Source organism: Peromyscus californicus, unplaced genomic scaffold (genome assembly GCF_007827085.1).
Source record: "Peromyscus californicus insignis strain IS unplaced genomic scaffold, ASM782708v3 Scaffold_6__1_contigs__length_162567912, whole genome shotgun sequence".
In the NCBI taxonomy this organism is placed as follows: Eukaryota; Metazoa; Chordata; class Mammalia; order Rodentia; family Cricetidae; genus Peromyscus; species Peromyscus californicus.
In genome coordinates this window covers 136433972-136577375 of record NW_026294584.1, presented here as the reverse complement: position 1 = coordinate 136577375, position 143404 = coordinate 136433972, and the positions used below count along the sequence as shown (strand labels likewise).

General features: G+C 48.9%; 1 protein-coding gene across 5 annotated transcripts; it reads left to right on the top strand.

Moving 5' to 3' along the window:
- Nucleotides 1-42619: 42619 nt before the first annotated feature.
- Nucleotides 42620-139335, top strand: Iqsec3 (IQ motif and Sec7 domain ArfGEF 3). 5 transcript variants are annotated; one of them, XM_052721007.1, is made up of 14 exons: nucleotides 42620-43266; nucleotides 72101-72184; nucleotides 87072-87342; nucleotides 101001-102106; nucleotides 104211-104372; nucleotides 120537-120659; nucleotides 120997-121163; nucleotides 124223-124362; nucleotides 125433-125558; nucleotides 127842-127941; nucleotides 128064-128225; nucleotides 130453-130545; nucleotides 132259-132308; nucleotides 135795-139335. In XM_052721007.1, exons 1-14 carry the CDS (start codon nucleotides 42731-42733, stop codon nucleotides 136254-136256), a joined length of 3582 nt encoding a protein of 1193 aa, XP_052576967.1. In that variant the 5' UTR covers nucleotides 42620-42730; the 3' UTR covers nucleotides 136257-139335. The 5 variants fall into 5 exon arrangements, with proteins under 5 accessions (XP_052576967.1, XP_052576968.1, XP_052576969.1 ...); XM_052721008.1 differs by having other exon boundaries at nucleotides 135812-136030; XM_052721009.1 differs by lacking the exon at nucleotides 135795-139335 and adding an exon at nucleotides 132396-132484.
- The last annotated feature ends 4069 nt before the right edge of the window (nucleotides 139336-143404 follow it).

The window sequence follows — 143404 nt, the reverse complement described above, 5'->3', positions numbered from 1 at the left end:
GTCCAGATGGAGACAGTGATCTCATTTCCTCCCCTGTTGGGGGGGGGGGGGCTTCCAAGAAGAGATAGACTTTCACATGGTGAAGGAAGGGATGCATGGAGAAGGATGGGGGCTCTGATGTACAACCACAGATGACATGGGCAATGACTTAAACCCCAAGAGGGACCTGAGTCCATCTGTCACGTACATAGCATGGAGTTTGAGTTTGAGGGAAAGTCCTCCTGTGAGAGGTGTGGTGTGGGTATCCAGACAGGAGACCAAGCCTTGGCTCATGTGACTTCCCACCAAAGACATGACCTGTTCCTGGACAGAACTGAGGCCTCTGCAAGGGAACAGCAATCACCATACATAATCATGTTAAGTCATCTTGGGATGAGAATGCATCTGTGCCCAAGGACCGTGCTGGGGAAGTGTTGGTTACCCGGGAAGCGGCAGCTTTGTAGCTCCACTGTGGTCTCATCTTGCCAACTCGAGGACCATTGTACCAAAGGCTGGTTCACCACACTGTGGCACCAGTGGCAGGGGGCGGTGACCTCTAAGAGGTGAAACCCAGGCGGAAGAAGTTAGGTCACTGGGAAGTGACTTTTAAGAGGGTAGCGGGATCCCAGCCCCTTCCACTCTCTCTCTCTTTGCTTCCTGGCCACAGTGCGGTGAACAAGTTTCTACCACCAATCAGCTCCCACTATGGTGTGCTGTGCCCAAACCAGTGTGGCCGCGTGACCACGAGCCGAAGCATCTGAAACGGAGCCAAGAAGACCTCTTCTGTTTTCCTTTAGGTCGACCGCCTCAGGTACTTTGTCACAGCAAGAGAAAGTAACTCAAGTCAGAAACCGCTAATGGCGTCAGCAGCCCTGCTCACCTCCACTGCCTTCCCCTGCACCAGCCACCCTGCCCTTCTCACCTCAGGGTTTCTATTCACGCCCTTCTACCTTTCTGGAATATTCTTTCTTACTTCTAGATTTTACCATGAAAGATTTCTGTACGCATCTCTTCACTGATCCTCCGAGATCAAGCCAATGCCCCTATGACAAGGGTCATTGCAAGCCATCTGGCCTTCAGAGATGGTAATACCATGGAGTCTGGAACCATAGTCATGGGCTGGCATCTTGGCTTTGTCCCCTGGCTAAGTCTCTTGGTCTTTTCCTGCCTCAGTTTCCTCATCTACAAAGGATAAATAGCAGCACCTTCTCATGACGTGTTGTGTGTGGAGTCATCTAATGACAAGCCAGTCTAACGCCCACTGCCACATCACTGTGGACTTGAGATGCTGCATCAGTAAGCCTGCTGCATGGCCCATTGTATAAGAAAGTTGGAGAGCTGGAGTGTGACGGACCAGCTACCTACCCCATGCAAAGCCCTGGTCTCAATCTCTAGCACCACAAATAACAAAGATAGGTAAATAAATGAGTCGTGTACAGTTGTGCACAGCACAGAACACTGGATCACAGGAGCAGTCGTACTGGTTTCTGCATTTACTCTACTCTGCTTGCTGCTGTTATTCTAGAGCACACGCCTCCACAGGTCTCCTGGGCAGTGTGCTGGGTCAGCAGTGCAGGCCCACTCATCTCAGGTTCACAGTGTGCGTTGATGACATCAAGAGGCCACACGCAGTAAGTCACCACACCGTGCGGATGTCCACAGTGTACTTTGATGACCACACAACAAAATCATGTGAAGACACATTTTCCAGAACCTAACCTGGTGTTGAGCAAGGCATGACGGTGGGAGATGGGCCTGTCTCTCCTGCCAGAATAGACTCTCTAGGTGGCTGTGGATGCTGGTCTGTGGCTGTAACTAGAGCTAAGCCCTGGGCCTTACGTACCCACCCACACCAGTGTGCTGAGGCAGCACTGGCCAAGGGAGTCAGTGAAGGAAAAGACTGCATCCAGGGAGAGGAGTGCAGAGCCACCACTGAGGCCCGTGGGACCTGCAGGAAGCCTGGGAGCCTAGAGAACAGTGAGTGGTGGGCTCTCACACGCATGGGAAAATGTGTGAACTGACTGTTGCCTGGAACCCCTCTCAGGAAATAAGCTGGGTCCCCTAGGGCAAACATCATTCCAGGGGCAGCTCCTGCAGGGTACATCTGTGGCAGTAAAAGAAGCCTGCCAAGTCAGGGTCGGCCCTCTGCCGGAGTAGCTGGTGGCTGTTTCCACCTGCTAGGATGTCTCTGGAGAGCTGAAGGTTCTGTAGGATGTCCCCAACTGCTAGATGGGTGTCTGTCACCACAGGTCCATGGATCTGATTGGATGAGATCACTGTGGAGGTCTAGGAGGGCTGGGTCCTCACAGGAACTGGGGTGCCAGTGAGTGGAAACCCGAGCCTCAGGACAGTGACATGGGGCTGCTGAGGAGAGGGACCTGGTGTCTGCACAGTTGCAGCCTGTGTATGGGAGTGGAGGTGGAGGGGCACCTGGAAGCAGGCTAGAGGCTCATGGAAGATGCCGCTCTGCTGAGGCTGCTGAGTGGGTAGTGAGAAGGCACTGGCCAGCATAAGGGGAGAGTTCAGAAGGTGGGTCATATCCTAAGCTCCCTGTACACATTAGCTCAGTTCAACCTCCCATGCTTGGATAAACACAGAAGAGGTTGGAAGCAGAGGGATCGATGGGAGGAGGGAATCACCAGTGTAGACTACCAAGTCCAGGAAAAACGGAGGCCACAAACACCACCCGAGGACTAAGAACTGGCCTGAGACAGGCAAGGCAATGGCCACTGCCCCTAAGAAAAGGGGTGTCCACGCTGTGTTCTACCAGGTCAGTGTGAAGGGGCCAGAAGGAAGGAAGCATATATGGGGGTGGAGGATAGGAAGGAAAAACATGCCTCCGAATTGCAAGGCGCGGGCAGAGTCTATTTATATTGGCTTTAATTAACTCCGCTCCCTGGTGCCACTAAAGCAGCAATCACACCGCAGACGGCACTGATTTGATTGGCAAGAGATGCGCCAGGCTGAATATTAAGACACCGGGCCCCTATAAATAGGTCTAATCACAGCCCCTCGCTGGAAGACGGTGAGGAAGACATTAATCAGACCTGGCACCCACCCCAGACTTGCTCTTAGGTGCTGCATCAGGCCCCTTGGTTGCAAAGGAAGTGTGAGTGGGGTTGGGCGAAGTGTGGCAGGAAGGGCTAGGAGGCTTCGCTTGGGCGTCAAGCGCTGTGCGACCTTGATTCATTGTTTGCCTTCTCTCAGCCTCCCATTCTCGTCACCTCCCATTCTGCAAAATGGGACCTGGCGTTGCTCCCTGAGAAGCTGTTCGCCCCAGTAATACAAATGGATGCGTTATACAGAGCATCTCACTGCAACACCTTTACCAAGTGGGAGCTTGTTCTTGGCTCCTACCATAGCTTTCCCAGGCTCTTCCTTCTGTGCCTCTGGCTTCTTCCTACGCTCTTTAGGCCAGCATTATCCCAATCGGAGTCGATGGGTCCGGCCTTCAACTCTGTCTCAAGGGTGAGTTCTTCCCTCAAACTCCCATTTCCAGAAACTTCTTGGCTTCCCAGTGCTGTGGGCAGCCATCCCTTCCCTCTTTTCAGATCATCAAGGTGGAGCCATCCCTAACCACCCAAGAAACCTAACTCCCTGAGACCACAGGCTCCATCAAGAACGGTCCTTGCTGTCCAGCATGATGCTGAGTCTTCTACAAATCTGTGGGGCTGGCTCGGTTTGTGTTTCATTTCTCGAAGCTGTAGGGTCTGGAAGGGAAAATGGAGGGGATTTTCTGTGCATGGCATGTCTTGGGATGAACTCATTGGCCACCTCCATCTGGATGTATGGTCACCCAGGCTTACACACCAATGGGGAGTGTAGACACCGCCCCCAGACCAGGATGCAGCAAGGTCATTGCAGAACTAATAAAGATACAGCTGGCTAGTGGTTTACTGTTCTGTCTGTGAACATCTACTGATCAGCATGATCTCCACAGGCTGAAAAAGTCGGGATACTGGGCAGGCAGAGCACCTCGAAAACTATCAACTCCCTGTAGCATGAATCTTAGAGGTCTTATTAATAAAATCAAACCTGAGGCCAGTTATTGGTGTGAATGCTGGAAGATCAGAGAACCAGAACAAGCCACAGCTTCCTCACCTCGCCAATTCCTCAGCTGATCCTGTTTCCTCAGACTGGAAGCCTCTGAGTCCTCATCCGAATGGATCTCAGCTGAACTGCTGCTAGAAACCTAAAGGCTTAACCAGCCAAATGCTTCTAGTTCCTGGTCTTCACGTCTTATATACCTTTCTGCTATCTGCCATCACTCCCTGGAATTAAAGGCTCACTTCTTGGGATTAAAGGCATGTGTCACCATGCCTAGCTGTTTCCAATGTGGCCTTGAACTCACAGAGATCCAGAGGGATTTCTGCCTCTGGAATGCTAGGATTAAAGGCGTGTGTTACCACTGCCTATCCTCTATGTTTAATATTGTGGCTGTCCTGTTCTCTGACCCCAGATAAGTTTATTAGAGTGCACAATATTTCAGGGAACACAATACCACAATTCCCCCTTGATAAGTAATCTAATCCAGCTGTGAATGCAGTTCCAAGGAGGGAGAAAAGCCTCATGTTACAATCAGTGCCTCTCCCCAAGGCCCCAAGAGAGCACAGAGAGCATTCTGGGTAGAAGGAACGGAAGTACTCCCGCCTGAATGGTAAGGGTGAGTGATCTTCCACAGTTTTCACATAAGCATCCTTGGAAAAGTCACTGGTGAAACACAGTGATTAGCAAGACAAGGACTTTGCACTCTAGCTGCAAGGGAAGCCCCTCACAAGGTCTGTGGTGCCCAGGACAGTGGCCAGAGCTGTAGGCTCCTGGGAGCATAGGAAGTGTGGATGGTCGGAACTGAGCATGTCTTGGTTTCTTTTCCCCACTACTATGATAAAATATGCTAATGATAGGAACATATGGGAGAAAGGACTTATTTTAGCTCACAGTTCAAAATACAGTCCATGGCCAAGGCAGCAGGAGCTTGAAGCAGTGGGTCACATTGTGCCCACAAACAGGAAACAGGGAGCAGTAAATGCAAAAGCTTATCTCACTCTCTCATTTCATACAGTCTAGGGTCCCCACCCAGAGAATGGTGTCATCAACAGTTAAGATGGGATTTCCCACATCAGTTAATTCAATCGAAATAATCCCTCTCCGACATGACCAGAGGCCTGTCTCCCAGATGATGACAGCTTTTACCTGGCTGACAAGGAACAGAACCATCACCAAAATCTCTAAGTATAAAATGCACACCCAAACCCAAAGCCCTCATTGGAAAGGAGTGTGTCAATTATCTCCTGAAATTCCTACTGATGACGTGTTGAAATAACATCCCAGATAGATTGGTTAAGCAAAGAATATTGCCGATTTCACCTGTGTCTTTTCACTTTCAAAATCACTTATATGGATGATGTAACCCACCTTCCTTCTTTCCCCTCAACATTCCTACGATTCTAAAAGAATGCATCTCTGTCTTTGCAGACAAGAGACATCCTAGATTGGGTTCTGGCCTAAGGATCGAAACAGATCATGACATTTTCATCTTTTTGTCTGTTTCTTACTTTGTTTTGAGATAGGGCCTCACTTCAAAGACCAGTTTTCATGGCCTTTATCGAATGGTAGAGATGCCACAGCTGGAAATCATGTGCTCAGCAGCCCATGCTAACCTCCCAGAACTGTATGCACACCAGTGTGGGCTGCCCTAAATCCCATGATTCGAATTAGATGCCAGGAAACTGCACATAAGGAAACTCCCCAAACTGTAAAGTAATTCTCCCAAGAGGGATCCCCCACCCCCACACCCACACCCACACTGACATTGCCCTGTGCAACAGGGCTACCATCCTAGCTACTGCTCAGCTGACTGCCCTGTTGTAGCATGCTCAACAAGCAATTCCAATTTTTCTTTAAAACATAATTTCACTCATTGACTGTCAATTCCTGTTATCAGGTACCTAGTCCACTACATAAACCAACTATGTGTGTGTGTGTGTATGTGTGTGTGTGGAGAAAAAAGAAATCTACTCTAAGCATCTTTTTGAGGTAAGCATTTTTGTTTTGGTTTGGTTTGGTTTTTTTGAGACAGGGTTTCTCTGTGTAGTTTTGCGCCTTTCCTGGAACTCACTCTGTAGCCCAGGCTGGCCTCGAACTCACAGAGATCCTCCTGCCTCTGCCTCCCCAGTGCTGGGATTAAAGGCTTGCGCACCACCGCCCGGCCAGAGGTAAGAATTTTCTAGTTACTTTCAATGGTTTGTCTCCACAGCAAACTCTGGAGTGACATACGTATTACTACTTATCTTCACCAGGAGAAACACAAGCAGGGGTGGGTCAGTGAGGGAAATTTTGTTACTTGTTGAAAAGAAACAACAAACAACAAACGCAATGAAAACTCAAAGTTAAACATGCATGAAGAGCCCCTTCGGTGGAGCTGGGAGCTGGAAGAAACCTGACTCCTCCGTTCTGGGCCAGCTGCAGTTCACTGTGGGCCTTTGATATTTCCTGCTTACTCATTTTCGCTTTTTCATGCATTTCATAAACAAAGGTCCTTGAGTCATGCTGTGTCTCACACGCTCATGAGAGCCCTTTCCTTTCACAGCCCCCAGCCCTGTTGTACTTAGAGCAGGCTTCCCTCTCCTGAAGACCACTTTCCTCTCCAGCAGTGAACTTGACCAGGAAGGGGCGGGCAAGATGCCTTAGTGGGTGAAGGTGCTTCCCGCCCTGTGGTGCAAACTTCACAATCTGAGTTCCATCTCTGGGACCTACAAGGTAGAAGCGAGAATCAAGTCCCCAAAAGTGGTCTTCTGGCCTCCATATATGTGCCATATAGTATGCACATGCATACACACACACACACACACACACACACACACACACACACACACACACTAAATAAAGTAAGTAAAATATAAAAGGAAATTTAAAAACTCATGTGGCATCATTTGTTGAATTGGATGCTTCATTAGTGAGAAATACATGATCATTTCATGTCAGCCCTCATCTATCTAATTTACCTGTCTACTTCATACCTCTATGATTAACATGTGCTCCCAATCACCTCTACTCCCTCCTCACAAATCACATTCTAGCCGTCTGTGTTGGAAGGCACAGGACGAGCAGCGAGCGTGCGCTAAGAGAACGGCAGCAAGGGGACACAACCTGGCCCCAGTGCTACAGGCGTTACCTTAGTGCCGAAGGCCTGGCTTCAGCAACCGAGGGAAGAGAGGCTCTGCTTCCTGTCTCACTGTGCCAAAAACCAAGATGAGGAATGGTGAAAAGCAGAGAAAGGAGATTCATGTAACATGGCCACACTGGGGGAACAGAACAAAGGGGCCCAGTAACTTTCACAGCCACTGCATTTCACATCCAATGCATCCAGCGTTGAGATGAGGTTTAAACAGAGGACAAGAGATATGCACAACTAAACAGTCCTATCCTGGTGTGGCCCCACCCATCACAGACCCATCTGCGTTTCAGCTCCAGTCCTGAAAGGTCATATGATAATCAGTTTCTATTAATTACTCGAGGTACAGCCTCAACCTCATGGAAACTTATCTTCTTCTGGGGTATGGGTCTATCCATTGAGGCTTTGCTCTTCCTGGAGTTCAAAGTGACAGAGGTTAAGAACAATAACTTACCTCGGTGCGTTCAGCCAAAATGCAGACACAAAGTAAAGGCAGAGATGTCAGGCTTTCATCATTACAGTTGCCCTGTGTGCCCAACCGAGGAGTCGATGCTTTTTAACAAAAGCAACTTCTAAGTCTCTGTCAGTCCTCTTCCTCTGTGTAAACATCCTCAACCCAGAGGGAAGTAGGGTGTTGACCAGTCTGGCTTTGAAAGTCCCCTGGCCTAGTGATAAACTAATGCAAGAGAAGATGACAGGCTGTATTGGCTAAAATGTCTCAGTGTAAAACAAAGGCAGATGTTTAAGTATATAGCACCACTATGAAGCAGGTTTTATATAAAAAGGAAAATCAAAAGACATCTGGTAAATAAACTCTATAGAGGGTATCATCCCTGATAAATAGCTCTGTGTATGCACACTAGTAGCTATCTCAGACATACTTTCAAGCAGCCATATATAAGGTTATCAATTTACTGATAACCTCTTGGCTTTAGTTACTTGTGGAAGGGCTGACACAAGGGACTCCATTTTTGTTGTTGCCAATGAGAAAATGTCTCGTTAAGAAGCCCAGGCATATAATAGAGAAAAACTAGTTTGAAAACAGAGTACATGTTAGAGTCATGTTTTATGATCGGCTTGTGCATTCTCTAGAGAAAGATCATAAGAGAATAATGAAAGATTTTGAAAAGCCATGGTTAAAATTTTGCAGAAAGCTTCGCAACAGACGAAACTGTAGTTACCTTTTCTCGCTGATGGCCACAGTGCAGTTAGGAACACATAAACACAAGTGGAGGAGAGGCCAGAAACCCCAGTGATTTCAGTGTGGAGAATGCCAGTTTGATAAGGTGTTACACAACACTTAATATTGTCAACTTGACAGGATCTAGAATTATGCAACAGACAAATCTGTGAGGATGTTTCCAGATAGGGTTAACTGAAGTGGGGAGATCTACCCTATCTGTAGGTGGTGGTCCCAGACTGAATGAAGAAGAGAGAGCAAGTTGATCCAACTGAGTGCCAGCATACATCTCTCTCTGCTTCCTGACTGTTTACACATGTGACCTCTGCCTCAGGCTCCTGATGCCATGACCCCCCAAGCTGTGAGCCAAAACAAACCCTTCCTTAAAGGGGTTTTGTTGGGTTAAACACAGCAAGAAAAAAAATAATTAATGAAAGTATCTCCTTAACTTTTCTGTTTTTGAAGGTTTATATAGGTGAGGAACAGGAATATTTTCAATATACAAATGAACCCACAACATTAGCAACACAACTATGTAGAAGTCACCCACTCACACACACACACACAAGGTCTCACCCTAAACAAAAGTTTAAATGAACCTTGATTTTGTCAAAATGATAGAATGAACATGAAACAAAACATTAAATTATTGTTTAATGTAGACAGAAGTTTTCCTGTGTCCTGCAGCCATTCAGTCCCAAATAAACACACAGAGGCTTATATTAATTACAAGTTGTTTGGTCTAAGGCCCAGGCTTATTACTAACTAGCTCACTCATCTTAAATTAACTCATTTATATTAATCTATGTATCACCACGTGTCTCGTGGATTTACCTGAGTTCTAGTACATCTTGCTTCTCAGGCAGAGGCTCGCAGCATCTCCTCAGCCCCCACCTTTCCTCCTGTATCTCTCTTGGATTTCCTGCCTGGCTGTCTCCTGTCTGGCTATAGGTCAAAGCAGCTTCTTTATTAACCAATGGTAGCAACATACATTCACAGCATAAAGAAAGACCATCCCACAGCAGTCTTCTAAAATTAGACTTTTCATAAACCATACTGGGCCAAAATTGTCAGTAAATCTAATTGCTTTGAATATAAAAGCATTTAAGGAACACTTTTTGAGCATTTTGGTTATGGTCAACTAAATCATACCCCAAAAAAAGCTTTTTTGTAAGGTCTATTTTCATGAACCTCAGTTTCTAGAATTAACATTGGAAAGCATGATTTCTAACTATTCCACCTGGAAGTTAAAAATGAACATTTATATTTTAGTTAGGCTTGGCTTAGAAATGTCCTTGCATAGCCAGTTTTTCAAAGCACAGCAAAAAAAAATGCAGACAGGAAACAAACCCTGGCCCAAGTCCAAAAAGATCACAATATAATTAGGCATGTCAAAAATAATAATTTTAGCATAGATGGGTCTTTAAAAGTGTGAAAAATTTGAAGTAGCTACAGGTACATCTGTTATTAACTTTTAGGAATCCTGAGGGCAGACTGAGTTTTAGGTTCTGTGTTCATCTTGTTGACCGAAGCAAGAGTGAATGAATGTTGGGGAATGAGTTCTGAGTCAATAATGTGTGCTGCTTAATGGGATTCCTTCCCAGAGTGTCACCAGGAAGTCAGTGCATCCTCTTACTTGTGTTGGGAAGTCCCACCATCAAGGGATGTGGGGAGTTCATATTGAGGGATGAGCAACCCTGATGTGTACCTCCTGGGTGATATTGGAGTTCCTTCCACCCCAGGAGTGAGGTATGCTCTTCTCACATGCTCCCATACGGCACTGCTCCTTCTGTTAATGCCTTCGTTACCAACAGTCAAACAGAGAGGACCATGGGAGCATTTTCTCTTCACTTCAGAATCCAGGAGGAGAGGCTTCATGTAGATAGCTTTTAAATCATGTCTTTCTAGTGAGAGTATTGATGCAGTCATAAGATTTTTTTCAATCTCCACCAAACCAGTCATAAATGCAGACATAATGACACATAAAAACAATTAAACAAATTCAGAGTGCATCTTAGATAAATCATCATACCTTTATATATACTAGTCAGCTGGAGTTCTCCCTCACAGGCACTGAGATATGCAGAGTTAATCTTTTTTCATGATTATGTCAATGGAATCTCACTCCGGACTCTTTCAGTTCCCTGGTTCTTGCGACCCCATCAAAAGAATTCAGACGTGGCACACACAGTGCAGTGTCAAAGACAGGCCAATGTAATTTATAATCTGTCCTTTCCCTGCTAGTTACCACACAAAATTGCAGAATTCAACTTATAGTTTATTACAGAGTAGAGCAGAGCATTCTCAAGAGGTAAGAGCGGACAGTGGACAAAGAGATGAATGACACTTTGGGTCAGTTTTATACAGTTTCTAAAGCCTCTAGAAAGATAGCCTCTCCTGGGGCAGTTTCCTACCGGGTTCCATGGGATTGACTTTTATGGGAAGGGACAATGTAAGGCCCTTAGTCTTTCCCACAAAGCCTCTGGTATAGTGATCCTAGAAAGTTTAAATAGCCGTGACAGTTGGTTTTCATTATAAATTCAATTGTCAATTAAGAATTGTCCAGATAAAGTTGCCCTGTCTTGATTACCTGATGTGGGAAGACTCACTGAAAAAATGGGTGGCATCATTCCCTGGGGCTTGGTCCTAGACTATTTAAAAAGAAGGAAGTGAGCTGAATATTAAGCATCCATGCATTCAGTCTCTCTCTGGTCTTTACTGTGGATGTAACCGGTTGCCTCAAGTTCCTGCCTTGACTTCTCCACAATGATGGGCTGTAACTTGAAATTGTGTGCCAAAATAAACCTTTTTTCCCCCAAGTTGCTTTTGCCAGGGTGTTTTATAACAGCAAAAGGAAATGAAACTAGTCCAAAAGTTATCTATTAATGACCTTCTAGGTAGTTTGGAATGCCATTCTCTACCTAGGACCAGGGACAGGAATTAGATTCCATTCTTCTGAATAATGATTCAAGTCCTGTCATTTCAGTTTGTACCAACTGTTAATTATAAAAGAAGGATCCATCCTCAATGACCTTCAAGCCTGCTGCTTAGCTTCTAAGAGTTACACAAATCGTTCCTTTGTGTGCCTTATATACTTTCCCCTAGTCACCCACACAAAATTGCAGAAGTCAAGTGTTTCCTGTTCAACTGGCAATTTCCCAAATAATTCAATAGAACATCAAATCTGGCCTAAAGACTAAGGCCTCTCACACCAAAGGCATTTGCCCAAATGATTCAACAGAACCCTAGTAGCTCAGAGGAGCTCCCAAAGGCAAGGACTGCAGCTTTCCCCAGGATTTAGAAATTCAACTTAACTCAAAGAGAACACAAGCAGCTCAAAGGATCCCATCCCCAGTCGATGACAAAGAGAAGGAAAGGCAAGACTTGGGGTCCACTGATCAGTGACCGGGGAAAACTTACCAAGTTCCAACATCAAGAACTGAAAAGTCCAAAAATTTACTTCTCTGCTTTATCCAATGCTGGTTGAAAATAGCCAATACTGTTCAAAGTGGAAAGATAAGAAAACATCCCCGGAATAAAAATGACTCCAGCAGTGCGTAAAACTGTCCGGTCTTTCCTCTCCACCTAAAGTTGACTTGTTACAAGTCGTTGACACTGAAGGATGCTTTTTCTTCTGGCTGCATTGAACAAAGGTGTTCCTGGAGATTTTTGGCATCAATCCCTGGGTTCCATCATTTGACTCCCCATTCCAGTAAGCCAGCTAAAGAGATGAGTAATGATGAAAAGCCAAAAAACTAGGCAGAGTGTCCATACTGGGACAAGAACTAAATGAAGGGGTCCAGTGACCCCAATTTCATTTCTCTATTATTGATACAAGATTTAGGTTTAGGGGCAGGAGAGATAGCTCAGTGGTACCCCTCTTGTGGATGATCTGAGTTCAATTTCCAGCACTCACTGGGATGGCTCACAACTGCATGTAACTCCAGCTGCAGGGAATCCAATGCCTTCTTCTGGCCCCCACAGATACCTGTACTCATATGCACATACCCACACAAAGATATATACACAAAAATACACATATACACAAAATAAAATAAGCCTTAACAGAGAGGGGTTTAGGTTTAAATAAAGGGCAAGATATGTGTATAATTAAGCAGTCCTGACCAAAGTGTAGCCATGCCTACCAGGACCTGCTGGCTCCAGTCCTGCACACTCATCCACCCTACAAGGTGCTCTGCTAAATTGTTGATCTGTTAATTACTGGGGCAGCCTCACCTTCATGGATAATTGTCCTTACCTGGGTCAGAGGTGGTTTGTCCTGTAAGGTTTTGCTCTTTTTCAAATTCAACAGAACTCAAGAGGAAAGGTTAAGGACTCATCTACACCTTCATCCAAACTACAGACACAAAATGGAGGCACATATGTTAGGCATTCATCCTGCTTTGATTATCTTGTGGGTCCAAGAGAGGAGTCAGTGAGTTTGGGTTTTGTGTTTTGTTTTTAGGTCCTTAAGAATTTTGTACAGTGAGTTCTGAACATGTTCACCCTCTCTCCCCTAACTCTTCCCAGAATCAACTCCCAAACTTCTTCCCTTCACACCCAGTTTAGGGTCTTTTTTCCCTCCATCAAGGCCAATGTGTGCTGCCCAGATATTCTGTGACGTGTGGCCTTCCATTGGAGTGTGGTTTTTAATGAAAGCAGCTTCTCATGTGCCTTTTTACAGAGATTGGAAACAGAACCCACAAAGAGAAGAGCCTGTGGGGAGTCTGCAGAAGCCTGCCTAGAAGCAGCATCTACCTCTCTAATCCCTTTTCATTGGCTATGGCTTGTTTAATGGCTACTTCCCATACCAAAGGATCCTGGGAATTGTAGTCTGGCTATGGACCTAAAACAGAGCTAGCCATGAGAAAATGTGCGAGTGTGTGTGGAGTGGAAAGAGACAAAAAACTGTTTGATGATAACCAAAGGAAGCGAGGGATGGGGAGGAAATGGCAGATGTTGTGGGAACCAGACCACAGTACTAGATAGCTGCCTGGGAGATCTTACTCTGCCAGGCTATATATGCACTAGGTAATTTACATATAGTATAACTGCAATGAAATTAGGGTGTCTGCACTGTGGGAGAAAGGTGGGACGTTTGTGTTCACCTATTTTACTAATAACCTCATTTCCTAACAGGCTTGATGTGACAGTGTCTCAGGGCTCCAAAAGAATGGACCCCGGGGATAAGCGGGCCCCAGAGAGTCTTTGCAGAGAGACCAGGATGTCACCTGGCAGCACAGCAGGAGGAGCAGTCTTGTAAGAAGAAGGGTCACCCGGCTCTTCTCTGCTCACAATGGCTCTGGCTCACAGCCGCACTGCACCCATTTCCCAGCTTTTTGCTTCCTCTCTTGTATAAAGCTGTAACATTCCTGCAGCAGCAAAGGCAGAGACAGAGTTTTCCTTCCCTGGGTTCTGGTCCAGTCGGTAAATAAAGCTCTCTCTTCACCAGTTGTTGTCTCACGGTTTGCCTTTGATACAGCAGCAGGCTACAGGCCTCCCAACCTCTGGAGTCTGGAGCATGCAGCGCCTCTTGTATGTAAACTATGTGTCCCTTGCTTCCAAGAATTTGGTAAGGAAAACACTAGCTTCATTCCCTTTTCAGATGGAGAAAAATGGGGCTTTGAGAGGTTTAAACACCAGCCCAAGGCCAGCATCTATTGGTTCATTTATTTATTTATTTATTTATTTATTTATTTATTTATTTATTTATTTATTTATTTATTCATTCATTTATTCATTCATTCATTCATTCATTCATTCTCTTCTTTTTTCTTTTTCTTTCTTTCTGTCTTCCTTCCTTCCTTTTTTTCTCCCTCACCTCCCCACCTCCTCCCCCTCCCCCCACCTCCAGTCAAGGTCTCACTATTCAGCCCTGGCTAGGCTGGAACTCACTATATAGACCAGCTTGTCTCAAACTAAGAGAGAATCTGCTGGCATCTGCTTCCTGGGCTCTAGGCTCCTGGGCTCAAAGGCATACACTAGCAGGCCCAGTCTGTTGTGGGATGTTCTCTCTGCTGTGAAGGTATTGCTATGATTGATCGATAAATAAAACACTGTTTGGCCAGTAGCCAGGAAGGAAGTATAGGCGGGACTAGCAGAGAGGAGAATTGGGGTAACAGGAAGGCAGAGAGGAGGAGATGCTGCCAGCCGCCACAATGATGAGCAGGATGTAAAGTACCAGTAAGCCACGAGCCACATGGCAAAGTATAGATTAATAGAAATGGGTTAATTTAAGATAGAAGAACTAGATAACAAGAAGCCTACCACGGCCATACAGTTTGTAAGCAATATAAGTCTCTGTGTGTTTGGTTGGTCTGTTGCCAGACTGGCGGGTGAGAGAGATTTGTCCTGACCATGGGCCAGGCAGGACTGGAGAAAACTTCAGCTACACCTGTCCTTTATTCTTCTATTTTAAAATAGAAACTATGTTGCCCAGGCTGGCTTTACAATCCTCTGGTTCATACATTCTCCTTCTGCCTCAGCCCTACCTCTTCATAAACACTCTTGTCAACGGCACTAAGCCAGTTCATAAAGCAAGAAGCCATTCCTCAGACCTGTTCAGACTTGCCTATGACTACTGGCATGTGGCAGGGAGGGAGGCGGGAATAAAAAGGACTTCACAAAGCCATAATGCAACCTTCTGAGGCGGCATCTTTCTTTCCCATGTGTCTCCTCTTATATGGGTGTCAGGGATCTTTGATAAACCTCTCTGAGCCCAGAATGACCCGGATGAGGACCTCAGGACCTCAGGGTTCTCCTACCAGCTCCATTCCGACCTTCTGTACATGAGCTGTGGAGTTAAGCAGGGGCCATGAGCTAAGCTGACTTCTCCAATAGGCACAGTGCCCGAGGCCTGCAGCAAGATTTTAATTAAAATCAGAAGAAAAAAAAAAGCTTTGGATGAAGAAAGATGGCTCAATATATAATGTTATTTACACATAAAATATAATTTTAATGGAGTAAGTCATTAATGGCCATTCTATGAAGTCGGAATGATGTTGGTGAATCAGAGTTAGTTAGGGAGACAAAAAAGGAATAGGTATGTATGTGTTTGTGCATGCACGCATGTATACTCATGTTCAGGCAGAGACTGGGGATCTAAGACTTTGCTCTTAGCTCTCTGGCTCTTAGACTAAAAGGTCAGACCTAGAGTGGCTAGTTGACCGCACCTATCTTGCTATTCCCCATGAACCTGGGAATCCAGAACCTGCTCCCAGGAGCCTAGCACCACGCCTAGATTTGCTTTACAGATGCTGTGCCCCTCCTTGCTAGTTGTGCCCAGAGTCCTGAAATCCTACATATGTGGGAGCTGGGCACAGGGTAGCAGGACTAATCCCTGAAACAGCTCAGGGAGGATCAGCCGAGCATCACGGAGCACAGCGGCAGTGGCAGGGGCAGCGTTAGTGTGGCTGAGCTCCTTCCCAATGAGAAAGATCTGGGTGGCTGCCCTGAGTGGGCAGGGGGACCCCTGATGCCCAGCAAGGGCTGCCTGGCAGCCAATGGTAAGGAGGCCCTAAGGGGTGGGGCTAAATGTCAGAGGTGGGATTATGTAAATCAAGCCAATTCTAGTCAGAGATCTGAAGCTTGAAAGAAAAATACCAACCTGAAGGAAGGAATTTAAATTATGAAAATTCTGAAGTGTGAAATGGGAATTGATGCCTTACGGCTCTTATTTAACAACCAGATTGTTCCAACAGAGTGAACCACGCGTGTAAAGTGGGCCCCCCACAGGCACTCACACTATCTAACTCATTTATCAGAGGCTTCATTGTACTTCTCAGTGCTTAACATAGTCCCCACCTTGTATGTTGAAGGGACCTTGAAAAGATCTCTATGCTCAGGACTAATGGAAATTGTAATCTGAGGTTTTGGAGTGTCACTAGATAAGAGAGAGACTGTCTCTTGATTCTGAAAGTTGGGGTTTCTTGAGCATGAATAGTCAATAAGAAATGTCCTTTCTTTGTGTGCATGTGTTTATGCACAGAGATGGCAGTCCAGGTGGAAGATGGTCTAGACAGAGGATCACAAAGCCAGAGGTGGGTGGCAGAGCTGGGACCAACAAATGGGAGGCCTATTCTACATGGCCACATGTCACAGTTGGGTGTTGAGCACTTACAACATTGGCCCTTGTAACTAAGTACCTGAACTGTCCTGTTAATCTTAACTAATTCTAAAATAAAAATTAAAACTGATACTCTACTGAGTTATTGGGAAACTTTAAGTGTATATGAGACAATTTAGATTTGTTAGTCTACATTTTCAATGTAAATCATTTGTAACGCAAATACAGACCATGTATTTCCAATAAAAACTTAACATATAAATTGAAATGTGCTATAAGTATAAAATAGACCAAAACTTCCTAGGATTTAATATAAAAATATTTTTCAAGTACATCATTAATGTTTTCATATGATCACCTGTTTGAATGATGATGTTTGCTCTATACTGGATAAAATTATTAAACTTAAAAATTGTAATGTAACTCCTAGAAATTTTAATTACACCTGTTGCTTATATCCTCTTTATATTGGGCACCACTTCTCTAGCCATAGAGAGGGACACAAATCTAGCCAGAAACGGAAGAGAAGACTTGGGAAGGCGGAGGAAGGATCTCTAGGTAGCTTGGAAGGGTGATGGGACAGGGACAAAGTTAACACTGGTATGTGGAGCAAGTCACGACCTGTTAACTTATATGGATGCCCTGAGACCTGTTTGCATAAAACTAACTGCCACCATGGGGGTGTTTTTCCTCAGATTCCCAGTACTAACATCCTGTTCTACTCACAGGGTTCAATAACCATTTTGTCCAAGAGTATTAGTTACTTTCTTGTAACTGTCACAAAATACCTGACATAAGCAACTTCAGAGGAGTTCCTTTGGGTTTATAGCTCAGGGGATAGAGTCCGTCATGGCAAGGTGGGCATGGTGGCAGGAGTGTGATGCAGCTGCTCACACAGCACCTACAGTCAGGAAGCAAAAAGAAATGAATGCTGGGAGAGAGGTTATTTTCTCCTTTCTCCCGTTTTATTTAGCCATTTTATTAAGAGGTTATTCACTCCAGCACATGGGATGGTACCATACACATTCAGGGTGAATCTCCCCTCACAGACATACCCAGAGGTGTGTCTCCTTTATAAATAAAGTATGAATCCATAGAAAGACAAACATGGTATGTACTCACTCATAAGTGGATACTAGATGTAAAGCAAAGGATAACCAGACTGCAACCCATAGCTCCAGGGACGCTTGCTAGTAAGGAGGACCCTAGGAAAGACACAGGGATCACCCAGCGATGGAGAAATAGATGAGATCTACATGAGCAAACTAGGGGTGGAGGGGTAATGGAGGGCAAGAGTCGGGGGAAAGAGAGTTTAGGGGAGGGAGGTCCCAGCTGGATCAGGAACAGAGTGGAAGAGCAAGGAAAGAGATACCATGTTAAATGAAGACACCACGGGAACAGAGAGAAGCAGAGTGCTAGGGAGGTCCCCAAGAATCCACAATAATGACTCCACCATAGACTACTGGCAATGGTCCAGAGGGTGCCTGAGCTGACCTACTCTGGTGATCAGATGGCTGAATACTCTAACTGTCATGATAGAGCCCTCATCCAGTGACTGATGGAAGCAGATGCAGAAAGCCATGGCTGGGTCCCAGGTGGAGCTCCAGGAGTCCAATCAACAAGACAGAGGAGGGATTGTATGAGCAAGAGATATTGAGACCATGATTGGAAAAAGCACAGGGACAAATAGCCAAACTAGTGGAAACACATGAACTGTGGACCAATAGCTGAGGAGCCCCCATGGTACTGACTAGGCCCTCTGGATAAGTGAGACAGTTGTTTAGCTTGAACTGTTTGGGGGGGCCCCCAGGCAGTGGGACTGGGACCTGTCCCTAGTGCAGGAGCCAGTTCTTTGGAACCTAGGGCCTATGCTGAGACACTTTGCTCAGCCTTGGCGCAGGGAGGAGGGGCTTCGACCTGCCTCAGCTGAATGTGCCAGGCTCTGCTGACTCCCCATGGGAGACCTTGCCTTGAAGGAGGTGGGAATGGGGGTTGAGTTGAGGGGGGTTGGGGGTGGGAGAAGGGAGGACAGGGGAATCTGTGACAGATATGTAGGATGAATGAAAAATTTCTTAATTAAAATAAATTAATTAATTAATGAATTTAAATAAATAAAGTATGAGTCCAGTCAAGTTGATCATCAAAATAGCCATCTCAGCTTAGAAGCCTATCCTTGTCCAAGTAGGAGCTAGCTCTGAAGCATTGGTATCATCAATATGTTCACAAGGTTAGGCCACCATCACCATTAGGTGAATCCAAAACCTGCTTTGGTTTTTGAGACCGTCTCTTGCTATATAGCCAAGGGTAGCCTGGAACTCAGGCTGGCCTCAAAAAGAACACCCCTGAGACTCTGGAAGGCTGGAATCACAGATAGTGCCACCACACCCAGTTCCCAAGCCTTGCCGTCACAGATCCTTTCTGTCTACCAGCTCCTGGCAACTACAGATCGACTTTATTTTCTATGGACATGTTTATTAAAGCTGTAACAAGGACCTGGTTAAGCCACGATCCGTTTCCTGACCTGTACAGAAACTGTGAGAAGATAAATATCTGTGACTTTTAGCCTCTGTTTTTGTGGCAAAATCAATGCAAAGCAACAGACACAGAATCTAGATTTAGTCTTTCTGTCCTGACAATATGGCACTAGCCCTGGAGCTGTGCAGAGGGCAAGGGCTGGAAGATTTTTGTTTTATGTACTTATAGGCTTTTGGAGACAAGGTCTTTGCTATAGAGTTTAGTCAGCCTTGAACTCATGATAAACCTACCTCAGACTCCCAGTGGCCATGAGGTGAAGCAACTTTCTTCACCATGTGAAGGTGTATTAGTTACATCCCTCATTGCTGTGACTGAGTATCTAGCAAGAAACAATTTAAGAGGAGATTGGTTTATATTAGCTCATACTCCCACGCCAGGTGAGGTCTAGCTCTGTGTTAATGTAGGGAAGCTGACAGCCGGCCACATCATCACAGACGGTGGGAAGTAGAAAGAGAGTCCTATCCAGAACCAGAACCAGGGCCAGCTGTAACCGATAAGCCTGCACCCAGTGATCCACTTCAGTTAGCCAGGCCTCACTTCTTAAAGGTTCCGTAATCTCCCATCACAGTGCCACAAACAGGGACCAAGTATTTAAACACAAATGCCTGTGAGGGACACTTCATAGTAAAAATCATTACAATGGCCTGCAGGTGTGTGCAACGTGCAAGGCTGTAGGAAGGAGGGTAGCCGAAAAAGCCTAGCTCATTGGGCCAACCTGAACTTGCCAGCCTTGAGGGATTGGCAATTTTAATGGAAGCTGGAAGAGGAGGGAGTCTTATGAGGTAGAAGCAGAGAGCTTAGAAAAAGTGTCCCCAGCAATAGTGAGAAGTGGGTGCTTTAAGCAACAAATCAGCTATAAAGCTGAGGAGACGGTAAGTAAAGTGTCGAAGGTGCCACCCAATTTTTGGGTTTGTTAATTATAATGTGAGAGGAGAGAGGTAAATTGAGGGGGAAACTGATTTTTAAGATTTTTAAAAGGAGAAATCAGGGCATAATGATTTTGAAAACCCTCTGGCTTCCCACATGACAAAAGGTGCTCAAATTAGGAAACGGTTTCTGAGCACGTGACACAGAGAGAAGCCCTGCTCTCGGCAGCAGCAGAATCTCTTGCTAAACCACACAAGGATCAAAGGACCAGAGTAATATTGAGCCACACAAAGGTCTGCTTCAAGAGATTAAGATTGTGGCGTGTCCTCACTGTGCATGAAAGGGTGTCCAATTTCAGACAAGCCCTCTCTTACCACTGAACTCCCTCCCAGTCTGGGAGCTAGAAAAGGAGACCTCTAGCTTTCCTCTGCAGCTAGGCTTTCTGTTAAGGTTGGTTGTCAACTTGATGAGATCTAGAATCACCAGGAATATGGACCTCTAGGCATGCCTGTGGAGGATTATCTTGAACAGATCCATTGAAATGGGAAGATTTTTCTACTGGGGGTGGCACCATTCCCTGAGCCAGGACCTGGAGGAGAACCCTGGACCTGGAGTAGAACCCTGGAGAAAGTGAGCTGAGCAAGGCATTCACTGTTCTCTGTTTCTTGACTGTTGGTACAATGTGGCCAGCTGCCTCACATTCCTGCTGCTGAAATATGGGCCCAAATAAACCCTGTCTCGAGTAAGTTGCTTGAGTCAAGGTGTTTTATCAGAGCAACACAAAATTAACTAAGTCAGTCCTCTAGAAAGGGACGAGGGGAGATTCCTTCAATCCAGCCCCTGCATGCCACCACCAGCTACCCTATCCCTGGCCCACCCTTCTTCACAGAAGGGGAGTTAACATTTCTGGGTAACCAAAGAGTGTAAGTGAGCTCCCATCCTCCTGGTGCCAGAGGCCCCTGGGTGATACACAGAAGGAAGGTGGGAAATGCTTGCCTTCTGAGGAGCAGGGTTTGGGAGGTGCTAGGGAAAGCGAAAAACCACAGCCAGCCCAACCAGCTTTTCTCTGGCTAGCCTCGGTGTGTACCTCCTTCTGTCTGTTGACCGTTCTTCAGCCTGGTTTCCTCCTCTGCTCTCTGCCCCTCTTCCCTGGTTCCTGTCTTCCACCTCCAACTCCACTCCCCCCCCCCAACCGCCCTGTATCTTATCTCTCTAGATTCCTCAGCCCCTTTGATGTGAGTCTCTGCCTGGATTTCTGTGTTTTCTACTTCCTTTCTTTCTCTCAGCTCCTCTTCCTATCTTTCTCAGCCTCTACTCTAACTCCAGGTTCTCTCAAGGCAGCCCACCTCCCTACCATATTCCAGAGCCCACTGGGGCCTGAGAGGACCTTCCATCAACTCAGAATATCTGGGTGATTGGAGTGTTTCAAGTCTCTGTGGCTAGGCCAGTATCTGGGAAGCCTGCATCAGGACCCATACTTCACAGCCAAGGGTGCATTCAGAGGTCAGGTCTCCAACATGGGAAAACCAATTGACTTTCTCTGTTCCCGTAGTCTACTTGTAAATTAGCTGTGTGGCCTTGGGCAAGCTGCCTAAACTTCTCAGAGCTTCACTTGCCTTATCTGCAAAATTGGAAAAATAATAGTCACCTACCTCATGGGACTATTTAAAGATTCAGCTGAAATGAAGAAGCGCTTCCTCAGGGATTCCAATGTGCCAGGCATTGAGCTGCATGCAGAGAAAAACAAAGATGAATTAGATCTGCTCCCAACACCCAAGACAGCTGGGAGAAAGTGACATTTGAGTTAACCTTTATTCAAGCAGAATGAAATATGCTAAGAGTGGTGTATGCAAATGCACTGTGGGAACAGAAGAATTGGTGATGAGCGCTGATTGGGGAGAAGCTTGAAGGTTTCAAACTGGTGTTTGTCAAATAGATTTGCAGTGGGAAAAGAATGTACTAGAAAGACAAGAGCTGAGAAAGGGGCCCATGTGGCGGTAGTAAGGCATTTGTAGAGATACTCTGGGCAGTCAGGATGGAGGATGTGGGGTGATGGTGTACCCCCCAGAAGCAAGAAAGGTGCCTGGTGCCTGTCATAGCAATATTCTATGGGTTTCCAGTCCTTTCCGTAATCCACAGCAGGAAATGCCTGCTACATTCCTGCAGGCAGTGCATATATGGAAACCTGAGGCCCAAACTGTGGAAGTGTAAGGAGGCCATGCCCCCTCATCATGGGGACTTCACAGGGGAAGGGGCACACTCTGCTCTTCCTTGGTCTCCTCTTCTATTTCAGAATTTTAACTGCTTCCTTCCACAGTTTTCATGATCCACTACTGTCAAATATTTCAAAGAACTAACCAGGGAATAGGAAATATTGACAGGCTCCTAAGGAGATAGTTATCATGGCTTCCTGGTCTTGGAAGCCCCTCTGGGGACAATGTAGCCTAAAACCTGACTGGAAGACAGAGGCAGCTGGTATGAGGCTGAGGAACCAGCCCCATGTTGCAGGCTATTTGTTTACACCGTGTGAAGATGTGTAGTTGTGGTTGGTTTAATAAAAGCTAGATGGACAATAGCTAGGCAGCAGAGAATAGGTGGCACTTCAGGGGAGAGAGAGGAACTCTGGGAAGAAGAGAGGTGGATAAATGCCAGTGAGACCCTAAAGAAGTCAGACACAGTACAAAGGAGAGGTAATCGAACCCTGTGGCAGAACACAGATTAGAACTCGATGGAAAAAGCCTACGCTAAGGCCAAGCTTTCATGATTAATAATCAGTCTCCATGTCATTTTTTGTGAGCTGGTGACCCAAAGAAAAGACTGCATTTGGCATCTAACATGCAGTGAGTACACAGAGCCCACTGCCCTTGACATATAGAGGTGTGGATCTTTTAAGAAGCCCTGCTATGTAGCAGAACACTTTCAGGAGACTAGATAGAAATGCCTGCTGTAATGCAGACATAGCAGCTTCCCATAGCTGGGATGGTTAGGCAGACCCGAAGGCAGCAGATGGCCCAGCAGTTAAGGCTTGACTCACAAGATCAGAGAATTCTGCAGGTACTTAATAAAGCCAGGTCCAAACAGAAAAGAAAACCCTAAACAGATATAGTATGCTTAAAAATGTGCTTAAGTGGGTATAGATAGTCAAGTAAACAAAGAAACAAATAAATAAGTAAGTAAGTAAATAAATAAATAAATAAATAAATAAAATAGTTTAAAAATAATAAAATCTTTAAAGAAATAGTAAAGCAATATAAAAAAATAAGGCATAAAAGGATGAAAAATACACAGGGCACCTGGATCCTGTATGTTGCTTTGTTGACTCTGAATTTTTTTAATGCTGATGAGTGAAGGGCAAACACTGCTCAGAGACATTGGATTGTAGAAAAAAACTGCTAAATTAAACAATCCTATATATTTTAAGGATGTCTTAACTTCAGAGTGGAAGTCAGAAAATGTGTTGCATTGGGGGAGAGGTTATACCTTTGTTTCCACAGGAAACAAAAAGCTATGGATTCTTTCAAAATTAAAAAGACCAGATTTAATCAGAGAAGACCTCCTGAAAATCTTAGCTATAGGCATGAAAAAGAAAAAGCTACAAGACAGCTGACATACATGCTGGTCCCTCTACTATGGGAACAGTTCTGAGACTGGATGAGACATAATAAATCTTGTTAGCTACAGAGTCCTCATGACTTACTATTACATGCCATCCTTTCATATGGCATGGATGGAGATTTATATTATAGATTGGTAATGCAGTTCAAACAGACTTATGAAGCTGACAGATGTCTTTCACCTGCTCAAACACAGAACAGAGAATCATTTTTAGCTGATTTGTGCACACTGCACATTCCATACTTATATTAATACAGATATGTATGTTACCTTTAAAAGTGTGTATGTTTTCAGAAAAAAGGACTAGACACCATGAAGACAAGTAGCCCAAGTGATCCAGCCTCTCAGAATGCCTCTGTTACAGTTTCCTCAAAAGTCTACATCCAGAAAAACTTGAAAGCTGCTAGTTGAGAAGGTCCAGCCTCACAGACTAGTCCAGGTAAGATTTCAGATAAGCCTTGCAATTTTCCATCACACCAAGAATGGACAACAGCTAGCTGTAGATGTAAAGGTCTTACTAAATAAGAAACACAGAGTCAAATACAGAGTTAAAAGCCCAAGAGGTCAGAGCAGTAGCTGAGAGCTGAGACTTGAAACCACCTTCTTACCCTTCGCTGCCGCTGCCGTCCTTCCCCTCAGAAAGGGAGCTACTTCCTCTGTCTTGTCTTTCTGTTCTGCCTTCTCATTGATTGTAAACCCAACCACATGACCTCCTCATTACTGCCTGTCTTAGAAGACCTCCGGGTCTTCTATGGTTGGTATTGAGATTAAAGGCGTGTGTCTCCATGCTGGTGGTATCCTTGAACACACAAAGATCTGCCTGTCATGTGATCGAGATTAAGGGCATGTGCTACCACTGGCAGACTTCTGCTATGGCTTGCTATTAGCTCTGATCCCCAGGCAACTTTATTTATTAACATACAAATAAAATCACATTTCAGCACAAATAAAATATCACCATATCTAGCTCTCCCTGGACTTGATCATTATCTCAATTTCTCAGGATTCCCTAAAAATGTCATCACCCTCAGACAACAGGAAGTAATTTTAAGAACATGACACCCACATTCTCAAGTAGTGAGATGGATGACTTCTGGTTTCACAAAAGAAGGTGACTGCCAAACTTTGCCAAGACAAGGAAGGACAGTAGTTCAAAATTCCTGCTTCACAAAAATATTCTGTCAGATAGTCTAGGCCTGTAGGCCAAAGATGATGTCCCAACATTGCAGAGGAACCTTGTGCATATCTGTCCAGGCAGCCAGATGCCTCTATCATTTCTATAGTTTTGTAAATTGCTTACTCTGCACTTCCTGTTTACTCAGGTAATAGTATATCCTTCTTAGGTCTTTGATGGGATTGAAGACTAGATAGTTACAGTTACAATTTTCCTTGTTATGAAATTCAAAAAAGAAACTCATAAAAGAGGTGTAAATCATATAAGCTTGAGAGACATAAAAGCTTAAGTTGTTTATCTAAGAAAATGCTTTAAGGTCTTAAACATTTTTAGGATGGTAATGCAAGTTATAGAAAAGTTTGGGTTATAAAACCTTAAATTCATTGTAGGAGGCCATCTGGGAGACAGGCTCCCACATTTTACCCCAGGGTATTCTTGAGGAGTGAGGGATAAGAGATTTAGATAGAAGGATAGAGGGGAGAGAAACAGATAGAAACACCGGATAGCCTTGGGAAGCCTGGCTACTTGTCCACCAGCCCCTTCTGTTTCTTCTAAAAGGCTATTTATAGGAATGCCAAGGGGTGGCACAAAAGACCTCCCCCTAGCTCAGCCAAGTGTAGACCCTTCCAATCACCTAGAAACCATGCACATGGTCAAGCAATCCTCTAATGCAGCTCTGCTAGGTAAAGCAAGCTCAGATCTCACTAAGAAACCTTTGTGAGCCTCCACAATTCATCAAGATAGAATAGATAATAGAATAATTTCTTCAAATTTGCCAAATACTAATGGACTGGACATTGTAAATGCAATTCTAACATGATAATTGTTCTTACTGTATATAGTTTTACTGTGGTAGAGTTAAAACCTTTCCTTTTTATTTAGACAAAAGGGGGAACATGTTACGGGATATTTGTTTACACCATGTGAGGATGTGTCATTGTGATTGGTTTAATAAAAAGCTGAATGGAGCTGGGCGGTGGTGGTGCACACCTATAATCCCAGCATTCAGGAGGTAGAGCCAGGTGGATCTCTGTGAGTTTGAGGCCAGCCTGGTCTACAGAGCTAGATCCAGGAAAGATGCAAAGCTACACAGAGAAACACTGTCTCAAAAAACCAAAAAAAAAAAAGAAAAGAAAAAAGCTGAATGGACAAGTTAGGCAGGAAAGAATAGGCAGGACTTCTGGAGAGAGAGAGGAACTCTGGGAAGAAGAGCCCCAGTCAGAACATCCCAGACTTAGAGCATGAGAACTGGAGGCTGAGGGTAGAGAATGCCCTGAGACCAAAGGAATAGCAGACCAGGGCAGGTGTACACCCCAAGACAGGAGTAAGTTCATGTGTTGGGCTGGACCTAAATGGACTGTGGCCTTCGAGAAGTTACCCAGCCTTTCTCAAAACTATTAACATTTACAACATCAGTTAAGAAACAGGCCCACTGCCAACCACTAGCAAACCACACTCAGATGAGGGTGGTAATATTATTTGTCCTGTGAGGTTTGGATATGTGCCAGGGACACCCAGAGGGCAAAATGACAGTTACAGGCAGGGTTTCTATAGTCATGATGCCAAGCTGGTACTCTACAATCTGATGTTTTTAACCCACAAAAGCACCAGTAGCATCTTGTTATACATACCAGTAGTTTGCTTCTTTTAATTGGAGAATGGTATTTTGCCACATGAACATACCAGAATTAGTTATTCTATCCATAATTGAGGCAAGTCCCAGTTGTTTCCATCTGGAAGTTATGATAAGGATATTTGCAGTGAATATTATATCACAGGTCTTTTGTGGGATGGCTGCTTCTGTTTTTCTTGGGCAAGTGTCTAAGAGTATATTGCTAGGCTGTGCGGCAAGGATGTTTAATTTCTGCAAAACCTGTCTGCCTGTTTTCCAAAATGGTTGTACAACCTTACTTGTTCACCAGGAGCCTGTGAGAGCTCTGGGAGTCCTGCATGCTAACCAACATTTAGTGTCAATCCTTTCAAATGTTATCCATTCTAGTGTGAAATGGAATCTCATTGTGGTTTTAATTTGCATTCCTCTACTGGCAAATGAAGTTGAGCACTTACATACTTATTGGCCATTTGGATAATCTATTCTGTGAAGAGCCCATTTAATCCATTTGCATGACTATAGTTTTTATTAACAACTTTATTTCCTCTATCCAATCCTTGCTGCTAGGTTCCGGACAAACACACCAATGACATTCTTACTACCTCTACTTAGATGTCTCAAAGGGACCACAACTGAAGAAGAAGGTAAACTAATAATCTTCCCTTAATCCCTGCACTATTATGGGAACTTAGTTCCCATCACTGACACACTAAAAGAGATGACCCCTTTCTCCCTACAGAGGCACAGACCAGATACGCAAGAGTCCTTTATGATCCTTCCCCAGTCTCCCTGCTCTATCCAATCCACTTCTCTTCCTCTTTAATCCCATGCAACTCCCTATTCCTGCCATCACCAAAACTACCACCATGCTTTAGATTGCCAGAGTGCCTCCATTTTGACTGTTTTGTTCCCCTCGGTCTGTTGTACATGAAACAGAGTCAGAGCCCCTTAAAGCACAGGCTTGATCACATTACTCTTCTGTTTAAGATCCCAGTGGCTTCCATTAATTTTTAGGATAAGGTTTAATTCCTAATATGGCTTATAGACTGCATCCTGCCCCAGCATAGTGACTTCTTTTTAGCTGCAATTCCAGGCTTTCTCTCACCCCAGTGTTTTTGGACATGCTGTGCCCTCTGCTTGGAACATCCTTTACCTCCTCTTTACCTCACCATCCCCACCTTATTCTTCCCATCTCAGTCCTCCCTGGTCCTGAGAGGAGATTAGGGTTTCCCATGAAGTGCCTCAGAAAGCCCTGTACTATTTCTTGTATAATTCTTGTCATATTATATACACTGGGAGTACTCAATTATATTTCTGTCACTACACCAAGCTCCAGGAGGAAATGGGACTGTTTTGTTTACCACATGACCCGAATACCTAACACCATAGATAGATATCTAGCCTGTGGGGCATGGTGAAGATGGAATTCGCTCCTTGTCTGAAGACTGAGGGGAAAGGGACATCAATGGGTCTAAAATACTCAGGCTTTTCTTCTGCTGCTTCTCTCTCTCCCTCCCTCCCTCCCTCCCTCTCTCTATCTCTCTCTCTCTCTCTCTCTCTCTCTCTCTCTCTCTCTCTCTCTCTCTCTCTCTCTCCTTGTGATAGTATTTTTATTTTCCTGGTCATGTTTATGATATGTATGACAAGTTGTTAATAGAAACAGAACCCTTTGACTCATGTGGAACCACCTCAAACACAGAATTTACATTCCATAGCTAGTACATGTGTACACATCTTTTCTTCCAGAACAGTGGAGACACTGCCCAAAGCTAACCCAGCTGTTTTTATTTCATTCCTGGTTGCCCGCGCATTCCACCCACACTTCCACCTCTGGGTTACCAGGGAGGAAGGAAGGCAAAACAGGGAAGGAACCGAAAGCCTTCTCTCCTTGCTTCACCTTTGGTCTCGCCATTTCAGCAAAGACACACCTGGAGACATTGCAGGTTCATTTCCAGACCACCGCAACAGAGCAAGTACAACAATTCAGCATGCTACAGGAAAGCTCTGCTTTCCCCCAGGGTGTGAAAGCTTTGTTTGCACTCTCCCATAGTCTAAGTGTGGGATTGTGCTATAGTTTGGATCTAAATTCTCTCCCAAGTGTCCATGTGTTGAAGCCTTGATCTCCAGCTTGTGGTGCTATTGGGAGTTAGATCTTAACCACTGAGCCATCTCTCCTGCCCCCAATCTCAGACGTTTGGCCATAGCAACAGAAAATTAACACAACTAGAATTATATTTTAGAATGTATGTATTGTAATTTTAAAATGTTACTAAAATGCTAATGATTACCTGAACTACTGGGAAAATAGTGTCCATACAGTTAATAAAGCTGTAGTTTTCAATTTGTAAAATACACTCTTAGCGAAGCACAGGAAACCAGGGTGTAGCTGGGTGTGGTGGCACACCCCCGTAGTCACAGTGAGTCGGAGGCAAAAGCAGGATTGAGTTCAAAGCCAGCCTGCACTGTGTTGCAAGTTGCAGGCCAGCCTGAGCTACATAATGAGGTAGAGGCTAACTGACATTTACATGGCAAGAGACGTTCCTGTGAAAATGGTTAGTTAATGAAGGGAAGAAAGGTCAATAATTCTGGAAAGAAGCATTTCCTCCTGTCACATATCAGGAGAAATAGTTGGTTAATACAGGAAGTGTTTCAAGCAATTATAAAAAAACCACATTTCTTCAAAGTCCACTGTCTTCTTTTTAAATGCAAATTAAGTTTGACTTGGGTGGAACATGTGACCTCAGCCATGGGCCTAGTGATCTTACTTTGCACTTGAAATGAATCTTCCCAAGCTCCTTCCTTTGTAAGCGCCCCCAAATTCTGTCCTCAGGGTGCATTGAAAAGGCTGGGTATGAGTGGTAAGGAATGGTGGCCACTCACATTGTCTGTATCTCCTCTGTCCAAGTACACACTCCATTACCCCACTATAATTCACTTACGAAATACAAATGTACAGACACTATTATTAATCATTTCAAGGTGGTGACAGCAGAGTGTGCACCAAAGGCAGGGAACGTCTGAGTGTATGACTCCATGGAACCACACAAACTGCCCTGTGACGGTGGCTGTGACATACAGTAGACCCTGTAAGTGTGTGACAGATGAATGAAGGTTGTCGTGCCGTGTGAGAGAAACGGTCCGTTTAGAGGTTTGTTTTTGGCTTTGTTTTGTTCATTTGTTTTTGAGATATGGTCTCGCTATGTAGCCCAGGCTGGCCTCAAACTCTTTATTCTCGAGTGCTGAGGTCACACAGGTATGCCACCACACTTCAATAAACTCACTTCGTTTTTATCCAAACTAAAGGTCTCCTCCTCTGTCCCACTGGAGATCCTGCATATACTTTACAAGGGTACCCTTGCCTGGATTATCTATCCTGGAGTGAGACACTCCCTTAAATATTTCAGAGCAGGAGTGAGAGAGAGAGTGAGGGGGTGGAGAAGCTGATGAGTCAGTCTGTCATCACACTGTGCACTTCATGTAATCCTTGTAGCCTGAACTTTTAAAAATATTTTATCAAGTTTTTGAGAACTTCATGGTGTTTTGATCATACTCATCCCTACTCCTCCCCCCAACTCCTCCCAGATCTACCCATCACCTCCTCACCACCTCCCAATGTTGTATTCTCTTTTTAAAAAGGTAATTCCCTGAGTTCAATTTGTGCTAGCCATATACTGCTGCCGTCATCCCTGGGATATGGCAGATCTACCAGGGGGCGACACCCTTGAAATGAAAAACAGACTCTCCATTCCCCAGAGGCCATCAACTGTCCACAGCTCCTCAGAGGAGGAGGATGTGAGCTCCTGCTCCCTCCGGTTAGAACGTTGACTAGCTCTATGTGGTACAGGTCTTACGCAGGCAACACAGCGGCTACGAGTTCACGAGTACAGCAGTCCCGCCATGTCCAGATCACATGGTTTCACCCAGATCCTCCCCGACCTCTGGCTTTTACAATAATGCACCCTCCTTCTGTGATAATCCTGAGCCCTGGTGGGAGATATGATATGAATGGCCCATTTGTTGCTGAACATTCCACTGATACTTACTCTTTGCACTTTGACAAATTATGGGTTTCTTCATTAATCACCATCTATGAATGAAGAGACTTACCTGATAAGGTCTGACAGATACACTAATCTATGGGTATAGACACAAAATTTTAGAGGGAAGTTTGATACTATATCTATTTAGCAGAATAATAATTGTAGGTTCACTCCTGGAGCCTGTGAGTCCCCTGTCATGGGTTCATGGCCAGATTTATAGTTCCAGGTATATGTTTTCCCTTGTTAAGCAGGCCTTAATTTCAATCAGAAAGTAGTTGGTTATCCCATAATACTTGTGCCACTATGGTACTCATAGGCATATCTTGTCAATATTGTAGTTAACAGGGTAAGACTACTGATGACTTTTCCTTCCAGCAGCCTACATAGCATCTCTGTAACTATGAAAGGCATCCAGCATGAAGGAAACATCCTGGTCAATACTAACTTGATTTTTCCATATCCTATGACCAAAGTGTGTCTTCAGCAGTAGGGTCTTACCAGCAATTTCTGGAGGGCAAAGAGAACAATGACAATAATTTGTATTGTTTTGGGTGTATTCTGGTTAGTTTTTGGTCAGCTTTATACAAAGTTGGGGTTATCTGGGAATAGGGAACCTCAATTGAAAAAAAATGCCTCCATCATATTGCCTGTAGGCATTTTTGTGTGACATTTTCTTGAATAGTGATTGATGTGGGAGGACCCAGCTCACTGCGGGATCCCACTCCTGGGCAAGCAGTCCTGAACTGTATTTTTAAAAAATCAGGCTGAATGAGCCATGAGGAGCAAGCCAGTAAGCAAGATTCTTCCATGGCTTCTGCTTCAGTTCCTGCCTTGAATTCCTGCTCTGACTTTCCTTTATGAAGGACTGTAAGCTGTGAATGAAACAAATTCTTTTCTTCCCTGGTTGCTTTTGGTCAAGATTTTCTTTCTTTATCACAACACAAAAACCACAGAGAGTCTCTGGAACACACCTGATGGACAACTTGAGGGGAAAGATCCCACACCTGGCATTGGGCTTTTTATTTGGCAATCTGGGAAGAGCATTATCCCTGTGTATGGTAACTTAAATTACAATTAAACTCTTTTATATACATAGAGAGATAGATAGATAGATAGATAGATAGATGATAAATGGATAGATAGATAGATTAGATAGATGATAAATGGATAGATGGATGGATGGATGGATGGATAGATAGATAGCTTATAAAATAATAGGTTTCCATATAGCTTTCTCAAACATCTTTAGTGTTACTTATCCCACCTCCTCCTCTCCTCTGCCCTACTCTCCCATCCCTTTCCCCACTTACACCTCCCTTCCCATCATTCCCATGTTCCCTTTCATATCATGACCTAAGTGTGAATCAAGCATCTCCGCTCACTGTTTTGGTCCTCTTTCACCCTTCTCCTGAAGAGAACTGGTACCTTACCTCATCAGCACGCGACCTTTGGGGTCCATCCTGGTGGAGATGGAGTACAGCAGTTCAGCCTAGGTTGGTTCTACAGGCTACTGGGAATGCTCCAATTCCTTGTTCCTGGCCTTGATGCCCAGCCCTCAGCTCAGCAGGTACAGAAAGACTTCTGTGAGTAACAAAGGCCATGAGAAGGCCTCTCTTCTCAAGGTAGACTTTACAACACCATGCCCATCTGTGGCTTTAGTCAGGTAATGTCCTGTCTCTGGGCCTCGTGTTCTGCTTTGTGAAGTGAAAAAGTGAACCAGGTAAGTGTCCTAAAATAAGGTTCCACAAAACCGCCAGAATCTCAGGAACTGAACTAGTTGGGGCAGGGGAGAATCTCTCTAACTTTGGTCACCAGTGCACTCACTGCTATAGGGGTAACCTTTACCTTTTGTGTGTGTCAGCTCAACCAGCAGTCACAATGTTCTTACAGGGTGGCCTTCAACTGCCTGTTTTCAGATGAGGAAACAGGTTAAGTGACCTATTCTGGGTCATACACCTAGTAAATAGCATAGGAAAGATGTGAACCCTTGTCGTCTATACATGTACTTAGTTATACTACTCTCATTTTATTTACCTACCTGTGTACTTATCTATCCATCCTCCCAACTGAGTTCCATTTAAGTTCATCCGGCAATGACTAAATGTAAAAGAAAGTTGACAACCACTAGCTTTTACTATTAAAAGTGGAGAAGTCCCTGGAGTGGGGTGCTGGGGCTGATTCCCACTTCCTAGGTCGCCCTTAGGGTAGCTTCTGTGGGGGTAGAATAGAATCACGGGTGAGGAAGTGTAGGCAGCACTCAGAGCAGGAGAGTATTTTAGAAGAACTTGTCAAACACAGCAGCCCACAGATTCTGTGTGCAGACAGATACGACATGAGAAGCCCAGGCAGCTGGAATCGGGCTTCCTTCTCCCTTCCCTACTTCTTACTTGTTTTCCTCTCTGGAGGCAGCACTAGAGAAGTGGTTTGATGAGATCTCAGAGGACTGAACTGGGCCCAGCAGAGAACAGAAATGGGAGGATGATCCAGCTCAATGTGTACACACACACACACACACACACACACACACACACACACACACACACACAAGTCTGCTTACCACTTGTCACCCTGAGGTTTATAACCAGGTGTAAGGTGAACTTCTGTTTGCCCTGAGAGGTGTAGGCAGTGTCTGCTAACCCCAGAAATTGAGTGGTTGCCTGTACTGAGGCGGGTGCACAAGAGGAGGAGGTTCCTTGGTATTCTGCATGGCTGGATAATGTTGCTCCCAGGAGTCATAGATTTTTTTTCTTTGTTTTGGGATAACTCCCTTTGAGTTGTGAGCCTGAGTAGTTCCCAAAACAATACACTCTATTGGCATTGCTCTTGATCGCCAATCCTAACTTGAGCTAAGACCCTACTGCTGAAGCCCCTCCCCACGTTGGTTCTAGGACACCGAATCAACCTAGAGCTTAGTTGGGGATCCCCTCCATATTGCTAACATTCTTAGTGCTAACATTCTTAGGTACTCTTCAGGCTTCTGGGGGAGGAAAACTCAACAGTCTTACCCAGCCATGGATCCAGCATTCTATAATACTGACCTGCCAGGCAAGAAATGCACACTGGTGCAATAGTGGCATGGCTGTTTAAGGGGTAACCAACCACTTTCTGATTGGATTTAAGGCCCATTCCGTGGAAGGGAGTACATGACTGACACTGTAACTTTGGCCAAAAGCCCATGGCCAGGGAGGGCATAGTCACTTGGCAGGGGGACCTATTACTAGGCTGTTTTGCTAAATGATGTTTATACCCAGTGTCTAGCACTGCTCTCAGCTTGGGACAGGGAAGCTCCTTTCAGCAATGGGTGGTGGGTAGTGCAGAGACTCATACCTGGTCAAAGTGAGAAAGGGAATAGGAGGAGGAAGAAGAGGAAGAGGGGAAGAGGAGAGGGAGGGGGAAATTGTTGAGTGTTTAGCCCCTCCAAGGCCTAGGGAACAGATCAGAAAAGGGAGAAGAAAAAAACTGTAAGAACCAGAGGCTAGGAAGAAGTGCTATGAAATACTGCCCGCCAGTTATGACAAGGTCATTACAATCAAGAACACACAGCAGCTGTGGGTACCTGCACAAGACCTGCACAAGACTGGGCTCCTCCACATTTCACTCTGGTTGGGGGAGAAGCCCATGAGCCCCACCCTTTCCCGTGGAGTTATTGGCTGGGTGCAGATTCCTTCAGTAGTGTGGCCATTGGTAAAGTTGCCTGTGCTCCAGCCCCTTACCCAAACTCTTATAAACAACCCTAATAGAAACCCAGTCAGAAAAAAAAGGCATGAAAACCGGAATGGAACTAGTTGGGAAGAGGGAGGGGTTTGGGGTGAGAGGAAGGCAGATAAAAAAAAGGTAATGGGAGTGGCTAATCACAATATATTGTATATATGAAACTGTCAAACATGAAGAGGCGGCATCTTGTGCTTTCTCCTCCTAGGTTCTGTGATATACCCACACTGTTTCCACAGTGGAACTCCTTAGGCCAAGATTCCAGCACACATAGCTATGGAGTCAGAGGTCAGGTGCTGTGGGATGTTCTCTATGCTGTGAATGTATTGCTATAACTGATTGATAATAAAACATTGATTGGCCAGTAGCCAGGCAGGAAGTATAGGCGGGTCAAAGAGAGAGGAGAATTCTGGGAAGTGGAAGGCTGAGGAGAGAGATGCTGCCAGCTGCCACGATGAGAAGCAGATGTTAAGATACTAGTAAGCCAAGAGCCACGTGGCAACTTATAGATTAATAGAAATGGGTTAATTTAAGATATAAGAACAGTTAGCAAGAAGCCTGCCATGGCCATACAGTTTATAAGTAATATAAGTCTCTGTATGTTTACTTGGTTGGGACTAGCGGGAGAGAGAGATTTGTCCTGACCGTGGGCCAGGCTGGACCAGGAAAACTTCAGCTACAGTCAGGTCTGAGTTAACTTGGGTTAACTGTCTATCCTGTGGTTCCAGCTAGAAGCTTTCCCAAGCATATTCAACGCCACTCCACAGATCCAGTGCCACTTCTCCAAGTTCAGCATTAGAGAGGGTGGCAAAATCTCCCTATGTCATCCCACTGCATGGGGTGCTGAATTTCCGCTACATCCTTCTCGGAGGTTTCCAGCTCTCTGCAAAGTCTATACAGGCTACCTGCCGGGACAGAAGGCGGGGGAGCAGTGCGCAATCGATGCTCCTACCTTTGGCTGGTCTGAAGGTTCTGTTTGGATCCGGGTGCACATCCCAAACCATTTGTTTGCCGTGTTCCTGTTCATGTAGAGCAGATGCAGGTGGGAGCCGAGGGGACCCCAACACATTTCCAGATGTGTTCAGAGGCTAGGATGGGTGAACCCAGGTTCTACAACCACAGGGCAGGCTGCCTTCCTTCCTATCACAGTAAATCTTCCTATGCCTGAAAAGCTAAGCCCACTGCACATCTATTTTATGCTCCCAGAAACCCTGCGACACCCACTGTCCAGGTCAGGTCCCTGAGGAAAGTTACATTGCTGGGAAGGCAGAGAGTGAGAATTCCAATCCATCTGCCTTTCACAAAACCTGCTTCATTTTCCATGATTCTATTCTACGCCCTCGCCGCCCCCCCCCCCCCCCATCCAGAAAAACAAAACCAGGAAATGACAACTTGCATGAAAGGTATTTTACCTGATCCAGAGAGCCTGGTTACTTCAAAATGGACCAGGCAAGCCTCCATTGACCGGTCAATTAGGCAATTAGGGATGAGCAGGGCTTCCCAGTGAGGAGCACTGATACGGTATAGCATGGAGAGTCCCTCCATGGCCCATGTGGGGAAATTCATCCTCCATCTGGCACTGGCTGCATGAGAAACCTCACTCCCTAGCCTGTGCTGGAGAGAAGACACCAGGGAAAGGAGGGCAGAGCAAGATTTCTGGCCATGTTATTCTCTAGCTTCAGGTGAGCCACTATTTCCCTCTACCTGTTTCCTTTTCTGTAAAATGGGCTTGATGACAATATTCCATGGACTTTGGGTGAAGAATAAAAGAGGTCTGTACCTGGGAAAGTACTCTGCATCAGAACAGCATCACCCTTTCGGCAGTGAAACTGCTCTCCACCTGGTACACACTCCATGAGATGTTCTTCCATGTGCTTCACACTCACGGCATTGCTGATTGCACACACGATTTTAGAGGGATTGCCATCCTCCCCAAGGATTCTGTGTAGATTCCCATTGCTATGATACACACCAGAGGTAATCAGGTCACAGAAGAGAAGTTGGACTGATTGTTTGTGCATTAGGACCTCCTGCCTCAGCCTCCTGAATGATGGAATGACAAGTGTGAGCTACACTCTTACTCTATCGTCTGTCAGATCCAGAAGTTCCTATTCATGATTGCCTCTGCTGCCTCTGGCCCTGCCTGCCATATCATGGTAGGAATACATGGTCAAAAAAAAAAAAAAAAAAAAAAAAAAAAAAAAAAAAAAAAGCTATGCACCAGTATAGGAGAGAGGAAGAGGCAAGGCCAGCATTCTAATATCTCTTTCATAGGCAAGCCCCCAGCCACCTAACTTCCTTCCCCAAGTTAATATAGTGAAGCAAATGCCCACAAAAGCAGAACTAGACACTCTCAGGAAAGGCTGCCTGTTTTATTTCCCCAAAGCTGATAGTCTCATTTATTTCAATTCAGCCACCAGAACCATAGGAAGTTATGTGGTCCAGAAGACCTGGTTGTGTTTCAGGAGGAGAGGGATTAGCTGATGTTTTCCCAGAGGCAGGAGACTAGAAGAAATGACCCCTGGTCACCCATTCTAGCTGTCTGGAATCCATCAAATCTGAGCTGGAGCAGATACTGCCGCTGTTCCCTCCACAGCTCCACCTTCTCGCCTACAGCTGAACAGATCCAGGTGAGAGCCCCAGGGCCTTCTATGCTACAGTGAGAGAATTTATCCTTAGATGTGTTCTGTGGGTGTGCTGGCCACAGGGATGGGAAGGGACAGATGGTTGGTACTCAATTAGGACTCTGAACCAGAATGACCAAAGAGCATGTGGTCTTTGGGCATCTAAGTCATTACCAATATCCCTGTTGCACTACCAAATTACTGCAGAATTATTACTTTGAATATGCAAACTTGTTACTTTTCAGGTTGTTTGGATAACGTGCCTTGGCAAAAGCAACTTAAGAAGGGCTAACTTTGGCTCTGTTCAAGGGTGTGGTTCATCATAGCAGGGGAGTCATGATGGCGGATCCTTGAGGCTGCTGGGCAAGGGTCCACATTCAGGAAGCAGAAAGTGATGAATGGTAGCTCTTGGTTTGCTTTTATTCCTTTTATTCATTCCAGGACCCCAGTCTGTGCAGTGGTGTTACTTGCATTCATGACTGGTCTTTCCACCTTAACCAACCTAACCGAGATAGTCCCCCACAGGCAACATCTGAAGCAGCTTCTTGTCAGACACACATGCATGTCTCTTAGCTGAGTCTAGATCCAATCAAGTTGGCAAATAACAAATAACTGTCGCAACATGTATGTATCCCCGCTAAGAGGAAGCCTAGAAATGACCTGTTCTACCGTCTCAATCTTTCTATTAGTTCTTTTAGAATCTCGTTCAATCTGCTTGTATCATATTCACCCCTACCTCAACTCCTCCCAGGTCCACTCCCCTCCCCTCCCCATCCAACTTTGTATACCTCCTCCCTCCCCTTTTAATACCCATCAGATTCAATTTTCACTGCCCAAACATTCTTGGATGTGTGGCCTTCCACTGGAACAGGGTCAACAACTTGTCAGGAGCGACATTCTTTTTATCCCAGCAGTTGTCAATTGTCAACAGCTACGCAGCTAGCAGAGAGACAACATGCCACTCTCCTCTCTCTATGCTGGGATTTGGTCAGGCTTTCACAGGTCGTGTGCATGCAGTCACAGCCCTGTGAGTTCATATGTCCGACTGTCCTATATTGTCCGCAAGATACTGTTTCACTGTAGTTATCTCCAGTCTCACTCTATTGCTGCTCCCCTTCTGCAGTGATCCCCGAGCCTTTCGGGGAGGGAGTGTGATATAGATGTCCCATTTAGGGCCAGACATTCCACAGTAAAGATACAGAAAATCAGAGATTCTCTGCATGTTAACTGCTTGTGGAGTCTCTGAGTTAATCACCGTCTACTGCAAATAGAAGCTTCTCTGATAAGGATTGAGAGTAGCAATAATCTATGTGTATAACAATAAGTCATTAGAAGCTGGTTAACTACTATGTCCGTTTAGCAGAATAATAGTGGTGGGTTCTCCCCTAAGGCCTATAATCTATCTAGTAAAATAGTTCTTGATTTTGAAACATTTTATTGTCAATTACATATACATGTAGAAAAATAGATTATAAAGTATTTATTTCTGTGAATATATTATATGTGATAGCTACACATACACATGTTATGTATATATTTGCACACATGATTTATCAAAATTATAATTTTATTTTTCATAATTTATTATTTATTCATTTTGCCGTCCTGGAGATCACATCTAGGGTCTCGTGCATGATAAGCAAATAATAGAGGAAACTAAAGCAGAGCATGTTATATAAGAAAACAGGTTGAACAAGTCATAGAAAGCAAGCTAGTAAATGGTATTGCTCCATGGCCTTTGTTTCAGTTTCTGCCTCCAGGTTCCTGTCTTGAGTTCCTACCCTCACTTCCTTTCTGTCTCAGTTAGGGTTTCTATTGTTGCAATGAAACACCATGACCAAAAGGTGAGTTGGGGAGGAAAAGGTTTATTGGGCTTACACTTCAACATTGCTGTTCATCACTGAAGGAAGTCAGGACAGGAACTCAAACAGGGCAGGATCCCAGAGGCAGGAGCTGATGCAGAGACCATGGAGGGGTGCTGCTTACTGACTTGCTTCCCATGGCTTGCTCAGCCCACCCTCTTGTAGAATCCAGGACCAGCAGCCCAGGAATGGCAGCACCCACTATGGGGCTGGGTCCTCCCCCACTGATCACTACTTGAGAAATGCCTTACAGCTTAATCTCATGGAGGCATTTCTCCAACTGAGGATCCTTTCTCTGATGACGCTAACTTGTGTCAAGTTGACTCACAAAACCAGCCGGTATACTTTCATAATGTACTATAACTAGAAGATGATCTAAACCATTTCCTCCGCAAGTTGCTTGTGGTCCATGATGTTTATCCCAGCAATAGAAAGAAAACTATGATAGTAGATAAAGAAGGAGCTCCAGAAATTGAAGCATCCCCTTTGAATCTGCTGACAGATGTCAACAGCAGCAAGGACAGAGACTCAACTTTATGCTGTCACTCACAGCAGCCAGAGGAGGTCATTGGTTGTCTTAGGGAACTCAATTTAGATAAACTGATCCTTGGCTTAGATGCAGAAAAGAATTTCAGGACAAACCAGTATGAAGCACAGTTAGAGTTTATTGGAAAGAACAAGATGCTTGGAGAAAGAATAAAGCACACCTGAGAGCATGGGTGTGGTGAGAGCATGCATGTGTTGAGAGCATGAGTGTGGACTTCTCAAGGGACAGCTGCAGTTTACTAAAAGACATTTTTACCCTAGATGCTAAGTGCAGTGGTTAAAAGAAAGAGACATCCGGGGAAAGAATAAGATATATTCAAGTATGAGCATGGGCTTTATTATTATTATTATTATTATTATTATTATTATTATTATTATTTTGGTTTTTTGAGACAGGGTTTCTTTGTGTAGCTCTATAGACCAGGATGGCCTCAAACTCACAGAGATCCTCCTGCCTCTGCCTCCCGAGTGCTGAGATTAAAGGTGTGCACCACCACTGCCCAGGGGACATAGGCTTTTAAAGGGAAGTAATAGTTAAGCGTCTTAAAATTAAACATATATACCATGTTGGTAGTTCTCAAGCTACACTTGAAAGGGCTACTCTTTTTGAGAAGTGAAATTATAAGGTGGCTCCAGAAGTTTCTTAGATGGGGTTATAATCTGATAAGGGTGAGCCAGGAGTCACTAGGGTTGCACAAGGGAATTAGAAGTCACCCTTTAATTATAAAGGAGAATTCTGACAAGATGGCTACAAATTTTCAGATTTTTATCTGGAAAGAGAGAGGGACCATTATGAAATGATGTTCATTATATTGGAACTCTTGATTCTCAGTTGACAAAAGGCTTCAACACGGTTCCTGGGTGAGGGGCCCCTTTCACTGCATATGTCCCCATAATGTTCCATCTTCCTGTTCTGCCTTATGGTTACTAAGCTGAAATGCATAGAGTGGAACTCCCTAAGCCTGAGCACAGTGGGATCACACTGAGCACTGGTGGGCTGTGGGCTGAACACTTGGGGCTCATACAGGCTGGAGGAGACGGTGCAGTGATCAGCCCTCTGCAGGAAAAATAAATCAACTCTCCAGTGGTCATCATCCCACCGAAGCTCAAATCCAAGCCGACCCCCAAGAGACTTTTCTACCTGCTAGAACAACGGCCAGTGCTCTGAGGGAGAAAACAATAAAATGTGGGCTTAGCAAAATCACAATCAAAATGTAAAAAATTACTACATATGCACAGAGACAGGAAAAGGAGAACCCAAAATACAAAAAAACAAGCACATCCAACCAAGAAAGAAACTGGAAGGACATTTTTTAAAAAAGAAATAGATGGAATTTATACAGTTCAGTTTTCAAACTGTAACATAGAAAATTAAAAAACTAAAAAAATGACACCAGAGACTCAATGACCTATAGAGGAACATTAGCCAATTTAGACAGTTTATGTTTGATCTCACTGATGCTTAAAACTTCTGCAATATATATCTACTGGGAATCCCATCCAGTACAAATTTCATTTCAGATATTACATTCCAAGAGGTGAAAACTGCTTAGAAATTCCATTTCGTTTTTTAATCACATTTCTTGCCTCGTTGTGTTCATATATCTCTTTAAATCCTTAAACATATTTAGAACAGCTGTTTCAAAACCGTGCCTGTGAATTCCACTTCCCTGTCATTCACATTGTTTCTATTTTTCTCCATCTTTTGAGTCATAATGGGGATAAGGATGGTCATCAGAAATTGCAAGCCAAGGACCCTGGCACCATATTTGTAAGCACTGAAAGAAAATAAAAGTCAACCTAGGACAAAGGAACTCCAGCAAGGAGAAATACTAGAGGCCTCTGCATGGCTGCCAAGAAGAAAAGCAGCCACTGTGAAAAGATCATCAAGAAGTTTCTTCCTAAGCTAAATGTGTATTTCAAACAATCCAGGGACTTCAATTCTAGATTTTTACTTTTGACAAAACATTCAAAATGTGTGTCCACCTGTCCTTTAATAATGATAGCAGCCGATTCTCTACCATCAAGGCAAACATCTGCAGGTAGCGGTGCTCCTGATACTACTCAGCCCTTTTCCCTTTGCAGTGTGATCAACAAACTTTTCTTTCTTAAAACAAAAGTGCCAAACAACCAAAATGTCCATCAACAGCATCAGCAGGTAGACAGGAGAAAGGATTGTGCTATATCTGCTGTTGATACCACCCTGAAATAAAAATAAATTAATGGTACTTGCAGAATGGATGGACCTCAAACACATCAGACACAAGCAAGTATACACGATGTGATTTCATTAATGTTAAATTCCACAACAGGCAAAACTAATGTGTATTTAGAGGAGGCAGATGAATGCTTAGCTGGACCACAGGACAAGAAGTTGAACAGAGTAGAGGGGTGCTTATTACATATAGCAGTTTTGTTTGTGGTGATGAATGATTGGGTGTATACTGTCAAAATCCATTGAACTGTGTAGTCAGAATGAGTACAGATTGTTGCATATGAATTATGACTCCAAGTGCCCTGAGACCTCGTTTCTAGAGATATCCGGCACTAGCAGCCTTCCTGCCTTAATTTTCCTCCTGGCTGACCTAATATGATGCTGCATTCAGCGGGTGTTTTATATGCAAAGACTTTAGAACTGAACAGATCATTCCATGTTGATTGACATCTCCGAGCTTCCAGGAAAACCCTTCCCCCCTCAAATGTTAACTCTTCCCAGAAGCCTTCCCAGATCCCCAAACTGGTGACTCTGACAACACTGGTCACAACTCTTTCTTACTACCACATTTCAAAATTAATTATTACCTCTTTTGTCCACTGCTCGTTAGCTACAGAAATCCATTCTGGTCGTTATCATTATACCATCTCCCAGTCCAGCGTTTACTAATTGCATGCACTTCCTGGGTGTCTAACAGAACGGTTGCTTTAGAAGGTTCTAGACGCAGTAGCCTCAGAGGCCCTGCTCTATTTAGTTTCTGTTCTGGCACAAAAGAACCATGAGATGTCATTTCCAGAGAAAATCCCTCATGAAAATCCCTTCCTGCCTTAATTTACCCCTGGCAGAACTAAGCAACGGACACAGGTTTTCTAGAGTCTCTTAACTATTCATGAATCTCTGTTCCAGGGCACCCCGAAAAGCAAAATTGTTAAGCATCAAAGAGGCAGGTGTGTCCCCTCCTCAGAAGGTCTTCAAAATGATCCCCAACCTCTGAGATGGCTAGATAGGAAAAAAGAGATTGTGACCTTTTAGAGCCGGCGCCTACATGTCCCTCTTCCTCTGTACCCGCCTCCCTTTATCCTTCCTTTCTCTAGCAGTTTCCTTTTGTCTTTTTCGTAGTCCCATCGCACTTTCCCAGAGCTGCTGCTTGGGTTAGCTCTTCCTTGCTTGCCAGTAGGACTGATCTCCATCCTGGGTTCTCTTGGAGTATCCTGCACGGCCCAGCCTCTTCCTCGCTCTTCCCGCTCGCCTCCCTCCTTTCCTCCCCACCCCACGGAAAGCAGAGTTCCTCACGAAGCCCAGAGGTGGGAGGTGGGTCCTGGCGCCGGGTCCGCCCCTCAGTGCGTGTGCGAATGCTTGTGTGGCGGTGACGCGCAGGCGGCGGCGGGAAGGGGAGGGAGAGAGAGAGAGAGAGAAGAGAGAGAGAGACAGGGAAGGAGGCCGCCGACCGCCGGGGCTGCTGGGCTCCTGCGCGCTCACGCTCCCCGCCGCCCGCCGAGGCGCAGGCAGGGCGCAGGCGGCGGCGGGCGGCATGGAGAGCCTGCTGGAGAATCCGGTGCGCGCCGTGCTCTACCTCAAGGAGCTCACGGCCATCGTACAGAACCAGCAAAGCCTCATCCACACCCAGCGCCAGCGCATCGATGAGCTGGAGCGGCGTCTAGACGAGCTGAGCGCGGAGAACCGCAGCCTGTGGGAACACCAGCAGCTTCTGCAAGCCCAGCCTCCGCCGGGGCTCGTCCCTCCGCCGTCCGCCCCGCTGCCTGCTCCTCCAACCACCGCTCCGGCCGCCACTGCGGCCCAGGAGCCTCTCCAGGACCACGGACAGCTCACACCCGCCGCGCCGGAGCCACCGCTTCAGCACCACGGACAGCTCCTGGCGCAGCCCCAGCCGGGCCCCAGCAGCAGGGCTCAGGCTCCCCAGTCGCCCCACCAGCACCCGGTGGCACCAGGGGCCATAGGCGACAAGGAGAAGGAGCGTCCCCCGAGTTGTTGCGCTGCCGCCGGAGCCCTGCTTCAGCACACATCCCCCGCCGCCCTCGGCAAGGGCGTCCTGAGCAGGAGACCCGAGTAAGTGGGGAAGAGGAGGTGGGAGAAGCAAGTGGGTGTGAGGAGATAGGGGGAATCAGCATGTAAAAGTGAAGGACTGGGGTAATGTGAAGCAAAGCAGGTGAAGATGCCTTGGGTAGAAATGTGTCGAGGAGATCCCTGCAAAGAAGGGCTTGAGATGCGCGTTTGAGGGTTTGTGGTGGTTGGAGCAGAAGGAAGTATCCAGACCATCTTTGGGGCAAAGAATGAGAGACATGGGTTTAAACTGGTTGGGGATATCGGTAACTTCCAGGAATTAAAGGAGATGAAATTGAGAGGAAGTTGAGGGTAAAAATTAAGCCAAGGCAGAAGACCATTGAAGGATTTAAGCTAGGAAAAATTAGGAAGGGAGTTTGCATAGTACAACTGTTTAAATAAAGAGTGAGATGCCAAGAAGACAGGCTTGGTCAGGAGGTTTGTTTAGAGCTTTAAAGGGGCTGGGGTCCAGCAATGAGGATTGGAGCAGGGAGGATAAAGCTGAAGGACAGGAGGGAGCGGGCAGGGGAGCTGGATACAAGAAGATGAAGGGTGGGAGACAGCGCTGCCCAGGGGAAGGAGGTGGCTCTTTATCTGATGCAGTGGGAGTCAAAGCCAGGAGTGGCTCACTTGGGGAAGCTTTCTCCCTTCTGACCCAAGTGAGCATCTTCATCTCTAGTCCTTTCAGTGCCCAAGGGGGACACAGAAGCAGCCTTCCAGACTTGTGGGTGTCCCTGTTACAGCTTGAGGACTCACCTGGCTGGAGCTCGCCTCTGGCTCAGGAGCATATCTGGGTGGTTGGCAATCATGGGAAGGGAACAATAAGAATGGAGACAGCTGGGAAGCAGTTCCTTGAATGCGATGCCTCTGTAAATTTCTGTTGTGGTTACTTATGGCAAGCCCCTATTTCCCTTTGGTTATTTGGAAACATCATCTTGGATTCCAGGAGAAAGGTTCATTGTCCCCGGGCCGTCTAGGGCCCCGAGATTTTTCTTCACTCAGGAGGTCCATGGAATAGGAATGTAGGAGGAAGAGATGAAGAGGAATGTTTTCTCCTCTGCATTGGGAAAGCTTGACAATCCTGTCAGTATTACTTCTCTGCTTAGACAAGGGAGGGGAGAACAGCCCTGTGGCAATTAGTACCTGGTCAACAAGGGCCTGATGATGTGATGCTGAAGGAGAGGGAGGGGCAAAGTGAGGAGAGCCGAGCACCTCATCTCGACTCGTCTCACATGAGCTTTATGTGTGGAAGACACTTGTGGAGATTGGATGCATTCCTTAAAAGCTCACCTCGTCTCTGCCCTCTACCTCACTGTCCTCTCCCATCCCTGTGGAGTTGAGAAGGTGGATCAGGCATGCACGATCACAGGGTAGGTTTGACCAGAAGCACAGGACCTCAGGGGTGGAGACCTAGGATGATCGGGCTTGATAGACCTGAAGCATCTGACTCAAACCCTGAGAAAATCCTCTGTGGTCTATTTGTCTTTCAGTCCTTATGCCTGTTTTTCTTTTCTGGCATGAAAAGCAGCAAGGTGGTTTTCCCTCAACACCCACATCTCAGCTAAGGACAGCATTCTTCCAAGATATTATATGTCCTTTTCCCCCAACACGGAGAACAATTCCACCCCACTGCCTCGGGGGCAGCCATAGCAGCCCGATATTTAAGAGTCTTCACCTGAATCCTCTCCTCAGGACATCAGGTGTCTCCCTTGTTTTCGCTACATCTTCACTTTCTTTGCATCTTGTTGGGAAGCTGTGATCAAGAAGGGTTGGGGACATATCTTGTTCTCGGATAAAAATTTCTCTGTAGGCCTCAAGGGGTCCTAGAGAGCCCATACCTTCTATACAGATGCTCCTGCTAGGAATCCAGAGATTAAGGGATCACCTGGATTCCTCTCCGGCCTCACATGTCAATACCATGTGACGTCCTTGTCTCTCCGTCTTCCCTGCCCTGCTTCTGCTTCCTATGGAGCAAAAATAAGAACCAACCAGTAGAAGCTGCTAGGAACTTTAACCTGGAAAGTTGTGCCAGGCACTGAGGGGTTCATCACACCATTAGCTTCTACTTACTCCAGCGTCTCTAGTCTTTCCCCCCTTCTTCCCAGGCCTGGATACCCAGAAATCCAGAGTGAGAACATACTTGCCTCACTTTCTTCCCTTCTCTGTGGAATAACTCACACCTCAGATGGCTGGAGGCCCCTGGAATAGCATTTCTTTTACCATATTTTTGCCTGACTTCAACCGCCATTTCCCCATAGAATTCAGGAATGAATCACTGTTGCTCATTGGGTGGCTAGCCCACTCTACCCTCTGCCGGTGGCCCCATTCTGGATGCTTATCCTCTGTGCACCCCATAATCCACAGGGGAGGGCTAGATGGAGCCATCAGAGAGAGAGAGAGAGAGAGAGAGAGAGAGAGAGAGAGAGAGAGAGAGAGAGAGAGACAGAGAGAGAGAGAGAGACAGAGAGAGAGAGACAGAGACAGAGACAGAGACAGAGAGACAGAGACAGAGACTGAAAGGTGAGGGAAGGGGAGAGACTAGTGCCAGCAGTTGTGCCCTGGACCCTACCTGGTCCCCCCCCCGCCCCCATGCTTCTGCTAAGTCAATTCTCTACCACACAGAGGAGGAAGGGATGGAAGAGAGGGCTTCAGATCATAATTTTGCTGCAAAGCTTGCTTATTCCTCTCTGATCCCAATACAGAAGAAGAATGTGGCTCCAGGTAGCTAGCTGCAGATGGGCACAAGGTCCAAAGGGCCAGGCATTGTTAGGTACAATCTACAACAGGCACATGCACACCACACCAGCCACATACTCTGCTCTCTCCTCAACTCCTCTTCTTGCCCAACCCTGGGAGTATCAGGAGCTCAGGGCCTAGGACATGATGGATCATTTAGTGGCCATCTGATAGGGATGAGTGTGCAGCCCGGCCTCTGTCCTTCCTTCAGCTGGGGGACACACAAAGGGGTTGGCCTTGGGATCCAGGCTAAGAAGGCAGCAGTGTGGAGGCGGTGAGTACAGCCATGTTACAGAAGCCCTAGGGGTTAGCATCCTTCCTCTGCCAGCCTCCCGCTCCTGCTAAGCACGAGCCCCCGCCGCTTATGCTGCTTAATGAAAGCAGCAAACATAGCTTCTTTCTCTTTGTTTTTTCAATCAGGGCTCACAGCAGCTACAGAATTATTATCTTTTTCCCAGGGCTTAGCCTGGCCTGGAAAAGACCCCCTGCATGAAAGCACGTGACCCTGTGCTGCCTTTGTGGCCACCGCTTGTGTTACAGCACACTTGCCCACCTACCCAGTCACGTGTTTAGTTGAGACTCCCCTTGCCTCCGTCTCCAGCCCCAGAGGCAGGTGATTACTGACTTCGAGGTAGGATTTGGGCATCGTGTTTCAAATTCAGCTTTGACTCCAAGCTCCCGACTCAGGGTAAAAGTCTTTAGCTTTAGTGTTTACTGGAGCTTTGTCGCTCCCTCCCTGGACCTTCCTGGAGCACACTTCCCCTTCTTCATCACTCTCCTCCTTTCTTCTCTTCTCTTTCCCCTCTCTGCTCTTGAATGCTTGTCGTCTCTCTCTCCTCTCTCCCTCCCTCCCTCTCTCCCTCGCTCCTCTCTCTCTCTCTCTCTCTCTCTCTCTCTCTCTCTCTCTCTCTCTCTCTCTCTCTCTCTCTCTCTCTCCCTCTCCCTCTTTTTTCCTCTGTTCCCCATTTCTTCTCCCAATGGAGATTGAACCCATGGCTTTCTACATGCTAAGCGCATGTTCTGGCACTGAGTTCCACCCACTAGCACTACATGAGACAAGTCTTGAGTTATCTCTAGAACTCCTTAGATTCGCGCTGGCTGGGGTCTGGGGATGGCGAGATGATTTATGCATAAGCCTTTCAGCCGGAATGGTCTAGGATGCTAACCGAAGCAGAGATCTTTACTGTTGAGTGAGGGTGGTCTGCCTGAAGGTGGCAGGATCTGGCTAGCTCACCCTGGAAGCTAGCCAGTGTGAAGGTCTACCAGTGAGTTAAATGTATCAGATGTTCAGTCTGCTGAAAAGCCTCAATTCTGCGCTGTGGAAAGACAGGAAGGAAGGAAGTGGTCCTTACGTGACATATAACAAGACACATCTAGAAAACATTGAAGCAGGTGTGAGCGTGCTGCAGCTGCCTAGAGCCACCCTCTCTCCGAACATAGAGGAAAGAAATGGGCGTACAGAGATTCAGAACCAGACCTAAGAGTTTCTTGGCTAAAGGTGAGAATGTGTGTCAGAAAACAGTAAGAGCCAGGGATAGCCAGAAAGGAACTCGTCTGGCAGATTCAGTCCTGGGAGCCATCTGTGTCCCATGCAGACATCATTCCTTCCTCTGACAGAGCGTCCCTGCCTGAGCCATGCAGGTGGGCATGGACAGTCTCAGTGTGTCTTGAGCCTAGAATGCCTGTCTGCCCAAGCTCACTCATCTGTCTGTCCACAAACTAGTTAGAAAGTGAGGTCAGAGGAAGGCTCATTAGCAGAGGGACTGAATCCTTTTGTTCATTCCTGGAAGCTGGCACACAGCAGATCTTTATAAAGATTTGCTGGCCAGACCTTTGCAAAGGCCCAAACTGATCCTCTTTCTGCCCTTTAATCTAGGGGGAAAATAAAACAAAAACAAAAACAAAATCATAGTTTTAGAGACTCAAGCCATTCCTCAGCCTCTGGGGACACCCCCACCCCCGTGTCCTCTGCATCACATCTCCATCTCCTCACTCCCAGCCCTCCCCATACCGCACAGGCAACATCACAGGGCCCCACAGAGGCATCCTGGCACAGGTTCCTCTTGGCCCCAACCCAAGCAAGAAGCACAGCAGTTGGTAATGCTCATTCAGCAAGTATCTGTGCCGCTGAGTCCCAAAGGTCACTTCCTAGGAAGGAGAGGGAGACAGACTGGGTTAGGGCTGTGGGGGAGGGGGGGTAAGGGGATGCGGTGGGAAAAAGAAGAGTAAGCAAGGACCCATGGCTGGGCCAAGGTCTAAATGGAGACCCAATTCTTGAATTTAACGCCATGTAGAGATTTTTACACTAACTTCCTTTATTGGGAAGCCACAACATCTTTTTCCCATAGCAGTCCAGACAAACTCCATGGTCCAGAACACAGACTGGCAGCAGCATCATAAGAGGTCCTGGGGACACTCTGGCAGGTTCTCAACCAGGAGAATTCTGGCAGACTTCCAAGCTCAGGACACTGCAGTAACTTTCTGCCTCACTCTGGAAAAGCACCAAGTACAGGTCCCTACAGAAAGAAGCTGCAGAGAACTTCTCATTTCCATGCAGGAGAGGGACAGTTGACTTCATTTCAGGTTCTGCAGGCCTTCAAAGAAAGAAAAAGGAGAGAAGTGAGGGGACGAGCTGGGGTTCTCAGCCAGAAAGAGCTCTGGGAAACCACTGGAGCACAGCACATTTAAGGTTTAAGAGTCTGAGAACCTGGGATCTCAGAGGCACACCCAGGCAGGAGACCTGTCTTAGCGTTGACCAGCCGACTCGCCTTAGCCCTGTTTTCAGCCTGGCTTTACACAGAGAAAAAGGAAGTGCTTTAAGGAGTTGCTGTGATGTTTAAGAGCTGTGTACTATCACTTAATTAACTCTACGCTGGGCTCTTATTAAGCACGTAACAATGATATCTCATCATATAAAGAAACCAAGAGCAAGGAAAGCTAAGTGGATCATCTGCCCTCAGATAACAGCAGACTAGAATCCACTCAGGTTCCTTCTGGTCTATTAGGTCACCTATGGACATGTGTCCCTTGCTCTTTCATTCCTCCACCACCAGACAACATGCATCCAAACTATTCCAGAGCTGTGACTTGTAGGCTTGACCTTGTCAACCAGCCAGCCCGGACAGAGCCACCGTGGCCTGTGATCTCGATGAGATGTGACAACTTCACAGCTGGAAAATGCATCTCCGACTGTAAGCTCTCCTGCAGCACTTTTGGGTCATTTGCCCTTCTCTTAAGGATATCAAAGACATGTGAGTTATCACCATGCCCTCCAGTGAGAAGGAGGAACTCTGTGACATTGTTCCTAAAATGGGAAGCCACTGTGTCCTCCAGGAAAAGGCAAAGTGACCTGCCAGGGACAACAGTGGCCGGTGAGGCGGGCAGAGTACAACCCTGAGAAATGACTTCCCTGTTCATAAGAAGGAGGCCCGGTGAGTCCCTTCTGCAGACTGCTCCTACTGGGGATAGAGGGGGGACCTTCACTGTGCAGCACCTGCAGATGTGGAGAGAATGCAGGGAGAGACACAAAAGAGAAGAGGCCCATATGACTCTAAATGATGGGGGGGGGGGCGGGGACTGAGGGGACCCTACCATCTCTGGTCAGACCTAAAGGATATGAGTCTTCTTTCAGATATATTTCTTAAACAAGACACTTTTGGGAAAAAAGGAAACACATGAAAAGAGAGAGAGTTTCTCAGAATCTCACAGGTACTTGTGGCCACAAAGCCACCACTGGCACAGACATGTACAGTGTGTGTGTGTGTGCATGTGTGTGCATGTATATGCATGTGCCCGTGTGTCGAGGTTCTGAGAACAGGATGTTTTGCTGTTGTTCTTTGCTAGGACCAGGAGGGTTATGTAACTTAAGGCGATGCTGCGCTGAGTGGTGCCTGGCCTTCCCCGTGGCGGGCTGCTATGGACAGAGGGTATGCAGCATCCTTCCCAAATCCCTTCCCAGAGGAGGTCCCTGTGCTCTGTGCTGCCATCAGGTTATTCCATCTTGTCCAGAGCTGCAGGGTCTAAAGGACTTCTGGGAAATCAAGCAAATGTCAGCACTAGAAGGATGCTTTAAGGCCACCCGGTCCAGACTTCTCCTTCTGCAAATGAGAAAATGAAAGTCTAAGGGGGAAGTGACTGGGGCTTCCAAACTAGTTAGTCCCCAAGACTAGGCTTAGAGCTCACATTCTTTTAACTCTTCACCCTGTTCCTCTGACTCTCTGTGGTGATGGATTAGAAGACCCATCAAGATGGTTCCATGGTGCTCAGAGGCAAACGTGTAGCTACTTATCCACCAGGGTTCAGAGGGCTGTGGGGGGTGGGGATCCACCATGACTCTCCAGGATGTCTTCTCTGTGCCACAATTCCACAGAGATTGTTTTGAGCACATCAAGGTTATCTCTTTTGGTAAAAAAAAAAAAAAAAAAAAAAAAAAAAAAAAAAAAAATGCCACTTCCAGGACAGGATAAAAATCATCCCTCGCACTTCCACATAGAAACGTGTTTGTGGACAATTCCCAGGGCGGTGCTTGTCAGAAGAGGGGACTACCTGACAGCCCTGGTTGACTGAAGGCCAAGGCGGGAGGCTCGGGACATAAAGGTCCCAGGAAGAAGGTTGTTAAGGATCTTCCTGGACCCTTATTTCCACTAATATTTTTTAAAAGTTGAAACCCCTTGAGGGGAAGGGCATAAAACTCACCCCCAGGGGGGCTGGTATGTAAGGATGGAAGTCACCATTATTTGGGTCGTAGAGGACAGCCTCCCCCGGGAGCCTCATCTTTGCTTTAAGAAAGCCACAAAGGAAGGACTGAAGAAGCATCAGGGTGCCGGGCTGCTCTTTTCGGGGATCTTGAGATGATGTTTGGGGCGGCAGAATGCCCCATGGCTGCCTCAGGCACTGCTATCAAGTGGGAAGCATGGACTACCAGCAACAGGGAGGGGCTGACACTCCATGGACCCAGAGACGTGGGACGAGAGCACAGCTCAGCACTGAGCCAGTACCCAAGGAAAGAATGGCGGTTGACAACAATTAAATAAACAAAGCTGGTGTCCATACAGCCTGGAGGGATCTCAGATTCTGGAGTGGATGGACAGAAGGGGCGGCGTCAGGGCTGAGGACGAGCTGACTGGAAGACAATTCTCCCTCTCCCTGTAGTTCACGATTAGCCCAACGGCACTGGGCCTACTGTCTCTCATCTGAGCATGTGCAGAGAGCAGATCTGGGGGCTCAGCATTTCAGGCTGGTATCAAAGTGAGGGGAACAGTGGACAGTAGAAGAATGTACCCATCCCTAATGGAACCCATGGTTCCTATCTGGGAGCAGGGAGACTTCGCCTCTGTCTTCATACCCGGCCTCTGACTAGTCCCCTAGCCTGGGAAATGCGCCGATGACAAAGCATGAGAAAATATTCTAATGAATGTCTTAGTCATGCACATACCCTTGGCAGGCTGAGGGAGCAACAGAAAATGTGACTGTCGATGGTGTCCTGAATCACGGCCTTATCTCTGGGAGAAGAAAAGGGCTGGTGATGTGGCTCACGGTAGAAGGCACACAGGAAGTGCTAGGTTCCATCCTTCACTCCAGGAAGAGGGAGGAAGGTAGAGGGGGAAGAGAGTTAGGAGACGGGATGGGGAATCACCATTCTGCCTGGGAAACCATAGGAACCAGAACCCAGGCTGCCCCCACCCCCAGTCCTGCTTCTTAGCCAGGCATTTCTTGAAACATTTCCTGGGTGATGTTAAGATCCCGACGGAGGGTGGTGGGCACGCACATGGTGTGGGTGTGTTTGTGACGCTAGGTGAGTGTGTTGCTGAAATGGGCTTGGAGGTGCATTCAGAGCTGTGCAGGCCTAGCAGCAGGCAGCTCCCCCCCCCTCCCATGCCTACCCCCAGTGAGGCCTGTTTGGTCAGTTCATACTAGCAGAATGCCAGTTTTGTTTTGTTTTTTTTCCTTCTCTTCATGGCAAGCTTCATCTCTCTTGGCTAGCTGGGTCTTTCCGACCTCACCTCTGTAATTCTCTGCCAAACTGGACCTCCACACCCATCCTGCTGACATCCAGTATTCTATTTGGGAAAGGCAAGATTCCTAGGCCCCGAAAAGTGAACCCCTGGAAGGAAGGCCCCCTAGAAATTGGATACTGCTGCGCCCCAGGAGTTCTCTCTGTAGAGAGACAGAGCCTCAATGTTACCATGCAGCGAAACACAACGGAGAGAAATCTGCAGTGGTTTTCTCTGCAGCCTTTCCCGGCTTGCTGTCCTGCGGCCAGGGCCTGGCACTAGCTGCCTCTCTTTGAATCTGCCAGGTCAAACCAGCCTCCTGCTTCCCCCGCAGTCAGGAACGCACTACCATCCCTGGCACAGGCGGGGACTCCGCAATTCCTTTCTCGATGAATGGTTCCAATCTACCACAATTTTCAATCAGTCCTAAAATGTAACACAATGATTATTTAAAAACAGCAGAAACAAAAACTGCAAAGCAGTTGGGAATTGTTTGGTTGGGTCTAGCATCAGGATTTCCCCTGCAGAGCCTCTACATACAAGAGGCCCTGCCCTGCAGCTTTGGCTATTCCATGATACTCAGTCACACACACACACCAACTACGTCCTCACCTTCACTCTGACCCCCAGGACGTCTGGAGGCAGGTACAGGCAGTGGGCTGACATTATCCTTTGTTTGTTTGTTTTTTTCGAGACAGGGTTTCTCTGTGTAGCTTTGCGCCTTTCCTGGATCTCGCTCTGTAGACCAGGCTGGCCTTGAACTCGCAAAGATCTGCCTGCCTCTGCCTTCCAAGTGCTGGGATTAAAGGCATGCGCCACCACCCCCCGGCCCGACATTATTATTATCCTTTTAAGTAACCCAATTCTAACCCTACAGTCAAGACTATGCTCACAGACCCTCCCTCACAGACCCAACTATAGCCTTGCAGCAACCCCATCCCTGTCTGGACTTTGATTTCCCTCTTACTCCATTGGGCCAATGATTTCCTCCCTTGGCTTGTACCCTCAGCTCACCAAGAACAGAGAAATGGAGCCCTTAGTGGGTTGCAGGAAAGACATCTCAAGACCCTGGGAAGGGAGCGCTCTAGGAGTAGGGGGACTATGGCAGTTGAGACTGGGAGGGTGGGAGGAAGGGGAAATCCCTCCCGGAAGAGGCTTTCAGAGCTAAGAACCCTGGAAATTTCCACTGGGTCCCCTGTGGCCTTCATGGCTTAAATCTAAAGAGCAGCAGGAGGGGGCTGTGCAGTCAGCCAGCCGGCCTCCCTCCCGAGCCTGGGGACCGCTCCCACCGCCAGCCTGGGGAAAGTCCTTCCGTCTCCATCCTACTCCGGGGACTCCCGGCTGGGGGCGAGAGTGGAGGACGGACTCGGAGTGTGGGCGGCTGGCGAGCTGCTGACGAACGGCACAGGATCTCCCGGCCCACGCGCCCCCTCTGCCTGCCGGCGGCCTCACGCTCCCACGCGGGGGCGGGCACCCCAAGGCTGGGGAAAGCCGCGCGCCCCCGCCGCCCCGCGCGCGCGCTCGTTGCTGAGTCACACGCGTGGGAGAAGCGCTGTCCTCCCCTGTGCGCCGCCCCCGCCCCGCCCCGCCCCCCCAGCCCGGGGTGTAGCTTCATACTTTCCTGCCGCCCCTCCCTCCACCTGCCAGCCAGCCTTCTTCTCCTCCCCCACCCACCTCTACACCCCATCCCGCCCCACACTCACTCAACACCCCTTGACAACCCACGCCTTCCATCATTGCGTGGTGGCCTGCACCTCCTCAGGACTTGCAGCGAGTGTGGGGCCAGAACCGGACACATGGTCCTGAGGGCACCCTTGCCTGGCCTCCTGAGGTCTGGCTCACCAGGCTGCAGGGCGCAGTTTGAATCTTGACTCAGTGGTTTACTAACTGTGGGCACAGCTCTGGTATTTCCCTTTGAGGGGGGGATGGCGATAAAGTGGCAGGCCAGCCATGGACCTAGGAGGGACTCCCAATGTGGTACTGGTACTTCCTGGTAAGTGGCAAGAACTTAGGCAAGGTGCTTGTCCCCACCTCCTGAATAATCTAGAAGGCTCAGAACAGGACTCCCCCGCCCCCATATATTTGACAGCCCCTCAAATATTTGAGGCCAGCTTATCCCATCCCCACTGTGCCTTCCAGTCCACCTCCCCCCTTGCTCTACACCCTCCCCCCTCGCTCTACACCCTCACTCTTAGTCTTTCAGACTGACTCCATCCTAGAACTTCCTGCTACACATGACTTGGAGATGACTCGGACTTGCTTCAGCCACACTCCACTACAGAACACTGAGCAAGCCTGAAAGCCAGAGGGCATGCGCACACAGCCTAGGCACAAGCGGGCCCCTCCTCAGCCTCTGTTCCAAAGCCAGGCGGCCTGGGAACTGCTGAGTTTGGGCTGCGGGCCTGGGAACCCACTGACGTTCCCAGACAAGAACGTTCTGCAGACAAGAACCAATCAACCCCGCCACTGTGCCAGTTGCTCCCTCTAGCCGCCTCTATTTGGGCAAGGAGCTTTGTCCACCACCACCACCACCACCACCACCACCACCACCACCACCACTGCTTGGACTTCTCACACAGCCCTGTTGGTTTGCATTTCATCAAATCTAATTATGTCCTTCAATTTTTTTAATTTGTTCTTTTCAAATACATAGCAAGTGATATAGCAAAAAAAAAAAGTTAAGATGTATACACAATATTTGATAAAGTATCTCCCCTCTCCCCTACCACTTTATAATATAACCACTTACCCTTCACCCTCCAGCAACTAGTGTGAGCAATTTTTTTTAATCTTTCAACTGATTTTGTGGGTAAATCCAAGCACTCACATGTGCATAGTTCTTTTGACATAGATTGTAGTGAATAGCTGCTGTTCTACACTTAGATTTTTTCCCCCACATTTGGTATCAAAAGAGCTGCCTTCAATAGCTGCTGAACGCATTGCATGGCCATGAATCTAGGTTCCTCAGTGCCTCCTGGTAGTTTTGGAAGGCAAATTCTGGGCAGCCTGCCTCTGTGTAGTCATTTGGGGGTATGCTTTCCTGTTAGCCAGAGGGTTGGGAGGCAGGCAGGCATTATTGAGGGGCTCCATTTGAAATGTCCTCCCGTGCTATGAACATTGGTAAGTTACAGCTGAAGATCTGTGGAGAATGTTTCTCAGGTAAAAACTCTGGCTTAGCATATTTTTGTTCTCTGGGGCTCTCTTTGCTGTCAAAGTTTGGGATGCTATGGGGTGATGTAATCTCCCAAGTAGGCTGAAGACCACCTAAATCACCCCTAAACCACCTCTTCCTTCAGGAGGTCTTCCTGAGCTGAGCTAAGAAAGCAAGGTCTCACAGAAAGTAGCTACCTTCTCTAGAAAGACATGTTTCCACAGTGTCTGTATTCATTCATTCGCACATGAGCTAAGGATCTACAAAGTCCCAGTTACTACTCCGGGAATAGGGATACAGCAGTGAGCAGAAAGCTCCCAGACCCTTCCAGGAAGCTCACAGATCCCTCAAATAAAATGATGGAAACTCAGTGTGTCTGATGGGTTGGCTGCTCTAGAGAAAAGGCAAGGAGAGAAGAGGGCCTGGGTAGTAAGAAATGTGGGGTGTGAACAGGTGCTGGGAAGTCCCAACAAGCAAGGTAGTCTCTAAACAGAGACCTGGAGGAAAGGATGTAGCTTCTGGGCTCCCTAGGGTACAGCCCAGAGCAAGGCAGCGTGGTGGTTTCAGCTAGAGTTTAGACACACAAGGAGCATAGCCTGAGATAAAATCAGAGAGCTTGGTCTTAGTTTCTGATGCTGTGATAAAAAAAAAAAATACCCTAGCAAACACAACTTAGGAGAGAAAGGGTTTATTTTAGCTCACAGTTCCAGGTTACAGTCCACCATTGTGGGAAGTCCAGACGGCAAGAAGCAGCTCTTCACATTCCATCCATCGTCAAGAATCAGAGAGGAATGAATCAATGCATGTATACTTGTATAGTCCTACAGAGTTCAAAATCCTCTGCCTAGGGAATGGTGCCACCCAACAGTGGGTCTTCCCACCTTTAACTGTGGTGGGAAATCAAGATAATCCCTCACAGGCTCGTTTTAGTCAGGTTTTTATTGTTGTAAAGAGACACCATGACAATGGTAACTCTTAGAAAGGAAAGCATTTCATTGAGGGGGCTCACATACAGTTTCAGCAGTTCTGTCCATGACCATCATGGCGGGGAGCATGGCGGCATGCAGGCAGACATGGTGCTGGAGCTGAGAGTGCTACATCTTGACTCAGAGGCAAGAAGAAGTTCAGTTGACTGGCAGTCACACTGAGGGAAGCTTGAGCAAAAGAGACCTCAAAGCCCATCCCTACAGTGACACTTCCTCCAACAAGGCCACCGAGTGGCACTCCTAATAATGCCACTCCCTTTGGGGGCCATTTTCTTTCAAACCACCACACAGGCCAATCTAGGAAATCCGTCCCTGAAACTCCCTTCCCGAGTGAACCTAGACTGTGTCAAGTTAACAAAACCAGTCATCAAAGTGGGGTGTAGTGAGGGAAGGTGGGAGGGTGCAGGGGTGTAGCCCATCTGGTAAGAGAGTCTCATCTGAGATTCGGGTCCACTAGGCAGTTTGGAAATGCATGGGAACATTCCAGAACTCAAAGTGGCTGGCAGACTTGCTGGAAGGTCTGTCTCTGCCAACCTCGAGTGGGCCAGGGCCCTGTGGAGCATCCTGCAGTGCCCAGTGCAGTCCATATAATGAAGAGCTCTCCTCCTGTCAGTACTAGTGTTTCTTGTCCAGAGAGAGGAGGGACCACGGGCAACCTTGTTGTAGGCACTTAAGTGGAGTTACTTGCTGACTATGTAGCATTGGATCTTCCCCTTTCCTCAGAAACCTTAAGAAAGCAAACCTCACTTGGTCTGAAGAGACTGAAATCTCTTCAGAGCCCTGCAGAGCTATCTGTCTATGGCATTAATAACTCTCCTATCCTCTTATCCCAAACGGCATCGCAGCCCGGTGCCCTTCTTAAACCCAACTTTATGTGCGGGAGAGACAGGGAAGTTGGGGATGAGTTCAAGGGCTGAGCCAAAGTCATCAGAAGGGCGGGTGTTGAAATTCAGACAGGTGAAGGCTGAGAGGTCCAGCAGACACTTGCAGGGGGGATGTTCAGTAGACCTCTAGATGGACTAGAAACAGAAACTTCAGATGGCTTTTAAGTCTTTGAGCCTGAGCGACACCAGTAAGTAATGAGAAGGGGCATGGGTAAAGTGGACGGGGCCGAGCTCTGGCACACACCAGTGCTGGGAAGGGAGGGTAGGAGCTGGGATGCAGTGGCCAAAGGTAGGTAAGAAAAGCTTGGCACACCCAGGAATTGCAGCGGAGACTGTCACTGCCGGCATGCCCACGCCTCACTGTGGCATGCCCATGCCCTCACTGCCGGCATGCCCAGGCCCAGCAGGACAGGGAGGAACTACCCAATGCCTTCAGCAATATTTAAGCGATTATGATCTTGAAAGGGGAGAGTGATGGAAAGCATGATTAGGGTGGACTCGGGGAAGAAAGGAAAGGGGCTTAAGAGAAAAAGCAAACCCAGTGTGTGGATCTGATTTCCTGGTTTAAATGAAGCAACTGGAAAAAGACATTTTTAAGGCAACCGGGGAAATTTACATGCAGACAAGGTATTAGCGGAAATTAGAGAATTCTCGTTAATTTACGTAGGTGTGATAATGATACTGTTATTATATCTTTTAAAAGTTCTTACCTGTTAGAAATACATGCTGAATAAAGTGATATTATTTCTGGGGTTTGTTTAAAAAATATTCCACAAAAATATAGGGATGTAGATTAGCTGGCAGTGTTTTAAGTTTCCCCAGTGAGAAGTATAAAGGAAGATAGAACGTAGAGGATTGCATAAAGTGGCTGAAGGAATCTCTTTGATGAATTTTGGCGTGAAGAGTGGTGAAAACTGGGGTAATAATGGGTTTGGGGGGCTGTTCTTTACAATGGAGGAAAGCATGCTCCATTCAGCAGCATGCCAGCCAGCTTCATGAACTAGCCACCCACTGCAGGAAAACTCCTAACCTAAGCACCGCAAGGCAATCATCAAAGATTCCCAGAGGAAAATAATTGTTTAATCACTGTAAGTGCACAGAAAATGTGAGCATGCACTTACCACAGGGGTGGGCACTGTGTAAATGCCCCACAGACTTTCAATATATCCTAGTAAAACATAATGAGTAGGCTCCATTCCACAACCCAGGCCACATGGGGGTGTTCTTCCGATTGAAACCCAGGCAGCAGCTCTGTGCTGGTCACAGCCTCTCTTCTCCCCTGCCTCCTGTGGATGACTGCAGTCACATGCATCCAAGTTTCCCAGAGAAGGTTTTACCAAATGCACCTGCCCGGGTGTCTTTCCTGCCCAGGTGTCTTTCCTGGACATGGTCACAAGGGAGCAGGGGTGGGAATGGGGCAGCCATCAGTGCTTCAGATGGAGCCCTCAGACTCTGATGCCCCTCTCTGCTTACAAACCATTAGGCTAGCTCAGCCCAACATGTTCATTTGCCAGCAGACACTCCAGCACTTCCTGCTTCACAGAACAAGGCTAGAAACCCAGCACGTTGCCGCACAGGAGAGGGGAGTGCAGAGAGGGAGCAGAGGGTGTTTCTGCTGGGGACAGGCAATCGTATTTATGTTCCTCTGGGAGGAGTTGGGTCTCTATTGATGTAGACCATATCTGTTGAGCTCCACCTGCATGCCAGGCTTTGCTGCCATCACTGGCACCGGGGACTCACTGGCAAATCAAAAGCCCTGCCATTGTGTGTGTGTGTGTGTGTGTGTGTGTGTGTGTGTGTGTGTGTGTGTGTGTGTGTATCTCCTCACAGTGAGGAGATGGACAATACAACAAGGAAACGTGTTAAGGAGCCGTCTAAGCTCACAAGGACTGAAAGAAAAGTAAAAGGGTGACTTGGAGGAGAGTTGTGATAGGCAAGACTTCCCTGGGGAGATGACATTTGAGCAGAGAAAAATTAAAACCAGGAGAAAACAGGAGCCAAGCTTGGTTGCCAGCACTGGAATGCCTGGGCTTGAATCTGCACAAACACTTCTCTATAGGGAGAGGCGTCCGTGCAAAGCCCCCGGGGCCGTAAGAAAATTGTGTGTTCTAAGAAAACAAAAAGGGAAGGGAGAGTAGGGAGACCGAGATCCGTGACAGCAAGGGAGGTGGGCGGGGCTGGGGACAGAAAGGGCTTTCCAGAGGCGCTTGTGGGTCTAAGACTCATGGAAGTCAAGGGAGCAGAGGGATGACGTCATCCACTAGCACATTAAGCAGCCCAAGGGCTAAAAGCCAAACGGAGAGGCCACTCACTGTTATTCCATATTCAGTCCGGTCGTATTTAATTTCTGTTGTGCATGCCATTTATGGGCACTTATTGCCTCATTTATAGCCCGGGTGGGAACGCATCATTATCCCTATTCCACAGAGGTAGGATTTGATGGACAGAGAGATTAGGGTGACCTACTCAAGGCCATAGAGAAAAAAAGGAGAGCCATCTTTTGGCTCTGCTGTAGCACAAGCTGTAGCCTGTTAAATCCTGGTGCAGCCGTCCCCATCCTAGGCAAGCGTCTCTCTTCCCCAGGCAAAGCCTAGTCTGAGACATAAACCAGTGTTCAGGGACAAAAAAACTAGTGGCATCATACCCACGTGACAGTTGTTCGTGTTGTCATAGTTGTGAACTTGGCCATTGGCCTGCTCATTTCTGTCATGCCCAACAGGACTAGGCTACAGAACTGGCGAATGCCACCCAGATGTAGCCACAGGATGGTGTTTTACAGGTGACCACAGAACTTTAACTTTGTCCGTGGTCTGTATGGTCATGAGGGTTCACATAGTTGACAAAGCATCTGTGGTCTGACCTCAGTGTACATGCATGCAGGTAACGTGTGTGCACCTATAGTGCTGTATGTAAAAATGTATACATGTGTGGCTGCATGTACAAGAATGAGCGTGTCTGTGGATATGCTTCTGTGTGCAAGATTGAGCATGCATAGGTTTGCGGGCTAGGAGTTTAGATAAGAACTCTGCATTTTTATGAGCACCCTGAATGTGTGTGTGAAGTTGGGAATGCATTTAAGGAATGTGAACATGGATGGACTTGGCACCGAGAGCTGTGTGTGTGCTTGTATGTGTGGACATTTGTTTGCTTAAGCGGGTATGCAAAGTGTGTTAGATGTTATGTTTTGACTGATTCATGAGAAGAAAGTAGGTATTCCATGAGCCTACAAGTTGGATGCATACCATGAGCAGAGTTAGCGTTTAGAGGTTGGTTAAAGCTATGAGACAGTATTGGCTGGTGAGGTCCGATGTTTTTGTCTGGTTCCAAAGCTTTTGCTATGGAAGGCATAATCAAGGCTCTTACATTCACAGCCCAGAAGCCACTCACCTCCACCCCTACAGAGGCCTGGAGTAGAGGAGTGGAGTATAAGGGACACCAGAGGCAGTGTGAAGTAATACAAGAGACACAGCTGAAGTCTTAGCCATGGGTCTTTGGGAGGTCATCAGACCTCTCTTAACTTTAGTTTTCCATTGTCTGACTGACACCAATGCATAATTACAGTTAGTAACATGGCTTGCTAACCAGGCTGTACTATTAAGTATATATTAGCCTTGGAGCTCTTCGGAGGACATTCAGAAATGACTGTGAGGCAGGAACACCGCACAAATGCAGCCCTCATCATTGACCAGACTTGCTCTGATCATTCCTGGAGGCCCTGCATGGCCACAATTGAAGAAGGATGAGTTTGTGGTTTGTGCTGCTCTGGTGGTGAGCAGCAGGGCCCAGGAGGAGGCAGCCTCTGGAGCTGGAATAGTCTTGATGGCCTTGATTCACCCCATTGAGTCGTCTTTGCTCAGCAGCCAGGCTCAAGTCCGCCAAGGGATGAAGAGATACCTTCTGAGGGAAGCTGGCGAGATGCGGTGAAGGCTCAGCTCTGTAACTTGAATGGTTTTGCCTGCCTGGCACTGGGAGGCCACCCAGCCCCTGTCAAATCTAATGCGGCTCAGATTCAACCAGACTTTGAGCCAGACAACTAACTGGCTGGGCTTGCAAAGTGGAAGGAAAGAGCACAGATGAGCTCTGGCCTTTTGGGGGTCAGGGTGGGGTGGCTAGAGGGGAGAAGGAAAAGGAGGAGAAGCCTTCCGGCCCATTCAAGTTGTAAACTGACTTTCTGTTCTGAGTGAATCTCCCCAAAGCCTTCCAGACGGGTGTGATATGAGGGTTATAGTGAGGGGATGTATGGAAAGAGATTGTATGCCTCGCACCTAGGGTGGCAGTGATGAATAGATCCATATGTCTATGGCACACACCGCCGCTTTCATTTGCATGTATGTGTGTGTGTTGTGTGTGTACATGCTCGATTTGCAGTTGCTTTCCAGCCCCTCAGGAATCAGGATTTATTTATGGATTCGGTGACAAGCAGTGGCTGTTCTATCGTGTGCCAGGCCATGTCCTGTTCTGGATGTAGAGATGAATTGGCCACAGGAGTGGCTCTGGAGAGCCCATTCTAGTGTAGGGAGCTGTGAGATGCATATAAACACCAGCGGCAATGCAGCAGAAAAAACTGGATGTGGCAGCCTGTTAATCACAGGAGAGCCACAGAGAGCTCGGAGGTACGTGCTTCTAGTGTCTCCTTAACAGTTGAGCATCTCAGGCTGAAAGAGATCTGAGAATTTGCTTGCATGTCCAAAGCCATTGCAGTAAGATGACAAGATCTGAAGACAGGTCTACCCAAATCTACAGTCGACTGCTGTTCTGGGAACCATGCATGCCTTCTGCTATGATTTGAGATGAGGCCTCTGTGAAATCTCTTTCCCTGTGAATGAATGGCTCCCTCACAGCATCACGTGGAGGTATTGGAATGGCTGAAGGCACACAGCTACACTCATGCTGTGAGACTGGTGTCTTAAAACCAAGCCCCAAACTCAGCATGCAGTGAAGTACCTACTTTACTAAGGTATCTGCAACGTGCCCACGGCTTATTGGAGACAGTTCTCCTCTGCTCCCTGTAGCCTGCCCTGGAGAGGCTTGCCAGGGGCCGCAGCCTTAGCTTTAGGATGGTCATCAAATGGCTGGCAGATGAGGCTGCTTGGTGGTTGCTTTCTTCACGGGCCTCTCAGTGGAGCAGCTGCTTGGACTTCCTCCCAGCATGGTGCTGGTTAGCGTTCACTTCTCTACCACGGAAAGAAACCATGAATGGAGGATACTCCTAGGAGTCTTTGACCACTGAGTCCTGCCAGAGCTGAGTCCACCGGGAACTGGAAAGTTCCCTCATTTGGGCAATGAAATACTTGGAACTCTCCCTGGGGAGGTACTGCTGAGAGTCTGAGGAAGACCCCCCAGAGTCCAGCAGGTGGCCAAGAGAGCAGAGTGAAAGGGCTCATTTAGCATTGACTCTTCTGGAAGCTGGCTGAGGAAGGAAGATGGAGTTGACTAGTAGAGAAATCATGGACTTAGGATGAGAGATGTAAGCAAGTTTATGTGCCAAAACAAAACAGCCTAGGGAACTAGCAACCCTGAAGACCAGCCGGAGATGGAGGCAGGACAGGGGATAGAGGGACATAACCCCTGCTCCTCAAAGTCAAGTGGAGAAGGAAAAGGATGGCCTAAGTCAGACATATTAACAGAACCCCCCTTGATTAAGCTAACTCATATTCAAATGCCTTGTGTTTCAACTCACTCTTCCTCATATCGCTCTTTAAAGAAGTTTAGGTTTTGCTTCAGAATGGCTGTAGTTTGTCCCTGTCAAAATTCATGTTACAGCGTGGTTCCCAATATATTTCAATATATAAAATTTGAAAGTGGTGTGACCTTTCATAGGTGGAACTTAATGGGAAGTGACGGGGTCCTGAGCTTTAAGGGAGTAAGGCTGGTCTTAGAGCAATAGATTAATTCCCACAAGAGCTGATTAGGTCCCACGAGGGTGGCCTGTCGTAACTTAGCTTGTCCTCTCTCAGCTCTCTGGTCCTCATACCATATGAGCTCTGTTATGCACACACACCTGCCATCTTGTTCCAGCTGCCATGTTTGGGTACAAAGAGGAAGACTTTCCCAGAGCCATACTGCTTGGACTTTCCAACTTCCAAAACCCTGAGCTGAGAAAACCTTTTGTTTTTGATACATGCAGCATCAGATTTTGGGGCAGTACCACAAAAAGAGACTAAGGTAGTTAGTTCCTTCTACCATGAGGAAGCGGTGGTGAAGTTTGTACAGCAGCATTAGGAAGGACTGACTTCCACAAGGCTTCCCATAAGCCAGACTTGCTCTGCTGAGGAAAGGCTAGGTTCAGCAGCGACAATCGAGGACTTTGGGTTAGAGTGTTTTCTCAAGTTTAGGTGTTGTATTTGAGGGAGTGAGGTTGGCTTTTGAAACAGAGTGTTGCTCTGCCGCTCATTTGGCCAGGAACTCACTGTTTGGTCCAGGCTGGTCATGAACCTGTGGCAATCCTCTTACCTCATCCGCTAAAGCAATGGTTCTCAACCTGTGGGTCGCTACTCCTTTTGGGGGTTGACTATCAGATATCCTGCATATCAGATATTTACATTAAGAGTCATAACAGTAGCGACAAAGTAATTTTATGGTTGGGGGTCACCATAACACAAGGAACTGTATTAAAGGGTCGAAGCATTAGGGAGGTTGAGAACCTTTGCTGTGTTCCGATTACAGGTGTAAGCCTCCCAAGTTGCTTTTGTTTTTGCCCCAGGAAGGAAAATTTTTTTCCCCAAAACTAAACCTAATAAGGAGCTCTAATGCATAAACAGACCATGTCATACTTTTGTGAAGTGGAAGGTTTATGATCTTCCTTCCTTGCTCTTAACTTGGATGTCCCTGGAACAGCTGGTGGAGACCCACCAGTCTTTAGAGATCAAGAGGAAAACACTGGGCCACCACAGGACCAACCTCATCTTCTTGAGGACATCTGATAAGCTGCAGTGTGCTTTCAAGAAAGGTCTGGCCGAAGGGGACAGGCAGATGCTTCCTCCCCAGGATTCTGTCACCCATCTTCCCCAGAGGTGGGAAGACCTGAGAAGGCTGCCCCAAAGAAAAGAGAGAAAGCAGTGGGGTCTCCCAGGACAGATGTCAGCCCCTGGCAGGCTCAAGCAGAGAGAGCCCCGAACCTGGCTGGGTGGTCACCATTCCCTGAGACTAACAAAACATTGTTTCCTGTGCCGTGAATGCCAGCTCCGGGAACAGCTGTCATCACTGGCCATACTGAGATCTTCCACAGCCTTCTATGGAGCTGTACCATGTCAGACTGCACAGCCGAGCAGAGGACATCTATAGTGACTTCTACAGCAAGCTGAGGCTGCCGAGTTCCTGGGGCAGAGACTGTTAGCTATAGTCATTAAAAAAGAAAGAAAAAAAAAAGTCTGCCCCTACACAAGGCTTATCTTTCTCTCATGGAGATTTCCCATTTAGAGTCAAACCAAATCCTTACAACTCAGTGAAACAATTCAGAGACAGGGGCCTCGCTTACAATGACTAGACCATCCCAGAATGGGCTGCAGTGCAGGTAATTTCCGCCATACATCCCAGCGACTCTCAGCCCTCGGGCCCGGCTCCCAAATTTCTCCCATTCAACTCTCCCACCCCTAGTTTCTTCAGTGTCCCATTTCCGGGCCCCTGCACTCCTCTGGCTCAGCGATGAGCCATCTGGTCTCTGAAAATGCAATCTAACAGGAGGAAGCGGGAAAACACGGCATCTCGTGCTGCAGCTGGGAAGGAGGTTAATGCTCAAGTGACCTGGGGTGGTGGGTGGAGGGGATTTAAAGATGAAATGGCTTAAAAGCCTTTGGGAAAAATAAGAAGGGAGAAGGGAGGAACACAGATTTTTTTTTCTCTTTTAAAACCAGTCCTATCGGGGTGTGATTATATACAATGAAATCCGCTCAATCTGAGGGCATGGTCTGATGTGCTCCGACAGACGTCTGAAGTTGTATAACTACTGTCATTAGCAAGATGTGGAGCATTTCCATAGCCCCAGATGACCTGTGTTTCCTCCGTGTTGGTCCTTTCTCTCCCATGAGACAGACTCAGACCCTCTTTCTGTCTCTGCCTTTTCTAGACTGGCCTTGGTTTACTGGAACACATTGGAAATCCATCCATGTTGGGGCATGTGGGATGGTCCCTCTTTAAAGAGAACATATCCCACCGATTAGATATGTGACAATTTGCTTGTCCCTTTAGCAGGTAAATGGGCATTTAAACTGTTCCTTTTTGTCCTACTATGAATATTCGCTGCTATGAATAGCTTTGTGTCCCTATGTGTTTTTATCTGAGGTAAATACAATTGCAGGGCCATGTGCCAAGGGTCTGTTTCACAGTATGCCAGACTGCCATTCTGTCTTCCCACTGGAAATGTGAGAGAGTTCCAGGAGCTGTGCAACCGTGTCAACACTTGGCATTGTGGTCAGGAATGAAAGACCCACTTACATGGCCTTCCCCTCATGATGTGCCTTTCTATTTACTGTTGTGCTTATCCCTATTAAAAGTCCTCAAATGCCCAGATGTTGCTGCTGGCCTGGTGAAACTGTTGAGAACATGGAGGCCTTAAAAAATAAGTGAGTGACTCACATGAGAACATGGAGATTGGGATTCATGTGTGGGAACTTATGGTTCCCTGAAGCTGTCCCACAAGCCAACTGGGACAGAATGGGGGCAAGATCTCTGTGGACAGATGGACTATACTTAGAGACCCTGATCTTTCACACAGGCAGGCTGTAACGGTCTGTCCTAGAACAGCCTTGGGCTGGTGCCACCCTAGAAATCCAGCATCCTTCCTCCTGTCTCTTGGGTTCCTTCACATCCTCTAGAACACAGTTCCTCCTGGTGGACACAGTTCTCAGGAAGGGTGGAAAGAGAGGAAAGGATGGAGAAAGAGAAAGAGAGAGAGAGAGAGAGAGAGAGAGAGAGAGAGAGAGAGAGAGAGGAAGAACCCATGACTTGGAGTTTAGGGAACCAGGCACAGGTCCTTGGACAGTGTCAGCGTAAGTGTCAGACCTGAGTGGAAGAGATCACATGAGATTGTGATTGTCAAGCATACATGCTTATCATGGCTCCCTTCCCAGCTTCAACCATACTGGAGTTTCAGCCTTTGCCAGTGTACTGGGAGCCAGCCCTGTGCCAGCCACTGATCTCACTTTCCCAAAAACCTTATAAAAAGGGCCAGGACCACACCCCCTGAACCAGCCTGTTCAGCTCCGTTGTACTTTAGCTACAGTCAACTTGTGACTGTAGTGACTACTTTTCCTGTTGCGCTGACCAAATACTGGCAGAAACTACTTACGAGAGAAAAACGTTTATTTTGACCGGCGAGGGGCTGGTCCATCATTCCGGTGGAAGGATGTAGCAGCAGGAACAGCTCAGTTGGCATCTGTGGGAGTGTGTGGTGGAGTTCCTCATGTGGCAGCCAGGCCAAGAAGCAGGAAGCAGGGAGCCCTGGTTAGAACCAGAACTGAGTAGAATCTTCATAAACCTGCCTGAAGTGACGTCTCTCCACCTGCTGGACACCATGTCCAAAGGGTCTACAGACTTCCAAAGCAATGGCCGAGCTGGGAGCCAAGTGATCAAGCTCATGGCCCTGGGTTGACACTGTGACAATAAGATCGGTCAAGTCACTTACCTCCTTTCTTTTCTGTACAAGAAAGGGCTGACAACCCATCACATGAAGAGTTGCCATCAGGGGCCAGGCAAACGCCTGTGTGAACTTGATACATCACTGGCAGTTCGTCTACCCAAGGCACCTCAGTTCCCTCTTCTATTGAGTGAGGAGGAGTTGTGTTAGGGTTTGGTAAAAAAAAATGAATGATAGTATTGTAAAAATGTTTATAAGCATATACAATAAGCAATATAAAGTGATAATGCACAATTAATATTTTCCTTCACATTTTATCATGATTTAGCTATCATCCGTCACGAACTTATCTATCATCTACCATCTCTCCTGGTCACCCACAAACCTTACACTTCATCTACACTTTCCCAGTTTTTCCACTGATGTCCCTTTTGGGGTCCAGGACCTGTGCTCCTGACGCATCACATGTCATTATGGGGTCTCCTCAGTGTCCTCTGGCTTTGTCAAATTCCATCTCCTGTGGTTTTTATGTTCTCATAAGTTTGGGGAATATTAGTGGAGTACCCCCAATTCAGAACCTCAGTTGTTTTCCGTGTTCCCCATGATCACACTGGGGCTGTGAGAAGGAAGGACACAGGGGAAGGACCTTTCCCACCACAGATTCCTTTTCATCTTCAGTAAGAATGAGTTCTTTGACTCCCTCTTTAACACTCCAGGGTAGAGAGAAGGGCCATCTGCAAGGCTGCAGGTAACATTTAGCCCACAGAAACTAAGGCTTGCCCAGATCAGGGGACTTGGAACATGTCCTTGGGCGGCAGGGGAGGAGATCAGAACCTGCAACTCAGTGTGGACTAACATCTCAAGGGAAGATAAAGAAGGAAGCTTTGGGTGCAGCTGGGGAGACCCCAGGGCAGGCAGTGGATGGGGGGGCAGCCAGAGAAGGGCTGGAAGCCTCAGCCACTGAAGCTGTGTTCCGGAACCTCTGCACAGACTGAACTCCAGCAGCACTGCCAACCAGCCACACCTGGAGAGCAGAAGGGCTCCCGACACTAGGGGTGTATCACCCATGGCATGTGCCGATGCAGCTAGGAAACCGAGGGTCTGGGGGAGCCTCAGGGCCCGTCTTCCATGACTGGACAGTGGAGCAGCTCACAGCCTGCCTCATAAACACAGACTGTCCCCTCAGGCACTCTGTGTCAACTGGTAACTGTGGCTTGCTGGGTTCTCATTCCCGAAATGCCGTCGCCTGCCTGGGCAACAGGCTGCTTGTCTGTCTGTGAGCTTGATGGCCTTGCCAGGAACTCTAACCAGAAGTGTAGGCAAAGATTGCTGGCACACCTGAGTTATATATCCACTACCATCCACCACCCACCACCCACCCCCGTGCATGCCAAAATGTTGAGGTTCTGAGCCCTTTTGCTTCTTGCCAAAGTCCTTCCTTTGACTCCCTTTTCCAAGCCAGGATGTTCTGTATATCCTCACGATGTCTTCTGGTTCCAGACAGTTCTCTAAGGTTTCTGATTTGCCCCAGGAAGCTAGAGCAGGGGGAGGAAGTAGAGGAAGCTGAAGACTGATCACAGGACAATTCTAGACACATTGTCTCTCTATTCTGGGCCTCAGTTCTCATGGGTAACACAAGTGGTTAGAGGCTGACATTGATTTTTCCTCTTTCTTATTGTTCCTTCTCCACCCCTCTTTCTCTCTCTGTAGGCAGGTATGTGTTCACATGTGTGTGTACATGTGTATGTAGAAGTCAGAGGTTGACACCGGGTACCTTTCTCCAGGGATCCTCCTGTTTCTGTACCCCACTGCTGGGGTTACAGCTCTTTTTGCTGTTTTGTTTGTTTTGGTTTGGTTTTTGAGACAAGGTTTCTCTGTACAACAGTCCTGGCTGTCCTGAGACTTGCTTTGTTGACCAAGCTTGCCTCAAATTCACAGAGATCCACCCGCCTCTATCTCTCAAGTGCTGGGATTAAAGGCGTGTGCCTCCACTGCCCAGATGGGGTTACAGCTTTTACGGAGTGCTGGGAGGGCGCCTGAACTCAGGTCCTCGTGTTTGGGGGGACGAGCACCTAACTACTGAGCCACCATCCCAGCCCGTTATTTTCTTGGTTGCCCTTTTATTCATTCTTTGCTCATATTAGACATTAAACCCATGCTCTGGTACATTCTAAGCCTTCGTTCTCTTGTTGAGCTATGCCCTCAACCCTTGACCTTTTACAATGTCATAGTAGCTGAATTCTTAATCTATAATCATAACTAACTTATAATTGACAATCTTTTAAATTAGCAGTTTCAATATAAAAACTCTATGTGATTCCTGAAACGACATCAGGATTATGCAGGTTTCTGGCACTCTCTATTCCCATCCTAGTTTACATTCAGTTTTAACATATTTACAGTAATAGATACCATAAACACAATTTTATATTTGACTTCGTTAGTTACAGTCACACCAAGCACTGTTTTTCCTCTTCTACTTCTGACCTCTTTTTCCCCCAGCTTCATCTGCTGCAGCAGCCAAAGTTAACAGCTTAGTTTGCACTCATAAAACAGGAAGTGCACACATGTAGAATTCACATTTGGGGGAATGTCCTAGTTTGCATTCTATTGCTGTGATAAACACCATGAGCCAAAGCAACTTGAGAAAGAAAGGGATCATTTGGCTTACACTTCCACATCACAGTCCATCATTGAGGGAAGTCAGGACAGGAACTCAAAAAGGAACCTGGAGGCAGGAACTTAAACAGAGACCATGGAGGAGCAGAGAAGGCTGCTTCCTAGCTTGCTTCTCATGGCTTGCTCAGCTTGCTCTTTTATTACAGCCCAGGACCACCTGCTCAGGAACGGCACTGCCCACAGTCACCTAGGCCCTCCCTCATCACTGATTCATCAAGAAAATGCCCTGACAGACTTCCCCACAGGTCAATCAAATGCAAGCATCTTCTCAGTTGAGATTCCATCTTCCCAAATGACCCTGGATTGTGTTCAGTTGACCCAAAACTAACGAGTTCACAGGAGGAAGTCCCTGTTTCTTACCAAGTCGGGATTGTACTCTAAACTTTCCTTTGCACCAGATAATCACATTTAGCCATAAGTGTGGACCTCCATCTACAGGCCAAGAGATAAAGGGCTGGTTCTTTTGGACAAGCATGTAATCACAAGGTACACATGAAGGTCTCACGGTCTTCCCCATTCCTTGCTGCCTGGGGACTCTAGCTCTTCTTTCTTCCTGAGAAGCAATGTCCCCTTAAACATTTGGAATAAAAACCTTTCTGAGAAACACTTGCATCCCGGCAAGTGTAAAATCCCAGAAGTTGTATTTCTGGATGGGAAAGGATGTCCTTTCTAATTCCCCCGAGCAGCTATAAGAATCCATACCTACTCAGGCAGAACTAAGAGCACACACTCCACCCCCTCCATCTCCCACAGCCTCAATAACACCGGGAGTTAGCGATCTTGTGAGCGTTTGCCCATCTGATGGATGAGCTATAGTACCTCTGTGCCACCTTAATTTGCATTTTCTTGGCTACAAGCTATGTGAAACATCTCTTCACATATCTATTGGCTCTTTAGATTTTTCTCTTCTACCATGACTAATTTCCACATTTTTCCCTCATGGATTTGTCTTTTCATTGAGGGTGTGTTGGAGCTCAATGTAAGAAGGATACTAATTGACAGATTCGCTGAGAAAAGCAACCTGAAGCACAGGAGGTTTATCTTGGCTCGAAGTTTTAGAGCTCACTGTCCAGTCTGGCAGGGAGAACATGGTGGCTGCAGCAGTGTAAACCAATGGTGGTGGGAACCACTGGTCTGTGGTAGTGTAAATTTACAGTGTGGCTTTAGTCATATGCTGGAAGCTCAGGAAGCTGAGACGGGACCAGAAAGAGCTCCCAGGTACCCACCTCTATCAGCCACGCCTCCTATCCCGAAGGCTCAACAACCCTCCCAAACAGTATCACCAGTTAGCCCAAGTGTTCAAACGCAGGATTCCATGGGGAACATTGGACTGGAGTCTTCACACCTCCTGCTGTAAATGATAAAACACACTTCCCCAGTGTATTGACTTATGATAGTATTGCTTTATAGCAATAGGGTCTTACTACATAGCACTAGCCAACTTGGAACGTGTTATGTAGCCCAGGCTGGCCTCATACTGATCCTTCTGCCTCAGCCTCCCATACACCTCGATACCAGCATATCTTTTTCTTAATGGAATTCCTGTTCTGTTTTGTTCAAAAACATCTCCCAGGTGGTAAGTGATAGTTCTATTTCCTTCTGATTTGTTTCTAACCTAAACATGTACCCTCTCTGTAACTGTGCTTATCTACTTAAGGTAGGCTCCAGGGTTACTTTCTTTCATGGATCTAGCTGACCTTTGTGTTCTATACTGATCTCTGATCTCAGAACTCAGGGACTCTTAAGAGGTGCCTGGGCGGCAGATTCCAAAACTGGGCCTGGGAGGTCTGCGCAGTGGGACAAAGTTTCAGCTCCCCGGTGACATTACTGTTCCCCCTCTATTGATCTACCAAGTGTGCTCCAAGGAAAGCTCTGGTTTGGACAAGGTACTGTGGACCTAAAGGAAGTCCAGAACCCTCCTTCAGATGAACCAGGATCCTCCAGACCTGACATTCTCTGACTTAAGAAGGGAGAGTTGAAAACAGGGCAAGGGACCTTCACTCTGCAGTAAGTGTAGTATTAGCTCCAACTTGGCTATACAGGTATCAGAATCACAGTGTGTTGGCTGGGAAGGGACCTTGGCAGCCTGGAGTTTATAAAGAGCTCTGGTGCTTGAACCCCTGCCAGACCAGGTGACTCAGAGTCCCAAGGCGCTGGTATATTCTAAAATCTGGTGGCTCTAACAGACAGCTAGGCTTGAGAGCCGCCTCTCCAGTTCAACCCCCTCAGTAAAGTGCAAGTTGTCTCACCAGAGCATGAAGGCCCACACGGTGAAACATGAATTCAACTGGCCATCCGGAGTTCCAGTTAGAACCCACACTTCCACTTCCTCATCTCCATATGACATCCCTGAACTTCCAGGAGGCAACCGGGAAGGCTGTGTGAATGCTCTGAGGCTTTGCGTGTAAGGGGCTTTACGGAGGCTGAGTCCTCATGTCACAGGTGTCTAGACCTTGTTCTGCCTCGCAGGACTTCTAAGGAACAGGGCCATAAAGAACTAACTAGGATTAAAAGGCAGCTCCATGAACAGAGAGAATCGCAAGTAAGAACCTCCTGCAGGACGCACAGTGCAGTACAAGAGTGGGGACCTGGAGAGCTGTGCTCAGGGCCAGTGTTTCAATTGTCCCATGAGTGATGAAGAAGGCCTGGATGGATGGAAAAGGTGTTCCGCACACTCCTCCAGAGCAGCGCTTGGTCACCTGGGCACCACACTTGGGGTTCCAGGCAGGGAGAGGGTATCAGGTTTGTGGGGGAGAGATGCTGAGGGGTCTTCAGAACTGGCTCAGCCTGCCTTACGTTCTGACCTTCTCCCCCCCTCTCCCCCTCTCTGCCTGCAGGAATGAGACCGTGCTGCACCAGTTCTGCTGCCCTGCTGCTGACACCGAGCGGAAGCCTGCCTGCTCCGACCTGGCTTCCCAAAGGTGCGAACTGGCCCCTCCTCCCTCCCCTGCCGCCCCCCTTCCGCTCTGAGCCCAGCATCCCACGTGAGCTGCTTCTGCCTCTGCCTCCTGCTAGTCTTGTGTGGTCTGTTTGCTTTTCTCTGCTTCCCATTCTCCCCTTCCTCTCTCCTTCCTCTGGTCCTATGTGAGCGATTCCCACTTTTCAAGGTCATTATACCTCATTGCTTTAATCCCAGCCATGTTGTGATCAGCTTGTGTAAATTATGGATTTGGCAAAGAAGAGAGATGAATTTGGCTTTATGTTTCTGCGTACTCCTTGCGGCAGGGTGGCGGGACTCATGGAGGTTCAGCCCATGCACACTGCCTGGCCTGCCTGTGACAGACTCAGTTTTCCTTCCAAAATGGGGCCAAGGAGACTGGCTTTCACTGTAAGGATTTCTCAGCCCTCACTGGGCTGGCTGACAACCCGAGAGAAGGACAGTGGTGACACAGCAGGGCTTGGTGTCGCCGCCCTGTGCTGTCCTCATTCTGTCTAGGCCAATCACACTCCCTCTTACCTCCCATGGCCTTTCTGTGTGGTCCTTGTCGCCATGCTTTCACCACACCCCCCTCTGTCCTCCCCCCTCCCCCCTGCCTTGTGCTTTTTTAATGACCTTCCTCCTCATCCATGTCACTGTCACCACCCTCTGCCCCTGCTCTTCTCTCAGTCTCTGCTGACTTCTCTCCTCACATTTCTCTTTCCTGCACATCACTGGTATTCTGGCCCCATCTCGAATCTCCAGACATAGGAATTACTTGAAACCTTTAACACCCCTGGGCCTCAGTTTCCTTATCTGTTTAGTAAGGGCGAGTCTGTCTAGGAAGTAGCATTGACATGTAATGTCACTGATCTCCAGGTTACACAGTGAGGCAGAGCAGGCAGGTGATCCTCCCTGCTGTGGGTGAGTGGACAGTGAGGCAGATGAGTCACGGACAGTCATAGAATAAATACTAACACCTGGACTTGAACTTGGGGCCTTGAACTCCCGAGACTTACCATTTTCACATCTGAGAGTCAGTGATTCTATAATTGTGTCCCCTTTGACTCCTTGGGGAACAGTGAGGAATATAACAAGGCATGCGTACACACACACACACACACACACACACACACACACACACACACACACACGGAAAGGCATTGCTACTCATCTCCTCAAGAGGAGGCCACTGGGAGGAGGTGAGACTGAAGCAGGGGAGGTGGGGCCCACAGAGGGCCAAGGAGTCGGGGTCCTTAAATTCAAGGCTTAGGAAGAAGTGGGGGCTTCCTGAGGCTGCCCAGGCTGGAGGAGGGGAGACAGAACGGAAGGGCCAAGTGTGCTCTGGTCTCTGCCACATTTGCGGCCAAGTCCGGGGGCACAGGACACACAAGGCCCACTTGGATCCTTGAGAAGCCTTCGCCCCCATCTAGTAGGGCATTAGGGTAACACTAAAGACAAAACGACTCCTCGGGGACTTAGGAAGAAAAGTCTGGGAGACGCGAGCGGAGGAGAGAGAAGACGAGGAGAGAGAAGAGGAGGAGAGTTCGGGGAGGCACACAGGGGAGGCTGCTGTAGGAGACAGAAGGCCACTGTTCAGTCAGCAGAGGAGGAGGAGTGCGCCTCCCACTTCAGCAGCCATCTCAGTTTCCCCTGAACATTGTGCTGGTAATGTCGGAGCACAGGGCTTCTTTGGGAAAGGTGAGCAGGGAAGCTGAGGCCCAGGTGGGGCGGACTCTTTCCCGCCTCCCTCCTACCCTCAAGCTCTTCTGTGTTCTGTTACATGGCTCCCCTAGAGCACCATATCCAGCAGCATCAGGAAGGGGTTCAGTACCCCTGTAAAGGGTGAGGGTTGTCTTCAAGACTTGGAGCAGACGCCAGGAAAGGCCTTCTCTTAGTCCCCAGGAGGTTTGCTGGGTCTTTTCTAGAAGTTCAGGCAATAGGCTTAGAGACTGGAAGAGCTAGGGAGAAGGGCAAGAGGTGGGAGGCTCTCAGGAATGTTCCAGGAGGGCCCATAGGCCTTGGCCTTTCTGCAGCAGAGGTCAGTGGCCTGCCTCCGGATTTCAGCTATACTCCTGACCTTCCCCACCCGTCTGTCTGGTTTGTAGTTTCCTATAGTCTGTTCTATCTATGGGTCTGTGACGACAGCTTCTTGGGTCCTTTTGGAGCACTGCTCAACAACTCACTTGTTAGTTGGCCTGACTGTGGCTGGTTTCTGGGAAAACTCCAAACTAAGACAAGTTTTCTCCCACTAGACTCCCAACATCTGTTCCTGACTCTGTCACTGACCCCTGCACAGCCCTTTGGTCCCTTTCTGAGGACCAGGCATCCCACCTCCACAGACAATATGCTAAACTTCCTGAGAGTTCGTCAAGAAGACCGTGTCAAGGTCAATGGCCAGGCTGAGAGCCTAGCACAGGGTGAGCAGGCCAGAGCCTCCGAGCTACCCCTAAAATCCTTAGCCAGACTGGTTTTCTACCAGGTCTGTCAGCCTCCAGAGGACTTTCGGAGATAAACCAACTGGTCTCTACAGAAGACTTTGAGAATCCAAAACCAGTCGGTAAGATCTTTCAGCCAATTCTGGAAGCTCCTCATCTTCTTCCTCTGCTTCTCAGCTGAGGTCAAGGTCAACACAAGTTTGTAGCATATCATCTCCCCTCCCCAACGCCACCCCACCCCACCCCCGACCCCACTCCATATTGCAGGGCTAAGTCAGGGACCTACCTGTTTCTTAATCCCTCAGCTCTTCTCCTGGGAGATGCAGGAGTAGTTTACCTATCTGCCCAGCTGTGTTAGCCTGAGGCCAGCACTCTAGACAGAAAGCCGCAGGGGGTCTGGAGGGACCCCCCCTCCACACTGGCTCCCAAATAAGCAGAGAAGCCCAGTCACAGGAAAGGGAAGACAGCCTGCCCAGGTCCCCAGAAAAGCAGCTGGTAGCTGTGTGTGTCAGGCACGACTCTCTAGACCTGGAGTCGGCCAGTGGCGCTTGTTGGAGAGGGAAGACCTGAAAATGAGTAAATGTGTGAAGGGGAGGCCAGGGACAGGCACCAGGGGGCCAGGTGCAAGGGAGCAGTTGTGGACGGGCAGAGGATGCCGAAGTGAGATGAAGAGGCAGTATTAGAGCAGGCACCAATGAGACTGACTCCCACACAGCTCAGGCAAACAGCCTGGGCCTGCCAGCCAGGGAAGTGAACCCTCAGGTGGGAGCTAGAGGAGCCCCAACTCAGCTTTGCTGTGGCCAGGCAGGAAACAGCAGCTTTGTGCCAGGCTCCCCCCCTCCTCCCGCCCGCCCCCGGCTGGGGACCTGGTCCTGGCCCCTCCCTACCTCCTCCTCACTACTGTGATGACAGGGCTGTGCTCTGGGAACTGAATAAGCTTGTAATTGCAGCGACGGGCCCAGTGACATTCAGAACAATGGCTGACCCAAGAGTTGGCCAGCCGCCTCCCAGCAGCTCTCAGAATTGCAGCCCACTTCACTCCGTGGGTGGTAATGGGACTAGATGAGGACGATTGGCTTCCATTAGAGTAATGGAAGGTGGGTTGCAGGAGAGGCAGACGGCAGAGGAAGCCCAGCAGGAGGAAGAGGGACTCACAGCTGGGGAGCCTGGAGCCCCAACATCCTGAAGGGAGTCCTCCCTTGGTGCCTGCTCCTTCCTCATGGCCTCACCCTTTTCCAGGCAGTTATCCCTGCATACCCGCATCTGTCAGACAGATGTGATGTAAAAGTGCAGACAAGGACTCTAGGTGTCTTGGCAAAAGGACCGTGGCTAGTGAAATCTGGTAGCTGAGCCAGTCCAACTCCAAGGCCTAACCTTCTCCCTGGATGCTGACATGGGGATTTTTTTTCCCCCTAGAGCTAGAGGAAAATCCTTTTAGCCATTTCATTTGATCTTAAATAACATATATTTCCTTTTGGAAGTCTAGTGGATTCAGAAGTAAAAAGAGAAAGATGAAAATGCTATCCAATAATACAGAGTTAACTACTGATAATATTTGAGGGGACAACCTTCCACTGTTTGGTTTCTCTACGGCTTGGGTTTTGCATTTTCCCACCATTAAAAAAAGAAGACGACAAAGAAAGAATTTGTAGACTGCATTCTCCACGGTATGCACCTTTATAGTGTCCAGGGCCTCCAGTCCTAACCAGACTCATACATGACTTGGGTCATGACTCACATGCCATACCTGGTAACCAGATGATTAGTGATGCCTACAGCAGGTCCTGATCTGCAGGATGCTGAACCAGGCAGCGTCTTTCTGGAAGGACTGGCAGGGAGATCCTGCAATGGCCTGGGGAAACCCCTCATCCATCCTTCACCCAGCTGACTGTAATGGGCCTGAAACAGATCAATGGACCAGCTTGTGTTTACTAGGCAATTACAGTTTTCACATGCCTGTTCCATTAGTCACTGGAGCCCTGTCAGAGGCTTCCTGAAATCTATCCCACCCACTGATTTAGACCAGCCAAAGGGTCATCCAGGTCACACTGCTGGAGCATCTTCTCATGATACATTCAAGGTATATGAGGCAGCCCCCTAGCCCTGGCCCTAGGAGGCAGTGCACAGCAGAAGAGGCCAAGAAAAATGCGTATCTCCTTCAGGGGTCCTGTGGCTAGGTGGCAGAACACTTTGGGAGCCCCCAAGCCTGTGAAAATCCTTCAATGTCCTACCCTGACACAGCACAGCTGACCCCCTAGTCCTCAGGTAGGGGCTGAAACCTCCCACTATGGAATGTGGGACAGAGTGGCCCCTGCAGAGCAGGGGCATTGAACAGGGAAGTCTGCTCCTCACTGGGGCTTCTGCATACCCTAGAGAGAGCATTCCTCTGGGCCTGGGAGCCAAAGAATGAACGGTGCCCTAGGAGTACCTTACTATTCCCACAGTGCTCAACATAGTCTTCCTGGTTTTCTGGTGAAGCTGTTTAAATTTTATTTACACAAACTGACTTGTGCGGATCCTAGGGATGTTCTTTTGGGGGTCCTGCGAGCACCGCCCTCTCCTCAAAGGCCTGAAGATTTTCTAATCCACAACTTCTTGAGCTTTATTTTATTTCCCTTCTGAAAGGCCCTCTTACTAGTTCATTTAGCCTATCACTAGCCCATAAAAAAATAATTTATAATTTCCACAATGGTACCTAATGTCAGACAAAAAAAAATTGAAAAATCGATTGTTTTTTTTTTTTTTTTAATCAAACCAAGAGTGGGGAAAAGGAAAATAAAAACAAGAAATAATCTATAGCAAGACTGATTTAATCGTATCAGGCATTCTGAAAGACATTATTACCTTTTTAGAGGCTCGAGATGCCTTAAGATAGGAGACTTCTGGAGATTTCTTTTGAGATAACTTAAAGGGACAAACAGGGCCGGGCGGTGGTGGCGCACGCCTTTAATCCCAGCACTCGGGAGGCAGAGCCAGGCGGATCTCTGTGAGTTCGAGGCCAGCCTGGGCTACCAAGTGAGTTCCAGGAAAGGCGCAAAGCTACACAGAGAAACCCTGTCTCGAAAAACCAAAAAAAAAAAAAAAAAAAAAAAAAAAAAAAGGGACAAACAGTAGATGTGGTGATGGCACCTGCCTGTAATTCCAACATAGCAGAGCCTCTGGCAAGGACAGCAATAGTTCAAGGCCAACCTGGGCTGCATAGGAAGATCATGTCAAATGAAAAATAAAAGAGACAGTTGTTGAGGAAGGGACCAAGAAGGCAGTGCGTGTGGCTGTCCTTGGTAGGAAGAGGAGCCAAAGGAGTGAAGAGAATGTGTCCACTGATGTAAAGGCACAGGACAGGAAGGAACTCTACCGGAAGTACCTCGCCATGTATTTTCCAGCTGGGGACTTCCAGCTGATGTACAATTGAGGTCCCCAGAAGCCCAGAACTTTTGCTAACACAGTAAGAAAGGGAACATCCTTTTTCCATGCCTCAGTTTCCCTGATACGACTTGAGGGATACACTGTCAAATCCCAGCCTATGTCCTGGGCTTGGACACTCTTTTACTCCAGATCCAAGGACACATGTGATTGGAAGAGGGCTGAGGAGGTTGGCCGTCACCTTTTACCCTCACATGAAGTGCCTGGACATATCATTAGCTACTCAGTACTTAAGTGGCCGCCTAAGTACCTTCCCTACTGACTTTGGGAAAGAATTCTGTGTCCCCTCAGAGAAGATGGACCAGGAGGGTAGAGGCTGGCAGAAGTCAAGACTAGAAGTTATTCAAAGACAGCCGCAGCCAGTGGTGGCTGTGAACCCTGCTTCCTCTTGTTCATGTTTGAATGTGTCCCCTTCGCTGATAAATTGGTTGTGGGTGGTACCAGCACCCACACAAACTGGTAAATTCTGTGTGACCATCATACTCTATGTCCATGCCAAAGCTTGAAAGGCTTAGGGAGTCAGTTAGAGCTCCTTGGGTCCCCTGGGGAACTATCTTACCAAACATACTCGTAAGAGATTCATTGATCTTATTGGCATGAATTGGCTAATTCATGATGAAAAATCATCTTAGTAAGCAGGATCCTGTTCATCATTACTGAAAACATGAGTCCCCTTTCCTCTTCAGGGACTAAAGGATGATCCCCAGAGGGTTTTAGTGGCTTCCAAAGACAAGGAAGAAGTGAAGTGCTCCACAGGAGCAGATGGATGCTGGGAGACTTTATGACAGTGTGGTGTGGAACAGAGGACAGTGCCAACTAGAGTAATTCCGATCCAAGCTCAAGTCAAGGCCTGGTGCCTACAAACTTCAGCCTTGGTTAAGTGACTTCATGTTTCTCACCCTCACCAGTATGAGGCAGGGATAGCAGTAGCTCTCATCTTTGGAATGTTTGGGGGGCATGAAATATGATGAGTTGGAAGATGCCTGGCATGTCTTAAGAACTCAATGAATGCTAACTACTTGAAAGCTGGACTTTCTAGAAATAGCTTGATGGTATAGCATTTACCTAGCACACATGAGGAGGCCCTGGCTTCCACTCCAGCACACACACACACACACACACACACACACACACACACACACACACATGGCAGGGGACTTAGGGAGAGAGAGAGAGAGAAGATAGGAGAGAGGGAGGGAGGGAAGAAAGATTTTTTAAATGACTGAGAAGTGTTTAGATCAACATCAGGGAGTGGACCCAGTGGAAGACGTGTGGGAACCCATGACCTTACATGTTGCTTATGCTCACTGTGTGAGAAAGCCAATGTAAAGGATGAAGGGTACTTTGCTCAGTTTCAATGGTTTCAGACCATGGTCATGTGGCTCCATTGTTTCTAAGCCCTGGGAGTACCACATGTCATGGAGGGAACGTGTGAGTGTCACATGTCATGGAGGGAGCATGTGAGTATCACATGTCATGGAGGGAGCGTGTGAGTGTCACATGTCATGGAGGGAGCGTGTGATTACCACATGTCATGGAGGGAGCGTGTGAGTGCCACATGTCATGGAGGGAGCGTGTGATGGTAGAAGCTGCTTACTTCACGGCAGCCAGGAAGGAGGGAGATGGAAGCAGAGATGGGCTGACAGGGAAGGAAGAAAAGAGAAAGGGAGCAAGGGTGAGATATCACCATCCATCCCTCTAAAGAGCACACCCAGTGCCCAAGCTTCCTCCCACCAGACCGCCTGTCCTAAACATTCCTCTACTTCCTAGAGAGCCACAGATCAGCAACCAACACCTGGTTTAGGGGGCATTTCAGGTCCAAATCATAACACTGCTCTGTTGGACCCTTCAGAGAGAGGTCCTCTTTTAGGCTTGGCAGGTAACGGGCTCACAGGGAGGAAACCTTGTCCAAATAGGTCTGTTCTCACCTGTGACTAACGGAGTACCGGCTGAAGAGAGTCCAAGATTCAAGACAGACTCTGAATGGAGGGACTAAATTGAGGCATAGAACATAAAAGGGAATGTCCCAGATGGACGCCAGGCAATTAGAGCAACAGATTGGGGGATTTTCTAGACATCAGGCAGGACACGGAGAGGTTAAACCAGACCTGGAATGTCACCACGGAGGCTGGGATGATATAGACAGCCAGACATTGTATCAAAAAAGTCTCCTTGCCAGCCCAGAGCTTGCCTGTCTGCTCCTCTGAAATGAGAAATCAATTTACTCTCAAGAGTGAAGGGTTTATGGTTCAGTCCTGCCCCACAGCTGCCAAGCAAGCTGGGATCTCCAAGGCGTCCTCCCAGAGTCAATATGTAGTGGAGAGGTTCTGAACAATGCTCATTGTCTCAAGTTGCTGCCGCGCCTGGCATCCCTTCCTGCTGGGACTGAGGGAAATAGGGGAGCCAGTCTGGTATCATAGCTTGTGTTTTTACTGGAGCAAGGGAGACCAGGCTGGACACCAGAAAAGCCTCGCAGGAGGAAAACTAAAAGAAACTCCAGGAACACAGAGGGGAGTCTTGCCCCATAGTTACTCTATGGGTGGGTGATCCTGCCATATCCAACTCTCCTGCCATATCCAACTCTCCTGCTGTCATTACCTTGTTGCCATAACAACCACAGTACCTGATAGAAACACTTCAGGGAGGAAAGATGTATTTTTGCTCACTGTTTCCAAGGGTTTTCAGTCCACTGTGGAGGGGATGATATAGGAGGGGATGATATAGCGGAGCAACTCAGTTCACGGTGGTGGAAGCTTGTGGTGGGGGCTGTCCAAGTTATGGTGAGGTAGGGAGGCCAAACAGGGACAGAGAATAACTCCTCTCTAAGCGGCCCTAGGGAGCTGGTGGAGAAAGGCGGTCACCACTAGGGGAGCTGTGGCAGTCCCTGAAATGGAGGAGCCCTCCCCAGGGCTTCTATGGCAAACCTAGCTTCCAGCTTGGGTCATGGTGGTCAAGGAGCTATGGGTCAGGTGAGCTTGTAGTAAATGCTCTAGGGAGACAGAGGAGGCTTCTGCACAGGGGTCTGGGGGGCACCGAGGGTTGGGAGCATGAGCAGGAATGGGAAATTACGGCCTCCGGTGGTGCACAAGGCACAAGAACCAGAAAGCCAGCCTCTCCTTCCTTCCAGATAGTGAGGCATCTTGTCTAAAACACTGCTGCATGGTGAGGAAGCGGAGTCCAGTAAGAGAGGGTGATGTCCCAGTGCCAGAGAACACAGAAGGAGAGAGAGAGAGAGAGAGAGAGAGAGAGAGAGAGAGAGAGAGAGAGAGAGAGAGAGGAGCGAGAGCGAGCAGCCCTGGCTTTGTCTGCCCACCGTGGGTAGGATTCCCGGCCTACCCCCTGACTTGGTTCTTGTCTGTCACTAACTCTGGCTTTCCCTTTAATCTCAGCCCTTCCCTGGTCCCATCTGGGGCCTGAGAAGACATTTGGCTTCCTACACTCATTCTGACCATCTCTAGCAACTCTATTGACTCAAAGAAAGGAGAAAAAAGATGTGTTTTAGCAAAGGATGAAAAACCCTGAGGGGATATGAAGCACGTTGTTAGCTTTTGTCTAGAAAATGCTTTGTTTCTTTGTCCCAGAAGAGCTTTGAGAATGAGTGGCAGAGTCAGGAGTAATCTAGTGTGGGTGGCCAGGTCCTCGGGAGGAGAGGCCTCCAGCCTTCAAAACCCTTCCAGCAAGGTCTCCGTAATTACTGTTACAGCTGCAGTGGTAGAAAAATATCTCACCTCTTGTCCTTCGAGAGGCCAACATCTTGAGGTCTGCACACTTCCTCAGGACCTTATTCCAACTGTTCGCCGGGGCTGCAGGGCAAGCTGGCCTCTGGCCGGGGAGATGTGGTCCCCTCTCCAAACAAAGCTCCCATCCTCTCTCTCGGTTTTCAGTTGTCCCTGTTCCCTCCAGCTCCTGAAACTGCAAAGTGTTACCTACCAAGGCCCACTAAGGAGCCTAAAGGGGGCACTCCCTTCCTGAGTCAGCACCCTGGTAGAACTATGTAGACACAGTCGGCCAGACTCCCTCTTTTCTTGCCTGCCCCCCTATACAAGGTTTACCTGTGAGGTCACTCCATCTCCAACTTCTCAGTTCACAGCCCCACTTTTCAGATGAGAGAACGAGGCACAGAAACATTAGGTATCTGACTACTCAGGTGCAAAAGCGGGGGCCTTACCCCACTCAAGCTCTCTGACCTTTGAATAAGCATTCCATCAGCCCCAGAGATAGTGACAAGTCTCTGCAAAGCTGTATGGTACTTCTTCTCCAAGCATCTTCTCTGTGTCCCCAGAGATACCTGCAGCCCTTGGCACAGAAATTCCTCCATGATCATTGCTCTGAATAAGTGTTCTTATCTGGGTACATGCACGAAGTCCTTATAGCACTGATGTGATGGTAAAACGTGGTAGATGTGAGAGCATTTTCCCAGGTAGAGAACCTGGAGATTGTAGTAAAGGCTCTTGGAAATGACCTATAGGTCTGAGAACAGAAGACAAGGATAATCCTAGCCATCAAGAAAAGAGGAGGAGTAGCAAGCTGGGCCTCCACTGTGAGTTTGTCAGCGTCCTCTGATCTCGATGTGTCAACTTTTTACTTGCTGTGCAGTTGGGTGATCTCTATGGAAGAGGGATGAGGGACACAGCAGAGGCCAAGCCCAAGGGCAAAAAGCCCACCAGTCTTGGACAGTTCTGCCATAAACATTGAGTGGGGCGGTTAAGACCCTAAAATCTGCCCCAACAGTCACAATGGGCTTTTATAACCCTGTTTTATTGGTCATGTGGGCATTCCCGGGGAGGATATGACTTGGGGACAGATAGTTCTCTGTTGCTCAGATAGTTCATGGTAGGGTGATAGCACCCAGAGACAAAGAGAATCTCCCACAGCACTCTTCGGCAGATATGCAAGAACATTTCCTCAGGGGACAGTTAGAATGGCATGTACTGAAGCATACTCCAGTATCTCCACCCTTGGAAGAGTAGTGAAGATTAAGCAATATATATCTACCCACATGTCCATTCATCCATCCATTAACATTTATTATACGCATCTAATGAGCCAGCCCAATGTAATAAGTACCTGTGATTTAAAAGGGGGTGCATGGAAGTCTAGTGGAGAATAGAGACACATTGATGTATAATTCAAATGTCATTGCTAAAAGAGAATCAAGTGTCAAAACTTACCCGCCTAGAGGTAAGAAGCAGGATATAGAAGGAGGATCAACTCCTCCCACAGTCACCGAGTCCTAAAAGAGTTCACAAGAGAGAGAAAGGTGTGGGCGGAAAGGTTGTACAGAGAGAAGGGTCCTGTGAGATGCACGGTGGTCTAAGAGGGCTCAGCAGACTTGGTGACAGTGTGGATGGAGCAGAGAGGTCATCCAGTGGGGGGGACTGTAAATGGACTTCTTCCTCCAGCCCTGGAATCATTGAGACGTTCTGGGCAGAGGATTGGCAGTAAAATCCTGCATTTCAGGAAGGTGGCTCTAATAATAGACAGTAGGCATGATGGAGAAGTCACAAAAAGCCTAGGAAGGCTTACGTATGCTGTTACATGCCAGGATCAGGCATGCACAGCAGGTGTCTAGTGGCCCTCAAGCTACAGGCCAATTTCCCACCTGAGTGGCCTTCTTCACATGTGATGTCTAGTTCCAACACATGGGTCATCTTCTGTTGGTCATGTGTGATGTTCCTCTAAGCAACTGCCTGTTCCTCAGTCTCTCAAAGACCTTCACTTCCATATATATATATATATATATAAATGCACTCTCAAGTATGGACTAGTCTTTATTGGTGCCCTGGGCCTGTGCATACATATGAGCCTAATGTCACATTGGCACTGCCAAAGCTTTCTCAGAGCCCTTCCTTTTGGTGCCACCCACATTCTGCTTTTTTTGCCTTTTCAAGTGGGGGCCCAAGGCCAAGGAAGAACCTGGTGAACAGTTCCACTCACATGCTGGTATTGTCCCAGGCAAGTGCATTGTCCCTGGACTCAAGGGAGCTGAGATCACCTAGACACCTTCTAGACTCTCAGAGATGAGACTGTAATGAAGATATTTTGTTTGCGGAATGAATGAATGACTCCCATTTACAGAATGCTAGTTAAGGCTAGGCTGCCTAGAACCTGACCCATTAAGGGGCTGCAGAAACACAGCTATGTCCTGGAAGAAGCATCACTCTGGATGCAAGTACAGGGCTGTGCACCATAGATCACCGGCTCCTGGTTGGAGTAGGCAGTCCTCCATCTGCAATAGTGTAACAGGATCATTCTAGAATGAAAATTCCAGCATTAAAAAAAAAATCTGTCTAAATATGGCATAGAGCCCATTCTGTTGATGCTTAGACACAAAATAAAGGTTCTGAGCATGTAGGACTCTTCTGCTCCCTGACCAAGGCTCTAAATCAGATTTACTCAATGGACTCTAGACAATGCCTATCCAGGGAAGGTCACATTGTCATGGGTACAACCAAGGAGCCTGCATGGAGGCAGTGAGCACAGGGAAGCCACCAATCCCATAGGAGATAATGCTCAAACCAGGACCCCTTCTCCATGCACAGAACAGGGGTCAGATGAACCTCAAGGAAGCCAGTCCATCTGGGGGGCTGACAGAGACCATGTGTTATATGGAGAACCTTGCTACTCAGTTTTGTGAAGGTCGGCAGAAGACCAAATGGGAGAAATACCTTCTAGTTCAGAACGTTTCACGCTGTGTGGGTCTGGCCCAGAAACAAACCATTCTCTCTATTTATTAAGGCCCTGGTGTATGCCAGGCACTGAATATATGCTTTATCTGTTCCTTGTGGCAACCTTGGAAGGTACTTACCCGTTCTGTAGATGAACAGATAGAGCTACAAAGAAGGCGGTGGGTGGACTCAGGTCACATGGTGAGGAAGAGAGCGGAGTTATAACCCATACTTCCTGACAGGGAAGCCATGATCGTCTCCTTCCACTCTCCGATCTTGACCACGTTGGTGAGAGCAGTTCAGGGGGCTCATGGCCACTTCCCATCATGCTGCTTGTAGGTGAGTCCAAGGGAAGGACGGCAAAGCCAGACCCTACCCACCACCCCACACTGCCACTGTGGGTAACAACTCCACGAAGCCTCTTGCCAGGCACATGTCAACGGAGAAAGAGAACGGCTTCGTGGCCCTGAGCAGTCTTCAGTTCCCTAGAGCCTCGGACACTCTGGGGATGAAGTAGCCCTGCGTGTCTGGGCCGAGACTGAAGCAATGACAGGCCAGAGAGAGGATGGGAGGGACTGCTCCTGCCCAGTCCTTCCCCAGCGGGGAAGGTGTCTTATTTTGGGGAGAGGGCCATTTCCATACATTTGAGAGGGGGGGGGGGAAAAAGACATATGCCATAGCAAGAGGAGTTGAAGTTAGACAGTAGAAAGAACTTCCCGGTGACTGTAGTGAGAAAACATGTACGATGTCTAGAGGGCTACGTCCTTGAAGCTCGTCTGGTGGCCGCACGGGAAATGGTAGAGCAGAGTGCTATGCTGTAGAGTGAGGCTTCTTGAGGCCGGGACACACCCACGAGCTCTTCTTCATCTGTGGGGAGTAGGGAAGGCTGGGACAACGGGTGGAGATGAGGCCAAGAGGGCTCTTCATCCCACCTCTGGGGTTTGGGGCCCTCTAAGGAGGGTCTCCGTTCCCTAAGGTTGGGGAAAACTCAGAAGAGGCCTTCTAACACCGTTTGGAGGACCTTTTTGAGTGGGGCAGTCTTGGAAGAACTAAATCCCGAGGTCTCCTAGCTTTCCAGTGCCAGGGATACCTACCTCACTGGCCCCATGCTCCTCCTCTATAAAAATTGGGAAGGCTTCACTGTGTGACCTCGGGTCTCTTCTAATCCTGACCTCTCGTACAGTCTGCCGTACGAGCCATTCCCCAGGTCCTGGGTTCTGTTCATGTCATAGATCAGTAACTACTGAAAGTGCATTTATCATCTGTGCAGCTCTCTGTGGGGAAATAAGAATCAAATAGAATCCAGGCCTCTAGGAGGGGACAGTGTAGACAGAAAAGTTTCTACAGCACATATCCTGTGCTAAACTCCTTATACATGCAGTATATGTGTGTTCCTCACGGTAACTCACTGAGGTTGGTATTAACCCTGGTTATGCAGATGAGGAGCCCAGGGCTCAGAGGCAAAGCCACATGACCAGTGCCACGCAGTGGTGGGGCCTGAAGCCTGGAGCCCAGCTGTTAACTACCCCGTGGTTCTCCGCTGTGCACACAAGGACTCTCCGAGGATGGCTCTGTGTTCTGAGACAGCAGAGCAGGGAAACTACACTCATCCAGAGGAGCGTCTTAGAGGAAGGGCTTAGCCCTGGGCCTTGAAGTAGGGCACGGCTTGGAGGCTGGTGGAGAAAGAAGCAGTGTAGGTTACTGATTCCTGTCTTCTTAGGTTAGGCAAGAGGAAGGCAGTAATAGCTCCACCTGCTGGGCGGTCCGTGGGAGGAAAGGGGAGTTAACGAAGAACAGAGGCCTCTATAAACCCAGCAGTGCAAGCGCCCTCCTCTCCACAGGGCCAGCCCCAAAATGAAGGTCTGGAAGGGCTGATGATGGCCACGCTCTCTCCTAGACTCACTAGGGCAGTCTAAAGATGTAGCAAGTCCCACTAAGTACCCCCAAAACCAACGGCCATGGAGCCAGACCGTGCGATGGTTAACACTATATAGCGGTGTCCACAAGCCAAGAGGTTTTAAGATGCGCAGTAACTACTAGACAGTTAAGACGCCCATTTCCAGACTGGGGACAGGTGCCAGGTCATTAAGACCTGAGCCCAGTCACTCTTCACCATTCTGCTCCTGTTCTGAGTCTTAGACCCAGGTGCCCCCTCAACCTAGGTGCCCTCCCAAACTCAGTTTTACCCTTGCCTGGGCCTCTTTCCAGCCATAAGAGCCCTTCCCTAGCGGGGGCCACACACACACACAAAAAAAATAATCGCATTAGTCTCTCTCATTGGGAAGGACTAGAATCAGGCAGGTCAGGCCACATGCACCATCCCCCTCTCCCCCAACCGAGCACCGTTGCCTTCTGTTCACAGTGATGGCTCCTGTGCCCAGGCCGGTGGGGGCATGGAGGACTCCGTGGTGGCAGCAGTGGCAGCCGGCAGACCCAGTGCCCATGCCCCGAAGGCTCAAGCCCAGGAGCTCCAGCAGGAGGAGGAGCGGCCGGGGGCGGGGGGCTCCCCACGGGCTGGCCCCCTCCGCGCGGCCTCCCCCGGCCAGCAGCAGCCTGCCCTGGCGACGGCGCTCTGCTCCCACACCCCTGCTGCCTCCGAGTACGAACTCTCCCTTGACCTAAAGAATAAACAGGTACCCAGGGCCTCCTAGGGGGGCGGGGAGGGTGGTGAAGGGCCCTGCCTTTGGGGGCTGCCCAGGGTGCCAGGGACCTGCAGGCACACTTTCTTTTAATGTTTCTCCCCAGCTGAGCTACCTAACTGCCTTTCCCTAGAGCCCAGTTCTTCAGGAGGCCATGCTTAACCCCCACCGGGCCTTTACCTGGCAAGGTTCATGCCCTGCGCTACAAGGCCTGCAGCTAGTACATCCAGGTGCCCTTTACAAGGTGCAAATCTCAGTCCCTACTTCCACTTTGCTCAGAAGAAACAGCCTTATTTTCATGCTTCCCAAGGGCAAGCCCAATTCTAAGGCATGCACGAGCAAAATAAGGTGCAAAGTCTGTGGCTGTGGATTTCCAAGGCGATCATTTTGAAGGCATTCCGAGCCTCCCTACAGGAAAAGGAACACCTGCTTAGAGGGGGGTTTAACTGTTAGTCTGTCAGGAAACAGATTGGAAGCCGGGCGGGCAGTGGTGGTGCACACCTTTAATCCCAGCACTCGGGAGGCAGAGCCAGGCAGATCTCTGTGAGTTCGAGGCCAGCCTGGTCTACAGAGTGAGATCCAGGGCAGGCACCAAAACTACATAGAGAAACCCTGTCTCGAAAAGGAGAAAAAAAAGAAAGAAAGAAAAAGAAAAGAAACAGATTTGAATTTGGAGAGGGTAGATGGGGGATCCAATCCTCACTGTTCCCTCAGGAACGAAACCCTCTGGGCACTGCTTTCCTCATTAGCGAAGCTGGGAGTTAGGCCTTCAGTTACTTCAGTTAGCCCTGCTAGCTCTGTCATGTGGAGGCCCTAAAGAAGCAGCCTTGGCCTGTGGACAAGGCAACTCTCAGGAAGCCAGTGGGACCGAGTAGAGCCAAGCTAGCTTCACTCCTTCTGGAGGACCTTGATGCCAAGCCCTCATCCTGGTGTGGGAGCAGCAGCGGGCAATGTGCCTGAGTTTTAGGAAAGCGTTTGGACAAAATCCTTCATGAGAGCTACGAGGCAGGGCAGGATTATGTGGATTCGAGGACAACACCGGCAGGTGGGCTTTTCACAAGTAGCATTTGCAAAACAGAAACAATCTTCAGCATTTTCTGTCTGGTCTACAGGCGGGGAGAGTGTTGCCCTTGGTTCCGCCCAGTTCCCTGTTTTGAGAAGGCACTGGGTAAAAACATAAAAGTTATGGGTACCAAGCTTCCTCGTGAGATAAGGCTGAAGCACGGCAACAAGAACCTTAATAATTGAAGCCAAGATTTTTTTTTTTTAATGGGCAGAAAGATGCTTCAAAATAAGTCAGAGAAAATAGGAAGAGGTCTAAGATCCTGCTTATAGTCTCACGATGCCCGAAGCGCCCATATTTTGTGTGTTGGATGGGAACACGGCCCTGGAGCAGGAGCCTGGGGCTTTGGTTGAGTGTAAGCTCACAGACTTGCACTGTTAGTGAGGGAGTTGCCCAGGCACTCACAGCCTTCAGGCACCCTTCGGAGCAGATTCCATAAAGAGACAGCACAATGGGTAGCCAGCCAGCAGCCCTGTACCTCACACTCCTCAGGGTCTTCGGGTCTTCTGAAAACGAGAACTCTGGAGGTCCTGAAGAAGGAAAACAGAACAGGTTGTGGTCATGTGAAGAAACCATAGACTAGAAAACGAGTTTGAAATACGGAAGGGCTGAGGTGTGGGAAAGAGATAAGATGTATTTTCTGTCCTTCCAGGAAAATACAGGGGCACTGGTATATGAACGCTGCAGATGGAGAACACTTTAGCTTAAGGATTAAACTGATAGAAGTGTAGATGCCTGGCCTGTGCAGTCCTGGGCTCTTTATTACTGGATGAAGCTCTAGATCAAGACAGTGTGGGCTGGGGGATGGGCTAGCTGTGAGCATCCCCACAACTCTGAGACAGGAACCATCTTTTGTACCTTTCTGCCACCATCTAGCCAAGAGTCTTGGATGTAGTAAGTACTGAAAGAGTGGATATTCTTTTTAGTAACTGTGATACCTGAAGCAACAAGCATGGAGCACCAAGGAGAAAAGCCAAGCCTCTTCCCTACCCTGGAGGAGGGACTGTGGTCACATCCCATCACCAAACCAAAGAGAACCTCGCCGAGCAGGAGCAGTTGGTATAGTGTGCTAGCTGACTTGGTGGGAAATGGAGAACTATGACAGACTCGGATGGGACTGGTGACCTGTTAGTATTAAGTCTAATTCTAGCAGATAGGTTCGACCTTCAGGCCACTCAGCCTGAGGACCAGCCGCCCTTCCCTGAATTTTACATCTTATTAGACTAACCACAGGTAGGGTAGGCAGGAGGAACAGAGGACAGAGGGGGATTGAGGAGGTCAGAGCAAGGTCATTGAAACATGGCACATGCTTACAAGAGACTGAGCTTTCCTTTTCTCTGCTTAAGAGCTGTGTGGCCTTGGGCAAGCTGTTCACCTTCTCTGGGCCTCAGCTACCTCACACGTGTCTCTGGGGCTTTGTGTGCTTCCCCTTGGCCTCTGTCTCTGAAGCTCTTCCTCCTCCCCACACTCCTCCCTTGGCCTCTTACTTTCCAGCTGGTTGGAGGTGTTTCCTCACCTCTCTGGAAGCTTCTCTGGCCTCTCGTCTTACCTCCACCCCCCACCTCCCCACCCCACCCCCAGCACAGTGCCTGGTATTAAGACAATGTTCTGTGGTAGAAGGCTCACAAAGCTTGTGGGGTTCTAGGCTTGATCCCCAGCACCACAGTGAGATGAAATTAAACCATGAGGAGGAGTGTCTTAATATTAATAAAACCCTGTTTATTAATAGAGGAAAAAAGAACTTTGAAAGTGCCACAATGAAACTCATTGCTTTTTAGGTCGACTTAAAAGCTAATTTAAATGTATGTAAATATCAGAGATATCAGAAAAAAATTCAAAAGAAGAAGATGATGTTCAGAGAATGAAAAGGAGAAAGGGCGACTTTGTGACCAAGAGGAATGGGGATGAGCGTGAAGCCTAAGCTGGGTCCTAACTAGAACTCTGGGAGAGAGGGTTTGGTATTCTGACCCTGCAGTTACCCGCAATCACATGGAATCCAGAGGTAGTTCTTAGGCTTGGGGTTGTGGGTAATCATGGCCTCCCCTGTCCTCCACCTCCCAGGCTTCTCTGTCAGCCAGTCCAGACCCAGAAGCATTTTTCTGGCTCCTTGTTACCTCATATCATCTCCATCCTCAACCCTTACTGAGACTGCCTCTAACTTTTCCCCAAACCCCACCACCCCACTTGAAGCCAGGCCAGCCTGCCTCTTGCCTGCACCCCTGGGTCACCTCCTGCCAACTCCAGCTTCAGCGCCTCTCCCACCTGACTGCCACAGCGTGGCTGAGTCATCCCTGCAAAGTACACTTCTAATCATGCAGCTCTGCTGGAAACCCTTGATGGCTGCCTTTATGTGCAGTACAGAAGCTTCCCTGGCTCCCCTGCCACAGACCCAAGCCCACACCAGGGTCCCTGCTGCTCCTATTCACAGCCCCTGAGTCCCCCGGCCAGCCTTTGCCTCTGGCCCTTCATACACAAGGTTTCCTCCACCAGAAGCACTGAATCTCAGCCGGCCCCACTGTGCCTCTCAGGTGGTCTCAGTTTATACGTAGGTCTCACCCAGGAGCTCCAAGCTAGGTGAGCACTTGTAAAGAGTCCCATGGCTTACACTTCTGGCTGGTAGTTGCTCCGATCATACAGACGAGGACCATGTTGTTCTCTGGCTCTTGCAGAGCTGAGCAGATTATGCTTTGAACACTCACGGGGTGGGGTGGGGTGGGGGCAAGGATTGTACTACATAGTACAGCCCACATGGAGAGCTAGTGGTCTGCTCTCGGTCATTGCTGCTCTCCTGCACTCAGCACAGTCCCTGGATTCTAGGAAATGCTCAGCCAAGAGTGGGTGAATGCAAGAAATCTGCCCCAAGCTTCCCCGCATCTCACTGACCCCTTCCCCAAGACCCTGCCTCAGGAAGGGGGCCTCTTACAACACTACTCCAACACCCTGTGACCCTTCTTCCCTGGTCTGCTCACTTCCTCTTGTAATGATCCTTGGGGGCTACAATCCAGGGAGCAGAGAGACAGAAACTGAGTAAGCATGTATGTTCCATAGATATTAGGAAAGCCACTGCCCCTTAGTGAAGCCACTGTGGCAAGGGGACAGACTCTATACCCTCTATACTATAGAGGTTCCAATGTGATTCCCAAATCCTCCAGCTCTCCAAGGAATTTGCACCCTACTCTCTGTTGTGGCTGCTGAATAGACCATCTTGGCGGGCTGTCCAAATTGTAGAGCTCCCTGATCTGGTCAAACCTCAGGGCCACAGAGACATGGTCAGCAGCATCCAGGCACTGTTCCCCAAATCCAGGATCCATTGGTGTCACACACAGTCTGCCATCTTTCCTGGCATATCTTCTAGACCTCAAGCTACCTCAACCCAGGGACACCTTGCCAAGAAATGGTTGACTAAGTTTCCAAATCACCTTTCCTCTCTGAGCCTCAGTTTCCTCCTTTGGGAACTCAGGTGATGTACTGAAGTGTCTCTAGGCTCCTTCTCACTTCAGAGGTGAGATTTTCCCATGAGTCAGAAGGGAACCAGAGGACCAGGCTGTAGAGGATGGGCCTTGTGAAGACAAGGCCGCACAGAAGTGGTACCCCACTTGGCTTCATTCTCAGAGAAGGATGTCACACTGCTGCTCTCTGCTCACTGCTAGTCCTGGTAACACCATAATGCAAAACACACCATCATTTTTGTCACAGAATTAGTCCTCCTGTGGTGGACATGTAGGTGCCACCTAGGACTCTCTGAGCACCGTCTGTGTGTCAGGCATAGTGCAAAACCTTTGCCACGCATTGTTTCCCAGACCTGCATATTGCATACCATGGATGGGAAGACTAAGACACAGTCCATGGTCCTAACCTGGTACCCTCCCATCTCCGGCCATCACAGTAAAACATCTGTATAGGCTCCATAGATCAACACACACACCCTGACCTGCTGTGGAGCAGTCCTGCACACACATGAGGTCTCCAGCTCTCCGCCTGATGTTTGAGTTTGCTTTGCCAAGTTCCAGAAACGCATAACGTGACTGGCTTTAATGTTCTCAGTCGAGAAACATCGAACCAGAAGAACCCACACACACACACTTTTGAAAGAAGCCCCCACCCAGCCCAGACTCCTCAGCACTGTGCCTCTCCCCCATCCAACACCTCCTTCTCCACCCTCACTTGCTGCCTCCTGGGAGCCTCATCAGGCTCTCATCTCTCAGGGCCCTCATCAGGCTCAGCTGCTCTGGCTTCTGAAGAGAGGGAGCATGTCCCAATGACACTGAGAACCCCTCACTGCTGCTCCTGGCAGAAGCAGAGAGATCTTTCTCTTGGGAACAGTCAGGGCTGCAATTAATTACCCATAAATCGTAGGACTCAGGGAGAAGTGAACAGACTTGCTCCTTAGCCAGTAGGTCCATCTGCCCCCCACTTCCTGGGCACTCCAGCCCACCCCCAGGAATCCCCCACCCAGGCACTACAACACCCCCCAACAATCCAGCCCCCCAACCCCAGGCACTCCAGCCCACTCCCACCCCACCCCCAGCACTCCAGGCTGCCACATCACCTCTCAGCTCTCTACCTGACCCTGTTAAGAACAGGATTGGGGTGACTGGGTAGACCTGACCTGGAGCACTGCAGAGCTCCTCAGTGCTACGAGAAATTGTCTGGCAATATGGAGGGGGAGGACAGATAGAGAATTTGATCAGCCTAGCTCAGGGAGAAAGTCTGGGTTTTTATTTCCCCCAAGCACAGGGAAGAATTCACTTTAGCTCACAGCCGCACGCATTTACTAAACTCCAGCCATGGGTCTGGCCCAGCACCAGGCAGCATGGGAATGCTGAGAGTTCAGATCAAGGTGGAGGTGCAAGCATGTAGCTGACTTTAAAGGATGGGAAGGCAGTACCGGATCAGCTGGAGCCAGGAGGGGGTGGCTGTGCAGAGTGACTGGAGCAGAGGGTAATGAAGTAATAACTAATGTCTGTGCTTTCCGTAAGAAACCAGGCACTGCCCGAGTATCCGGGGGAACTGAGGCATAGCAAATGTCTCAAATAAATGATACCCCTGTAGAAACTGCAGTAAGAAGAGTAAACAAAGAGAGGGGTGGATGATCTGAATATCCCCCAAAAGTCCTGGAAAAACAGTTTGGACAACATTCTGTATTGGCTGGCTGGTAGGGGAAGGCGGCTTTCTGGAAGACGCACATTTGAGACAGGTCTTGAAGAGAGGGGAATATATGTAGCTGAGAAGGAAGGCTGAGCAGTGGCCCAAACATGCCCAAGGTCCACCAGCACAGGAGACCTATAGGGGGCTGTTTCCCTACATGATGTTTGCTCATTGAGTTACTAGAGTGGCATTCTGACAGTGGGCAAGGTATGAAGACAGTCACTAGAGATTATATTTAGAGTCCTGCCAAAGGCTTTCCCTGGGATGCCTCCCTCTTAATTAGTTGCTAATTATCAGCCAGCATAAGCTGCTCTCTTAGATTCCCAACATGGAAACCATGGAAGAGGCTCTGAAATGGATAGGGGAAAAAAGTAAAAGTGTGCTTAGAGACTTGAAAACGGTAGGCACATAATTTGTGCCTGGCGTGCACAGGGGTTCTGCAGCTAGAATCTGGGATTGATAGTCTGACTGAGGACAAGGGTCCTGAACGTCAAGGAGTTTCACAGGAGGGAGCATCAAGAGTTTCAGAAAGGAGGGGCGAGAGAGGACCAGTGCTGAGGAAGCCACATAGCTGGTCTTCTTGACAGTCACTTCGGAGGACCTCCAAAGTTGTAGGATGCATAGAAACCAAAGAACACGGAGGCAGAGCAGGAGGTAGCTCAGGAGTCTGACAGTTTGGAAAGGAGGCCGAGTGTGCACTAGTCTTCCAAGAGGTTCACTGCAAAATAGAGGGTAAGCTGGTGCCTCGTGGGCAGAAGAGTCAAATGGAGTTGTATTTTAGTCTTCAGAGAACTGGGAGAGGGTCTGAAGGCAGGAAACAAGCAGTGATAGAAGAGTGGAGGTTGGAAATGCAGATAAGAAACACAAAGATGAGGACATGTCCAGAGGAGACAGATGCTGTGGGATCGGTCATTTGCTCTGCGTCAGATGGGGACGTAAAGAGTCACACGGGTAACCTGGGAATTTGTGCTTTCATTTATTCACTACATAGGATGCTGACTGTGTGCCGGGTACTGTCCAAGAACCGGGGACCAGGCAGTGCAAACGGCAAGCAAAGCCTCTGCCTTCACAACGCTCTGCTTTGTTTCCGTTATATCTGTGACCACCCGGCTCTCAGAGACAACTCAAGGGAAGAAAGGGGCCTGGGGGGCTCATAGTTCCAATCCCATCATGCCAAAAAGCGTGGAGTAGCAGCTTACTTCACAGTGGTGGGATCCAGTGGTAGGGCTCTTCACTGCAGGTCAGAGTGTGACAAGAACCAGATTCTGGGTATAACCTTCAGAGGTCCACCCCTAGGCTCCACGTCCAAAAAGATCCATAATGTCCCCAAATAATACCATGGCTGGAGCTTGAGCATTCAAAATATGAGCCTGTGGGGGCCACCTTACATTCAAGTCGAAACACTTCATCTATGGCTTTTTATATTACAAAGTGCATTTAGTCCAAATTTAAGCTTATCCAGGTCTTAACAATTCCAGCACCGTTTACCAGCCCAAGTCTTGGGGTAGCGGAAAGAAAAGGGAGGCAGGGGAAGGAACCAAAGACTGTCAAAGGACACAATCTATTTGACAACTGTCTTTATGAAACCGGACACTAGGAACAATGAACATATCCCCCCAAAAGTCGGGGGAGCTCTAAACTGCAGGGTCTCATTAAGACTCAAAGCAATCTCTTAGTTGTGAACTTCTGTTTAAAAAATAATGAGTTACTCTTAATAAAAAAATAAATAAATAAATAAATAAAATTTAAAAATGAGTTACATGCTTCTGATAGGCAATGACTAAATATCCTCATTCAAAAAAAAAGTTGAGATGAGAACATAGAAACCAAGGATAGAACTACAGCCAGACCAAAACTCATTAGGGAATATGTCAAGTTTTCTGGCTTTCTGGCGATCGTGGCATCATTTGAGTCCCACCAAGCCTGGGCAGCCCTGCCGTTTGCAATCCACATAACCTCTCTCTTGGGCTGATTCCACCAGTGCTTACAGCCTTCCTTGGCAGACAAATATTCCATGTTCTTGGCATCTCTAGCATTCTGGGGTCTTAGTGTATCTCAGGTTTTCACCCTCAAAGTTTCACACATCTCCCAGTCAAAGGCTGCCTAAGGTAGGGCTATGACCCCATTGACCTTCCAGCCCTTCCCTAAAAAGTCTAGGTCCAAGTCTCCATGACTTCAGTAACCCTTGTATCCTGGATGCTTACAAAACCAGCACCATGTACGTGGTGCCAAGTTCTTCTGAGAGCATCAGCCGTAGCGGGACCATTTTAGACCAGAGCTACAACAGCCTCTGAGAGTTTGTATGGTTAAACCTGAGGAAACACTTCTCTAGGCAGTCCTTTACAAGTGCCCCAGGGGCACTCTCTTTTCAAAGGTAAGTCTTTTGAATGAGTTTGCAAGTTTTACAACCTGGAGCCTCCAGCGGGTGGTCTTGCCACTTTAAATGTATCTTAGTTGGGGTTACTATTGCTGTGATGAAACACCAGGACCCAAAGCAACTTGGAGAGTAAAGAATTTATTTCTCTCACAGTTCCATATAACAGCTCATCGTGAAAAGGTGGCAGGGCAGGAACTCATGCAAGGCAGGAACCCTGAAGTAGGAGCTGGTGCTGCGGCCACAGAGGCGTGCCACTTACTGGCTTGCTCCTCTTTGCTTGCTCAGCCTGCTTTCTTATAGAACCCAGGACCACCAGCCTAAGGATGGCGCCACCCACTGTGGGCCGCCCATCCCCCACCAATCACTAAATTTAAAAAAAAAAAATGTTTTACAAGCTTGCGTATAGCCCGATCAATGGTATGGAGGCATTTTCCTAATCGAGGTTCCCTCCTCTCAGATGACTTTAGCTTGTAACACTGACATAAACCATCCAGCACGACTACTATTCTGAAGAGCGTTGTTCATGTCTTTCTACACTGCTCTTGGCTCCAGATTGTGACCTACACACCTGACTGCAAGCACTCGACAATGTGAATGCTATGCTGCCTTGAAATTCCCATTACCTTTTCATTTAGGCTAACTTAAAATTTTAGGATACTGCTAGGCAGTGGTAGGGCACGCCTGTTACCCAGCACTGGGGAGGCAGAGGCAGGCAGATCTCTGTGAGACCAGCATGGTCTACAGAGTGAATTCCAGGACAGGCAGAGCTGTTACACAGAGAAACCTTGTCTTGAAACGCCCCCCCCCCCAAAAAAAAAATTCAGGGTACAGGCAGGATTCAAACAAACTATTTCCAGGCTGTACCCAAATGGCTGTAGCCCAGTTCCCAATAGAGTCCTTGTTCCCATCTGAAATCTCAAGAGCACAGTCTTTACTACCCACGGTAACATCAGCATTCCAGCCTCTCAAGCTTCAACTGGTTCATCTCTGCTGACAACATTCTAGTGACTCTCAAACCCATATGTCCAAACTCTTCCAAATTCTTCCTACAAACCAGTCCCAAAGGCCTAAGAACCTCTTCTGGAGCATCAGGGTTTTTTTTTTTTTTTCTTTGTACCAGTTTTGTGTTTCTGTAACCACAATACCTAAGAGAAACAATTTTTTAAAAGATGTATTTTGGTTCCCAGGTTGAGAGGGTTTGTCCATACTTGCAGAGAAAGCATAGTGTAGCATCTCAGCTCGTAGTGGTGGGGGCTGTTCACTTTATCAGAAAACAGAGCATGGCAGGAGGAAGGGCAGGCTACAGCCTGTTTTTACTTACTATTTCCACCAGGTAGATGCTCACCTCCTTAAAAGGCTCTACACTCTCCACCCTCTCCAAAAAAACAAAACAAAACAAAACACAATACTATAAGCTGGGGGACAAGCACTCAAAGTACAAGCCACTAGGAGACACTTCAGATTTGAACAGAGAGGATTAAAGTGTAGGAAGGACTTGGTAGGACAGGAACAGGAATCGAAATTTTCATTTCTTCAAACAGTATAGACTGAAGATGAGCTTGACGATGCACCATCCTGGAGTCATCTTGGCCAGTCTTCTGCCTCTGAGTGTGATGATAACTACCCTAGTTTGCTTCCTGTTGCTGTGATAAGCATCATGGCCAAAGGCAGCTTGGGAAAAGGGGGTTTCTTTGGCTTATAGGTCACAGTCCATCACTGAGAGAAGCCAGGGCAGGAACCTAGAGGCAGGAACGAAAACAGAGGCCATGGGAGAATGCTGCTTCCTGGTTTTCTTTTTCATGGTTTGCTCAGCCTGCTTTCTTACATAATTCAGGACCATATACTCAGGGGTGTGGCACTATCACACTGGGCTGGACCCTCCCAAATCAATCATTAATTAAGAATATTAATACTTATTAATAATGCAACTAATATTAATACCTAAATACTTGCCTACAGGCCAATCTGATGGAGACATTTTCTCAATTAAGGTTTTATCTTCCTGGATGACCCAAGATTGTGTTAAGTTAACAAAAAACTAACCAATACAATACCATACAAAGCAGATAGATTCTTTACCATTTGGAACTGTCTTAGGTAATGGGTTTCTGTATCTTCTTTCAGTTGCTTATGGAATCTTATCACCTGCCAAGATGCTCTTGGGTGTTGATTTCTCTATGAAATAGAAATGGACCAGTGGGAAAAAGATACAAAGTCTGGGCCTTGAGTGAGTTCATCATGGTCCTTGAGAAGGGATTTAAAAAATGGGGGTAAAGGCGGTGTTGTTCATCTAACTCTCCATAACATGGCAGTTTCTTCCTTTGGGGCACACAGGAAATCATTCACCTTAGGTTTTGTCTTATTTGAAAAGGTTTACCTAGTTGCATCAGACCCACCAGGACATGCACTAGGCTTTTGCGTTGGGGCCACCAACCAGCTCCCAAATCATGACATGGAGACTTATTAGTTATGCATGCTCAGCCTAGCTTAGGCTCATTCTGGCTAGCTCTTTTAACTTAAATTAACCTGTTTCTCTTTATTTACCTTTTGCCTCGGGGCTTTTAACCTTTCTTTCTGTATGTCTTACTTTTCTACTTTCTCCGGTGTCTGTCTGTCTGTCTGCTGCCTGGGTTCTGGCTCTGGGTATGTCCCTCTCTTTCTCCTTTGTTCTCTTCTCCTTTCTCTTCTTCTCGTTCTTTCTTCCCTCTTCTTTCTTCTCTCCTATTTATTCTCTCTGCCAAGCATCCCTGCCTATCCCTCTTCTGCCTAGCTATTGGCTGTTCACCTTTTTATTAGACCTATCAGGTGCCTCAGGCAGGCAAGGTGAAACAAATGCAATACATCTTTACAAAATTAAACACACATCCTTACAGCATTAAACAAATGCAGCAGAAGCAAATGTAACATACCTTTACACAGCTAAAGTAATATTCCACAGCATAAACAAATAAATGTAACACATCTGTACATAGTTAAATATTCCACAAGGACGATTTCCCTTTTGTTAACTGACAGTCAGTTGATCTGAAATATGTTTCTAATATACTGGAAACTCACAGGAATAATGTCATTATTTAGGCCAGCTCAAATTCAAAGGGAGAGTTATATAGGATAAGCACAGCAGGATGAGGACTCATTGGGTCCACCTTGGAACTCTTCCTACCACAAAGCTGGAGGGTAGCTACTTGGTTTCTCTACATAGCTCCTCATGTACCTCTAGGAAACCTGGCTCACTGCCCCAAGGGAATCTGTTCCTGCTCTTGCAGACATCATACTAGGCAGAAAAGATCATGGCTTCATGGGTTCTCGGTGCTGAACTCTAGCATGTCCACTGAGGCTTAGAACAGAGATGCAGCCTTGCCCTAGATGGGAAAGTCCCCCAAAGGTACTGCCCTACACAGAAAACCCAGTTGAACTGTGTCCAGACTATTGATGTAAAAAACCTGAGAAAATAAACGTGTTATTTTAAGCTGCTAGTTGTTTGGTAATTTGATAGACAACATACTTGGTATGATTCTTTTTAAAGCTGCATTGGAGATGAAACCCATGGCCTTACACAGATTAGGCAAGCCTCTGCCACTGCGCTACATCTCCAAGCCCATCCTGGTATGCTTTTTAACATCACCTTGAAGACTCCCCTGTAACACATGGATCTGATGGCACTGTAGTGCTTCCTCCTGATGCTTAGAGCCTGTCCCAGCCATCTCAGACATGGCCTTTGGTGGCCTGGGTCTGTCAGGAAGCAGGTTACAATGCTATATTGAGGGATGGACTTACCTTTCCATCTGCTTCATGGATAGCAAATCTACCTGTGCTCTCCGCCCCCATCCGGATTCCCGGGGATTGTGGAAAGTCAGTGCTGCGGTGACTCTCAGTCCACTCATCCAGATTTTTAGTTACAGAAGGATAGGGTGTAAGTGGAGGGCAAGGATGAGTGGAGGGCATAATTTCAGAGTCAAGGTACAGATATTCACTCCCAAAGGATTCAAGGGACTTACCTAGGAGTCTACAATACTAATTAAGTCGATCGCCTTAGTTTTAGCCTGACCCTTTGGTTAAATTCAAAGCCCTCCAAGGGGCGTGGTTAAATGGTCAATCACTTGGGTTGAGGGGTGTCTCCCTAGTCCTTTCTTGAGAAGTTTTGGTAAAGTAGAGAAAGCAAGAATCATAGCAACCTAAGGTGGGTCGGGGGGAATCAGAGGTGAAGGGCAGAGCTGAAGAACAAGGCAAAACACAGGAATGCTGGGAGCTCTGCTCAGGCGGGGCCCTAACCAAGCTTGGCCCTTGCTGCACAGCTCCTAGTGATACCAAGGTGATTTGAAGCATGGTCCCTGGGGAGGAGCTTACTCTTGGACCTTTGTCCATCTCATTATGTTCACATTTATGGACCACTTCCCATGTGCCCAAATCTGGACTGGGGACTGCTCATGCAAAGATGGTCCAACCCAGACGCCAAGCTGTGGGTGCTCTCGGGGAAACAGAAGCACCCCAGGGCAGCGAAGTGGGCGCTGAGAGTTTTGTTTGTTTGATTGATTGATCTTAATAAGCATCATTGTTTAATTTTTCATTTTTAATTATTTTTAATTGTGCAACAAGGCAGAAACAATAGTGTAATAAACCCCCATACAGCCATCACCAAGCTCCAACCATCTTTATTAATGTCTTATTAATATTAATATCATGCTAACTAGTACATTTTACTGTATTTCGATACAAATTTGGGATATGTATTTTACTCATAAATACTTCAGCATGCATCTCTGATATAAGAGTTCTTTAATAATCAAGAGATTAGCTAAATGGGACTTGCATCCCAACATCTCTATTCACTGCCACAGGGGGCATCACGAATTTGAGTGTAATCCTCCATCTTGCCTCTAGGAGTCTTGCCAAGGACTTGGCATATCAGGCATGTCTGGTCTGGGGTCTTTGAATGTGAGCTCCCAGTAAAACTACCTCGTGCACTGGGGACCCAGAACCTGGGTCCCGTGGTGGGTTGTACTGATCTAATCCATGCTACCTCCACCCTCCTTAACTAAGCCCTTCTCTCTGTCCCTGCTGCAGATTGAAATGCTAGAACACAAATACGGGGGCCACCTGGTATCCCGACGCGCCGCGTGCACCATCCAAACCGCTTTCCGCCAGTACCAGCTCAGCAAGAACTTTGAGAAGATCCGTAACTCGCTCCTGGAAAGTCGCCTTCCCCGGCGGATCTCGCTGCGCAAAGTGCGGGCGCCCACAGCCGAGAGCCTGGTGGCGGAGAAGGCGCTCCTGGAGGGCTGCGGGCTCCTGGGGCTGCCGCTGGGGCGCTCGCCCTCCCTGCCACCCACCTTCGCAGGCTCGCTCACCGAGCTAGAGGACTCCTTCACCGAGCAAGTGCAGTCCCTGGCCAAGTCCATCGACGACGCCCTCAGCACCTGGAGCCTCAAGACCATGTGCTCACTGCAGGAGAGTGGCGCGTACCAGCTCCACCAGGCCCTGCACCCGAGTGCGGGACAGCCAGGTCTAGAGGCCAAGGCGCAGGAGCCAGAGAGTGGCCCAGGGTCTGGAGATGAGGCCGGTGGCCTGCCACAGGGTCACAGCGGTACCCTCATGATGGCCTTCAGGGATGTCACAGTGCAGATCGCTAACCAGAACATCTCTGTTTCCTCCTCCACCGCCCTGTCTGTGGCCAACTGTCTGGGCACACAGACCAACCAGGCCACAGCTGAGCCAGAGGCCGGCCAAACAACCGAGCAGGGGGATGCGGCGGCTCAGGAGATCTCAGAAGCCCCAGGCTCGGAACAGGCGGAACCCCGGGGTGAGAACTCAGATGCGGCAGAGAGTCGCGCCCAGGACGCACATGGGCCAGTGGTTGCCGAGGCCGTGGTTGAGGAGGCGGTGGCGGTGGAGGCAGAGGAGGAAGCGGAAGAGACAGAGACGGGGCAGTCAGGGAAAGGGGCCGAGGCAGGCGACAACTCTGAGCAGTTAAGCAGCAGCAGCGCATCCACCAAGTCTGCCAAATCTGGCTCAGAGGTTTCGGCCGCTGCCTCGAAGGAGGCCCTGCAGGCGGTGATCCTAAGCTTGCCGCGCTACCACTGCGAGAACCCAGCCAGCTGCAGGTCCCCCACGCTCTCCACCGACACTCTGCGTAAGCGGCTGTACCGCATCGGCCTCAACCTCTTCAACATGTGAGTGAGCCTGGATTCCCGGGAAGGACTGGAGGGAGGGACCAAGAGGGAACCTGCAGCGTACTGAGTCCTGACAGCACCTTCCCAGGGTCTTCCCAAGCAGTTTGTGCCTGGCCTGATGATACCCCTCGCCCGAGCTCCCAGGGAATGTCTGAGAAGTACACATTTTATTTTTCCTGATGACCAACACATCAAGCATAGGTTTTTCACAATAATTTTTTTTTAAGATGAAGTGGTGGTTTGGAAAGTGGGAAAATACAGAGTTGAGCACAGGCAATATGAAGACCGAGCAGGAATCATTGAGGCTAAAAATGAAGTTAGGAAAACGGTGTTATTTCACGGAGATCACAAAATGAGGACATGGTGGAGAGAGGGAAGACCGTGTAAAAATGAGATGGAGTCCCTGCTGAGAGGGCTCTGTCGGGAAAGGTGGTTTCCGCGCAAGCCTGGCAACCTGAGTTCTGTTCCCCAGAACAACCAGAAAAGTAGAAGGAGAAAGGGGACTCCCCAGAGCTGTCCTCTGACCTCCTGTGAAGGCCATTCCCTCTCCCCCACAATAACAATTTATCTTAAAATAATTTTAATGAGATAGAGGGGTAGGTAAGAGGAGAGATAGACAGGAAGGAAGTACAGAGAACCAAGTGGGATAGAAAAGGAATTAGGGAATGAAAGGAGAGAGATTTATGACTGCCGTATGTCAGAGACCCAAACAAGACTCTGTGCAACAGGAACACACGCCGGGTGACACAGAGCAGGTAGACACCTCCCTCCCTGTGAGAAGTAAAGTCCATGAGACACTCATTAACCCTCTCCCATCCATTCCCTTGTAGCTCCCAGCCCAGAGCATGAGTCCTTTCCTGCACTCATTTATTCATACAACTATTATGTCTGTACCAGACAGATGAGTGAGACACGGCCCCTGGCCTCAGGATGCTCCGGGTCAGCCTGGTAGCTCACCTGCAATCCTCCCAATGGTATCTGGAGATAGGGACCATCCTCCTATTTCACAGAATAGCAAACAGGCTCACAGGAGGGAGGAAGGTTGTATTCTTCAACCGCTAGCGAGAGGTAAACCTAGGTAAGACCAGAGCCATCCATCTTTTTGTAGACCAGGCTGCCACCTGGTGAGCGCAGGCCCGCCATCACACACCATCATGACCCCATATCCTTCTGTGCGCACATGACATCAGATACTCTCATCTGCTGTGGGATGGTCTGTATGTCAAATGTGTTGCTCTGATTGGTCAATAAATAAATCACTGATTGGCCAGTGGCTAGGCAGGAAGTATAGGCAGGACAAGGAGGATAATAAAGCTGGGAAGTGGAAGGCTGAGTCAGAGAGACACTGCCAGCCGCCATGATGAGAAACAGCATGTGAAGATGCCGGTAAGCCACGAGCCATGTGGCAAGGTATAGATTAATGGAAATGGATTAATTTAAGCTGTAAGAACAGTTAGCAAGAAGCCTGTCACGGCCATAAAGTTTGTAACCAATATAAGTCTCTGTGTTTACTTGGTTGGGTCTGAGATGCTGCGGGACTGGCGGGTGACAGAGATTTGTCCTGACTGTGGGCCAGGCAGGAAAACTCTAGCTACACTCATCCTTCAAGCTGTGATCCCCAGACTATCCCTAGTGAAGAACCAGTCTGATTCCCTCCCCCTATAGGCGCGGGCTGGTACCTTTGCAGAACACAATACAAATGAATTGCTAGGAAAGCAGTCACAGGCTTGATGTCCTGAAAATGTCAAACATTTGAGGAAAGGTTTCCAGTGCTTATTTATGTCCTCAGAGCCAGCGAGCTCCAGCTCCTGGAGCATCTGAGGCGCAGGCTGGAGGAAGTGCCTCCTCAGCCCACCTGGGGGCTTTCGGGTCTGCCCAGAGCCTTAGGGCAGGAACAGAGAAGGGAGCCTCTCTACTTGCTCTGGGCTCTTGTTGCATCAGACTTCTTCTTGCTCCAAGGCCCAGACCTCCCCCTCCCCTGTGATGTGCAGGTGACAGTTGCTCCCGTGGGGAGCCCTGGTAGATTTCCCGGGGTTTGGAGGGGTCAGGACAGTCCCAAACAGCCTTGATTTCCTCTCTCCTCCCCACTCCAACCCCTCTACAGAAACCCGGACAAGGGCATCCAGTTCCTGATCTCACGTGGCTTCATCCCTGACACCCCCATCGGTGTGGCTCACTTCCTCCTCCAGCGGAAAGGCCTCAGCCGCCAGATGATAGGAGAGTTCCTGGGCAATAGCAAGAAGCCATTCAACCGCGACGTGCTGGAGTGAGTGCCCGTGATACATATGTGCCCTGGACCCAAGCATTCTCATTATTTCTTGGGAGGTGGGAATCCTTGCTATAGCCAGATTCCTATAGCCAGCTGAGTGGCTCTAGGTACAGTCATTCATTTGGTGGTAGGATGAGCCTGGAGCCTTTGGATGCTCTGGGGACACCCTGGGGCATGAGAAAAAGGAGCGGGGAGGGAGAGATAAATAATAATTAATGAATTGGGCAGCTCCGGCCCATTTCTGGGGGACAACCCCTCAGCCTACCTTCTTCTCTCTGCATCTGTCCCAGCAGCCCCGGGACACCCCCATGCCAAGGCTCATTTTCATATTGGTAGAGGCAAAACATGGAGAAAACGGGGCTGTAATGAGTGTTCTTAAAACAGGGAAATACTAAGAGTCCATAAACATGAATTAACCAACAAAATCGCCACCGAAGAGCCTATGCCTCAAACTGCAGTAAATGGCTGGGGTGAGGGCGATGGGGATTGCCTTAGCTAGGCCGGGCTTTGCACTGCTCAGCAGCTCCATCTCCGGAGGACAGGGATGGCACTCCTCTGGCTGAAGAACAGAGCCCTGGAGCCTCCTCTTCCCGGGGAAAGGTGAAGGGGGTCCCTAACTTCTACTCCAGGCCCCTGGGAAAGCCTGTCCTCCTTGTTCTTGTTCCTGTAAGGGTTACAGAGAGAGGGCCAAGGGTCACTGTGAGCGATTCTGGCCAGTGCTGGATGGATGATTCTGTTCATGGAGCAGCCATGGCACTCTGGCATGGTAGACATGGCATAGCTCTCTGTGTCCCACCCTGTGAGGGGATGGGGGATTTGGCTATGCAGATGGACCAGTTGCTCCCTGAGGATGAGGCTGGGCATCCTGGCACACCTCATGGTCTGGGAGAACTCAGAGACCCAGATGGCAGCTCCTTGCACACTCTGAAGTCACTGATGGTGGACAGGGGAGTACCATCTCAACGCAGGTAGGGCAGCAAGGGCTGAGCCCCATCTGAAGGATCACAGCCTCCCTGGATGGCTTTGGTTAGGCAGAACTAATGCCCGCCCCCTGCCTCTCTGGAAACTGGAGCCAGGGCCTGAGACTGCACACTAAAAAGAGTAGTGAGAACTGATAAACTCCAACCATTCCCACTTACACTCTTTCCTTCTCCTCCTTCAGCTCCTCCTTTCCCTCTCCTGCCAGCCCTTGGAGGTGGCATGCCCTGAAATGATACCCAGGAAACAATAAAGAAGGAGGAGAAAGACCACATTCTCTACCCTCCCCACCCCATGCCCTATCTTTGGCATTCTGTCTCTTTCCTTTCCACTAAGTTCCTTCTGACCAGCTGACCCACACTCCCAGGTGACTCTGATTTGTCTCTGTCCTCTGGGGGGCAGGGACAAGAGTGACCCTGCTCCCCTTATGTCTGTTTTCTTCCGCCACCCCCATCCCATGTGACTGGGCCAGCATTCTAGTACCAAGCCCATATTTGATCTGGAGCAGACAGGACACAGGTTTTGTGCTGAACAATGCAGTGAAAACTAATTGTCACCCTTCCCAGGAGACCTGGCATGGTAGGGATTGGGTGAGTCACTGGGGGGTAAGAGCTTCAGACCTGGGCCTGCTGCTATGGCCCATGCTGGAGAAGGCCAGGCTAGGAATTAATCTGGCATCTGAGGTACATAGTCTATGTTTAGAATGGACCTGGACTAGGCATTCTGTATTTGTATGTGGGAACAAGCATGGGCTCGTGGGCTCAAGGAACTTACATACCTGGACCTTGATAGGGAGGGATGAGAGAGGAATGTGAAAAGGCAACAAGAAGACCAGTGCTTTCCTGCTGGTGTCCTGGGTATGGGGAGAAAAGTGGAGTACAGAGCAGAAGCATGATGCCACCCCCACAAATATCTTATGTCCCATGCTTTATTCTGCAGCACAGAACCCCAGGATCCGAACTCTGACACACAGAACAAAGCCCTATGCCCCAAGTTCCTAACTCCTTAGTTTGTGCCCGAGATAGAGCTGCCTCTTCCTGCGAAAAAGCCAGGAGGACATGGAGAAATAAAGAGAGCCAGGTGTCACCATCAAGAGCCAGGACACTGGGGGCATTGGTCTCTCTCCCTGCCACCCTAGCCACCTACCTGGATGGAGCGTAGATAGTGACAGCTGTCTGGTGCTGCTTTGCCCAGGCTGGGAAGGCTTGGCTGGGGTGCTCTACGGCTCCCCTGCCCCCACCTGAAGGCATTCTGCAAGTCACATCCATATTCCATCCATAGCTGTTTGCCAAACAAAAGGACATAAACCTCCCATGCCCTTGGAGACTGAGACATGCCGAGGCGCAGAGCTCCCTGAGAAGCAGCAGCAGGAGGGAAGATGGAGGCGGAATGACTCTCAGAGGGAAATTGTGTTAGAGGCAACAGTCAGACCTATGAGGGAAAACAAAAAGGCTAGAGAACCAGAGCAGAAGCTGCCTCAAATGCTTGCCCAAGTCTGAGCATACCATGAAGGGCCTTGATTCCAGAGTGTGTGCTTGCTGTTCTTGGGAGCTGGTGGTTGTCTCCGTGCACTGGTCTCATTTTCACAGAAGACACATTGCAAAAGGAATGTGGTATGGTTTAAATGCGAGGTGTCACACGCTCATCTACCTGAACCCCCGCTGCTGGTGGTGTCTTCAAAGGTTGTCGAACCTTTTGTTATCTGCCCGGTTGGCAGATACAAGGCCAGGGCAGGGAGGATAGAAGATTATAAAGCCCAGCCTGGTTCCGACCCAATCTCTCTGCCTTCTGGTCTGCTGAGTTGTGAGCAAATTCCCTGACATTCCCACCACCTTCAAGCTTCCTGACCAAGCTTTCCCAGCCGTGCTGAACCATATCCCCCCAAACCATGAACGAGACTAAATACATTCTCATTTGGGTTGTTTCCTGTAGGGTGTTTGATCACAGCAATGAGAAAAATAGCCAATATAGAAAATTGGTACTGAGAAGTGATACCATTGCTCTGACTTTGTGGTTATTGGACCTTAAGACCTAGTTAAAGAAAGAATATGGAAGAGTTTGGAGCTGTAGGCTAGAGAAGGCTTAGAAGGCTATAAGTAGAGCCTTGTGAGATGTTACCGTTAGAGTTTGGAAGAATAAAATGCTGATTGAAGCACAGACAACAGAGGTCCAGATCCTGGGGCTGTGATCAAGGACCCTGTTGGGCCCTGGACTAGAAGCCATTCATGTTACATTCTGTCAAAACATCCATCCTATACAGATTCTAAAGTTTTGTGTGAGACTGAATTCAGAAGTAATGGATCCTGGTTTCGAGGCAATATAGCATTAGAGTATGGCATTCTTATGACTTCACTGCAAATACAACAAACAGTTGTGACGTCACCATGAGCCCTGGATGTGAGATGTGAAGGTACCAGAGTTGGTATTTGCCTTGCTGAGATTCAGTCTTGCTTTGGTCCAATCCTTCCTTGCCATCCTCCTATTCCTCCACTTTGAAACTCCATTTTACTCAGTACCATTTAATACCAGAAATAGGAAACTTGTCTTTGGATCTTACAGGGGTTCACAATTAGGAGGCTGTCTTGAATCTTAGAAGATATTTGGGAATTTGGAGTTTTGAACAATGTTGTGGAACCATAAGACTATGGTGACTTTTAAGTATAACTATGGGTTATACTGAATGCATTTAGCATTTTGAAAAGGCACCTAATTGAGGCTAGAGGTGGGACATGATGGTCTGAATGTCAAGTGTCTCCTGTAGGCTTACAGGTTTAAACACGTGATTGATTCCCAACTCAAGGTGCTATTTTGGAAGATTGTGGAACCTCTTGTATCTGGAGCCTAACTGGAAGACCCAGGGCTCTAAGGGCAGAACTAGTTGGTTGCAGCCAGGTCCTGGTTCCAGCCCAAGCTCTCTGCTTCCTTTTATAAACAATGTGAATAAGATGCCTGATGCTCCCATTACCACCAACCTGCCCACTACCATTCCCTACCATAGTGGAACTGTGTTCCCTCAAACTGCAAGCCAAAATAAATCCTTCCTGCCTTAAATTACTTCTTGTCAGGTATTTGGTCACAGTGCAAGATAAGTTACCTGTATAGAATCACTTCTACTAGGCTTATAATCAGATAAGAATAAAAGGTATCAAAGGGCCATGCCCACTCTAAGTTGTTGGCTGTTTGTTTTTATGTCCATCTTGTTACATAAAAGTCATAGTATCTACTGAATTGCATTTTTTTCTCAAGACAGGGTTTCTCTGTGTAGCCCTGGCTATCCTGGAACTCACCTTGTAGACCAGGTTGGCCTTGAATTCACAGAGATCTTCTTGCCTCTGCCTGCGGAGTGCTAGGATTAAAGGCATGCGCCGCCACCACCACCCAGCAAATCACATCTTTTTAAGCGAAGGTTGACGTGCTGAACTGTGTGAGACTCAGGAAGATTTCTATAAATGTTAGCTGTTTCCGTTTTTATTTCTTCTACCTAAAACTGAGAGGCATTGGAACCTCTCTGCTGCTTCTTCAGTGCAGAAAAGCTTGAATGTGCCTGTTCTGGTTTGATGTCAGGTCTGCTCACTGGATGAGAATATGCTAGGATTTGCCAGGGAGGGATGGGAAAGGACAGGGAGGGAGTGGCTCCTTCTGGGGACTGCCCTGTATCCTGAAGACATCCTTCTGAATGTATAAAAGAGACACCTTGCAAGTCCAGGCATACATAGGAGCCAGGCAGTATTGGGATCCTCTAGGGCTAGTTCCCCCCGACACACACACACACACACACACACACACACACACACACACACACACACACACAGAGTTTTCACATGGCCAGGAATTTAGCTCTGCTCTATTTCCTTCCTAAAGTGTTCGCTTCAGCAGGTTTGAAGGCCGGCGGATGGGAGAATGTTCCGGGACAGCTGTGAGCAGTCTCTCTTCTGGCATGGATGATTCTTTCCGATGTGAATCACATGCATGGGGAAGACACCCATGTCTATCATTTCAGGGGAAATGCTCGAAGGGCAGCTGTAGGGTTAAGCCGCCAGCCGGAAATTTCTGGCATGTTCCTTCCTTCTACTAGTCTTCTTGGTCCTTTGTGAAGTTCCAGGACACATTAATTAGCATTTGATGTTGGAATCAGGTTTTCATGACTTCATTTGCACCAGCATGTGTTGGCCGGAGTATAACAGACTTGTTCTTCTGGGGACATTTTGAAATGAAGACAGATTGTCTGTCATATCCAACAGTCTGGAAGGCTGTGGCCTTTCTTTCTGGCTAGCAAGAAATCTTTTGAGAACATCTTGTCCACTGCATTGTGTGTGATTTCAGAGCAGACCTTATGCCTGAGGAATTCCCTTGAGGAGAGGAAGGTGAGGCTGGAGCCCAGGGAGACCCTTCTCTCCCCTCCGCTAGACAGGGGAGAGAAAGAACCAGGTCGGAAGAAGACTCAGTGCTATTTCCATGGTTTTCAAAAGTTCTCTGCTACCACCCAGAGGAGCAAAGGGGCACCTCTTTTAAAAGTGCTGCCTTGGGGTAACATAAACCTAAAGGTAAGGCACTTAGCTTAGCATGTTTAAAGCCCCAGGTTCAAGTTCTGGCACTGTGAGAAAAGGAAAACCAGTGATATCTTTTCAGATTACAGCTTTGATCTTCCACCTCTCTAGGCACCCCACTCCATCCCTGACGTGGATAAGGACTCTCTTGAATAGTAAATAGTCATGAAAGCTGAGGATTCCCTTACTCCCTGAACTGGAGACTTTAGGGACCCCAAAGATAGGGTGAACATATCCGGGCTCGAGGCACCATCTGGCATATACATTGGGATTTTACACAAATGGGCATTTCTAACTCCTGCCCCCTTCCTGGTCTCTCAGGGCCCCAGCTCTAGAGGGGTCATTCCCATGCCCCGGGGAACATTCAGTTGTAGGCTCCAACCAACCACTCTCCTGTGAGACTTCCAGGAGGGACTTCCAGGGAGTCAGCTTGCCCTGAGGATCCTTAGAGAAGTATCAGGGAAGCACAATAAAGATCACCCACTGTTTCAGCATCCAGGATGTGTCTGCGTGTAGACATGGCTCCAGGAATCTCCCATGCAAGACCTTTCTTATTCCACCTCAGTGGCAGCTATGGGAGTGCTCATTTCTAATAATGCAGGAACCAAGGAACAGAGAGGTTAGGGAGCTTCCCCTCAACCACACAGCTCATAGATGGCTGAGATCTGTAGCCAGGCAGAATGAGCCCATAATCCCACAACACACCGATGTCTGTGCCCCCACCCCACGAGAGTCGTGATCTGCTGCATTCATGATTCTCGTTAGTCTCTGCTTCTGAATCTCAGCACTGGAAGGCCCTGTGGGTGCTCAGCTATAGCTCAGTCCTCTCTCTTGGCCTAGGTAGAACAGGGATCCAGAGAGAAGAAACGGCTTGTCCACTGGCCGGTGGTAGGGAAGTTGAGCAGAATCAGGTTCGCCTCCATCCTTTTACTCTCTTCATTTGCTATGCGCGCTAATCTTCTCATCTGGGAAAGAGCAGGGCCGAGCATGTGATGCCCAAGTCTCAAGAGGTCTGCGCTAGGTCCGATCTCCTCTGCATGGTGTGCATTTTAAAGCACTTGCAAGATAGCTGGCTGGTGGTATCGTGTGGACGCTAGCTGCTGGTGTAGGAAGGGGCATTGCCAACACCTCAGCTAAAAGGGACTTTGAATCCACTCACTTGCCTAGCATGTCAACGCGGGCTTGATCTCCAGAAACAATGAAAGCCGCTACCTACTAATCCTGCTATACCAGGACCTTTGTGTGTATCGTCCTCTTAAAACACATACCAGCCCTGCCCAGAAGACATGACAGGCATTGTGTCCCTTTTGGAGGGGAGCGAGTGAGACATACAGGAGCTTAAGCCAGGCTGCTGCATAGCAGAAACAAGACTCAAACCCAAAAGCTTGACCTCTTCCCATGCCCCACATTGCTGCAGCCCGGTCTTACCTCTCAAAGTGTGGTGTCCCAACTGACAACATCAGCATCACCTGGAAGCTTACTGGTGACGCAAACTGTCTCTGCTCCAGGCCACTGAATGAGAAACTCTGGAGTGGGGCCCAGTAATCCGGGGTCAGTAAGGGCACCAGGGGGTTCTGAGACATGCTTGGCTTCCATGACCCCTGCCCACCAGGAGGCCACCAAGTCCAGCAAGACAAAAATGTCTTCTGGCATCCACAATGACTTCTAATTCGTCTGGGTAGTTACAGCTGAGTACTCTTGATGCCTGGGTCCTCAGGATGTGCCTGGCAGGCGTCCCTTTGGAGGTGGCCTCAAAGAAGACTTTTTGTGCTCCAGTATCATCACAGAAACACTCGAAGGTCCCCCTGAGTCAGCGTCCTCTCATTCTGCTTCCCTGGCCCCATTTACTTTCCTAAAAGTCCTTAACCTTTCCAAAGCATATTATGAGTTCTGACTAGAAAAAATAACCCTCCAGCGGATGAGGATATTTTTAATTAAATTGTGTAAGCAGTGCACAGAATAAAAGCGGGGTTCCTGCGTCCCGGGGCCCTTTCCCCTGAAGCGCAGCTACTTGCTCTTTTCCAGGCCTCAGCTGGACCTCACTGACAATATCTTTACCATCACTTCAGACCAATTAAAAGATCCCTGCTGTTGCTATTACCTATTTTCAGCTCCCAACCAGTTCCTTTGTCTGCCAGACACTGTCTTGCTCGCCTTTAAAAAGAAGAAGAAGAAAAAAAAAAAATCCCGAGATGACGCAATTCGTTTGGATCACAATTGTGTAGGATGCTTCATTTCCCCAAAACACAAATTGATTGGGTGAGCAGATCAGTGCTAACAAGCAATTTGATGCAAGAGTCTACCTGTTCATACAGACGCAGGCGCAGCTGGACCTCTGCTTCCCAGCCCTCCTGAGGTGTTTGCTGCAGCCCCCACCCCACCCCACCCCAGCCCCTCGAGACCTGCAGAAAAGGAGGAAGCCCACGTAAACCCTCTCTTCCCACTTCCACCCCCGATTCACTGGCTGATCATCCACAGCCCTCTTAGGCAGGTTCAGACAGACTCTCCTGAAAACCGTCCATGTCCACACACCCTGGATGGAAGGAGGAATCAGTGTGTGTGACCCATGCTGCTTCACCGCCCAGCATCTGCAGCCCTCCAGGATATGTCCCTGGCAGAGGTCTGGGGTCAATTCCAGACAATCTTGGCAAAGGAGACTGAGTGATCCTAAGCCCCTGGGTAGAGTTTCCAAGGGCTCTTGAGTTTCTTCTCCAGCGGACCTTCAACAGCACAGAGTCCCGTTTCATTCAACCAGTCTCTCACTCACTCATTCACTTACCCTACAAAAGTTACTGGACTCATATATACTCTAGGGAAGCAAAGGTGAGGCTAGCTGGCCTATCCCAAAGCAGATCTGAGAAGCAACAGCATGTTCTGACCATGCAAGGAATTGCTGGCGTAGACAGAGAACCATGGAAGTTGGGGAGACCAGCAGACCTTCAAGGTTGGAATTAGGTGGCATAAAAGCAAGACGCAGGAGGGAGCCAGGAGGAGGGGGGAAGACAGGGGGCAGGGGGTTGCTAAGGGTCTACTAACTTTGCCGGAAACTTGACCTTCATGCACGGGATGGATGTGAAAGGCTCTGAAGCAAAGCAAACAGGGGAGCCAGTGAAGACCAGGCAAGCATCCTGGAAGGATGGTTCTCAAAGATAATTTGAAGGCAGAGGGTAAGAAAGGACCAAACCCATAGCCACAGCCCTGGCTGTAGCGGGGAGGGAAATGGGCAGTTCCCAGAGCCTGTGGCAGGTGTGGGAGGAGAGCAGAAAGCTGTGTCACTGTGAGTGGCCTCCTGATTGGGCGAGAATTAAGGACACTCATCCTTGCATATAACTGTGCTTGTGTCCTGGGCTCATTGCATTGGAGTAGATATTTCCTGATACATGTGCACATGTTTTCAGTTTTAAATGGAGGCATATGCTGCACCTACAGACAGCTCATCTGCAGAATTGATCCAACTAGACATTGTCAAATCCTTACTTAAACAAGTCAAACTGTTAAGTATCAGGTAGACAAAGATGCACAACCTGGCATCTATGCAAGAGAAGTCGCCACATCCTACAGTCTCACGAATGTCACCCAATAAGGACGTTCAGCCCACAGATGACTCAACCAGAAAAAAAAAAAATAAGTGCCACTCAAGCTCTGGCGATATATGGAAGGGATGGTGATGCACTTGCCCCCAGTTTAGTAACACTACCGCTGACTTTTTACAAACCATGGCGATAAGCCATGGAGACCCAGCCATAAGGAGCCTGAGTGAAAGACAGCCCTGGTGAACTCTCAGCTTCGGTAGCAGTTAGAGCCACTGGAACCAGTGAGGCCACCTGAGGAAGTGTTTTAAGACAGGGAGGAAGGCCTGGGGGCCACCTCTAAGTCAGAGGTCAAGTAGAAAAGGAGTGTCTAGAAAGAGAAAGGGGTCACCCCGGGGAGAGGCAATGCTCCCCGTAGCTGTTGGGATGACAACTAGAGTCTGTTGAACCTGGTGACATGGTGACCCGTGGTGGCCTTGACAACAGATGGTTGATGGAGTGCTGACAGCATACACTGGACTGGAGTGTGAAGAGAAGTGAGGACACAAGAAGGCATGAACAGGGAGGGGTGTCTTCTTGAAGTTTGGCTCCAAACAAAAGCAGAGACATAGGAAGGGAGTGAAGAGCAGGGAGGCATCAGCACAAAGACTTTCATCTGGAAACTCAGAGTCTTAGTAATGGTACATGGAACTGTGGGGTAGAGTTGTTACCCAGTGTGTGTAAGGTTGTGGGTTCTGCTCCTGGTTCTGGAGAGAGAGAGAGAGAGAGAGAGAGAGAGAGAGAGAGAGAGAGAGAGAGAGAGAGAGAAACAAGTTAGTAAAGGAGAAATAGCAACTCAACACAACCTCTCACACTTAGCATCCCAAGTTAAAGCCTCAGTCTAGCCTCATGCTCACCTTAAGTACAGGCCCAAGCTCACAATGAGCTGTAGGACTCATCATGGGCCACTCTTCTTCATAGCTCCCATTTCCCCTCCATCCTTCAGTTCCAGACTCCTCTGAGCTGTATCTCCGACCCTGCACCCTGCATTCACCCTCCCCTGCTATGACCCAGACTCAGCCCCAATGCGTCTGGCTTGGACCCCCGCAGGAGCATCTTGACTGGGCTTTCTGCCCCCCTCTTATTCACTGCTCCCTCCCTTTTATTTCTTCTCCCCCATCAACCAGGGTAATCTTCAAGAAAACCGGATCATATCACTCCACTGCTTCTACCCTGCTGCTGTTTCTTGCTGTGTTCAGGATAAACTCTAGAATCCTCATGGCTGGCAAATCTCCGGCAGGTCAAGGCCCTATCTGCCCCAAGCCTCTGTGTCCTCTGGGCTCCCTTCCTCTGTACATTGCAGATCCAACCTTTTCTAGGTCCTTGGATTCTTGTCTACCACCGGACCTTGGTCTATGCATCAGCCTCCTCAGCCTACCTTCTTCTCCACAACAATGCAGTTCATTTTTCAGATATCAACTGAAATTGCGTGTCCCCTAAGAGGTCTTTATGGACACAGCAATACAAAACCATAGCCAAAAAAGTAACTTGTGGAGGAAAGGGGTTATTTCAGCTTACAGTTCCTCATTACAGTCCGTCACTGAGAAGTCAGGGCAGGAACTCAAACACGGTCAGAACCTGGAGGCAGAAGCTGGTGCAGAGGCATGGAAGAGTGCTACTACTTATTGGCTTTGCTCCTCATGGCTTGCTCAGTCTGCTTTCTTATAGCAACCAGGTTTACCAGTCCAGGGATGGCACCGCACACAGTGAGCTTGTCCCTCCCACGTCAATCATCCATCAAGAAAATGCATCACAGGCTTGCCCACAGGCTAATCTGGTGGGGGCACTTCCTCAACTGAGGTTCCCTCCTTCCAAATGACTCTAGCTCATGTCCGGTCAGCATCAAACTAGCCAGCACCTCACCTCAGAACAGAGGCTGTTTGTATTGCTAGCCACTCACTACAGGTCCTTGGTCCAGCCTTGTACTTAGGAGACATTTAGTGCGTGTGTTGAAAGCAAGCCAAGCAGCCAGCCACTCCCAGAGCTCTGGGAAGGCCTAGGAAAGGCAAAAGAAGAAATCGGGGATGTGGACTCTCCTGTGAGGTATGTGCCAGGTGGGCTCTGAAGTGGAAGGAAGCCATCCAGCCTCCCTGACACCTTTGACAATCATAGCCGTGGATACTGCCTGTATGACTGTGTCCAAATGTCCTCCAAGGCACCTCTCAGCCCCCACTGTGGATCTGGAGGAGACAGAACCCCTCAGGGAAAACCCCATTAGCACCAATCACTGAGAAGCAAGGAAGAGTGGAGAGGTGGGGAAGCAGCCAAGGCTTGCCTGGGAGGTGTTCCTGAGTGAGGTCTGGGCAGTCCCCAGGCAGGGCCAGTCTTCTATGAGCATGTTACAAAAACAGCAGATAATAGTTAATATCACATAAAAATCCAGATGATAGGCTTGTCGAATACTTAGTAAGACACTGGATTAGATACTTTTCTCATCACTTAACAAAATACTTGACGGAGCCAGGCGGTGTTGGCACACGCCTTTAATCCCAGCACTCGGGAGGCAGAGGCAGGAGGATCTCTGTGAGTTCGAGGCTAGCCTGGTTCTCAAAGTGAGTTCCAGGACAGGCTCCAAAGCTACACAGAGGGACCTTGTCTCAAAAAAAAAAAAGCTTGACAGAAGTAACTTAAGGAAGAGTTTACTTTAGTTCCTGGTTTCTGGGGTGCAACCCATCAAAACTGGGAAAGCACAGTGGCTGGGGCAGGCTCATCCACAGCAGCAGCGTGGGAGACAACAGCTCCTCACGTCTGGGGACGGGGCAGGGAGGGAATCAGGAAGTGATGAGAGAACCAGAAACAGGTTGCTGGGGGCCTCCGTCTGCCAGCTAGGTCCTGATCCCCAGAGGTCCCATAACCTCCAAAGCAGTACCACCAGGTGGGACCCAGGTGCTCAAGCACATGGGATTGTGGGAAATGTCTCACAATGACCGTGTAACAAGCCCTCAGTAAGCAAGGGTCCAGAGGGCGCCTCCTGACTTATGCTTGGGGTCATGGAGCCCCATGTGCGCACTGGGAAGGCCCAGCAGAAAGAGGCTTCCCAGAACCAGGACAGGAAAACCTGCTTTCTGAGTTGTGACAGCACAGAGCGGGGCAGGCGGCTAGGTGGCCCAGGGGACACTGTGTGTAAAACTGGGAGAAGAGAAGCCCCAAGAAGACTGCTGGGACACTAGCGATGAGAGGGGAGGTTACCCGCTCTTGGTAAACTGAGCAACAGTTTGCTCCCTTTAGTGATTCCAGGTGACAGAGAAGGATGGAAAGGGGGATTTTCAGCACTAGCAGATGCTACAAAATAGAAATATGGAGAAAGAAAATGAGGAGAGTAATGGATGTAGAGATGCCAGCCAAAATCCATACTGAAGGAACACATGTTGTTAGGGTCACAAGTGACAGTCCTGAAGATGACTGTCTACTGGAGCACGCTGCTGGGAGACAGCACAGTCTGCCGCCTAGTCACCTTCCCCAGGAGGACACAGACCCCACCAGGAAAGCAAATAATGGCTCTCTGAGTAGAAGGCGGAATGGCCACTGAGAGTCACAGAGAGATGAATTCCAAGCCAGCCAGAGAGCTACATCCTTGTCTGCCGCCATTGGGGGAATCTGTGGTACCTTCCTAGGTGGCTGTGAGCTCACTCGGCTTCTGTGTCCTGCTTAGGGAATATCCGAGTTGAGATGAGGGTGGAGCAGGTCCCAGGAGTTGGCCTTGGTTAACCCATAGCTGTATAAGAAGTGGCTTGCTAATATGGAGGAGTGAGGGCTTTCCTACGGCACAGCCCATTCTTTTACCTTCCAGCTGGGGCTTTGTAGCCAGAAGATACTAGGATTTCTCTCCAAGATGTCAGAGTTCTGGGACTGCAGCTGCTGTTGAACAGGGATGCCGTATTTCAGAGCACTGACTGTTCTTGCAGAGGATCTGGGTTCAGTTTCCAGCATCCACCGGGCAGCTCAACAACTGCCTGTAACTCCAGCTCCAGGGGATCTGATGCCCTCTTCTGACTCCTGAGGGGATTGCATAAATATGTTGCCCTTACATGCAGGCAAAATATTCATGCACATAAAAAAATAAAAATTAAAAATAAAAAGCCTCTGATGCCCCAAGGTGCATCCCAGGGAGGCAGGTGAGGGGGGGTGCCGCACCTATCCATAATTCCAGCCCTCTGTCCCTTACTACTCCGCACAGAGTAGCCCTGATAGCCTGGGAGGACAAAAGAACCCCTCCCCCACAGGCTGCTCCCTGGGGCTTGGTGATGGCTAGACTCACATTTCGAAAGCTGCCAATGAATGGGCTGAGCTTCCTCCTACCCTTTGCTTCAGCTCAGCCCCTGATTTCCACATTTTAAGCATCACTCAGCTGATAAAGAATGCAGATTCCTAGGCCAGCTTCCAAATGTTCTAACTCACTGCATCTGGACGGGGTCCAGAGAGCCACCTTTTAGCTAACACCTTCTCCATCCCCGCTCAGGGCTCTCAGAACAGGCTAGAAGATGCTGAATGAGAGGCGCTTTGGCTCCATGGCTGCCCTCCCACCCCGTCTTGGGACGGGAGCTGTGTTTCACCTGGCTGCTTCTCCTGAACTGCTCCCGGTCTCAGACTCTTGGCTCATTACTGGAGCTCTTAGCCACAGTCCCGAGCCACTGAACTGGTGAGCCAGCAGGCTGCATGTCACCTGAGCAGAGGACTAAAAACTAGGCCATTGTGCTTGGCTGGGCAGATCCCATCCCCGCCCCCCCAGGCGCTACTTTCTTTCCTGCCTCCCCCATAGAGCCCAGCTTCCAGCACCCACGTCCACCAACTAGGAGAGAGACCTAGGATCAGAGCTCTGCAGGCAGAGAAACATGGAGAGGGGCTTTGAAGAGACACAAAGAGGGAAAGGAGTGTTCAGGAGCCCACAGCAGAGGGAGGGAGGGAGGAGAGAAGGAGGAGAATAGAGGGACTAATGGGCCAAACCTGGGAAGCCGCCAGATATCAGCCCATTGGGGCCAGGGGCCAGCCTGGGCCTTGGAGGAGCCAGGACCTTTAGTTAGTGTTGGCCCAGCTGAGCCCACAGCCCTCTTCCTTGACTTTATAAGGCTCCCACTCTGGGGTGAGAGGGTACGGTGTGTTCACCCTCTGCTCCTGCATGCTCAGGCTTCTTACTGAATGCATGGAGTCTTCCTCACCCAACGTCATCTCTGCCCGACTTTTCCTGTCTCTTCCTCTCTGCCCTCCTCTGTCCACCCCTTCCTTCTCTTGTCTTTTTTCCTCTTGTTCTCTCCTCTCTTCTCCAGTCATGCCTCTTTCCCTCTTTGTCTCCAACTGCTGCTCTCTGTTGGCCTTCCCCAGCTCCCTCCCTTCTTTGTGACTCTGGCTACAGGGCTCTGCCATACAAGTTCTGTCTCCTCTCATCTCTGGCTTGGGTTCTGCACCCTTATTGCACCAGCTCTGCCTCTCTGCCTTTGGGTCCCCTGTCCCTCAGGCTGTCTCCTTCTCCAGGGTAGCAGCACTGTGTGGCTCGATGCCTGGCTCCTGCCTGGGCTGAGCCATGGGTACCCACAGATGCTGACCCCGAGGCGCTCCCTCACAGCTCACACCAAGCTGAGGAAAGTGCAGAGCAGAAGCCACAGAAGCCACTGAGCGGTCAGAGGGCTCTCTACCTGGGTGGACTTGGAGGATCTGGCACCCAGGCAGCCTTTTCAGTCCCAGACTGATTTTCAGGCTTAGCAAACTTCTTGCCTCCACGCTCTTCCTGCCCTATCCACGAACCTACGCAGACAAACTTGAGACAAGCCTGAGAGAGCCCAGTGAACTCAGTTGAGGAGGACTATGACTTTACCCAGGGGAGGAAGAGGAAAGAGAAAGGGTCCTGCTCCCTCTCAACCCTCCCCGCTTCTTAGCACTTTCTGGGGGCTGACCTTTCTTCCTACTCCACTCTTATCGGGGTGGCCGAGTCCACACACCTCTGTGCCCAGATCACTGTTTTATGGTACCTCTCTTTGCTTTCGCCTGACAAATGACAATAGAAGTGGAGCAGGGGGTCTCTTGGTCCTCTGAGCTCATGGGAGAGGTGGGTGCTGCTTAGAGCTGTCTACACCTCAGCTAGCCACTCTGTGGATGTCTGGTAAGCCCTTGTTGGGCGTGCTGGGTGCTGAGCTAGATGAGGGGATCCGTGAAGGGCAAGGTGACTTGTGCCCACATTGGGCTGTGATGAGGTCAGCCAGGAGAACTGAGGAGACAACAAGGCTGTGAAGGAGCCAATAGGGAGGTAGCTGGGATGGGGCATGTGACAGAGATGACAGATGTCAGCTCTGAGAGCCTATGGCATGTGCCAGCCATATTATGGTAAGCTTCTCTTGCCAGGAAGGTCTGATGTTGGAAGGATCAGATCTTCAGCATGACCATGTCCAGATTCCTGCCACCCCACCCAAGACCCTGGGAATAGAACACCCAAAAAGGAAGTGAGGGGGTTGTTCAAACAGGGAGAATACTCTGTGCAGGTTTTATCCTTTCCGGGCAACCTAAGAAAAGGGGGGTTCTGGGAAGGCTCACCCACTTGGAGACCCCAGTGGGGAGAAAGGCACTCCTAATCAGTCTTGATAGGACATATGCTACATAACATTTATCTCCACCCCATTTTTTTTTTTTTGAGGTAGGATCATTATGTTACCCACACGATCCTTCTGCTTCAACATTCTAAGTAGCTAGGACCATAAGCATGTGCCACCATGCCTGGCTCATCCCATTCATAAGTGTTGTTTGACCCTCAGATCCTATGGGGCTCAGCGAGAACTTGGATCCAGACCAGAAAGGCCTGAGTTCAGCCTTCCACTACCCTTGGTGGTGCTGGGCACCAGCTTATTGTAGTTGGCATTTTCTTTGCCTCTCGGGGCTGCTGCAGATGACAGATGGCAGGAAAAAGCTGTCCTCCTGGGTTATTCGGAGGAGACCCCAGAGGGATATGAAAAGCTCTAAGAGTCCCCCTCTAGACTAGAAGCAAGCCAGCCCCCCCCCAGGGTGGCTTCACCTCACCCCTCAGCTCCAGAGGAGTTGAGGGGGGCTGACCTTACTCACAACCCCCTCCTGCTTGCCCTCAGCTGCGTGGTAGATGAAATGGACTTTTCCAACATGGAGCTGGACGAGGCCCTGAGGAAGTTTCAAGCTCACATCCGCGTGCAGGGGGAGGCCCAGAAAGTAGAGCGACTCATAGAGGCTTTCAGGTGAGAGCCCTTTCCCAGAACACCCCTGACTCCTGGGGAACAGAGGACAGAGGTGGTGAAAAACAGCTGCCACGATTCTGGGCTCAGAGATACTGAGTTGGGTGAAGCCCTTTTGGTATAGGTGGGAAGGTGGGCTGGAAGAAAAAGGATCAGAATCCTTTAGTGAGTCCTCCAAGCTGGGAGTCACCTGGGACCCTCCCAATGGATGTCAGCCCATTTTACTAAGCACATACAGGAGGTGGGTATTGGGGGATGGACAGCCAGTGATCTCCCTGGTACCCAGACCCTTCAAGACCTGGGGCTGGGGAGCTCATGGTCCTGCCCCACACCCCCACAGCCAGCGCTACTGCATGTGCAACCCCGAGGTGGTGCAACAGTTCCACAACCCAGACACTATCTTCATCCTGGCCTTTGCCATCATCCTTCTCAACACCGACATGTACAGCCCCAACATCAAGCCCGACCGGAAGATGATGCTAGAAGACTTTATCCGAAACCTTCGAGGTAAGAAGCTGGACTGGGTAGGTGGGGTAAGGATGCTACACAGTGCAGCCTGGTCCTGCTCATGTTAATTCTGTGAATATGAGCCCTAACTGTAGATGTTATTTGTTCCTGAGGACCTAGTCACCCCTAGCAGGCTGGGGAAGTTGCATACTTTCCAGCGTATGGAGTCTCCAGGTACCACAGCCCTATCCAAAGTAGCAGGGCCCTATATAATGTGTTCTGCCTTCCTATGTGCTGTGGACCATCCCCACTGGGTGATCTCCAGGCCATTGGCACTAGACTGATGTCTGAGTAAGACCAGCCCTTCTCACCTCATGACTTATGAGGAAAGAGACTGGGAATAAACCTTTCCAGTTCTGAGTTCCTTGAATTCAGCCTTGCAGGTCACTTGATAGCACCTGCCAGTAAAACCTTTCCAATTGATACCATGTACCTCTCATAAGGACCAGATCAAAGCTGACAGCATATAGTGTCTATAACATGGATAGCTTTGGGCATTAAAAAATCCAAGTGCTGGGAGTGATACTGCACACCTGTAATCTCAGTACTTGGAAGAACAAAGCAGAAGGATCGCTGCTTGTTCAAGGCCAGCTTGGGCTACAGAGTGAGTTCAAGATCAGCCTGAGCTACAGAATGATACCTTGTCTTCAAACATTAAAAGAAAAAATAATCAAGTTTATGTGTGTATGTACTTAATAAAGTAAAATAATTCTACAAGGTTAATTATGGGGGGGGGAGGGAAGGAAATAGAACCTGCCCCTGTTACCACTGCCTTTCCCTCGAGGCACACTTGCAGTAGTTTTCATTTGCCTATTGATTTATTTTGTGGTGCTGGGCTAGAAGCCAGGGACTTCTGAATGCCAGGCAAGCCGTCTGCCACTGAGCTACATCCCCAGCCTGTGGGCCATGTGTCTAGTGTTCCTTCCATATCAATAAATGGCATGCTGTTTCTTTCTTCCTATCCCTTTTATAAGCACAGACTATAAAGATATATAAATATGACAAGAGTTTATATTCACAGACGCCCGTGTGGTCACACCTGTGTCTACAAACTGGTCATTTCCATCACCCAGATCCTTCTCTCTTGTCCCATCTCACCTGAGACACTTTCCTGAGCTTAGCATTGCCATGCTTCAGTGCCGTTGAGTACTCTGAGATACAGAAATGGAGTCACACAGTACAAATACTGCGGTATTGGGGCCGGGGTTGTACTTTTTAATAATTTTTTAAGTATTGTTTAAATTTCCTATTATGTAGAGTTTTTTCCACTTTCTTCATGCACCACCACTAAAACCAGAGCCGGGATAGGAAAGCCAAGTGAGCACAGCCCAAAGCTGAATCTTGAAAGCATCACGGCTACAGTTCTGCCATCTTCCTTGGAGTTGGTACCTGCCTTTGTTTTCGGTTTGGCTTCCTGTGTTTCTACCACTAAACCACCTGACTGCATCCCGAGTGTCAGTCTTTCAGATGGGGCGGTACCCTAGTCACCCCCTTGTCAATGTCACCATGACATCTCCTGTGCCATATCCCTGGTTCCCGGTCATCACAGCTTCCTCGTTTTCAGTTGTTTGCCAAAGAAAGGGCACATTGGAGACAAACTGGTAACCTGCATTTTGAATCTGCCTTCCTCTGTCTTCACGTGGGACTGGGAGCAAACTGGAATAGAATCCCAACCTGGAAATACATAGGTTAGAAGTGGGCACTGCCCTGCTCTGCATTAGCTGAGGTGCTGCTCTGTCATCCAGTTCCTGGCCTTTGCAAGGTTATTTTTCCTGTGTTTGAAAGCTTATGGTTCTTCTGTTTGCCTTTCTGTAGAGAGTTTTCACAATGATATGCTTTTCTTCATCCACTATAGTTTTGGACCAATCATTTTAGTCAAAAATGTCCAGCTGTGTGAAGTTTTCTGAGACATAGTTATCCTTCCATGTCTGCAAGGAATTGTTTCCAGGACTCTGTTGGGTGTTCAAGTTCTGTGTGTGTGTGTGTGTGTGTGTGTGTGTGTGTGTGTGTGTGTGTGTCATCTGTGTGTGTCTGTATGTGTGTGTGTGTGTGTGTGTGTGTACATTGGCATATATCCTTCACCCTCCTTTATACTCTAAGTCATCTCTAGATGAGTTTTAAGACCCAATACAATTTAAATGCTATGTAAACGGTTGTTATACTGTATTATTTAGGGAATAAAGACAAAAAGAAACATCCGTATGTTTTTGAGACAGATGCAGTTCTTGGAATACTTTTGATTGACAGTTGGTTAAAGCAAAGCTGTGCATACAGAAGCAGTTCAGTGCACTGCCCTGGTCACTCACCCCCTCCATGTTCTTATCACTCTTTCTTGAAACCCTGTAACTCAGGGGTTGGATTCCTATTTCATTCACTGTGTATAGGATTTTTCTATACAGCCATTTTCTTGGCTGGCTTTCTGGAAGATGCTCCTCAGCCTTACCTCTCAAGCTTCTTCCTCACTCTTCATTCCCATGATCACGCTGCTTTTTATTTCCATCCAATAACTCTTTTGCTCTCCAAATGTTACCAGTATATAACATTGGGGAACAGGCAGGCGGGTTCACTGCCTGTGCCACATCAGGGCATCAGCCTCCTCTTTGCTTCCTGCTCAGCTCTTCCATTCCCAGTGAGGGAAGATGCCTATCACCCATTCCACCAGTCCATGGCACCTGTGCTTGGTACCACGTCCCCTGCTAAAGGGGAGGGGAAGTCCCAGAGAGAAAAGAAACCCCAAAGAGGACAAGACCGAGGATCTTCATGCTCATGGAGAGACACAGGGTGAGGTCAAGGCAAACGCACAGGAGACAATAGAAGTGTGGAAGCAAAGATGCTTAGTGGGAGCCTGGGGACCACAGGAAAGAGGCCTAGAGGTGGGAGCAGTGGACGTTAGCAGGCATGGCTGAAAAGTCTCTCTTTCCTTTAGTGGGGGTGGGGAGCCAGTTGTTAAAAGCTTTAGGTCAGAAACAAAACGCAGTCAAGGCCACCTTCCTGGTGCTCCAGTGTGGAGGGCAATCTCGTCCTTCTTGTCTGAGGCTCTGACCCCTCCTCATTGGTAGGTGTGGACGATGGTGCTGACATCCCCAGAGAGCTGGTGGTGGGCATCTATGAAAGGATCCAGCAGAAGGAGCTCAAATCCAATGAGGACCACGTCACATATGTCACCAAGGTGGAGAAGTCCATCGTGGGCATGAAGACAGTAAGTGGCCGTGCAAAGCAGCACTCCCAGAAGCTCTTGACCCCCCTCCAGGGCAGGCTACCCAGCCAGCCATCTCCTGTTTCCTGTCCTTTCTTCCTTCCTGACATCTCCCCCAATCTCCCCCTTACCTTTCTCAAAGACATTTCTCTATGAGCCATGGATTGAGTTGAATTTGTGCTGTGTGTCAGGCACCACATCCTCTTTTTCCCTTTGCATAATTTCCACATCCCTCTTGCCACCAGATGCTGTTACTAGAGTGGGATGTCAAAAGGATCTGGCCAATGATCTAAGGTTGAAGCAGGTGGATGGCCAGTTGAGAAAGTTTAGGATGCCCTTCATAGGAAGCAGTGGGTGGCAGGCATTCCTGGATGGTCCCAATGAACTACCTAGACTGTAGGTTATGGCAACCTGAGTCCAGATAACGTGTTCTAATGTGCAGTGAGTTTTAAAGCTGGCACCCTCTGTGGTACCCTATGCTACTGGCACCTTACACTGAGTGTAGGTAAGGCGGGCAGGTTCCTAGCCCTCCCTCTGGAGAGTGCCTTCAAGCTCTGCTTGTGAACACCCTCCTCTGTGCAGGAAAGACCTTCACTTCAGAGCCTCCTTGGCTGAGGACTCAGCACTTGTCTGCTCTGCAAGCCCGTTGATATTTTAGTTATTAGAGTAGATTCTGGGGTTCTTATAATCCCCTTTCCCTTGCACACTTGTGTTTGGCATACAGTAAAGAAATGGGTAGGGATTTCACACATGCATGCTCATAGAGGGGGAAAAGCTGACGGTAGATTTTGAAAACTCTGAAGGCTTATTTCCATTTCTGTTCCCCATCCCATGATCTCATTACACAGGCATAATGAATTTCCTCTCTGGATCTGCTGCCCTAGAGGTGTGATAAAGGGAACAGAGGCCCCCAATGAGAGGCTGAGGGGCAAGTGGTGGCCTTTGCATAGGAGCAGAGCCCAATGCCCACTCCCTGGACCTCCATCTCCTCTTCTGGAAAATGGGTGCCGTGGTCTGGGAGGAGGGCCCTGGGGTCTCTGGGGCTTCACTATAGAGCCCTATCTGGGTTCCAGGTGCTGTCCATGCCACACCGCCGCCTGGTCTGCTGTAGCCGGCTCTTCGAGGTGACCGATGTGAACAAGCTCCAGAGACAGGCCGCACACCAGAGAGAAGTGTTCCTCTTCAATGATCTGCTGGTGGTGAGCAGTACAGGCCAGGGTTTGGCAGGAAAGAGCTGAGGCTGGTGCTGTCCTGAGTCCCTACCTACTGGGGCTGGGCAGGGCAAGGCTAAGCACAGAGGTACTGGGCAGGGTGGACCAAGACTATGTCTCTGAAGGATATGTCAGTTCCTATTTGATTAACCGTGAATCTGAGGCACAGAGACAGGCCAAGTGGAAATGAGCTGAACCCCAGACAACCTGCCTCTCCATGATACAGAAAACCTGAGGCAAGGCACACAGCATTGGCATCCCATTCCTGCCTGGAAGGTCAGCAGAGGGTCACTGTTACTGGTCCCAGGGAGAGGCTGGAAAGCATGTGTATGTATGGTGTATTTGTCTCTGAAAACAAGTGTCCCACAAATAAGTCTTTAATTCATCCCACTGTGCCTGGAGTTGTCCCCAGTGCCAAGAAGCAGGCAGGGGTGAATGAGCTCCCATGGATTTGTACCCTCTGGCCTTCTCCGTGAGTCACATAGAAACCTCTGCAGGGTCCCACAGAAGCACCTAGCTCTCTCCACCCTGCCATTCTGGCCCAGTGACTCTCTCTCTGGTCCTCTTTCTGCAACCAGAACACAGGAGCACTTGGTACCTGTCACTTACAGAGCCAATGAGAAGATATGGGAACTGAATCTTCAAACTGCTTTATTCAGAGAGCAGATAATCTGAGAAAAACCTGTCTTCCATCTCATCTCCTCCCAGCAGGTTATATGGGGACCAGGAAGGGACAGCAAAGGCAGTGAGTCATTCTGGAGCTCTGTCCTGTCCCCCTGGTCAGGCAGTCACTAGGAGGACCTGTGGTGTCTCTGCTTCTCTTGTTCCCACCCCTGACCTCTTCCCTCATAGGGTAGACGTTTAGGCTCAGGCACTTAGAAACACTGAGTCTAGTTAGTGACTGTTTGTATTAACCCTGCATTCTTGCAGGAACATGGGGTTTAGGAAGAGGAGCTTAACTAAGAATAAGTGTGTGTGGACAGCCAGTGATAACATATACATGCTGGTTCCTTTTTGCAATATGGAGTAAAATGTGTCTGTATAATACAGGATATTAAAATGCTCCTCTCGGTCCCTCCTGTCTCCTATTACTTCCACAGAGCCAAGGTACCTTTCTGGAGTGCACATCATGGCCTCCCCTCTACCAGGCTCCAGCCTGATCCTTTACCCCCGGGCTCCCCCAACCCCAGAGGTCTGTGAGCTCATTTGCTGCACACCCTGGAGTGCTCTAACACTCCAGTCCCAGAAGCTGCCTCCCACTGGCCAGACCTCTTTCCTCATGGCCCCTTCCCTTCTTCTCTGGGCATGGTCACTTCCATCTCTTCAAGCAGATCTCTAATTGAATGTGGCCTTCCCGGGTGGCCTCTTGCTCAAGCAAGGCAGTCTGCCCAAGCGCTTCCTATTTCTAATCCCATTTTACTTTCTTCAAAGCATTTCCAAGTTTCTGAAATTACCTCATTTGTTCCTTACTTCGCTTTCATTTTGTTGGGTGGGTAGAGAGGTTTTTCTCCTTAACTGTGTTCCTCCACCATCCCATGAGCCCCTTGAGGGAAGAGCTTTCTGTCACATCTATTCCTCCACACCCCTCTGTGCCTTGCTCATCAGAGGTACTAAATAAAATATAAGTTTATATATTTGAGCAACTGGTGAACTGATCTCTCATTTTAGGCAGAAACAAAAGTTGAATATAAAAAAAAAAAAAAGAAAAGGAAAACAGATGAATGAGACCATATCCAATCAGAGGAGTGCTATGACATCTATCCCGTGGAGAGGCACAGAGAGACTGGGTTGCAGGGGAGACTTGGGGGGCTGCCTTAGTTTGTGGGTTTAAATGGGATTTGGAGAGGAAGCTTTCTCTAAGGAGCATTCTGTGTTAACCTAAATAATGAGAGTAATCTGGCCGTGCAGGAAGCTGCCCAGGGAGTTTTAGAAAGGGAAAGGCTCTGATAGGACTGAGCCAGGCTGCTTCGAGCTACAAAAAGAGAGGACAGTGTAATGCCAACATAAAGCCAGCACGGGACAGAGGCTGGACCTGGGAGGACTTACAGGCCAGGGCTTCTAATGTAGAAGTAATGCGCTCGGGTGGGTTTTAAGCAGGGAAGGCACATATGCATTGTGCCAGGTGTGTGTGGGGTGACTGTATCTGATGTGCATAGGTGTGCATCTTTGTGTATTGACGGTGTTCACAATGTCTGTGGGTGTTGGTGCCTGCCTGTGTGCACACCTATTTACAGGAGCCCCCTCATCTGTTTCTGTTCCTCCCCTGGGTAGATTCTCAAGCTGTGCCCAAAGAAGAAGAGCTCCTTCACATACACCTTCTGCAAGGCAGTCGGCCTCTTAGGCATGCGGTTCCACCTCTTTGAGAATGAGTGTGAGTCCCGGGGCCGGGAGAGTGGGAGCTTCCCCTGAACCCTAGTCTTCCCGGCACCTGGCTGCCCGAGCCTCCCTCAACCTCCCTCTTGTGCTCACTGCTGGGGTGTGGCTGGATTCCAGATTACTCCCACGGCATCACGCTGGCAACTCCACTTGCGGGCTCTGAGAAGAAGCAGGTATTGCATTTCTGCGCCCTGGGCTCCGACGAGATGCAGAAGTTTGTGGAGGACCTGAAGGAGTCAATTGCTGAAGTGACAGAGCTGGAGCAGATCCGGATAGAGTGTAAGGACGGGCCCCAGTTCCTAAGGCAGAAGGGATGGGGTCCCTCTGCCTCCTGGGAACCACCATGCCTGCTGTGCCCCAGCCTGAGCCCACTCCCACCCCTTGGACTCCTAACCCCGCTGCAACATCCCATCCCAATGTGGGGTTGCTCCACAATTAAATTAAGCCCTACCTCCCCAAGTATACACATGTGTTTGCATGTCTGTCAGCCATGTGGGGTACACAAGGGCCTTTCTCACCTAGAACACTGCTGCATTGGCCAGAGCAGCCAAGAGAGCCGAGGAAGGTGTCCATGACACCGAGGGGCAAGGTGGTTCAGCTATATTCTGCTTACATTCTCAGGGGCCTTCTAGTTTTGTCCCCTTTGAGAAGTGGCCAGTGCTAACACTGATGGCATATGCAGTTGAGTCTGAGGCTTAGCCTTGTGGTCTTTCTACTATGAGACTGAAATAAGAGGTTCTGTGTCTAATCTCCTAAGAAAATACTCAAAATTGGGCTCAAATGAAACCCAGAGCACAGGAAGCTCCTTGGCAAGGGGGTGGTAGTCTTCGGGTACATGCTGGTTTTGTACAACGTTGGTTTGTTTGGACTCAGGAGTACCACAAATAGACTCTTGTCAGGGGTCGGGCTAGTTGCACAGAGAACCCAGTGTGGCTATTTGTTCTTGAACATTCTCAAGGGTGTGTCTTGAAATGGATTTACTTTTCTCCTGATCGGAATGTCGCAGCAAATGGACCCAAACTGCTTAGAGAGCCACTGCCCACCTGGCCTCAGCTGTACCGAGGGAAGGACTTTTGTTCTAGTCCGAGGGCAGCCCAGAAGTCCTTTCTCAAAGCATCCGAGGAGCAGATCTGGTCAGAATCCATCATATCAAGTGGGAGAGAAAACAGCTTCCTCAGCTGACTGGGGGACACGAAAGCTGGCTGGAAAGCAGGCAGAGGGCTAGTTCTCAGTCCTCAGGTGAAGAGAAGGTGGGGTGACAGAGGATGACAGAAGAGGGCTGGCCATTGAGGCGGGCAGGAGAGGAAAGGAGTCAGTAAGGAGGCGAACGGAAGTAGCCACAAGTAGCCACCATTTAAGTTCCCGCTATACACCTGGAACTGGACAGGTGTCAGGGCCCATCATTTAATTCCTACGACTTCCCATGTATCCAAACTGTTCTCTTCCTCTTACAAGCAGGGAAACTGAGACCAGCAGAGCTTTAAAAGGGAGTCCAGGTTCTCACAGTGAGAGACAATGAGCATCACACCCAGGCTCTTTAGACTCATGTGTAATTACGGCACTAATTCCTCCAAAGCCAGAAGGGCCCTCCTGGGCCAGCAAGCAGCTAACTCAGGAAGAACGCACTGACGTGATGGATGGTGTGGTTCTGGCACCAAGGACAAACTGCTGGTCTGGACGCTTACTGTTCAGTATCCCTGGATCCTAGACAGCCAGAGAAACAGCAAATGGAACCCAAGTGGATAGTTTTAATAAAGGCAACTTGAGTCATGTCCCATGGAGCCAAGAAACTGAGAGAACACTTTAATAACACCTGTCAAATCTACATGGATGGCAACGAGCAGTTCCCTGGAGCCACTGGGAGAATAAACTGGATAGTTGGTGGAGGAGAGAGGCTCCCGTGGAGGGCCGACTGGGACATGTGTCCCGGCCGCACAGGCTATGCAGTCTACCCCCTGGGAGGGCACTGAGCACTCTGCAGGAAGCTCAGCATCTGGAGTAGGGAGGGGGCAATCCTTCTAGGTGCACATGGATGGACTAGACGTCACTAACTGTGTCTGGGGACCGCATGCTGCATTTTCTTGCACACTGTCCTACTGCTAATGCGTGGAACACTCGCCCAAGCCAGGGCCTTGTTCTGTGTGTTTTTCCTCAGGTAATCTCCCTAATGGCATTGGGCCCAGCTGTCTCCTCAAACAAGGCAGAGTAGGCTAGGTAACATGCCTAAGAACCATCAGTCCAGGGTGTCAACTCGAGCTGTCTGCCTCCCTGTCCCACACGAATCCCTCAGGGCCCCTCTGGCAGTTAAGCCAATCTGGCCATCACCGCTCACAGATATGGTGCCCGGAGAGATTTAACTGGTTCTCAATGCTCAAGCCCAGCCCGAAGTCCCCGGCAGAGTGGGCAGGAAGGGGCTCTCCTCCCTCCTCCCGCTGTCCCCATATCCCCTTGCTCACTGGGGGCGGTTATGAGGGACGCTTCTGTTCACAGCATCTCCCTTCCTTAGGGGAACTGGAGAAGCAGCGGGGAACAAAGGTGCTCTCTGTCAGGTCTGCTGGAGCCCAGGGGGACCCACAGTCAAAGCAAGCATCACCCACAGGTGAGACTGGGCTCTGTCCTTACCCGGCCCATGCAGAGGCCACCACAGTCCTGTCCCTGGCTCTGGGGGCTTTGGGTGGGGCATGCTGTTTCTCTAGCTATTTCTTTCCATAGAGGAGCCCCAGGCTTGGGTCTCTAACCCTTAGTCCTAGCTCAGGGTGGAGAAAAGGTGACAAAGAAATATATCCAGTTTGTAAACTGTCCCCAAGAGCAGGGGAAATGTCACTACTTGCCCCTGGAGTCAGGCCAAAAGCCCTGATGTCCTGGCTTCAATCCAAATGAGCCTCAAACTCTGTTTCTTAAGTGGTTTCTTCAGATGAAATTTCCCCACTAGCGGAGCAGAGTCAGGGTGAGCTTAGGACTCAGTATTCCCTCAGCTCAACCCTGAGAGCCTGCTTGCCCCAGCCTGACCCTATCCTTTCTGTCAGCTACCTCAGTTTTACCCACTGGCAGAGAGTGTGGGAAGTGGGCTTTGCCCCCCCCCACACACACAACCTCCTCATAAGGAGGTAAAATTAGAAGAAAAACAGGAGATATCCAGAAACCCCATACACAGCTCGGGCATTAGTTTACCCACTCAGTCTCACACCCCACACTCCAAGTTTATAGCATAAGCACTGAGCATCCATAGGCACAGGGCAGCTCCTTGAGCTAGGAACACAGTGGGCTCCTACAGTCCCGAGTCCCCCCCACACATACACACACACACACACCTCTACAGCTAATTCTAATGTCACATTAGGGGTAGACCGCCTCCCAGGGACTGACTGAACCAGCCAAGACAGGCCATTCCCTTTCCCAGCAAGGTTTCAGGCTCTGCTGTGGAAAGCATCTCTCTGAGTTATCATCTACAGGTTGCCATAACTCTCCACCCACCTAACCCAATAGCCCCCTTTTACTTCTTAAGGACTCGGATGTCAGGCCACTGCCTGAATTTTACCCCCATTTCTCTGCTGAGATTATTCATCCTTCCAGCTTCTCTTGGGGGAGCTGCACGCCCCTGTCAGATCTGGGTGTGTATCTCCGGGGTCTTGCCGTGGTGCCCTGGACTGTGCAGTTTCCTCTGTACCTTGGGAAGCAGAGGGTTGAAAACTGCCACTCTGGTGATGGGGAGTGAGAAACTCAAGGGTTAAGCTTCAGAAGACCTTAGCCAAGAAGAGTCATCAAGCTATTCCTGGGGGTCCACAGGGTCCCGGATGCATACCAGGTGGCAAGAAGCTGTCATCCCTAATTATAAGCTGTCAACAGCTCCACGGGTGGCAAGCACTGTGGTGGCCATGCTGTGGCCTTTAGATCCTCAGAACTGCACAGACCCTCGAAGGTGTAGTGACCACAGCAAATGGCAGCCCCGCCTTCAAGGGACCTATGGTGGAAGGAGGGACATTTACATGGTGCCCACCAATCAGGGCCCATCATATTGGCAAGGGTTGGACTGGGAGAAAATGACTCCCGAGGGCAACTGTCAGAATTCCAGAGGCCTCCTTGTCTGTGGCGGCCCAGAGGTGCAGCATGCTACCCCAAGTCACACAGTTACTAAGTGACTCCTGATATCCAGCCTGCTCTGGCGGGCAGCACCCCGCGGAGTGTGTGTGGCACCCACACTCGTGCTGCCCACACCACTAGGGGCAGAGGCGTTGGGTGGGGGGGAGGAGGAGGGCCGAGGGTTCCCGGCAGGACCGGTGGAGAATGAGCCCTGTGCTGTTTGCATTCAAAGCCAAAAGGGAAGCCATGGCAGGAGAGCGAGCGGCGGAGAGCTCGGGGGAGGTAAGTGGAGGCCTGGTGACATCCAGGTGAGTGACCCTGTGACCCCCTTGTCCCTCTTCTCACTGTCTCTGTTGTTTCTCTTCTCAGGTATTAATCAATGCCTCCCCAGCCCGACTCACCATTTTACCAATTTCAAGAGATACAATTAAAAGTTACTGCTAGCATGGGTAACGCCACTCTTCCAGCGCCTAGTTAAGCCACAAGCACTGCCAAACTGCTCCCCCGCCAGCCAACCCGGCCCACTGCCCTCCGGGGCCGAGCTCCCAGCCCAGCCCCGGGGAGATGAACCCACAAAACTCTGTGGCTCTCCCTTCCACGCTCTTTGCACACCCATTTCCCTAACACACTGCTCACTACCCCCCAAATACGTGCTGCATCAGAGGCTCAATGGTCCATTTCTAAGCCCTCCCATCCCCTTAGCAGGGAGCCTGAACTCCCTCCCAAAGTCCTCCCTAAAGTCAAGTCCTCCATGATCACCCCTAGGGACATTTGGATACCTTCTGGGTAAACTGGAGGGGTGGGATTGAGACCGTGAGAAGGACTTTTTCCCTGGAGCACTAGTCTCTGGAAAGCTGGCCATGGCGTGGGGGTGAGCACAGGAGAAAGAGCGGCAGAGCGGGGCTGAGATGCCTCAGTTTCTCCTGGGAGATGAGCTGATAAAGCTGAAGACCCTCCTCACTGGAGGAAAGGCTGCCATCTCCAAGCCACAAGGGAAAGGAACCTAGAATAGCTGGCTTCTGCCAGACCCAAAGCAGCCCCTAGAGGCAGCATACACTGCCTCCCATTCAGACCCTCTCCATGGCTGCCAGGCCTTGAGGACCACCAGCTGCTCATAGGCAGTCCTCTCCCACACCCTCTAGCAGGAGAGTTCCCCTAGCTGTGAGGGAGAAGCCCACCCAGCTGCCTGCCAAGCCCTGGGGAGCCACAGGATACCTGGGAGTTCAGTTTCTCTCTGTCCCGCACCCCACCCCTCACGTGTTTCTGGAGGAGGCACCTTTACCCGGAGGAGCTTCCCGCCCCAGCAGCTGACCAGCCCCCAGGGTGGGTATTCCATCCCCTGCCCTGCGCCCGCATCTTCCCGCAGCTGCCCATTCTCAGCCTTGCAGATAACCCTAGCCACCAACCCTCCAGCGCATCCTCCCGGCGGGGCTACCCAGGGAGGACAAGCCATAGGATGCCCCTCTTCCCTCCTACCTGCCCAAAGGGGTCACACGGCTATCTGCAAGGCTGCCCCCGCCCCTCCAGCTAGCTCCAGGGATCCTGCCAGCCTCTGCTCCCCTAAGCAGAGGGAGATCTGGCCACCCCATAGCCTCTCAGCTTAGCCCTAGCTCCCTCTCCTCCGGCACTGCTTAGCCAAGCCCCTATGGCAGGCACTCCTCCATCTTCTCCGAGCTATTCTGACTGCTACCCATGTTCATTCTCTCTCTCTCTCTCTCTCTCTCTCTCTCTCTCTCTCTCTCTCTCTCTCTCTCTCTCTCTCTCTGAGGCTTTTCACTTACTGGGTCTTAAAGGATCTGGGCTGGGGTGGGACTGACATGCAGATGGAGGGGAGCAGAGACTGTGTGCAGGCAGAAGGTGAGGACTACTTAGGAGCAATTGGGGAGGAAGGAGAAGGGAGGCTGGCCGGCCCTAAATTGGGTAGCCCAGCACTGGTGCACCAGGCACAGGGTACCTGTGGTAGGGACTGGAAGGCAGGGAGGGTGAGCCTGGTCAGGCTGTCTCAGGCCACTTCTGGAGAACTGTTCCGAGTAGGTATGAGGTTAGCCTGTGCCTTGCATTAGCAGTGGTGACATGGGCCTTCTGCCTATAACACCCCCAGATAGGACGGAGACACTGGCCATGCCCTCTGTAGGCTGTGTGTCTCAACAGCAAGGCACTCTGGACACCTCGTCCAGGGTGATTTCAGGCCTGGGCAATGCTGCTGAGATGGGGAGTGAAGGTGGAGAGAAAAAGCCCCATGGAAGCTGACGATGGTGCTTGGGCTTGCGAAGCTTGAGGGGCACAAGTCTAGGGAAGAGATCTCTGAAGTTATACCTTTAGGCAATAAACAGGACTGGTAAATGCTGCTCTGGGCCTCTGACGGAGTGTGAGCTGTCCTGGCCCAGGCCTAGAATAAGGTCCTCTCTCCTGTGACCTCAGCATCCCCGCTCTGTGCCTTGAGGAGTTGGCCCTACAAGGTGGCACTTGGGAAAAGACAGGTCCTGTAGAAAGGATCTTCAGAGAGAAGCGTCCCAGCCACCCCTGGAAGGCCCATGTGTTTGGAGAGGATGGTGGTGTCATAACTACCAGCTAGGGAGATGGGGGGTGGGGTAGAGGAGGATGAAGAATGAAATCTTTCTCCTCCGCTTCTGCCCACTTCCTCTACCTCTTCTGCTAGTAGGAAGGAGCTAGATGCGTTTCTGCTCCCAGGCCTATCTATGGGAGCCTTTCATGAGTGAAATGTCTCAGATGCAGGTTCCAGGGGGACAGACTGTTGTAGGGTAAGGACTTTATTAGAAGAGTTATTGACACTCTGGACAGAGACAGATGAACAAGAGTGTAGTGGGGCTCTAAGGAGAGGCCCCAGCACCAGAGATAGACCACGAATGGGAGTCTGAAGAGAGGAATCAGGGCCCACATGGCACAAGTAGGGGTCTCTTATCAGAGCCATCTGAAGAGGCATGGGTCTGCCACCAGGCTCTCTGAAGTCAAGGGTGTGTGACCATCAATACCCCCTTTGATGTTAATGTACTTCTCTGGGGACTCAGAGGCAATGCCCTCAGTGGGCACCTCTCAGTGTCTGTGGGAGGGAAACGCTGCTGCTGCAGGTACTTGGTCTGGGCAGCAACCCTGGTCTCAACTCTAACATCACATTCTTACGATGAGTCTGTCTGGGCCACCTGCTCCTGACCCATGCAAGGAGCCAAGATGGGGGCTCTCCATCTCTGCCTGTCACATGCAGAGCTAACCAAGACCAGGTGGGAAAGGAAGTGATGGGGACTTAACTCTGCCCTTGACGGTCTCAGCAGCTCTCAAACACAGGGGCCATGGCCTTAGGGGGTGTAGGAAGAAAGGTCAGGTTCGCAGGACCCCTTCAAGGTCCCCTGGCATCCTGGGCACAGGCACCTTGATGGCAGTTTAAATGATGAGGCTTCCTCCTTAATCACACCGAAGGCCACTAGGAGGATGGCCCTGTTTCTCAAGCTCAGGGGGTAGAGAGTACCTAGGGAGTTTTCCCTGCAGAACCATCTTACAGATGATGAGCCTGGGGTCTGGAGAACCATGGCTGTCATAGGCAGTCTCCATACTACCACGAAGAGTAGTTTTAGAAGCAGTTTCCTGTGGGTGGACAGACCAGCATGGGGTCTATGCCAGGGTTGAGAGCATCCTATGGACGGTAAGGGCAGGAGAGGTCTGAAGGGAGGCTCCGGGAGGCTTGGTTGGCCAGCCCCAGCAGCTGGGAATTAGTGGTAACATTTCATGCTTCTCTGGCTGTTTCTAAACTAGGTGTCAATTCACAACAGGCTTCAAACGTCCCAGCACAGCCCCAGGTTGGGGGTCGAGAGGGGAGAGCCAGCACCGCCACCAACATCACCACCACCACCGTTGCTGCCAGACCCACAGCCTAGCCCCCTGAGGGAGCAGCCCCCACCGCTGCCGCCGCCGCCACCCACACCCCCAGGCACCCTGGTGCAGTGCCAGCAAATTGTCAAGGTCATTGTCCTGGACAAACCCTGCTTGGCCCGCATGGAGCCCCTGCTGAGCCAGGCGCTGTCCTGCTATGCCTCATCCTCCTCAGATTCCTGTGGCTCCACACCCTTGCGTGGTCCAGGCTCCCCAGTCAAGGTCATCCACCAGCCCCCGCTGCCCCCACCCCCACCCCCGTACAACCACCCTCATCAGTTCTGTCCGCCAGGCTCTCTGCTGCTCCGGCGCCGCTATTCCAGTGGCTCAAGGAGCCTGGTGTAGGCTCTACCCTTAGCACCCCACTATCCCAATGGGCTGTCCTTCAGGAGCTTAGGCTGCCCCCTTGCCGTTCCTCACATCTTGGCATAATGCCTTCCTGGCCACTGATCACTGTTATGGAAAGAGAATGCCCTGGCAAGATGGTTTGCTTGACCCAACCATCCATTGCTAACTTATTGGAGTACCTCACCACAAATATGTAAGCACTTTCTCACTCTTCTAGGGGTCCCACATAGGCAGATGAGCCATGCCTTCTCCTCTGTGTTCACCATGTTCCCCTAACTAGACTATACATTGAAGGAAACGGAAGCCGGGGGGCCGTGGGCTGATAGGCTTGCAATCTTGATCTATTAGCATTCATGCCTTGGGCCAGTGAACAAGAGCAAATGGCTGGACCTGCCAGCGGCACAGCCCAGGGCAGAGGCAGACTACCCCAGCGTAAGGTGTATCTCTAGCCCAGCTGAATAGAAGAAACCTAACCCCGGCTCTCTGGAGGGGCCTTTGTCTGCTGCCCCTGCCATCCAAGCCTGTAGTGAGGAGACAGGTTCTTAGCTCCCTGGGGACGTTGGCTCCCTTCACCATGGCAGCCCTCCTGCCACCATCAGAGAATTCTGAGCTACCCAGAGCCAGGAAAGATCCAAGAAAGAGAAGGGGGCAGGGGATCCAGTTCTGTCTGGGTCAATTCAGCAGCACCCTAGGACTGTGAGATCATGTCTACAAAGTGCACTTTTCGAGACCATTTCTTGGTTCTCTAGCCTCAAGCAACATTCAGCCAATACCAAGTGCACACAGGCAATTATCCATAAACACATGTGAAAGCCGGGTTGGTTACTTCCTTGTGGAACCAGAAGCCAGGGGATGGGGTATGACTTGGCCTGGAATCAGGGCTTCCTCAGGTATGACTCTGCAGCCTCTGTGTACACATACAGACAGGGGGAGGCAGTGAGGTCCTTGTCACTGTGTCACCTCTGCCGCCCTAGCCTTGAAATACTGCCTCCCTGGAAAATGCAGGCTGACTTCCAGCAAGGATGGCGAAGAATTCCTGGACCTTCAAAACAGCACAGCCGAGCCGAGTAGGGCTCATCAACTTTCCAGGCCTACCAGGACCAGAGTCAGCACAGGTGGCCCTGACCCTACAGAGTCCCAGACAGATGAGGTGGCCCCATAGACTACAGGGGTGATGTCATAGGCTGTCACAAGCCAAGCCAGCCTCCTTTGTCCTATGCCAGCATCTATTTCTGGCCTTCCTCGAGATGCTCTCCTAGTCATAGCCTGTTTTTAAGGTTTCCCAAGAGGTGAGAGGCACAGTGGATGCTGCCATGGTTGGGAGTGAGTTGGCTTCTCCTGGTCCCTGCTGTACACAGCCCAAGATTCAGCACTCTGGACCAGATAGGGGGCATCCAGGCTCTTAGAGGAGCCAAATGACCTCATTTCATGTGCAAGCATGTGTGTGCATGCATGTGTGTCTGTATGTGTGTGTGTGCGTGTGTTTTCATCCAGAGGTCATTATGATGTCACCCGGGGAGTTTCTGGCCTTTTCTGTAACTTTTGGCCAATATGCTATCTCCCCAGGGGCTCCCAGCCTGTGTCTTTCTGAGTTGGCTGCTTTGGGCCCCTCTGAAGCACCCATATTTCAGAAAATAATCACAACCTGTCATAGCAGAACAACTGACAGATAGGGTGCGCCACTTAGACGCCTCACCCAGCTGCACCGGGGCAGAAAGGGCTAGACCCCAGAGAGAGCAGAGCTTTGGGTGGGATTGGATGATTGAGAAGGCAGAAAATAGAAGGAAATTTATGACTCATAGGGAGGATGGGAGGTATGAAGGAGTGTGAGTTATGAATGTGTCTAAGTGTGTTTCTGGAGTAGCGGTCATGGCGTGCGTCAAGGGCTGACGAAGAGGGGCATTAGCCCTGGAAGCTCAGTTGCCGTTGCCAAGCCCTGCCTCCTGCTCACATCAGGCTCCAAGCTAACAGCATCCTCTGTCCCTCCCGCCTCAGCTGAAGCCTGGCTTTCCTGATGAGCTCCAGCTCCAGGAGAGATTTGGGGGCTGGCCCACATGTGCTGGCTCTGAGGACCCCAACTCCCAGGCACCATGCCCTTTTCTCCCAGGAGAGCTTTGCCTAAGGTGGTTGTTGTAGTAGCTGACCCAGACGCTGCTGACAGGAGCAAAGTCCAGCACAGGGAGCCACACTGCTTAGGATCACAACCTGGAACAGTCCCGAGCTAGCAGGGCTTGGAGCCCCAGTAGCCCAGGGTCAAGGGCGGGAGCGGGGAGCTGGCCCACCTTACTGGTCAGGTGAATTTAGAGTCCCCAGCCTGTGTTGCATCTCTCCTCTGGTCACCCATCCTGCTAATGGTAGAATTCATCTGTTTCTCCGTCCCCAGAGAACCTGGGAGAAGCCTCCTGCCTCTCCCCATGGCAGCAGCCAGATCAGGGCCACCGGTCTTCCTAAAGGCCCAGAAGGAGGCCCTTGAGACTTCAGCTGTCTCAGAGTTAAGGGAACAGTGGAATGCTGGCTGAGCTCGCAGATCTAATCACCCCAAGATGATTCATCAACTCTCTAGGCCTTACTTTGGGGAGCCTGGGCCCCTCTTCCAATTTATCCATTTGACCCCAACTCCAAAATCAAGTGGGAGGTGGAGCCAGGTTTCCACTTTTAGGCAAACCCACCTCCAAATGCAGGCCCTGTCTTGGCAGCCTTTCCTGGAAACCAGGCTGTCTGTCTTTTCGTCTGCAAAGATGTCTTGCTCCCAAAAATATCTATCGGCCCTGGATCTTTGACCCCCACCCCACCCCACCCCACCCGTCCAGAGCCTGCCAGGATATCTGTTACCCAGGAGAGGTTCCTGATGTCATCTGTCCGTCTCTGCATCAGCTGTCCATCTTCCAGCAGTACCTCTCGTCCCCTGCTCACCCTTCACCAGATGGAGTGACAGCTCTCTGGGGACAGGCAGGGTGGCTGTACTCAGCAACTAATCCAAATGGCAAATATTTTGTAACAAAATAGCCCAGAGGTATTTTATCTGTTCAATTCATAGAGTTTTAGAGATTCTATTGAAATGTGCCACTTGAGCAAACTTGTGCCATTGTTTCTGTCAATCGCAGCGGGGGGCGGGGGGCATGACACACACCTCCTCAAATCTGACTGTCTCCCTTACTAAGGTCCAGAAAGAAGATATACTGACCATCAGCCCTTGGGGATACCCAGCTTCTCTCTGGCCGCAGCAGTCTTACAGCATATGGTGTCTTAGAGTATAAATCCATAAGGAAGCCCTGTCTTAAGAAATTGAGGTCTGGGTGCTAGAAGAGTAGCGACTGGACATCTGATGGGTGGGTACTGAGGCAGCGCTGAGGTAAAAGGTTAGAAAGTTGCTCTGAGAGGGCAACCTGCCTCCACCCCCAGCTAGTACACGTGTGCATTCAGTAGAGAGCAAAGGCTTGAACATCCATGTGTGATTTTCACCAACATTCACACCCAAAGTCTGACACGCAATCCAGGGGATGGCTTGACAAAGCCAGGAGAACAGACTCAGGGGAAGGAATTGTGGGACACCTTGGTGGAAACAGCTACTGAGTGTAAGTGGGGCAGCGTTTGCAACCCCCTCCCGCGTGCTAGGTCCTGCTGGGAGCAGAAAAGGAATCCAAGGCTCTGGGAAGAGCAAGACAACAACCAAGTAATGGTTATAAGATGGGTTCAGAGATGGCCACAATGGCATACTCCTGTAATCCCAGCACACAGGAGGCTGAGGCAGGAGGGTCACCTTGAGTTTGAGACCTACCTGGAATGCATAGTGAGTTCCTTGCTAGCCGGAAATCCATACCAAGATACTGTATCAAGGCCACAAACAAAAGATGTGTGTAGGAGGCCGGAATGAGAGCTGAGGGAGAAGGACTTGAGTGCCTATTCACAGTCAAAGAGCTCGGCTCCGTGGACAAGGCAGGAGGTCTTAGGGTGCATCCTCCTGGCAGGGCCAGAGGAAGGGCCTCAGTCATGCACCAGAGAATCTCCTCTGAGGAGGAAAATGATTGGCACCTGCAAAGAGAATGCCCAGCTTCCCAGGTGACCAGAATTCTGAAGACCCAGACATCTGAAGACCCAGACATCTAAACAGCTCTACAGGCTGGCTCCATGGTCCTCTATTAAAACCTTTGGGAACATAACTTCATCCTTCCCCAGGAAGTGGGAAATTCCAGAAGCAGCAGATACCAGCTTGGACCTGTCCCATCCTGGGAATTTTCTGACCCAGAAAGCTGAAGCCTGGCCCCTTGAGAGCATCCATAAGGGGTTCAGCTGGGACTAGGCCTGGGAGAGGGCCTAAGGCCAAGAGGACCCCAGGACCAATGATGCAAGCAGGCTAGCCGGCAGCTCCATTCTCCCAACATTCTGGCCCCTGCCCTGTGGTGCAGGAGAAAGGGCACCCTTCAGAAAGAAAGGGAAACCAGAATGTTCTAATAGAGCCTCTGTGTGCATCTGCCGTAGGTCAATGCCTGTGATGGCACACTTTGTAGATGGAGGAGTCACGTGTTGGTGATTGACTTAGAAATTTTCCAGGGGTCCCAGAGTTTATGGGATTCTGACTGAGAGCATTGGGCCAGAATAAGAGGCTGGCGCCAGAGTAGGTGAATTAAACAATCAGCTCGTACCCAGCTGACAGGCAGTGGGTGGGAGGAAAACGCATCACCACAGGAAAAGCTCTTCTCTCAAGGCCACACAAGGGAAATCTCGCAGCAACAAGAAATGTCCAGCTGTATCTACACAGTGTGGTGACAGGCAAGGGTGATGTGGACCCGTGTTAAACTGAGTGTTCGAGGAGAGGCTGTCTAAGGAGGGCAGTTCCTTTTGGTCGGGGCCAGAGAAACAGCCTGAAACCACATCTGCAGGGCAGGGTAGACATACCTTTTTGAGGTAGAAGCCAAGGTAATGTGACAGAGGACTAGGTCCTGATATATAAATTTACCTACATTGAAAAAAATCCACTAAGGTGTAAACATGAAACAATAACAAAACAAAACAAACAACAACAACAACAAAAAAAAAAAACCCACCACCCCTCACTAAGGAAATTAAAAAAAAAAAAAAAAAAAAAAAAAAAGGCCTTTCTAGAATATCCAGGTCAGATGATTGCCAGAAACCCAAACCAACAAAGGAAGGGCCTGAAGGTGGGCGGGCAGCTAGCTTTGGGGAAGCAAAACTAGGAAATGAGCACACTGTGGGACTCAGCTGCCTCTGTGGGCCTGGGAGGCAGACACTATGGGGTGAGGCCCAGCCAGAGCCGGATGCGTTTGCATGACTCTGACACCTGATGAGAGAGTTTCCTCAGGAAAGCAGCTCTGCTCTGTCTCCCCAGCGCTCTGACACTCAGATGACCACGGCCATTCTCTCTGGCTAATCAGTCTGCCAAGTCCTGTGTTCACTGAGTCCTTTCATCCACCACCCACCAACTCCTTCCTCTGACCCACTGGCTCATATGGCAGATGAGGTTCTAGCTGTGGATGAGGAGAGAGGGGACACTGTGAGAACAGCCCATCCCAGGGCACACACATGACTATCTGAAGCAAGGTCCATTCCACATCTCTCCAAGCTGTTCTCTGAGAGGACTGAGGCCCACCAGAGCCCAGGAGCCAAAGCATGGCCATGTTCTTTACCATTGCCCTGTTCTTCCAAGGTAGGCGACCAGGCCTAGAACTAGCGCCCCCCCCCCCCCCGCCCTGGGAAGCAAGGAGGTTAAATTATCAGGGATGGGCCGGGCAGTGGTGGCGCACGCCTTTAATCCCAGCACTCGGGAGGCAGAGCCAGGCGGATCTCTGTGAGTTCGAGGCCAGCCTGGACTACCAAGTGAGTTCCAGGAAAGGCGCAAAGCTACACAGAGAAACCCTGTCTCGAAAAACCAAAAAAAAAAAAAAAAAAAAAAAAAAAAAAAAAAAAAAATTATCAGGGATGGGAGGAGGGCAGGTCCAGAACTAGTCCCAGCGGGAAAACTCCATCCTGGATTAGGCCAGAGGATACAGGCAGAGATGGGCAGGAAGAATGGAAACTCTTCCCACCCCTACTCCCATCCCCCACTCCCCTCCAACAGGTCTGTGTGCTTTGCTCCCTAGAGAACCAGCTAGCCCCTAGCAACCCAGGGCACCCTGCTCTCACGACCTCAGGACAAAGTGACCTCAGCCCCACGCTAGACTCTGGGAAAACCAGGGCTAGCTGCAGGGAAGGCTGGAGACCTGACATTCCCCCTGTGATTCAAGCCCCCTAGGCAGACCTGCCTTGCTCCCTTTCCTAAGAGCTTCATCCCCTTTCCCTTCAAGACATCTGGGCTGTGCAGAACTTGCCCTTGGGGCATAGAAGACAGGAGTAGGAGACCCTCAGCCCCTTTCCCTTCAAGACATCTGGGCTGTGCAGAACTTGCCCTTGGGGCATAGAAGACTGGGGTGGGAGAGCCTCAGCCCCCTTCACAGGGATGCAGGATCCTTGGGGCTATCTACTCCAACTAACTAGGTTAGCTGTTCTTTTTGTGGATACCAAGACATCTAGCTTCAGGAGTGGGAGAAAGAACAACAGAATCATCCAAAATAAACAGAAGGAAAGAAATAAGAAAGACAGAGCAGAGATGAAATAGAAAATCTGTACGCAATAGAAAGAATAATAGAACTGGAAGCTCACTGGATGACCAAGAAAGCTGACAAGCTTCTAAGGCAGATCATGACCGAGCCAGCGAGTGAGTACTAAAGTCAGAGCTACAAGCACTGCCCAGGTCCCTTGTAACCAAACACTACAAAGAAACTGTAAACCCACGGCTATCACAATGTCTCGCCAAAACATTCGACCAAATAGAGCCAGGCATGCCTCCAATCCTAGTATCTCTTGGAAGGCTGAAGCATGAGATTTGTGAGTTCGAGGACAGCTCAGGCTACATAGTAAGATAATTTCTCAAAAAAACAAAAAACAAAAACAAAAACAAAAAAAAAACAGGTTTTTCCTCCCACCCAGCCATTTTGACCGAAGGCCATTGGACACCTGAGGCAGAAAGATGGCGGCCACAAAGAAAGCAAAATGTCTCTGGAGATGATCAGCTCTAGGCCCCAACTTATAGAAAGTACAACATGCATGCTGGGCCACAAGCTGACTCTGAAGGTGATCGGAGAGGGCAA

Excerpts from the sequence above, each read along its gene's own strand:
- Iqsec3 (XM_052721007.1), top strand. The coding sequence starts at position 42,731 with ATGGAGAGCCTGCTGGAGAATCCGGTGCGCGCCGTGCTCTACCTCAAG. Across the intron at positions 121,164-124,222 it reads CTTTATCCGAAACCTTCGAG|GTGTGGACGATGGTGCTGAC; the intron begins GTAAGAAGCTGG and ends CCTCATTGGTAG. Across the intron at positions 130,546-132,258 it reads AAAGCAAGCATCACCCACAG|CCAAAAGGGAAGCCATGGCA; the intron begins GTGAGACTGGGC and ends TTGCATTCAAAG.